At 38.4% G+C, this 144,179-nt stretch overlaps 4 protein-coding genes and 1 long non-coding RNA gene across 19 annotated transcripts; all 5 read left to right on the top strand.

Moving 5' to 3' along the window:
* The first annotated feature begins 36,712 nt into the window (after positions 1–36,712).
* NET1A (Kinase interacting (KIP1-like) family protein) lies at positions 36,713–43,147 on the top strand. Of its 2 annotated transcripts, none has more exons than XM_079008560.1 (4): positions 36,713–36,960; positions 37,708–37,847; positions 38,547–41,677; positions 41,841–43,147. In XM_079008560.1, the coding sequence occupies exons 2-4, from the start codon at positions 37,745–37,747 to the stop codon at positions 42,957–42,959; spliced, it is 4,353 nt and encodes a 1,450-aa protein (XP_078864686.1). In that variant the 5' UTR covers positions 36,713–36,960; positions 37,708–37,744; the 3' UTR covers positions 42,960–43,147. The 2 variants fall into 2 exon arrangements, with proteins under 2 accessions (XP_078864686.1, XP_078864685.1); XM_079008559.1 differs by having other exon boundaries at positions 37,620–37,847.
* Positions 43,148–44,274: 1,127 nt separating this feature from the next.
* LOC145064278 (uncharacterized) lies at positions 44,275–44,664 on the top strand. Its single transcript, XM_079011758.1, has one exon. It carries the CDS (start codon positions 44,275–44,277, stop codon positions 44,662–44,664), a length of 390 nt encoding a protein of 129 aa, XP_078867884.1.
* A 26,794-nt stretch (positions 44,665–71,458) lies between these two features.
* LOC145061883 (Peptidase C15, pyroglutamyl peptidase I-like protein) lies at positions 71,459–74,809 on the top strand. Its single transcript, XM_079009463.1, has 5 exons — positions 71,459–71,651; positions 72,409–72,707; positions 74,041–74,145; positions 74,258–74,305; positions 74,391–74,809. Exons 2-5 carry the CDS (start codon positions 72,444–72,446, stop codon positions 74,628–74,630), a joined length of 657 nt encoding a protein of 218 aa, XP_078865589.1. The 5' UTR covers positions 71,459–71,651; positions 72,409–72,443; the 3' UTR covers positions 74,631–74,809.
* A 3,171-nt stretch (positions 74,810–77,980) lies between these two features.
* LOC145064931 (uncharacterized) lies at positions 77,981–79,465 on the top strand. The gene is made up of 2 exons (XR_013688150.1): positions 77,981–78,774; positions 79,203–79,465. It is a non-coding gene; the product is annotated as an uncharacterized LOC145064931 (long non-coding RNA).
* Positions 79,466–80,167: 702 nt separating this feature from the next.
* LOC145061987 (uncharacterized) lies at positions 80,168–85,233 on the top strand. 14 transcript variants are annotated; one of them, XM_079009587.1, is made up of 7 exons: positions 80,172–80,302; positions 80,419–80,502; positions 80,638–81,040; positions 81,302–81,344; positions 81,515–82,678; positions 84,347–84,929; positions 85,012–85,233. In XM_079009587.1, the coding sequence occupies exons 6-7, from the start codon at positions 84,347–84,349 to the stop codon at positions 85,035–85,037; spliced, it is 609 nt and encodes a 202-aa protein (XP_078865713.1). In that variant the 5' UTR covers positions 80,172–80,302; positions 80,419–80,502; positions 80,638–81,040; positions 81,302–81,344; positions 81,515–82,678; the 3' UTR covers positions 85,038–85,233. The 14 variants fall into 14 exon arrangements, with proteins under 14 accessions (XP_078865717.1, XP_078865716.1, XP_078865712.1 ...); XM_079009588.1 differs by lacking the exon at positions 80,419–80,502 and having other exon boundaries at positions 80,203–80,302; XM_079009582.1 differs by lacking the exon at positions 80,172–80,302 and having other exon boundaries at positions 80,355–80,502.
* Positions 85,234–144,179: the final 58,946 nt, after the last annotated feature.

The raw sequence follows: 144,179 nt of genomic DNA, 5'->3' as shown, positions 1-144,179 counted from the left end.
CTCAGTATGCTCAAGTATCGGCTCATGCGTGCCTGCTCAGACGACACGTGCTCAGGGAAAAACAACGCCCTCACGTGAAACATCCGTGTGATCACGATCACAGACTCTGTCCCCTGCTTGAGGGACAAGAACTCCTGTGCCAACCGTTCTCTCTCCACCGGGGGAACATACCCATCCCTGAACATGGTGGTGAACCTCTCCAGGTCACCGCCAAAACCTCCACCGTAGTGAAATCCATCGTCACAAACTTCCTCTACTCCTTCTCTCCCAAGTGAAGCTGGTTCAGTGCTAACCGAACCCTCAGATGTTGCGGACACGAACATGTGTAGAAGCCTCCCTCGATATCAGAAATCCATCTCATCGCAGCAATCGGATAATGCGTCCCATCAAACTCCGGTGGCTTCGTGTTGCTGAACTCCCGAAACAGCAACGACTCACCCCCCCCCCTGAGGTCTAGCAATAGCCACAGTTGCAGTAGTTGTAGCAGCCGCAGCCTCAGTAACCGCTGCGTATCTCTCGTCAAACGTCTCAATCAAGGTGGTCTTGATAGACCCAAACATCTTCGGTATCTCTGCACGGATAGCCGCAACCACCTCATCATGAATCATCTGACAAAGCTCCTCGTCACTCACGCCACTGGTCTCTGGTCTGTGGCATGTCCCAACCATGATGTCTCTGAAATACAACATCAAAGTATCAAAGACTCGCTCGAGTATACTCACACTCGCTAACTCAACCCTCCTTGCTCTTAGTACCCTAAGGATTCTTACTTGGACTGCGCACTGATCCAATGTTTTCAGTAGTACAGTCCCTATACTACCTTCTACACCGCATCAACATTTATTCCAAGTCCTCCTCCTAGGATCCCAGAACACAAGTACTATACATCTCGCTAAGCATAGGCAACCCTTCGGTAGACTTCTCATAAGCTCCTCACTGCTACCTATTCACTCTCGAAGCATCTCATAGTAGCAGTAATCTCCTAGGATAAGGCATCACAAATCAAGCCACTCTAGTCCTAATAGGAATACCTAGCCAACTCTAGCATGCATAACATATCATATCATATCTCATAACACATAATGTAAGGGTATTTTGGGAAATCACCGTTCGGGTGTTGGCTGATCGTACACACTGCTTATTTCTGCTTTTCTCAAAGTCTTTTATCCTTTTAGAAAAATTGTTACTTTTTATGAAAAACTTTCTCAAATCCTCAGTTTGAGTTCAGATACGCCCGAAGGTGCATCTGAATCCCTCAAACCAAGGCTCTGATACCAACTTGTAACGACGTAAAAAATTTTAAAAAAAATTTCATTTTTCAAACAACATAAAAATCAAATAATATTCTCAAATCTCATATTCATCCAATGTCATTATAATAAAACATATCCCAAGATCACAAAATACAATCCTCGGTCAGTGTGTACAAATCATGTTGGCGCCTTCCCGCGATCCTTGTTGGTACTTGAAAAAAATATCACATAACATTGTAAGCATAATTGCTTAGTGAGTTCCCCAAAATACCACATACATCACATAAGCCCCTCGAGGCTATAATTCGGTATGACCCTCCGGTCAATGTGTCTCAGCGGGACCCTCCAGTCCCGTAGCTCGTTCGACCCTCCGGTCCGGTCTAGCTCATTGGACCCTCCGGTCCGGTCTGAATCGTTGGAGCCTTTGGTCTGGTCTATATAACACAATGCACATAAATTTTAGACATACACATACACATAACACATAAGACCCTCCGGTCTGCACATAGATACCACTATAGGGAATGTATAGTGAGAAGACTTACGTTGGGTAACTCGGATAAATCTCGAACTCGATATATAGATCTAGCCTCCGCCTAATCACCTAAAATAAATACTCATAATCAATACGACTCTCAAAGGCTAGACTTACCCTTCTCTAAATTCTCTCAGAAGGGTAAAAGACCATTTTACCCCTCTAATGGTTCAACGGTCCCAATATTGACTAAACCCTAAAAGTCAACGAAGGTCAACCCTCCGGAGTACGGGACGCATAACAACTCTGTACGTTGGGCGTACTTGGATGCTTCAAGGAATCGGGGAGCTCAACCCCTTACGCTGCACATACTAGGATTACGCCCGGCGTAAGTCCCAGTCTTATACTCTTTTTGGTTTTTTATCTTAAATGGATAAGACATAAGTACCAACTCCAGATCTGACTATTCTAAGGCCACTTAATTCATAAAGTCGAAACCTTTAAGCCTTTGCATGGCTGTAAAGGTCACCAATCACTCCAAACACCTTTCCTCTTTCTTCATTAAGCCCTTATCTCATGCATGACTTAATATTAACGTCCAAGATTGGATTTTTATGTATCTACAACACATATTACAATGGAATAGGGCAGATCTAAGCTTATGGAGACCCTTTTCTCATAAAGTCTCCACCTTGGGGCCAAAAACCCTAAAAATGGGTCCATAAAGCAGAAATCAAAGATGCCAAGGAAAGATTTGAGCATTTTACCTCCAAGTGAAGCTCCAACCTCTATAGAACTCGGGTCTAAGCTTTTCCACCAACTTCTAGCTTCCACAATGGCCTCCTCTTCTTCTTCACCACCACAAAAGGCACTTTCAAGCTTAAGAACACACACAAGCTTATAATAGGGTTTTGCTCTCTTAGGGTTTCACTCTTTGTATTATGATGGCTGAGGTAAGGACGATATCATTCCTTTTATAGTCCTCAAGTCTCATTTAGGGTTTTGCCTCTGAGCCAGTTATTCCCAACGTACCTAGTTGAGTCAGCGTCCATAATAAGCGCATGAGTACGCGCAATGTACCCTTCAGTACGCCCAGCATACTCATTTTCAACATTTTTCACTTAGGGGCTAAACCTGACAATTTGGCAAAGAAGAAGGCTAAAGGAAATTTACCTGAATTTTGGGATGTTACAATAAACATCCCTATGTCTACCTGGTTTCAAATTTATGATTATTGTTAGGTCCAGTTTAGTGTTGTGTCTTTGGGCTCGTTAACTAGTCTAGTTTTGTCTCCGGTATGGGCTTGTCCATCCGTGAGTATGTTGTAGGGTTTATTATATATAGATGCTTGCATGCATTCTTGAACATAATGATTTTGATAGAGATTTTATAGCGTACACGTTCTTATCTTTTGTAACCCTAGAATCCTCTATAGCGGAAGTTCTTCATCGAGCTCTGCTGAGGATTAAGTTAATCGAATCATTCGACTCATTCAGATCCATACTTGTGTTTTTATCTCACTGTTTTTACTTTACTGATTTGCCTGTTATAAAGATCTAATCGATCAAAGAGTTTTATAAACTCATCAATTGGTATCAGAGCAGGAGGCTGTGTAATTCATACACATCTCTTCTGTGAAAGAAGTGATTAGGGTTTATTCCGCATTAACTGATATTTATTGAGCCGTCACTCCATAATTGACGTATCTCAGTATTTATTCCTTTGCCCTAATATTGCATATTACAAGTCTGATCTTTCAAACAGGTTAAACGATCAAGCATGGACGATTCTCAATCTAATCCTATCAACATCTCAAACAATATTGGATCAACGACGAAGATTCCTATTCTTTACACCCAGGATTACAAAGTTTGGGCTCATCATTTTGAAGACTATGTCATCGGATCTGAAGATAATGGGTATCTTATTTGGGAAGCCATTGTGTTTGGACCATTTGCTCACTCAGGAACATCCATAATCATTAAAACTTAGAAAGAGTATAATGATCTGTTAAAAGATGTAAAAGACGTTGCTCAAGACAAAAAGGAGAAGTTTTAATGCAACATCAAAGCATTAAGACTGATCTGATTCGCTCTTCAATCTGACACGTTTAGGTTAGTGAGTTCTTGCAGTACCGCTAAAGAAATCTGGGATAGGCTGCGAGAGCTGTATTCCACAGATGAAGATTTAGAGCACTCTATTCAGACCTTGCTGTTGTCTGAGTTTCGAGAATTTAAGCAAAATACCGATTAGTCTGTCACTCAAACATTTGATCGCTTCAATCATCTTCTTAGCAAGATGATCAAGCATGATATCGAAAGGAAGTTGATTGAACAGAAGGTTACCTTTTTTAATGGATTAAGATCCGAATGGAGAGCTGTTGTGTCTACAGTTAAAGCTCACGAGCAGTTCAAGTCATATTCGCTGGCGAAACTGGTGGGAATTCTGAAATCCCAAGAAAATATTGTGATGCAAGAGAAGAATGTGGTCTCAAACTTGGGGGTCCTTGGCCCTCCTGTCCAAAAGCAAGAATGTAGTAGAAGATGAAGATCTGAACCTAGAGGACTACGATCTTACTTCAGAAGATTATGCTATGATGGTGTCCAATCCAAAAAGGTTCATCAAGAAGAGGTTTCCTACCAATAAGAACTGAAATTGGCAGGGAAGCTATAGTTCAAAAAAGGTAAGGGAGGAGCCGAAGACCGAGGAACCAAAGAAAGAGGCGAAGGTTGAAGGAGATTCTGGTGTTAGCTGCTACTACTATGGAGGAAAGAATCATTATGCCAAAGATTGTGTTCTGAAGAAAATGGCAGAGAAAGATGAGGAGAAAGATGAAGAGGCTGTCTTGATGAAAAAGCTAGAAGAGATCAAGAGGAAGAAAGCTGCTACTAATCCTTCTATGAATGCTCTTATTGTACAGGGTTGGGCAGAGGATGACGAGTTCGGTGGCGTACATGTGTGGTCGACCGACTCAGAAGATGATGAGGTGAGAAAGCCTTCACATGGAAAGGCGTATGTGGCAAGAGGTGGTGAATGCAGCTGAAAGTGTTTGATGGTGACTGACGTATCTCACATGAGGGGATACAATATAGATGGTGGAAATGAGGACACCAAGGAGCGAGAGGACTTATGCTTCACAACAAAACCTCTCAGTGTGCAGATCAATGAGCATGACGAATTGATCAAGAAGGTACAATCTCTTTTTATCTCGTTCAAAGTTCCACAGAAATCATATGAAAAGGAATTAAATAACTTAAATTCAAGAATCTCAAATCTGGATAGTTGTTTAACTCAAACACGGGTCACCAATTCTAACCTAACTGACCAAATAAGCAGGGTGTCATCCAAGAGTGAGGAGCGAAGGATGTGGATTGAGCAGAAGGAGTCAGAGTTGATTAAGTCTAAGGATGAAAACATTTATTTACAAAGAGGGCAAAATGCCTAATATTTATAACGCTCTGGTAGTTAAGGGTCGAGATACTGCTGGTCAACCAATTAATGTGACTTGTGAGGTACAGCAATTATTAGGAAACAATCGAGTTAGGGCCGTAGCTATGAGTGCTACAGATGGTCTAACGAGAGGGATGGACGTAATTGATACGGGAGCTCCACTAAGTGTTCCGGTCGGTGGAGCGACTCTCGGACGAATTTTCAACGTGCTTGGCGAGCCTGTTGATAATTTAGGTCCTGTAGATACTAGTACAACATTTCCTATTCATAGATCTGCGCCTGCCTTTATACAGTTAGATACAAAATTATCTATTTTTGAAACCGGAATTAAAGTAGTAGATCTTTTAGCCCCTTATCGCCGTGGAGGAAAAATCGGACTATTCGGGGGAGCTGGCGTGGGTAAAACAGTACTCATTATGGAATTGATTAACAATATTGCCAAAGCTCACGGAGGCGTATCTGTATTTGGCGGAGTCGGTGAACGGACTCGTGAAGGAAATGATCTTTACATGGAAATGAAAGAATCTGGAGTAATTAATGAAAAAAATATTCCAGAATCAAAAGTAGCTCTAGTTTACGGTCAGATGAATGAACTGCCGGGAGCTCGTATGAGAGTTGGTTTGACTGCCCTAACTATGGCGGAATATTTCCGAGATGTTAATGAACAAGATGTACTTTTATTTATTGACAATATCTTCCGTTTTGTCCAAGCAGGATCTGAAGTATCCGCCTTGTTGGGTAGAATGTCTTCCGCTGTGGGTTATCAACCTACCCTTAGTACCGAAATGGGTTCTTTACAAGAAAGAATTACTTCTACCAAAGAAGGGTCCATAACTTCTATTCAAGCTGTTTATGTACCTGCAGATGATTTGACCGACCCTGCTCCTGCTACGACATTTGCACATTTAGATGCTACTACCGTACTATCAAGGGGATTAGCCGCCAAAGGTATCTATCCAGCAGTAGATCCTTTAGATTCAACGTCAACTATGCTACAACCCCGGATCGTTGGTGAAGAACATTATGACACTGCACAAGAGGTTAAGCAAACTTTACAACGTTACAAAGAACTTCAAGATATTATAGCTATTCTTGGATTGGACGAATTATCCGAAGAGGATCGTTTAACCGTAGCAAGAGCGCGAAAAATTGAGCGTTTCTTATCACAACCTTTTTTTGTAGCAGAAGTATTTACGGGTTCTCCGGGAAAATATGTTGGTTTAGCAGAAACAATTAGAGGCTTTCAATTAATCCTTTCCGGAGAATTAGATGGTCTTCCAGAACAGGCTTTTTATTTGGTAGGTAACATCGATGAAGCTACGGCGAAGGCTATGAACTTAGAAATGGAGAGCAATTTGAAGAAATGACCTTAAATCTTTGTGTGCTGACCCCTAATCGAATAGTTTGGGATTCAGAAGTGAAAGAAATCATTTTATCTACTAATAGTGGACAAATTGGCGTATTACCAAATCACGCTCCTATTGCCACATCAGTAGATATAGGTATTTTGAGAATACGCCTTAACGACCAATGGCTAACGATGGCTCTGATGGGCGGTTTTGCTAGAATAGGTAATAATGAGATCACTGTTTTAGTAAATGATGCAGAGAAAAGTGGTGACATTGATCCACAAGAAGCTCAGCAAACTCTTGAAATAGCGGAAGCTGCTTTGAGAAAAGCTGAAGGAAAGAGACAAACAATTGAGGCAAATCTAGCTCTCCGACGGGCTAGGACACGGGTAGAGGCTATCAATGCGATTTCATAACCACTAGGTGCGTCCGAATAATCATCGATTTATACACTTATACACCCTTTGGGTGTTTTGTTTGACTTGATTCTGTCGAGTAAATACAATCAAGCAAAATCAGATTTTGATGCAACGAAAAAGAAATAGAAAAGATAAAAAATCAATATCACTAAAAGAAAATGGGTATAAAAACTTATTAGATACCATGGACCGCGGTATCTAATAAGTTCTACCTACTATTGGATTTGAACCAATGACTCCCGCCGTATGAAAGCAATACTCTAACCGCTGAGTTAAGTAGGTCATTTATCTTCACAAAGAAAACCAAAAGGGACTCATCCCATCGATGGATTATAAATATCATATTACTTAGAAGCAATACCGATCAATATGATCTTGGATCATGGAATAGTCATCTTGAGAATATTCATCTTGACAAAAAATTATCGACATAATAAAATATATATTACAAGCACTAAGGGCTATAGCTCAGTTGGTAGAGCACCTCGTTTACACGCGCGCCGATGTTTTTCAGGGGAGTCCATCATGGAATCAAAAAAAATTGATCTTATTGACAAATCGATGTCTTACTCCATTCCATAACTTTGAGGGAAGAAGAGAACAATAGCCTGACAAGGGTTCGGTCCGTTTAGGTGCCCAGTTAGGTGCCAAACAGACCCCATCATTGATTTGATATATTGATAAGGTGAATACCCAGTCTATTCAATGCTAGGCTGAGCATAAGGGCCTCAAAAAAAATCTCTTTTCGTCCTATGAACTTTAAGGTGTACGAAGTTTCATATTTGATTTTTAAATAGAGCGATAGAGACTTCATTTCACTTAGGTTAATCTAGGCCAGAGGCAGACCTACGTCAAGATAACCCCCCTTGAAAAACTTTGGTAGTGTTCCTGAATCTGAATCCACATAATGACTCAGAGCACATGGAGCCATCTCCTTATTTTTCGGTAAAAAATAAAAATGGCGGACTAGCTGATATTTATATCAGTTAATGAAAGAGCCCAATGCACAAAAAATGCATGTTGGGTCTTTGAAACAGTTCAGATCATTTTGATAATAATAAGTTTGATCTGTTTTACCGAGAAAGTCTACGGTTCGAGTCCGTATAGCCCTAGAGCCCTATAAAATAAAAATGAATATTAAAAAAAAATTGTATCATTTTTCATTTGAATTTCCTCGTTATTGTTTTAACTGACTGATTGCTTTATCAAAAGACAATCATTACTATAAGCCCATTCAAGGGGATCGTTTAAAGTAGAATATCAAACTAAAAGCAAAAACACATTTCATTTCAATGGACCCAATCGATCTTTTTCCAGTTGTGGATAAACAAACCAACTTTTGTTCAGTACTCTTCGTAGGAAAATTCATCTGCAATTTTCATCTTTTCCTGTCCGAAATCAACGAGTTAATTATAGTACCCTTCGTTTGGTATACCCAATTCTTTTAAGACTTTTAAAACAAAGAAATGTTTTTTGTTTGATTTCTAAAAGACTATATGCTAACATTACTCAACTACATTGAATTGTGAAATAGGGCAGAAAATACATCGCATGATTTTACCCTTCCTTGAGTTTAAGGAGGATGAAATCGATGCTGAGGCATATAACTGTGAAAGTGTTGTATCGTCTGATGATGTGAATCCCACTTACATGTATGGTCTGGACAAAATAGAATCTTTTATAAAGTCCAAAGACCATAAGGACATGCTGAAAAATCTTTTGGATGAAAACGATAAGCTGAAACTAAGGACCGAAACCATACAAAAATTCGACTCATTGAGTGCTAATTTAAGTTCAGAAAATACAATTGATGTTGAAAACGCATCTGAACTTAATGAGGATGACGATATGAGTGAAATTTCTGTAGAGGATGTAGTCGACTGTTCTGAGTTTGTCAAGAGCGAACCTGAAAACCACAAAAATCCAATTTCTGAAAATTCTGTGGAGTTCGCTCGTTTGTCCCAAAATAAGTCCCCGATTCTTGAAGAAAAGGATGTAGTGTACCAAATGGTGAGAACTACTCCAAATCAGGTGTATAAAGTCACAGGAGTAACCGAACATCAAACAGCCGAACTCACTGCCATTGTGAACGAAGATAACGCAGATGGCTGTGATGAGTTCTTCTAGTCTGCTCCTATAGATAATGCCGACGAAACTGTTGGTTTGTCAGAGCGAACGTCCTGGAAATCAAAAGGAAGATATGTAACAGAGTCGCTGAACAAGCCTGACAACTTTGACGTACCAAGCACAAGTGGCACAAAAGAAATACCTGTAGAATAAGTCACTTCCACAAGTGAAACATCATCTGTGAAAAGTGAACCGGCTGACAAGAAGCTGAAACAAAACGCTAACATCCACAGACAGCCGAAACAAGTGAAAAATCAAAAGCAGCAAAGAAACCTAAGATACAAAAAGAATCTCTCTGAGCGAAAGCAGTATTGGCGCTCTCAAAACACACATTTCTCTTATCATGATAAAAATCCAAAGTCAGAAGAAAAGGCTTTCGGGCCACATGAGGAACAGAACCGAAAGGACAGGTTCGGTCCCGAAAACAACAGCTACCGAACGTCCAGCTTCTGTCATGAGAGCAACAACAACCGAAAGGACAGGTTCGGTCCTGAAAGCAATAGCTACCGAACGTCCAGGTTCGGTCCCTCCAATGACCATAAACAAAAGGGTCATTTCGAACCACAAGTCAGAAGAAATTCTCATTCTAATTTTTCTCGTTCTCAATTCTCTTCTAAACCCAATTCTGTTCCTGCACAAAACTCTAAATCATCAACGAACTTGAAAGGAAAATCGAAGACTTCCTTAGTCCAGGAAGACCGAAAGCAGTCTAAAGCCCAAACACCAAAACCTGAAACCAAACCAACTGTTGTTAACCCTAACAAAATCAAAGTGTTTACCATTAAAAGAAAAGATGAACCAACATTAATAAAAAGAACATATCTTGTTGACGTTTCTCTTACTATTCATGTTCCTGTGAAAGGCTCACGTGGACCCAAGAAACTTTGGGTTCCTAAATCTGCTTAATTTTTGCAGGTTATAAGTGACGAGCAGTTCGACGAAGAATGGTACATTGACAGTGGCTGCTCACGTCACATGACAGGAAGGAAGGAAGAGCTAAGGGAGTTTTGATCTCTTCAGAATGGTGGAAATGTCAAGTTTGGCAACAACTCTTATGGAACGATAAAGGGTTATGGGATGATAACCAATGGAGACTTCACAATAAGAAAGGTGGTGTACGTTGAAGGGCTACAACATAATCTCATCAGTGTGTCTCAACTGGTAGGAGGTACCGGTCTCAAAGTTTCATTTGACGACGAAGGTTCAGAAATCATAGAGAAGAAATCAAAAAGGGTGATTCTCAAATCAGAATGCAAAGGCGAAATGTTTCCTCTCAATCTCAAACCAATCAAAGGAAATCCAGCCATATGTCTTTTGTCGAAAGCTCATTCTGACGAAAGCTGGTTGTGGCACCGAAGGCTCTCACATCTGAACTTCAAAGACATCAACAAGCTTGTCACAGGAGGTCATGTTAGGGGTCTTCCATTGCTTAAGTTTGATCAAGAACATTTGTGTGCTGCGTATGAAATGGGGAAGAAAAGTCGTCAAAGTCACCCATCCGTTATAAACACAAAAGTTGTTGAACCACTTGAGTTGCTTCACATTGACTTGTGTGGTCCATCATCAATCGAAAGCATTGGCGGTAGCAAGTATATTCTTGTTATTGTTGATGATTCCTCACGTTTTACATGGGTGTTCTTTCTGAAGCACAAATCTGAGGCTACTCCTAAGCTAAAGATGTTTATCAAGCAGGTTGAAGTGCAACTGAGAAAAGTCGTTCGCAAAATCAGGAGCGACAATGGACTGGAGTTCAAGAACAAAGAATTTGAAGACTTTTCGGCAGAAAAAGGAACCAGTCACAACTTCTCAGCCCCCTACACGCCTCAACAGAACGGAATTGTCAAAAGACGAAACCGATCATTGTGTGAGGCGGCTCAAACAATGCTAAGTTTCTCTTCTCTTCCTTTATATTTCTGGGCTGATGCTATTGCTGCAACATGTTTTACGTAGAACAGGTCTTATCTCAACAAGCGTTTCTCTTTTACTCCTTATGTGATCATCAATAACAGGAAGCCGAACGTAAAATTCTTCCATGTGTTCAGCTCACGATGCTTCATCTTCAACTCTAAAGAACATCGTAACAAGTTTGAAGTTAAAGCTGATGAAGGAATTTTTCTGGGATACTCTCTTACTTCAAAGGCATACCGGGTCTTAAACAAGCGTTCTAGGAAGATCGAAGAAACATATTATGTGACTTTCGATGATAACTACGTCAAGAAGCTAAAGGCCGCTGAAGAAGCAATTGGAGAGATATTCACTCAAACAGGTCAAGTCACGGCCTCGATTGCTAATCTGTTCGATCAGTTTGTGGAATTATTCGATGATCCTGACAAAGCTACTCTCTCGGAAGCCAAGGCAGCAGACAACAAAGTCGACCATCTAAAGCAAATTGTCGAAGATGCCACCAAACGAATGGGTGAAGGAGAACAAGTTCCAAACAAACCTCCTTAGCAAGGTGCTTCAGTTGAGGGGGAGAATCCTCTTTCTTCAAAACAACCAAGCTCACAACTTGAGGGGGAGAATTTTATTCCAGTTCCACCCGAAAGCTCAACAGCACCCGAAAGCTCAACTGCACCCGAGAGTCCTGTAGCACCAGAAAGTCCAGCTACACCTGAAAGCTCATCAGTCGAGGGGGAGAACTATGACATGTTTTTCGATGATGATAGTCAATCTAAATTGGAAGAAATGGTAAACGCTGAATTGGATCCATCCTATGATCCAAATTACCCTCCTCTTGTTAAATGGACCAGAGATCATCCTGTATCTCAGATAGTGGGTAATGTCTCTGAAAAGGTCCTCACCCGATCTCAACTAAAGGCAAAGCAAACATCTTTATTCTCCAAAGTAGAGTTTTGCATGTATAATTCGTTCGTATCAAAAGTTGAACCGAAGACAGTAAATACTGCTCTTGATCATTCCGACTGGGTTCAAGCTATGCAAGATGAACTCAACGAGTTCGAAAGAAATAAGGTATGGCGCCTCATTCCAACTCCTAAAGATGCCTCAGTTGTTGGTCTCAAATGGGTATTCAGAAACAAGATGGAAAAGGAAGGCAACGTCATTCGAAACAAAGCTCGTCTCGTGGTGAAAGGATACTGCCAGGAATAAGGAATTGAATATGAGGAAACTTTTGCTCCGGTATCAAGGCCGGAATCTGTTCGAATATTTCTGGCCTATGTTGCACACAAGGACTTCGAGGTCTACCAAATGGACGTCAAATGTGCATTTCTGAATGGAGAACTTGAAGAAACGGTTTACGTGGAGCAAGTGAAAACTAACGCACAAACCACTTGTTGCTTGCTAATTTGAGGATCCATTACTTAATCAAGAAATTAGCCAACTCATCACTACATGGCTAAACTCAAGAAACAAGATTGAAGAATAAGTTAAGATGTAAAACACTTTCATAGAGATTGAAGAATAAGTTCATGGAGTTCTTCAATATTCAACCAAACATTCAAGCAATTTCACCAAATTCAAACAAGATTAGTTTAGCCTAACATGGCTAAACTTAAGAAACAAAAACAAAAGCAAATGTACCAATCGTGTAGCAATATTTTTGAGATAAAAGATGATGTTATTGATGTTCTTCAAGTGCTCCCAAACCTTCAAAATCTCCAGAGAAATGCCTCAAAATTGGATGTGAAAAAGTTTTGAAAATTGGAACATCAACCTTCCACATATATCACAAAAGAAGAATTTCCAGATTTGCCCCTGCAGGGTCTAGTGTGGCTCACGTGCTAGTGCGTGGGTGGGTCCTGATTAGGCTCATTTACACTTTGGGCCTGCACTGCTTTAGCCTAATGGCCCGATTTCACTTTTGATCAGCTGGTAGCCCAGTATATTGTGATAATTCTTCTATTTTAGCGCCATTCACCACCTCTATAGTCATGTGAGGCTCGAGTAATCAATTAATCAATTAAGATCGCATGCTCAAACATCCGTCATTTTCTTCTAAATTCAAGGTCCATCTTCTTCAAGTTTTCAACTATCAACAAGCCTACGATTTGTATCAACTCCACAAGTTATCAAACCTATAATTCATGTTGTTCTCCAAGTCTGTTTGCTTTCCACAAGTCCTAGACATCTCTGCTCCACTAGTCTTCTATAAATCGGCAATTTTGCTCAAAACCTAGAAAGTACTCAATATAGATGGAAAACAACAAAAATGAAAAGATGCACGACGATTAAATAATTTATGAATAAAATATGCTAAAATAAACTATAACCTTACTTGTCCTCAAGTAAGACAAGACTAGAATGAACTGGAGATGAACTAAACTATAAAGAACAAAAAAGGGTTGGAACCATAGAACCTGGTTAAAGTTATTCAAAATGATCTGAGTTGATATTGCTATTATCCCAAGACTTTTTCATCCAGTTGATATTGAAACTATAAACCACAGCCAAAAACAACTCTTTCGGGTGAGTAAGAACGGAAGGGAAATCACAACCCCAATGGAACATGCATACAATGAAAAACCTTTGTAGTAGGGAGAAAGAAGATGGATGGGCTCTCTTGGAGCTCTTTTTAAGTGTACACTCTTATTATGAAAGTTGTGTGATCTCACGTCTAACGGTTTCTATCCATATGTTATTAGTTTTATCTCTCGACAGGGTTGTAGGAATCCGTTCACTTAGTGTTTACCCGGACCTCTCGTAGCAATCCGACTCGACAGACTCCCTAACATCACCTAATTTGTAGAAAAGTACAACTTGATCTATATATGATAAATACTACCTATCTACATAAATATCAATCGTCGGACGACCAAAAATGTAAGAAAACTTGTTCTATACTTGAAGTGTCACTCATAAAAAATAATCACAGCTTAGAATTGCTTATTTGAGCTTTTTCTTTTCTGATTAAATGTTTTTTTCAAGTAACTTGAAGGTAATTTGTAACATAGCGAAATTCATATGAATTTTTTTACTCAAAATTTGGTTCCAAAAACATGTATGTGGAACCAAAAGATAGTAATTTGAATAGTCTAAATGTGAAATGACCAAGGTGTGGAGCATAAAGTTTTAGGATCTTTCTCAAACTTTTGATTTGAACATATAATGAAACTTCTAAATGTAAACTAAAAGAATCTCCAAAAACCTAAAAATCCCAAAAAAAAATGGTGATATAAACAGACTAGTTATGAATTACTACTCGAGGACAAGCACCAATTCTTCATCCTAATGATTCAAAAATGGTCAAGTGCTTCATCTTGATGTTCTACAAGTGCTCCAAACCTTCAAAATCTCCAATGAAATGCCTTAAATTCGGATCTGAAAATGTTGAGAAAAGTGGCACACCAAGCTTCCTCGTATAGCACAAAAGAAGAATTTGTGGATTTTCCCCTGCAGGATCTTATGTAGCCTGCGTGTTGGTGCGTAGACATGTTGCACGGGTGGGTCCTGATTGTGCTCATTTACACCTTGGGCTTGCACCACTTTAGCCTAATGGCCCGATTTCACTTTTGGTAAGTTGGTTGGCCAATATACTGGGATAATTCTTTTATTTTACCCAATTCACCTCCTCATAAACGTTCGAGGCTCGAGTAATCGCTCAATCAACTAAGCTTACATGCTCAAATATCCACTATTTTCTTTTAAATTCAACGTCCATCTTCTTCACATTTACAACTATCAACAAGCCCATGATTTGTATCAACTCCACAAGTCATCAAGCCTATAATTCATGTTTTCCTCCAAGTCTATTTGCTTTCCACAAGTTCTGAACATCTGCGATCCGCTAGTCTTCTAAAACTCTACAACTATGCTCAAAAACTAGAAAGTACCCCATATAGATGGAAAATAACAAAAAGAAAAATATGCATGATGATTAACTAAATTATAAATGAAATATTCTGAAATAAACTACAAAAAGAAGTAATTAAAATGAAACTATCAGTATGTATCCATTTATATTTTGTCAAGTTAATTTATGTAGGCTTATATTTATGTTTTTTTAGGTATCTTCTTAGTGAGTTCATTGTCCGCTCTAGTGCTTTTTGACTAAAGTGTGAGTTGTTCTTTTGTGTCTCAGCCTTTCAGTAGGGATTTTGATATAACCCTTGTGGAGCTAGAGTGACTGTTGCGAGTTTCCATTTCCAATGAAAACAAGGTTTTTGTTTCAAGCGTTTTTCGTGCCTATACCTTAGAGATATTCGGAGTGCCCTACCTGATTGACTTGATTTGTATCCCTATGGGGAATGTGTGTATGATTGTATGGATGGATTTTTTGGATAGATTTGAAGCTATCATTGACTATGAGAGGCATCTAGTGGTGGTTCGAACCCCAAGTGGGGGAGAACTACCATCAATGGTGTGGGTACCAAGGTTGGTTCAGCTTTTTGTTCTACTGCCAGGGCTAGGCAGTATTTATAGCATGGATGTTCATGTAATCTAACATACGTGGTCGACTCTGAGTTGAAGGAAAGAAGTCACTTTTCGAATGTGCTAGTGGTTAAGGAGTTTTCGGATGTTTTACTGGAAGATCTACCTAGTGTGCCTCCAGTAAGGCAAATGGAGTTTAGGATTGATTTGATCCTACGTGTGTCCCCGATTGCAAAGGCATTCTATCACCTTACATCAACAGATATGCAAGAGCTGTCCTCTTAGCTCCAGGAGCTGTTAGACAAGCAGTTTATCCGACCGAGTAGTTCACCTTCGGGAGTATCGATTTTATTTGTGAAAAAAGAAGGACGAATCTCATTGAATGTGCATAGATTATCGGAAGTTGGACAAATTGACTGTGAAGAACCACTATCCACTTTCGAGGATTGATGACCTTTTTAATCAGCTATAAGGTGCATCATGGTTCTCCAAGATTGATTTGAGGTCAAGATACCACTAGATGAGAGTCAAAGAAGAATATGTGAAGAAGACAACTTTCTGAACTCGATATGGTCATTATGAGTTCATGGTGATGTCGTTTGGGCTCACCTATACACGTGCATCATTCAGTAGATTTGATGAATCGAGTATGCAGGCTGATGCTTGATCGGCCAGTCCTTGTATTCATTGATGATATTTAGGGGTGCAAACGAGCCAAGCCACTCGTGAGCTACTCGGGATTAGCTTGTTAAAAGCTCAACTCGAAACCGATTTTAAATGAGCCCGAGCGAACTCGAGCTCACTATTAAGCTCTTTTAAAAGCCCGAGCCAAGCTCGAGCTCGAGCCTATGTCATTAAGTTCAATTAGGATCACGAGCCTAAAGGAGCCTATATATAATCGATTGGTTTTAGAAATTTGTGTGATGTTTGCTCGAATAGAGTTGCTTCAGTTTTCAAAAATTGTGTTGTTGCAGGTGAGTATGCTCTACTTATATAATCCCAACGATTTCGAAACATAAGTGTATCAAATATATTTAGATGATTTTGGTTTCAATATGGTTTATGATATATATATATATATATATATATATATATATATATATATATATATATATATATATACACACATACATACACACACACACACACACATATATATATATATATATATATATATATATATATATATATAGAGAGAGAGAGAGAGAGCTAGGTTATAATGTGGATGGACAACTATTGTGTGGACGTGTGTATAATGTTATTCTGGGAGAATTACAAAGAAAATATGTTGTTTGATAATATATATATATATATATATATATATATATATATATATATATATGTGTGTGTGTGTGTGTGTGTGTACTTATTTCTTGCCTACCAACTATTTGAGGAAAGTCCACCCTAGTTGCTCGACTTGCTTATTATGGTCCAATCCATTAGCATGTTGTTATAACAATTCCATCCATTTTATCAAATTCATTCCTTATTTCTTCTTGTTACATGTTTGGATTTTTCGTAAGTGTTTTATTCCCTGCCATTTGATAGAGTGTTGTTCTTAGATGTTGATAAAAATCAGGACGTAGATTTTTCTTGAAGATATTTAACTAATTTGTGTGTTTCATGGGGGTGCTGATTGAAATTATTAAACTAATGTTTGATAAATTTGGCTAGTCATTGAAACTCCCATCCACATAAGTTTCATATTAGTTTAAAATTAGCATGAATTAGTGCATTTTATTTTTAAGATTTTGGGTCTTGAAGCATAAGCATAGCATCAATGATACCAAAATTGTTAGGCATGAAATGGTGTATTTTGTTTTTTAAAGTGATGGGTCTTGAAGGTCTATAAAATAAGTTTGCAATTGATTTTGAGTTTTGCCATAATATTTTAGTAACTTCAGGTGGGATGGAGTATGGACGTATTGAATCTTTAGTGGGGAAAAGTGTCTAATGAAAAAATATATGTAGCTCTTAATTAGTGTGTTGTTGGTTTTATTACAATAAATTAAACTAGAAGAGTTGATACATCGGTTATTGGTTTTTTAATTACTGCATTATAGAAATAAATTATTATAGTACGAAATACAATATCAAGCTAACCCACTTGAAAACAAGTTATTGTGCCCTAATTTTGATAAGATTTCCAATTTTGATGAGAAAACAAATTTCCTTTTTAAAATGATGAATGTGATAATGGGTTCAGATTAATGGTATTTCCTTATAATTGTCCTTTTACGAGTATGTTATAGAAAGTGACATTATTATTCTATGGTTCCTAAGTACTTAACAATTTGAACCTACATGTAACTAACCATTATCTAGAAATTCAATGATCCTCGTCTGAAAGTGATCATAACAAATGGTAAATACTTTGAACTGCTATAACAATTTGATCTATGATTTCTTTTTATGTGTTGTGATTATTAGTGATATTATTACATATTTTTATATGATTTATTATAGCTTATATTATAGGTAATTGCTCGTAAGTTGGATAAACAACAAGAGAAAGTATGTAAAGTTCATCTTCATGTCAAATTTCTTGCTTCTTCCGGAACTAGTATATAGTTTGATAGGGTTATGTTTTGAGTAATTATTAGCATAATGTTTAGACTTATAAATCCTTTTGGAATATTTTCATTTAAATATTAAGAATATATTGTTGTAAGACAAGTTAATTTTTAATTTAATTATGTTTTTGTGTTTTGCATTGGTTATTTTAATTGATTTTTTTATTATTTTGTATTCTATTAAATGTATAAAAAAATTGGATCTATTTTTCAAATATAAATGTTTTATGGTAAAAAAAAAGTGCCACTAAAAACATGAAAAATGTTTTTATTTAATAGTTGCATAAAAACAGTGCCACAAAAGCTGAAAATGCTATGGTGGCATAAAAAGTACCACTAAAACCCAAAAGGATGCAACGACACAACCAAAAAGCGAGCCTTTAGTGGCAGCGCTTCTAGTGATACTTTTTTTGTACCGCTGATCTACGAGGTGGTCTTTAGTGGCACTTTTTTGGTATTTAGTGGCACTTTTTCTGTGCCACTATAAGTCGTTTTATTTGTAGTGCAGAACATGATTCTAGTGAATCTGGCCAAGATTGAGGCGATTATGTAGTGGGAGGTCCTGAAGTCTCCATCTGAGATCCGTAGGTGGCATTTGCAACGAAGAAAAGTGTGGATTTTCGGTGGGGGCCTAAGCAACAGGTGGCATTTGCAACTCTAAGGCAGAGACTATGTGAGGCCCCTGTATTGACCCTTCCAGAGGGTGTTGAGGATTTTGTGGTGTATTGTGATGCTTCAATCACAGGTTTGGGGGCAGTGCTCATGCAAAGAGGTAGTGTTATTGTGTATGCTTTTAGGCAGTTGAAGCCTCACGAGGCTAGCTATCCAACGCACGATCTGGTGTTGGGGGAAGTGGTGTTTGCTCTCAAGATTTGACGACACTATCTTTACGGGGTCCGTTGTACAATCTAAACGGATCACGAAAGTTTGATGTGGTCAAGGATTACGATTGTACAGTTCTTTACAATTTGGAGAATGCCAATGAGGTCGTTGATACCTTAAGCCACAACGCAACTAATGCTCCTATCAAAGGCTTATGTTTGAGGATGACCATCATTTCATCGCTTCTGGATTTGGTCAGTGAGGCTCAGATCGAGGGAATCAAGAGGGGGAACTGGAAGAATGAGAAGACAAGGGGTCAGGTTGATAGATTCATCACCGAAAATTAGGGGTTATTAAGCCAATGTGGACGAGTTTGAGTTCCAGTTTCTGGTGGAGTCTATCAGACATTGTTATAAGAGGTGCATAAGTCTAGGTTATCGATTCACCCTAGAGCCATGAAAACGTATCAAGACTTGAGGCTTAGTTATTGGTGGCCTTGCTTGAAGAGAAAGATAGTTTGGTTCATTAAGAGGTGCTTGACTTGTCAGAAGGTCAAAGTCGAACATCAAAGGCCATACGACAAGTTACAGCCTTTAAAGATTCCCATGTGGAAATAGGAATGGGTCACGATGGATTTTATCATAAAGCCACCAAGGATGGCTAAGGTATCTAAAGCTATTTGGGTGATTGTCAACCGCCTGACCAAGAGTGCCTATTTCCTTGCTATTCGGGGAGAGTTCTTCGGCCAAGAAATTGATCGATATCTATGTGCAAGATCGTTGCTCGCCACAGTGTGCCAGTTTCCATTGTATCTGATCGATATGTCAAATTCACTTCTAGGTTTTAAAAGAGGTTTCATGAGGAGTTAGGCACTAGACTACACTTCAACATTGCTTATCACCAGTAAACAGATGGGAAGAGTGAGTGTACTACTCAGATGCTCAAGGGTATGTTGAGTTCCTGCATTATTGATTTTGATGGGTGCTAGGATTCCTACCTTCTTTTAGCCAAGTTTTCGTACAACAATAATTATCATTCCAACATCGTCGTACCTCTTAAAGAGCTTATTTATTGGAGAAGGTGCCGGACTCCAATTTGTTGGGGAGACGTCAACCATAGTGTAACATCTAATTTTCTAGGTATTTTCTTTTGATCCTTAAGTTATGAATTGTTTGCAAGATAGGTCCTCAAGCAATTTCATGATTTTTGGGTGCAGCCTGGGTGCGTTGGGCGTACACTTTGGTATGCTAGGTGTACGACAATACGCAGGGCATACGTGGTTTAGACCAAAACCCTAATATTTAGGGTTTGTTCACTATTTAAGTACCCTTATAGCCCCAAGACCGTTCCCTTTATCAGCCTCCATCCCAAGATCGACCCTCCTAGCAAACCCTAGTCTATTTTGAGCATTTTGATCTTTTGGAGTGAGTTGTGGGCTTCTTTTTTGTGAAGAAAGATCTTCAAGCAGTAGGCTTTGCTCTCAAAACTTTGGATCCAACATTTTCTCTTCGTTGTGCACCATTTAGAGGTATAAAACTCCAACCTTGGCTCATTTTGTTCTAGATCTTAGTTTAGCTTAGTTTCTCTTCTCTTTTGTCCCAAAATCTAGGTCTTTGTCAGTATGAGGTACTCCAAAGCCTTTAAGTCGTCCTTTTAAACATCTTAGGGCATTTTAAGTTATAAAAATGCAAGTTTATGAGTTTGACCCCATGTAAGAGTTGTGGTGTAGGAAAGGTTTGAGCAAGTTAGGTTTTTAGTGTTAGGCTTCTAGTAGCCATGCAAAGGCATAAAGTTTGCAACTTTATGGCCTTAAGGGTCTTATTAAGCTCGGATCTGAAATTTGGATGTAGGGTCTTAAGGCATTAATACCTTATTATGAGTTTTGCTATATGGTGCGTACGTAGGGCGTAATGCCCAGTATGTTGCGCGTACTGCACCCTAGCCACGATCTGTTCCTGTATCGGTCGCACACGCGGGGCGTACGACCCATTCCAGATTTTGATCATTTTGGTCCTTGAATCGTTGGGCTTTGCTTGTTGGGCTTGGACCATAGACTTTCTTGGTAATGGGTGACTTCTGGATTTGGGCCTATGTTGGACTTTGCATGATCCTTGGGGTTGGGCCTAGGATTTTGTTTGGGCTTAAATGAAAAGGATAAATTGGCCTTTTTTCCTTAGATATGGAACAAATAAAGTAGAGTTTCAAATATGGGTTATGGCCTATTTATTAATCGGGGATTTATTTGTTTAGTCAGAGTGGTGATTTTTCCATTCCATCAGCCCGAGCATTTATCTGGTTTTTCAGTAGTTGAGGTGAGTTTCCTCAATAGATCTATGGGTCGAAGGCACCAATGCTAGCCCATTGCTTGTTGTGTAAAATGATAAATGCCTTGTGATGATTATATGAAATACCAGGATCTGGACCCTAGCACTTATATAAAAGACCAGGATGTGGCCCCTAACACTTGTTTGCAAGACCGGGATTTGGCCATCGGCACCGAAGTGAAAGACCATGATTTGGCCCATGGCAGGAAAGGATTATATGGCTATAATTTGTCCTATAGAATTTATTTTCTTTTATGTGTGGTATGTGGTACTTTGAGGGAACTCTCTAAGCTTTATGCTTACAGTTTATGTTTATGGTTTCAGGTACTTCCAGTTAAAAAGGGGGGAGCTCGACATGATGGCACATCATCCTCCCCTCATGATTTCCGTATTTGATATATTTTTACACTAATGTTTTGAATATTATGACTTAGTGTTGATTCTTAACAATTAATGAATGATTTGATAAGCTTTTAAAAGGGAAAAAATTTATTACTGTTTTTGGGTAGTTACAAGTTGGTATCAGAGCCTTGGTTTGAGGGATTCGGGCACGCTTGCGGGTGTATCAGAACTCTAACTAAGGAAATGATATCTTTTCTTAATAAAAATGAAGCTAAACTTTTAAATTGATTTTTATTAAGAAGAAGGGGTGGGATGTGAGTGGTCAGCCGAGCTCAAGTAAGTGGTTCCCAAATTACCCATACATATGTATTATAAGTAGTATGCTTGATATGAGAATTGCATGCATAAGGAAACTAGCGGTTTTGATTGAGGTTCTTGGTATTGCAAGTAGTGATGGTTGAGATTTCCTAGGAACGCCTGGGATGCTTTTGTTGTATAAGCATAGGATTGGTATATATATAGTTGTAGTGTGGTGACTTAGAGGAATCAGGACTGACCTTGAGGAAGGTACAGGTAGGTGTAGAAGGTAGTATTGGGCCCGTACTACTCGAAGCATAAGATATGTACCTAAGACAAGAGTAGACCTACAACTCTAAGGAGGCATTTGTGATGGGAATTTTTCCTCAATTCATAAGCTGATTGTCTATATGTTGTGTTTCAGTTTGAGGATGGTCATGACTACTCTAGGAGGTTCTGGTTTGGGCTTTGGTTCAGGTGCTGAACCAACTGATGAGAGACTGCGCGAGTTCATTTCGGCTGAGGTTACTCGCAGTATCTTGGATGGTACCCCTATGTTGTTTGGTACCATCAAATAGGGGATTATGGAGTTGATGGATGAGAGGCTCAAGTATTTTCGAGCCGAGATTGTTGCATGTCATATTGGAGCTCGAGCTCCCTCATTCGGGGAGTTCAAGGCCTGTGGAGCTCCTGAGTTCTTTAGGGTTAAGGACCCCATCGCTAGCCGTCTTGGATCGCTGACATGGAGAATGCTCAACAGACGAGCTTATTCCCTAATGGGGAAAATGTGGGATTTGCTTCCTGCATACTGAGTAAGGATGAGCATCGAAACCGGGTACCCGCTTTTGGAACCGGAACTGCTTCGGAACTGCCGGTTCTGGAACTGGAACTGCCTTAAGCGGTTCCGGTTCCGGTTTCTAAAGTTATGGAACCGCTACCCGCCGGGTATCCGCCGAAACTGGTATAATATATATATATATATATATATATATATATATATATATATATATATATATATATATATATATAAGTATTTCATATAAATATGTGTGTATTACTTAGACCGGTTTAGAATATATTGGTCTGATTCAGTCCCTCTTTGGTCCGAATTGATTCAATTTGGATCGAACTAAGTTGCAGTTTTATCGACAAAAGTTAACAAAATTAATGTAACCGGGTTACCCTCTCTCGGAACCGGAACCGCCGGTTCCGGGACTGGTTCCAAAAATTTAGGAACCGCCTAGAGCGGTTCCGGTTCTGGTTCTAACTTTCTAGGAACCGCCGGTTCCGGTTCCGGTTCCGGTTCTCGCCAAATGAGGCGGGTACCCGCCTATGCTCATCCCTAATACTGAGGGACAGAGCATGAGACTGGTGGGAGAAGATTACCCGAGCTTTAGGGTCAACAATAGTGGCAGTGATGACCTAGGAGGATTTTGTTCAGAGATTCCAGAGGGAGTTTGCACCAGCTGGCGAGGGAGTTCCAGGACCGTCGCCAGACTACTGAGACCATGGTGGAGATTACCGCCAAATTTATGGAGAAGGATTTGTTGGTATCGTAGTACGTTGCGGATGAGGAGATGAGGATGATATACCATGACATACTTCGGGAGGATATCAGGGAGTTTGTGAGCTTTTCGGGGTGCAAGACCCTGAATAACATGATCAAGAAGACCCGTGAGCGGGATATTGAGTTGGAGCTCAGGTCGAAGCGGAAGCCGGAGTAGGTACATGCAGTGGTGGGCCAGGGTACGAGGCCCAAGATCTTCGATGCTCACACCAAAGGGCAGCAGGGCCAAGGCCGTTATGGTAAGTACGGTAAGTCGCACGGTGGGGCTTTTCGAGCGGCAGGGTCAGGATGTTTTAGTTGTGGCCATTCGGGCCACGTGAGCAAGGATTACTCCAAGAGGGCTTTGATTTTCTTCCATTGCAATCAAACCGACATAAAAAGACTGATTGTACAAGATTGTATGGAGGAGCAGTAGCCGCCTGCACCAGCCACCTTGAGGATTACTGAAGCCCTCCAGGGCAAGGCGAAGGCTCTTATGGTGAAGAGCAAGGCATTTTAGCTGACCACCGATGAGGCCCGTGCATCTCCGAATGTGGTTACCGGTATGTGTCCTATCTCTATCTCTTATTGCTTTCATTTTTTATGCTTATGATTATTTTGATTGTGTACAGGGACCTTTATAGTCAATGGTTTTACCGCTCATGTTATGTTTAATTCCGGGGCTACCCGATCCTTTATATCTCTTGCACTTACCAAGAAAATTTACGATGCTTCCGGGACTTTGGATTCCCTACTAGAGGTTAAGATTGCAGATGACTGTATTGTGAGTGCCTCGAGGGTTTTTTCGTGGGTGTGTCCTGAACATGTTTAGTGAGAGATTCTCTATTGATTTGGTGTCGATTCCCTTGAGAGGATCGAAGGTTATCAATAGGATGGATTTATTGGGCCCCAATGGGGCCATGATTGATTGTGAGCGGCAATTGGTGAGATTTTAAACCCCAAGTGAAGGAGAATTGGTTATTCCTGGCGAAAGGGCTTCGTATGGGCCAACTCTCTATTCAGCTGCGAGGGCCAGGAGATATCTACAACATGGTTGTTTTGGTTTCCTAGCTTATGTTGCATACACGGGGGTTGAGGGTGCGTCGAAGTTAAGCGGGGTGCTCATTGTGAGGGATTTCGCTGATGTATTCCTTGAGGATTTACCAGGGGTGTCTCCCGAGAGGCAGGTTGAGTTTTGGATTGATTTGGTACCCAATGAAGCTCCGATAGCCAAGGTATCGTATCTCCTGACGCCACCTGAGATGCGGGAGTTATCTATGCAGCTTCAGGAGCTGCTAGACAAGGGTTTTATTCGTTCGAGAAGCTCTCTGTGGGGAGCACCGATTCTGATTGTGAAGAAGAATGATGGTTCACATAGAATATGCATTGACTATCGGGAGTTGAATAAGTAAACGGTGGAGAACCGCCACCTACTTCCAAGAATTGCCGATTTTTTTATAAGCTTCAGGGTGCATCTTGGTTTTCTAAGATTGACTTCCGATCTGGGGCCATATCATATGAGGGTCAAGGATGATGATGTATAAAAGACAACCTTCAGGACTTGTTATTGTAACATACACGTTCAATTATTGTGTTTTGTTAGTTTAAAAATGAATATTATTAAATAATATATGGTTTTGAGCATTGAGTTCTAACAAGATAGTTTTATGAGATTTGAAGTAAAACTATGTTTAGAATCATTCGGGAAGTATTGGAAGTCTTATGAGATTTCGATCAAAAGTCAACTATCGAAATTAACGAAAATATAAAGATGGAAATAAATAAAAATAATGTTATTGAAAGTTTTAGATTATCTCGTTAGAAACATTTAGGTGAAAACCTCATCGAAATCCGAGTTATAACGAAGAAGTTATGACTTATTAAAGTTTCGCGACAGAACTGACGCAACGCCTTATGATGTAAAAAGTGAGTTTATGATAAACTACTTTTTAGCTTTAGTGACCTAAATGAAAGTCGTAGTACTCGTTAAACCGATAATTTTCATAAAAAGAACGTCAAAATTTGACTTCATATGAGGAAGATATGATTTTTCTAAGTTTTAGTATAGCAGTACACAGCCCAAAACTTGAAATAAAGATCGAGTGATTTTTAGCCGACATAACCTAAACGAGAATCGAAGGTCTCGTCAATAGTAGTATAACGTAAAAAAGACAGACAAAAACGAACATTAGATGAAGAAGTTATGAATTTTTAACGGACTTTTCCTGTCCCGGCCTGTTAAAAATATAACATTAAAAATAAAGTCAAAATTTGCTAACGGAGTCTAAACGAAAGTTGTATAGTATAATCTCACCTACACGTGGATATAAAGAACGTCAAAAACGGAGTTCGTATGCAAAAGATATGAATTTTTGAAGTTCTGGGCACAAACTTCGAAGCATATGCGAAGGGAACGCCCCGCGTTCACATGCAGTGGACACGTATCTTGCATCTTGACACGTCCGAAGCCCGGAAACACCACGCACCCACCGGAATGCATTGCGTTCATATGAACGCGCTGCATTCCTCCAAGGAACACGCTGCGTAGACCAGGCCAACCCCCTATAAATGGAAAGCGAAGCCTTCCGGTTTTTGGTTACAAAATTCATTCTCTCTCACTATCTACTCCTTATCTAGCTACTCTAAACCACCCCGAAGCCTAGGAAACATCCCCCACACCCGAAGCAAGTCGCGACGCACCGAAGACCCGAGAAAATAATCTTTTTAAGTTGAAACTCTGCCCGCGCAAGGTCCGGTTTTCAACAAAAATCTCCGGTTTCGTCAAAGAAAGTCATTTTTAGAGACGAAGTGATGCCCAAATTACTATTTTAACCTTCGGTTATTTCACGGTGAGTTCAAATTATAGGAACAATTACATGTTATGTGTTATATGTGCAATGTGTTTTCCCGTGTTATTATGACAATGAGCTATACCTTTGACCACGAAGTGAATGACTAAGCATCACTTGGGTATTGGTATGTTGCCTTTGACCATGAAGTGAATGAGTAAGCATCACTTTGGCATTAGCAGAATGCTAGATAGGGCTAAGAGCCTATAAATTCTAGCAAAATGTTAACTCAGAAATCGTTTATTTTCTATGCCACTTGGGCTTAAGTCTTATTAATGTATATCAAGTTGAAATTGTTGTATCTCATTGATTTTAAATCTTTGAATCGGATCATTTGTTGATATGGAAAGCTTGTCACATGATTCACATATGCCTTTTTTGTTCTTTGTTCCTCTTTGCTTCTGTCATATTGGTATATATATGGCATAACGTTATATTGTATCTATTTTTGAACTCACTAAGCGTCACCACTTATCCCTCTTAGTATTTAACTATTGTAGGTAATAAGCATCTAGTATAGACACAAACTATTGGAAGATTTAGATTAGTTAATAATATTACTTTTGTATTTAGTGATCGTGTATGTATAAAATTATAATTTCCTGGATAGTTATGTAATATACTAAAACTTAGTCGGTTTGTATCCAGTCAACTATCAATGTAAAATTATGAATATGCATGTAGGATGTTTTGGAGTAATATGATGTAGTTTTTAATATGGGTTCTCTCAGTTATGGTCATTACGAGTTCGTGGTGATGTCATTCGGGCTCACCAATGTACCAACATCATTCATGGATCTTATGAACCGAGTCTGCATGCCGATTTTGGAGCGGTCTTGGATTGTATTCATTGATGATATTCTAGTCTACTCCAAGACCAAGGAGCAGCAAGAGGTACATTTGTGAGAGGTATTGAAGACCCTGAGGAGGGAGAGGCTTTATGAAAAGTTCTCCAAGTGTGAGTTCTGGTTGCGCGAGGTGCAATTTTTATGGCACATCGTCAACCAAAAGGGTATATTGGTCGACCCGGCCAAGATCGAGGTCATGATGCGATGGGAGGTTCCTCGAATTGCATCTGAGATTCGGAGTTTCCTAGGTCTCGCAGGGTATTATTAGAGGTTTATCCAGGATTTCTCCAAGATCGTAGTGACTTTGACCAGTTTGTCAAAAAAAGATGTGACCTTGAGATGGGGGCCTAATCAACAGTCAGCTTTTGAGACTCTGAGGTAGAGATTGTGTGAAGCCCGATTCTTGCACTTTCGGAGGGTTTAGATGATTTCGTGATGTATTGTGACGCCTCTATTTCAGGTTTGGGGGTGGTTCTTATGTTGAGGGGTCACTCGATTGCTTATGCTTCGAGGCAGCTTTAGTCTCATGAGGCAAACTACCCTATGCATGATTTAGAGTTTGGGGTCGTGGTTTTTGCCCTCAAGATTTGGAGACACTATTTGTATGGGGTTCGGTGCACTATCTACACCGACCATAAGAGTTTGAGGTATTTGATAGACCATCCGAATCTGAATATGAGGCAGCGGAGATGGTTGGATGTGGTAAAGGATTATGATTGCGAGATCCTATACCACCCTAGGAAGGCCAATGTGGTGGTTGATTCCTTGACCCTCAAGGACGTGTGTTCTTCTATTGAGGATACTTGCTTCAGGATGATTGTCACCTCGCCTTTCATGGATTTGATAAAAAAAAAAGGCTCGAGTAGAGGGTTGAAAAAGGAAAATTGGAAGACTGAGTAGATCAGGGGATAAGTTCCCTTATTTGTCAGGGACAACCGGGGGTTGTTGACCCGGTGTGGTAGAGTTTGGGTTCTCGTATCAGGTGGGGTGAGACAGACGGTTCTAGAGGAGGCGCAAAAATCAAAGTTTTCTGTCCATCCAGGGGCCATGAAGATGTGCAGGGATTTGAGGTTGAGTTATTGGTGACCGTGTATGATGAGGGAGATAACTTGGTTTGTGGAGCAGTGCTAGACTTGCAGAAAAGTCAAGGCCGAGCATCAGAGACCCCACAGCAAGATGTAGCCCTTATCTATTCCCATGCAGAAGTTGGAAGAGATTACCATGGATTTCATCAGGAAATTGCCAAGGACGACACGTGGCATTGATGCTATCTATGTCATTATTGATAGATTGACCAAGAGTGCACATTTCATACCGATTGCCGAGAGCATATCTACAGAGAAGTTACCTGACATTTATGTCTGGGAGGTGGTAGTTCGGCACTGGGTGCCAGTTTTGGTGGTTTCGGACCTGGATGTTCGTTTCACCTCTAGATTTTGGAGAAAGCTTCATGAGGAGTTGGGTACTCAGTTTCATTTTAGTACATCATACCACCCTCAGACCAATGGCTAGAGTGAGCGGACGATTCAAACGCTCGAGGATATGTTACGGGCTTATGTGTTGGATTTTGGAGGGAGTTAGGATACTTACCTTCCACTGGCTAATTTATCCTATAAAAACAGTTATCATGCCAGTATTGACCAACCACCATTTGATATAATGTATGGAAGAAGGTGCAGGTCCCCGATTTGCTGGGGGGAGGTAATAATCATGGGAAGTACAGAGGTTGTACTCAAGACTGCTAAGTTAATTCAATAGGTGTGCGATAAGTTACGAGTCGCACAAAGCCAACAAAAGAGTTATGCAGATTGGCAACGTTCAAACCTCGAGTTTTAGGTAGGAGACTTAGTGTTTCTAAAGGTGTCACTTTGGAAAGGTATCATCTGATTTCGGAAGTTGGGCAATTTAGGCCCCAGATTCATTGGACATTTCAGTATTTCGGCCCAGGTGGGAAAGGGCGTTTCGACTGGATTTTCCTGATGTGTCTCAACTTCGGAAGTGTCTGGACGATGAGTCCGCAGTTGTTCCTCTGGATGATATTCAGGTTGATGACTGCCTAAATTATGTGAAGAGACTGGTGGAAATCCTAGATCGGAGCACAAAGGTTATGCGTAACATGGAAGTGTCACTGGTCAAGGTCCAATGGCAACACCGGAAGGGTTCCGAATGGACATGGGAGTCCGAGGCGGAAATGCGAGAGCACTAAATTGATTTGTTCGCGGCTGCAGACTTCGAGGGCGGAGTCTAGTTCAAGTGGGAGAGAGTTTTAACATCTAATTTTCCAGGTATTTACTTTTGACCCTTGAGTTATGAATTGTTTTCAAAATGGGTCCCCAATGGCAATTTCAGATTTTCGAGTACAACCTGGGTACGTTGGGCGTACACTTAGGTACGCTAGGCGTACCTAGTCCCGTGTTAGTACAGTGCACGCACACTAGTACGTAGGGAGTACGTAGTTTAGAACAAAACCATAATATTTAGGATTTGTGCACTATTTAAGCACCATTATAGCCTCAAGACCTTTCCCTTTATCAACCTCCATCCAAGACCGACCCTCCTTGTAAACCCCAGTGTTGTAAAACTCGCTGAGTTGGCTGATTACTCCTCCGAGTACTCGCTACTCCCCCCCCCTAGCCGAGGCGAGTTACATAATCCTGAGTACTCCCCGATCGGCCCCTTACGAACTAAGTAGTGTTGTGAAATTCGGTCAACTCGGTGAATAATATGTATAATATACTTAATGATTTATTATTTAACACACACACATGTGATTATTACTACATATATATCTTAAATTTTCAGTAATTATTCACGAAGTGAGACCATTATGTGTTTTTCATTTTTTGTGTATTTACATGTATCCAATTTTGTTATATATTTCAATCAACTTATGATTTTATCTTATAATTTTGACATATATAATTTCCCAAAAAATATTTCTACACAAATTTCCAAATCCGAGTACTCCTCGAGTACTCCCGAGTACTCGCTACTCGGTAGTCGACCGAACAGGTACCGAGTAACAAGTTCTACAACCTTGGTAAACCCTAATCTATTTTTAGCATTTTGAGCTTTCGGAGTGAGTTGTGGGCTTCTTGTTTGTGAAGAAAGATCTTCAAGGAGTAGGCTTTGCTCTTAAGACTTTAAATCAAACATTTTCTCTTCATTGTGCACCATTTGGAAGTATAAAGGTCCAACTTTGGCTCATTTTGTTCTAGATCTTGGTTTAACTTAGTTTCTCTTCTCTTTTGTCCCAAAATCTAGGTCTTTGTGAATATGAGGTACTCCAAAGCCTTTAAATAGTCCTTTTAGACATCTAAGGGCACTTGAAGTCATAAAAATGCAAGCTTGGATCTTAGTTTGACCCCATGTAAGAGTTATGGTGTAGGAAAGGTTTGAGCAAGTTAGGTTTTTAGTGTTGGGCTTCTAGTAGCCAGGAAAAGGCATAAAGTTTGCAACTTTATGGCCCTAGGGTTTTATTAAGCTCGGATCTGAAAATTTAGACGTAGGGTCTTAAGGCATTAAGACCTTACTATGAGCTTTTCTATAGGGTGCGTACGTAGGGTGTAATGCCTAGTACGTTGCACGCACTACACCTTAGCCACGATCCGTTCCTGTATCGGTTGCGTACGACCCATTCCAGCTTTTGGTCATTTTGTTCCTTGAATCGTTGGGCTTGGACCATAAACTTTCTTGGTAATGGGTCACTTCTGGATTTGGGCCCATGTTGGACTTTCGATGATCCTTAGGGTTGGGCCTGGGATTTTGTTTGGGCTTAAATGAAAAGGATAAATTGGCCTTTTTTCATTAGATATTGGACAAATAAAGTAGAGTTTCAACTATGGATTATGAACCAATTAATAATTGGGGATTTATTTCTGGTCTAACATCCCGAGCATTTATCTGCTTTTTCAACAGTTAAGGTGAACTTCCTCAATAAATCCATGGGTTGAAGGCACCAATGTCGGCCCATTACTTGTTGTGTAGAAAGATAGATGCCTTGTGATGATTATATGAAAGATCAGGATCTGGCCCCTGGTAGTTATATGAAAGACCAGGATCCATGGGTTGAAGGCACCAATGTCGCACTTATACGAAAGACCAGGATTTGGCACCTGGTAGTTATATGAAAGACCAGGATCCGACCACTAGCACTTATATACAATACCGAGATTTGGCCCTCGGAACTTAATGGAAATACCATGGTTTGGCCAATGGCAAGAAAGGAGTATATGACTATGATTTGGACCATAGCATTTATTTTCTTTTATGTGTGATATGTGATACTTTGGGGGAACTCACTAAGCTTTATGCTTACAGTTTATTTTTATGGTTTTAGGTACTTCCACTTCAAAAGGGAATGACCCAACGTGATGGCACAACATCCTCCCCTCATGATTTCCTCATTTGATATATTTGTACTTTGATGTTTTGGATATTATGACTTGGTGTTGATTTTGAAAAATTAATGAATGATTTTATAAGCTTTTAAAAGAGAAAATTTTTATTACTGTTTTTGGGTCGTTACACATAGGGTCATGGGGAGCACTGAAGTGGTGCTCTAGATGACAGAGCTTATCCAGCAGAACATACAGAGGTTACATATAACACAAAGCTAACAGAAGAGTTACATAGATAGGCAATAGTCTTAGTTAGAGTTTTAGGTTGGAGATATGTTACTGTTGAAGGTATCACCTTAGAAGGGTGTTATATGCTTCAAGAAGAGGGGTAAGTTGGGGCCCGGCTTATCAGACCTTTTTAGTATTAGCCAAGGTGGGCAAGGTGGCCTACCAGTTAAATCTACTTGAGGAGTTGAGCCAGATTCATATCACTTTCCATGTTTCTTAGCTTCAAAAGTGCTTGGTGCATGATATAACGGTGGTCCCATTAGACAACATTCAAGTTAATGAGAACTTGAAATATATAGAGAGACCCATGATAATTTCTGATAGGAAGACAAAGTACTTGCGCAATAAGGTGGTGCCCTTGGTCAAGGTGCAGCAACAACACTGGAAGAGATTATAGTGGACTTAGGAGCCCAAGGCAGAGATACGTGAGCACTACCCGGATTTGTTTTCAGCTGAGGATTTCGAGGATGAAGTCTAGTTCAAGTGGGGGAGAATTCTAACACTAGTTCGTGGTATATATTTTCCTTTGTGTGTTTTATCATTTAAAGAATAAAATATGAAGTTTTGGTTGGCCACAGTGTGGTGGGGGAAGACACCATGACATGGCCTCAACCATTAAGAAACATGCATTATGGTGTGCACCATGACATGGCAAGGTTATAGCCACGACGTGGAATCCGTTTTATGTTAAACCCTAATTTACGAGGTTTGCGCCCCTATTTAAGGGATGTGATGGCTATGGTTGCTCACCCTCAACCTCCATCACATCCCTTTCAACCTTGAGAAAACCCTAGCCACCATTGTTGATCTTGTGAGCTTTTATGGTGCTTTTTAGTCCTTTAAAAAAGAAGAAAGGTGTCTTTGGTGCATTGTTCCAATAAGAAATCTCCTCATCATCATCTTGTGCTGTTTCTGGACTCTTGTAAATCCTAAAGCTTATATCTTTTGTGTTCAAGCATGCTAGATCTAGGATATTATGCATTTTCTCCATGTTTGGGAGAGTTTGAGTGGATGGATTCCATAAAGTTGGAAACTTTATGGATCATTGAGGTCCCTTTGAGGTTTAGTATTCCATATCTGAATAATGGTTGAGTTTTGATTCCACGCATGAGGTTTTGACCTCGTTTCCACCCTTTTTGACCTAACAAAGTTCAAGACATGCATTGGACCATGCATGTCCATAAATTAAGGGTTTTTATGAAGCTAACTGATGTTAGGAATCTTTATAGAAGAGATGAGAGTATGGCTTAATGGATTAATGGCTTAATCCATTAAGCTGTCCAAAAACAGTTCCTACAATGTGGCATATTGCTCACCACGTCGTGGAGGATGGTTCTTTGCTACTAATTGTTTGTGTTGATGACGCAAAATGGTGGGTGGTCTGGTCGCAACTATTTCGCCGTGGAGCTGCCACGATGTGGCCAGTGGGTGGCCACGACATGGTGGCTAGCTGTTGACTTTGACCAATGGCTTTTTTTACCAAGTTGACCTTTGGCCAACTTGAGGGTTTTTGGGTTGTAGATTGAGGATTTGTCCATGATTGTTTTATAGGTGACTCATAGTACCAGTTCTTGGATTCGTGTGAGTTGTGTTGTTTATCTGCTAGACTGGGAGGTGTGTTTTTCTCACTATACTTTGTATTTTAGTATCCGTGTGTGTAGGATGTTGGTATGTTGTAGTTATCTATTCGATTGGTAGATCTATTATAATTACTTTGTGATTTGTTGATTATTGTTTATCTTTTTTCATATGTCGACATATTGTGGTTGGGTTGAGGCGATCATGCTTTGTGTTGTATGCCAAGATACCCGGGTGGTCCAGGTGTATTGTAGGCCTTGCGAGGTGGTCCACTTAGATTTTAGGACCAATGGAGCGGTCTAGCTATGTGTTGTAGGATTAGGAGAGCGGTTCAGGTGTATTGTAGGTCTTGCGAGACAATCCAGTCAGACTATAGGCTAATGTATGCATGCATGGTATGTGTATTGTTACATGGGGTATTTTGGAGGAACTTACTATGCTTTGGCTTACAGTTGTTGATTTAAATGTTTCAAGTACCTCAGATGACGGGGGGGGGGGGGGGGGGGGGGGGAAGGAAAATGCATGATTGTACACACCATCCAATAGTTTCATGTTTTTAGAGATACTTTGATCTTATTACTCTGGTTATGGTTGTAAAACAATGTTTTGGTGACTAGAAAATGCCTTTTAAAAATGAAAAATTTTACTATGGTTTTTGAGACGTTACACATGGGATGCGTCGCTCTCTGGTCTATGTGCCACACCCAGAAGCAGCCTCGCACTATGTGACATACCATCCAACCTTTGACAGACAACGTCAATGAGTTACGTGTTGTGTGTTTGTGGTTTTCGTCAAAACTTCGAATGGTCGTAACTTTCTCATATGAAATTCGTTTATGACATTCATTATATCCACAAATCGCCACTGAGTGAACTACAACTTCTATATAGACTACTTTTGCTAAAACCCAATTTATTTTTGCTTATAATTTTATAAATATAAGCTTATACTTTATTTTCTTTAAATCCTGAAAACGAGGTGTTACAAAGACCAAGTTAAACATGTGAGTTTTTAACTCATGAATTGAGATAGAGACTTGTACATGCACCTCTATAAATATTGATTGTCATATTCATTGTATAGTATGCTTGAGAGATGTAATCAATGAGAGTTATGAGTATAGTTATTTATTTAGAACTATATCTAGATCATACATTTTGCAACTCCTCACTATGATCGATAATGTCTTTTAGCACCTAAATCATCGTCTCGATTTTTTTCTTATTATTCTGCATGTCAAATCAAGCTTTTCATGTCCTAACATGATACCACAAATCATACATAGATGAATAAAACTCCTGAGTACTTAAACTGTTCTATTGGATGAATTGAATATCAAACTATAACTGATACTGTTTTGCAAAGTTAGACTATGTATACAATCTATCCAAGTGATCCTATACTTCCTTCGATATATCATACTTTACCAATTGTGTGACAATAAACTGAATTACATAATTGTTAATCTAAGTGATAATGTTGGAGTTATTGGTCTCCCACAAGTCCAATAAGGTTATATAATTTGCAGCCTTCTGATTCATTGGTTTGTCCTTTGTATCTGGCACAATTCCCTACATATTTTTCCCCTACAAAAAGTTCTTCATAACATAACTATAGTAGACATAGTTTTTGCTATTGAGTTGGGTACTAATGGACTAACGCAAATCATTTCTAGGAGCCATATTGCCAATATCAGTCAAACAAATCATTTAGAAAACCAACAATAAATGCGATAAACGAACAAAACTACTGAAACCATCATAACCGATCATATTAATGACAGACGAACGAAAAAATAGCAACAATCAGAGCCCTTAAAATCGACAAAATCAAACTAATCAAAACAAACATAATACATAAAATAATAAGAAAATCATACCCAAAATTGTTAGAACAAATGACAAAAACGCATTAAATATTTATGCCCAAAATCGCCAAACATAATAACGAATCAAAAAATCATACCAAAAATCGCCAAAATTTTCAACCCGCGGAATACCACATCCCTACGTACAAGTCGACCCCAACAATCATAAAGAATGAACGTAAATGACCCTGACACCATGTAAACTAATGAACAATTGAGACAAAATACGGTTAAAGTTTTATTATTACGGGCGAAAAGTATAAATACAAAGAAACACACTAAAAAAACTTTATAGATTTATTAGGCTAAGAGGTTGTACCTTAGGGCATTCATAATGCATTGAATTCTATAGAGTTTAATGGAGTGTCACATCATCATTCATTATTCCATACAATTCTATTCATTTTTATCCCATAATGTATTAAAGTCTACAAGTTCAATAGAACATATTAAAAAAATATTTATTTAAAGATTTAAAGACTTTCATTTTTTTTATTGAAGAGTTCAATGATCATTGAACTTTAAATCCATTGAATGTCAATGTGACATTTCACAATGGTAGAGTTGTATCCACTGAATGACAAATAGACATGACATCTCATTCAACTCCCCATTATGGATGCTCTTAGACATCACTTTCATCGCATTAGGACATTATAATTCAACTTTCCATGTTGTCTATGTGACTAATTAGTGGGCAAATCCAAAGATAGGATTTATCTATTCATCTATAATAAAATTACGAGTCGGGCAACTTTTGTTGATATTCTCTCGATCAACATATGAATGATGACAAGTTTTATAAACACGATACACTTTGTACATTAAGTTGAGATGACAAATTTATTTTAAGTAGTTATGCTTGTAAAGAATATTATAACCATTTACCATATGAACATTTACAAATGAAAGTCCCAATTGCACTATGTATGCCTTTTGGGAGTTTCATTTGTAAATTACATTTCTATATGTTAGTTTAACATCTCATTTGGCCTAATATGTTTCATCAATGTAGGGACGATCTATGGCATTGAGGTGCACCACATGTGTTTCTTTCGCATGGGGCTAGCCTTTATATCATAACTATATGTCGGTTTGTTTGAGGTGCAATTTAATTGTGCTGCAATTTATTAGTACCATTTAAAGGCAAGTGCTTAAAATCGTTGAAATACCTTTTTCATACAAGATATAGTTCATCCGACATTAACATAGGAACCGTTTCATTAGGAATAAGAAACATAAGTACGATCAATGCAAGTTTAAGCAAACAAACACATTATGACTTTAAGTAAACTTAGCTAACACTCAAGGGACCAATTTTTATGTAACTCTAATTTTTTTTTTTTTTTTAGAATTCAATACAATATCTTTTTGTAGTCAATAATATTTATTATATCTTATTATATACTTACACAGAAAATGTATGATTTTTATGGACGGGATATTCATAATATTTGTTATATCTTTTATAAACACAGAAAATTATATTATATTTATGGATGGGATGGGATAAGAAATATGATTTTGAAGAAACATGCTTATAATGGACAAAATCATTAAGTTTGAGTATTTTACCATTTATTATGTGCGAGATTCGAGCCCCCCAATAAACTAACACATTTAGTAGAAACCTTCACGTTTCCCACTTATTGCTTTTTACAGTCCATGAGTCATTCTCACACTGTATGTCTGCAATAAAATTAGAAACAAGATGACCCAATAGTCAATTAAAGAAGAAAACCTACCGTTGAATGTCAGAGTTTTTAGAGAGAGAAAGTGGGAGAAGCGAATGGGTTGAGAGACAGAGGAAATTCCGTTCTACGGGGTGAAGGGTTACAACTGCAGATCAGAATCCAGAACCCCATTTGCAAGATTTCATTTTTCTGTAAGTTTATCGATCTTTGTTGCTTGATAATCTTGATTTCTCATACCCCTTAGCAATTACTGTTTTGAGAACCGAGATTTTGTTTTTTCTTCTTGGATTTTTACTTCATTTTCTTTCTTTGTAATGCTAATCTAACTCATCTGGGTTTTGGTTAAATGTTTTTTTGTTGATGTTTTTGTCTCCCCCATTTCATTTAATTTAGGTTTAATTTTCGATTTCATCATTTCATCCCACGTCGACACGTTTTTGAAAGAATAATATGAATCTTCTCTTTAAAAAACATCCCATTTGCATAAATTGTCTTTCTTTCCATCAGATTGTTGAAATATTTCGACTGATTTTGCCATTTTCTCAATTAATTTCATACTATTTTTTTCTACTTTTTTTTTGGTTAGATGGCTTGAAAACGATATCTTGCCTAATGGTTTCAAACACCCACCTGAGAGACTATTGTGTAATTAACGTAATTTTGTTCAGATTAAGAGGTTTCACAGCTACTCGAGTGTTACAACTCAATCGAGGAGTTTCTTTTTCCTTATAAACCCCCAATTTCTGCTTGATTTATAGAATGTAATTATTGTAATCTACTCGGATGTTGATATAACCCTAATTCCACTTTTTGTGGTTGTCTAACTTTACCAATTAACCGACGTTTTTAGGTGCGAAGTAGCCCTACTTTTTGTGAAAAAGAAAAAAGATAAAAAATTTTTTGATTGTGGCCCTGATCTACTTTCCTGGGATTTGAAGATCCAAATCAGCTGCCTTTTTCTTCCGTGCTGGAGTGATGGCCTGCATGATAAATTCAGAGTCAAGGCGTTTGTATTCTTGGTGGTGGGACAGTCATATTAGCCCTAAAAATTCAAAATGGCTTCAAGAGAATCTTACAGGTATGGAGTGATTTGTCATCTTATCTCTTGTTTTTATCTATTTTTGATGAATGATTGATTGATTGCTTATGTAAATGAAAGATAATTTTGGTACTTGTTTGAATCGCATTCCTTTCCACCGACAGATATTGAACAACCACAATCTGATCTGATAATATAATAAAGTGGTACTATTTGAAATGAACTCTTAATGCGGTGTTTGATTATTTGGGAAATTCTGATTATTTAAATAATTGATTAATAAAATAAGCGATAATCAAACTGATTATTTGATCTCTAAATAGTTAGATAATTACTTTCAACACGCATCCAATATTTGTGGGATATTTGATCTCGTGTGCATTTGATTTTGAATACGACTCCTGTGATGGGGTATAGAATTTCATCGACCTTTTACATTCCTAAATGGGGTCATGGATCTAGGAATCTGAAGCAGCATTAGAGTTTTTTTTTTTTTTTGGTATGCATTAAAATAAAACAAAAAGAGTTCATCTTTAATCTTTTTTTGCATTTCAAAAAGAATTCCAGGGTCCACCCTTGGTCATGATGCTCTTGATTCTGATGAGATACTTGATAATCATTAACTCGTTGTTTCTGATGAAGTCATTTAAAATGGTTCATATTCGCATAAAGTGTTCTTTATGAAAACGAGGGGCCCACTTGTAAAAAAAGAAAGTCAAATTGTTTCATTTTTTGCAGATATGGATACAAAAGTGAAATCGATGATCAAACTGATCGAAGAAGATGCGGATTCATTTGCAAGGAGGGCAGAAATGTACTACAAGAAGAGGCCAGAGCTGATGAAATTAGTTGAAGAGTTCTACCGAGCTTACCGTGCACTAGCGGAACGATATGATTATGCAACCGGTGAGCTCCGCCATGCTCAAAGGACTTTACAGGCGGCTTTTCCCGATCAAGTGCATTTCAGCCTACAGGAAGAATTAGCATCTTCAATCTCCACCACACAATCTCAAACACCCGATGATCAAAATAATGAATCTTTTAGCTTCGAGATCATCGAAGCTAAGATTTTCTCGGAAACCGAACGGGCGAATAAAGCCGAACATGAAATTGAGAAGTTGAAAAAGGCGTTGACCGATTTGACCAGTGAAAAGGAGTCTTTACTTGCTCAGTATCGAGAAAGTTTGGAGAAAATTTGTAATGCGGATGGAGAACTTAATCGGGCACTTGAAAAAGCCAAGATTCTTGATGGAATTGCGATTGAAGCCGAAAAAGAAGTTCATATGTTGAAGGAGAATCTTCGGGTTTTGCAGGGGGAAAAGGAAGCAGGATTAGCTAAGCAAATGGAGTATCTTGAAACGATATCGGATTTGGAGGAAAAGATTGAAGAAACACGGGGAATGGGTGAAAGTGAAGTTAAAGATTTGATGGACAAACTCACCAGATTGGAATCGGAAAACGATTCCGGTCTTTTGGAGTATGGAAAATGTCTCGATAGGATTACAGATTTGGAGAACAGGATTGCGGTATCGGAATCGGAATCCAAAACGTATTCCGACCAAGCTACGAGAGCGGAACAGGAAGTCGATAAACTTAAAATCGATCTTGCAGGGTTAACTGAAGAGAAGGAAGCTTTGCGGGTTTTATATGCGGAATCCCTTGAGAAATCATACAAATTAGAACGTGATCTCTCTTCTGCTCAATCAGAAATTGAAACACTTACGAAAAAGCTTCAAGATGCTGAAGAGATTTGTGTTCGATTAGGGATTTCAAATCAAAATTTAAAGATGGAAGCGAGCGATTTGGCCAAAAAAATCATGTTAAAAGATCGAGAGTTATCGGAAAAACACGATGAGTTTGAGAAACTTCAAGTCACGGCGAAAACCGAGCACACAAATTACGTTAAAATCGAAGCGGCTCTCGAGACTCTGCAAATGTTATACACTCGATCTCAAGAAGAACAGAGAAATCTTGAAAATGAGCTTAAAAACAGCCTTCATATGCTGAAAGATTTGAAGGAAATTGAAATCATGGGGCTGAAAGAAATGAAGGAGAGACTTGAAGAAGAGGTTGCTTTGCAATTGGGTCAATCCACCGCTATGCAGGACGAGATTCTTGGTTTAAAAGAAGAAATCACGGGATTAAATTCGAGTTATCAGGTGTTAATGAGTCAACTCGAGTCGGTCGGGTTGAATCCCGAGTCAATTGGGTCAACTGTAAAACACTTGCAGGATGAAAACTCAAGGCTAAAACAGATCATTGAAAAGGATTCTGATGAGCAAAAACGCCTCCCAGAAAAGATCGAGGAACTTATCCAGAAGAATTCCAGTTTGGAAACTTCATATGAGCTGCTTCATGGCGAACAATCAGCTCTAGTTCTTGAAAAAACCATTCTTTTGTCTCAGTTGCATATAATTACTGTTAATATGCAAAAACTCGGGGATCAAAACATGATTCTTGAGAATGCTCTTTCCACAGCAAATCTTGAGCTTGAAAATCTCCGGGAAAAATCAAAAGGATTGGAATCACTATGTGAATTGCTCAACACTGAGAAATCCAATCTTGTGGCAGAAAGAAGCATTCTGGCGGCGGAATTGGAATCGGTGAGGCGGAGATTAGAAGCTCTCGAGGATCGGTTTACACAGTTCGAGATCGAAAAGGAAACGGGTCGTTCACAAATTCGAGAATTGATGAGTTGTTTAAGCATCGAAAAGAAAGAACGGGAGAGTTTTATGATCAGGAATCAGGAATTCCAGGCTCGGCTTCTAGAAGAGAGCAAATGCCGGAAAGACGAATTCCAGGAGGAACTTGATAAAGCTGTGATAGCTCAATTTGAAAACTTCATCTTGCATAAATTCATACAAGAAGTCGAAGAAAAGAACTATGAGTTATTGGTTGAGAGCGAGAAACATGTTAAGGCATCGAAATTGGCTGATAAATTGATTTCTGAGCTTGAGACCGAGATTCTTGAGCAACAGGTTGAAGAAGAGCTGTTGTTAGTTGAAGTTGAAAATCTAAGATTTGGGATTTATCAGGTGTTCTTGGCTCTAGAGATTGGTTCCATGGGGGGGCACGAAACCGCAAAGATATCTGTTGAAGAGATTATAAAAATTATCAAGAATTTGAAGCGTTCTTTGAAGAAAGAAGAAGATGATAAGCACCGGTTACTCATGGAGAAAAATGTCATTTTAACCCTTCTCAAACAACTGGAATCAGAGTTCCGGGAATCAGAGAAAAAGTACGGAATCGTGAAGAATGAGCTTGAAAATGAAAATTTTCTTATGCAATGTACGATTGAGGAGTTGGAATCGAAGCTCCAGATGACCGAGGATATGAAGTCGGAATTGGAATTTGCGGTGGAAGGTATGACGAGAAAGTATGCGGAATCGGAATTGAAGCTTGATGCGTTTGAGAAAGAAACGGAATATCTCCGTGAAGTGAATGAGAATCTTGGATTAGAATTGGATATGTTGCATGAAGAACTTGAGGAACGGAAAAATATCGAAGATAATTTGAATTCCGAGCTTCAAGAACGGGAAAACGAGTTTGAATTGTGGGAAGCCGAGGCTACTTCATTTGTTTTTGATCTTCAAATATCCAACACGCGTGATATTCTTTTTGAAAATAAAGTTCATGAGTTGACCGGGGTTTGTGAGAATCTTGAAGGTCAAACCGTGTCAAAAGATCGGGAGATTGAAGAGATGAAAAGAAAAACAAGCATTATGGAGCGTGAAATTGAAGGATTACGTGCGGAATTGCTTGCATATAATCCGGTTATTGGTTCTTTGAAGGAGAATATAACATCTCTTGAGAATAATTTCTTCACTATGGCAGCAAATCTTGCCACATCAGCTGGCCGGAAATCAGAGGTACACTTTTTCTTTCCAAAGTATAATAAATAGCAACATACTTTCACTTCATTTTGAATTTGATCATTGGACTTATAAAAACGTTACTAAAGCCAGTGTGTTGCTATTTATTGCAATTTCTTACAGTTCAAATAAAAGGTTAATGAATCAAAATTCTTTATAGGATATGGAAGTAAAAGTTCATCCACACAATCAGCAAATTGATCCAGAATCAAATGAAACTCCAAAATCACAACAACCATTATCAAAAGGTCTCTCCGATTTGATCGACGTCCAGACTCGTGTAACAGCACTTGAAAAAGTAATCATCGAAGACATAAACACAGTGGTCACAAGGCGTGAAATCTCATCCATCCAAACCAAATCGAAACCCACAAAAACCACCGAGACCCAACAACACAAACTCGAAAAATTACGTGGAAAACGTTACCTAACCTTAGATAATCTCAACCTTTCAAAACCCAAACCCGAATCATCATCATCATCATCCGAATCCAGAAAAGGTGTCCCGATTCGTGACATCCCACTCGATCAAGCCTCCGATGGCTCATCATCAACCAATAGCAGGAGCCGAAGCCGAAGAGCATATTCCCGGACCGATGATATAATGATCGAACAACTTCAAATAGCCCATGAAGCCCACAAAATCGAGACCGAAAAGAAACTCAAAAGACTTCCATACGAGCCACAAATAGAAGATTTGGGTGTGGATAAGTTAGAGGTTGTAGTACCCCGACCCAATCAAAATCAAGACTCTAGAAAATGCAAACTTTTGGATAGACTTGCGTCCGATGCTCAAAAGCTTGCGAATCTTGAAACCATAGTCAAAGATCTGGCTAAAAAGTTGGAGACCGGGAAGAAGGGTAAGAAGAAACAAACGGGGTTTGATTTCGAGACTGTGAAAGAACAATTAGAAGAGGCTGAGGAGACGATTTTGAGGTTAGTGAATGTGAACGTTGAATCGATGGCTAGTGTTGAGAAAAACCCGTCTTTATCGGTTTGGGTGGAGCAAGATGATGCATGGAAAGAGTCTGAAAGAATCAAACGGGTGCAACTGGAGGTTCAGAAGATTCAGTATGTGTTATTGAAGGTGGAAGATGAGAAGAAAAGCAAAGGGAAGAGCAGGTTTTCGAGGACTAAGAGCCGGACGAGTGTGATTTTGCGCGATTTTATTCACCGTGGCGGGAAGAGTGGCGGCACGGGGAGGAGGAAGCGGCTTTGTGGGTGTTTCACACCGTCTGTCACTAAAGGTGACCAACGTATTAAAATGTCGGGTTTTTAACTTTATGACGAATGTGTTATCTTATTGTGAAAACGTACGTTATCTAGAGTAATGTGTTTTTACTTTTATTATCAGACTTTTCAGACTTGACTTGTAGTTGCTAGTTTCTATCTGTCTGTATTTGGAATTTGCAAGGGACGGGAATAACTGTAATGTTTGATTTATGCATGTTTTATTGTTCATTTGTATATTGATCATGAGTATTGAGTGGATCCGGCATTCCGGCCAATTGGGCGTCTTTTCTTTTCACCACTTTCACCAGTCAATGAGACAATGACATTATTGTTGGTTATTTGCTTTGACCAGTCAGGTACATGTTTCTACTTTGTATTTTTGTTATGTAATCTCCTATTTAATGTAATTAATGTGAGAGGATCGTTTAATAGAAAAATAACAATCTACGTGGTATTACAGCAAAATCCTCTCCTCTTTTAAAAATCCAGATCTTCTCTTTTTTGCGTTCTTCTTGACAAATGCACTACAAGATAAAATTGTATCAAGCACCGGCAAAATCAGTTTCCCTTGATTAATAATTAGAGTTAGATGTTAGTTTTTGATGCATCCATGACTGAAAATGACTCCATGATAACTGTCGTAGCAGAGACCGAAAATAATTCTTGGATACTATCAAATTTAGTCTATAATATATTTCCTTCGGGTCCTTGATTTTATGTCATATCATTCTCTGTTTAGTGACTACATATTAGCCCTTATACAATCTCATTCAATATCTAATGTGTTTTTTCCCAGTCACATTTTATGTCATAGTAGCTCATGATACTATCTTTCACGGGTTGAATATCAATCATTGATATTATCTCATTTAGTATCTGATATCTCCTTTAGTATTCAATACAATTCTTTTTATCCCTATTCAATATCACATGTTATTAGAGGTTATAATTGTAAATAAACATAATAAGAGGGTTGATTTGTAAATAGATAGTTAGTTGTTGTTCTGTTAGACGCTCCTTTGAGCTAATATAAGTTTTTGTATCTTTTTCATTCAAGATTAATGAAAGATTATCAAGTTTCATTTCATATTATGGTATCAGAGCCGAAAAATTCCGTTTCTATGATTCAAATGAATCATTCTAATCCTGTTGTTCATTCTCGAATCAATTTTCTTTCAATTTGATTTTGCAAATTGTTCTTGTGAAATCGATTGTTTTTCTATTGTTTTCAAATCTACAAATTGTTCTTGTAGATTTATGCGTCTTTGATTTGATTCCACAAATTGTTCTTGTGAGATCGAATTTCTTTGATTCTTCGAGATTTACAAATCGTTCTTGTAAATTTCTACGTAGTCTTCATCATGGCGACTAATTCATCATCTGTAAACGTTTCTCCAATTGATGATCGAATGTCACCATATTACATTCATCATTCTGATAATCCAGGATTCAATCTAGTTTCTCAGCCATTGATTGGTGAAAATTACCCCTCATGGAGTAGATCGATGTTAATTGCACTTTCAGTCAAGAATAAAGCTGGATTTGTAGATGAAACTATTCTTGAGCCTTCTCCAAATGAGGTTGTTAATCACAACGCATGGATGCGTAACAATCAACTAGTAATTTCCTGGATCTTGAATTCTGTATCAAAGGAAATCTCAACTAGTATTATGTTTACAAATTCAGCGAATGAGATTTGGCAAGATCTTCAAGATCGCTATCAGCAAAGCAACGGACCTCGAATTTTTTAGATCCGGAGAGAGAAATTGTAAACCTCAGTCAAAATCAAGATTCAGTTGGTGTTTATTTCACCAAATTGAAGTCGCTTTCAGAAGAACTTGAGAATTTTCGTCCTAAATGTTCATGTGGTAAATGTTAATGTCATGGAGTCGAAAACATTGAAAAATATTTTCAATCTGAGTAGATCATGAACTTCTTGATGGGATTGAATGATTCATTTTTACACACTAGAGGTCAAATATTGATGATGGATCTTATGCCTACTATCAATCGAGTATTTTCTTTAGTTGCTCAAGAAGAAAAACAGAAGACTATTTCAGTGGATCAACATTCTTCATCTGTCGCCTTTGTTGCTAAATCCAACCAAAACAATAGAAACAATAATCAGAACAAGAAATTCAATAACAATCAAAAGGATCGTCCATATTGCACAAATTGCAAGTTTCAGGGGCATACAGTGGAAAAGTGTTACAAACTACATGGTTATCCTCCTGGATACAAATCAAAGGCCAAGACAAATCAAATAAATGCAGTAACAAATGACAATGTTACTGTTGATGGACATTCATCTGTAAATGATGATTTAAGCAACATGTTCAGAGGTTTTTCTCCTTCACAATGTCAACAAGTGATGTCTGCTTTAACAAATCACATGATTTCAGTGAATCCAAATGAAAACACAACTACAGGTAAGTGTTATTCACTGACTATTACGAATGATTTGAAATCATGCATGTGGATTCTTGATTCTGGTGCTTCACAACATGTTTCTCATGATATAAATCTTTTCACCAACACAAGGAAAGTTTATAATCATATTGTTACTCTTCCAAACAAGCTTACTATTCCTGTCAATCTAGTTGGAGATATCAAAGTTGACTATCTATTTACATTGAAAAATGTACTTTATGTACCTGATTTTGATCTCAATTTAATATCAGTCAGTGCCTTAACCAAAAGTCAACAAATGATAGTCCAATTCACATGTCATCATGCTTATATTTAGGATACCTTTCACAAGAGGATGATTGGCAAAGCTGATAACATTCAGGATTTATATGTGATGAGAAGTAAGCAGGAAGAAAATTTTAAAGCCGATGATACAAGAATCAATGTTGTTTCACTTGATCTGTGGCATAAGAGATTAGGACACCATTCAAACAAAGTTCTTATTCCTATTAAGAACATTTTAGGTGTTTCTATAACTCAGAATAAATGTAATGATCATTGTTCTATTTGTCCATTAGCCAAACAGAAACAATTGTCATTTGATAGTGAAAACAACTTCTGTAATGAAATATTTGATATGGTTCATTGTGATATTTGGGGTCCGTATCAAAATTCTACTTACAATGGTCAAAGATATTTTGCTACTATAGTTGATGATAAAAGCAGATACACATGGATTTACTTGTTGAAGCACAAATCTGATATTATAGGAATTATTCCAAAGTTTTATTCCTATGTTCAAACACAATTCAACAAAAACATTAAGTGTTTTAGAACAGATAATGCAAAAGAATTGGAATTCAAGGAATTTTTTGAAGAAAAGGGCCTAATTCATCAAAAGGCGTGTGTAGCTAAACCACAACAAAATTCAGTGGTGGAAAGAAAGCATCAACATCTGTTGAATGTGGCAAGATCATTACTGTTCCAGTCAAATATTCCAATTCATTTTTGGGGGGATTGTGTTTTAACAGCAGCTTATTTGATAAACAGAATTCCATCAAAAATCCTTTCTTATCAGAGTCCATTTCAGATTCTACATGGTTCTATTCCAAAATACAAGTATCTACGAAATTTTGGATGTCTAGCTTATGCTTCAACATTAGTTGCTAACAGATTGAAGTTTCAACCAAGAGCAAAAGCTTGTTTGTTTTTAGGATATCCTCCTAATATGAAAGCATACAAGTTATATGATCTTGAAACAAAACACATTTTTTATTCAAGAGATGTGGTCTTTCATGAACATTTATATCATTTTCAAAACAATTCTATTCCAGACCAGGTTGATCCATTTGCACATGTTGTTTTACCCATTTCTTTACCTGAACCTGATTTTTCCATAAATACCCCTGAACCAAATTTGTCTCAAAACATTACCAATTCACTAAATCAAAATCCAAGCCCAAATCTTCCTACAAGGCCAACCTCAAACCTTCCTTCAAGGTCAATTAGATCTCGTAATCCTCCTTCTTATCTTAAGGATTATCATTGCAATTTTGTCTCAAAGAATGAATCTCAATACTCATTGCATGATTATTTGTTTTATGACAATTTATCACTAAAACATAGAGTTTTTGCAATGAATATATCAGCCAATTTTGAACCCAAATTTTATAAAGAAGCTTCAAAACATAAAGAGTGGTGTGATGCTATGAAAGTGGAACTAGATGCTATGAAAGACAACAACACTTGGTCTATAGTTCCTTTACCACCAAACAAGAATACAGTTGGATGTAAATGGGTTTACAAGATCAAATATGGTAGCAATGGGCAAATTGGAAGACATAAGGCCAGATTGGTTGCAAAAGGATTCAATCAAAAGGAAGGAGTTGATTACTTTGAAACTTATTCTCCAGTTGCAAAACTTGTAATAGTCAAGTTATTATTGGCATTATCAGCAATTAAACAGTGGAACATGGTGCAACTTGATGTAAATAATGCATTTTTGAATGGAGACTTACAAGAAGAAGTATTCATGGATATTCCACAAGGACTTGATATTCAGGGGGAACCTCAAGGTTCAAAGCTTGTATGCAAACTCAACAAGTCAATTTATGGACTTAAACAAGCTTCTAGACAATGGTTTGAAAAATTTTCAAAGTTTTTGAAAATTTTGGGATTTAATCAATCAAAGTCTGATTATTCATTTTTTCATAAAGGAACTGGTGAAAAATATGTTGCCTTACTCGTTTATGTTGATGATATAATCATCACAGGTCCATACAATGAAGACATTGAATTTTTGAAGAAACAATTAGTCAACAATTCAAATTGAAGGATCTCGGTTCACTAGGCTATTTTCTAGGGATAGAAATAGCAAAATCCAAAAAGGGTATTTTTGTCACTCAACGAAATTATACCTTACAGTTGATAGAAGATGCAGGGCTTCTTGCTGCAAAACCCAAAAATACCCCTATGGATCCTAAAATTGATCTGGTTGAAAAGATGGGAGAGCCATTTGATAATTCATCACAGTATAGACGACTTGTAGGTCGATTGTTATATCTCAATATAACACGACCAGATATATCCTTTGCTGTCCAAAGGTTATCTCAGTTCATGTCAAATCCTTGTAACAGTCATTTTGAAGCAGCATGTCACTTATTGAAGTACTTAAAAGGTTCACAAGGTCAAGGTTTATTTTTTTCCAAAGATTCAACACTACAATTGAAAGCATTTTGTGATTCAGACTGGGCGACATGCAAAGACACTTGTAGATCAGTTACAGGATTCTGTGTATTTCTTGGATCTTCTTTGATTTCATGGAAGACTAAAAAGCAACAAACTGTTTCAAGGTCATCTGCTGAAGCAGAATACAGAGCAATGGCTACTACAACAGCTGAACTTGTATGGTTAAGGCAATTACTCAAAGATTTTGACATTCCATTACATCATTCAACATTATTATTTTGTGATAATCAATCAGCTATTCAAATAGCAAATAACCCAACATTTCATGAAAGAACCAAACATATAGAAGTTGATTGTCACTTTGTGAGAGAAAAAGTGGAAGACAAAACCGTAAAGCTATTACCAATTCAATCTGCCATGCAACTTGCAGATATGTTTACCAAACCCTTACTGAATTCCAAGCTACAACCATTTCTAGGCAAGTTGGGGCTGAAGAACATTTATTCTTCATCTCCAACTTGAGGGGGAATATTAGAGGTTATAATTGTAAATAAACATAATAAGAGGGTTGATTTGTAAATAGATAGTTAGCTGTTGTTCTGTTAGACGCTCCTTTGAGCTGATATAAGTTTTTGTATCTTTTTCATTCAAGATTAATGAAAGATTATCAAGTTTCATTTCGTATTACATGTCAGTCCTTCAAGGATTGACATTTATTCTCAAATATGTTTTCTTTTGGGACCGAAAACACTCACTATGACTAATTCATAAATCTTTGGTAGGATTTATAGGTAGTATCTTAGACTAACTTCCGGTAGTGATGATAGTTGCAAATAGTACAAACTAGTGTTATACCTGTCTGGTGGCCGTGTTGAACGATGTAAAAAATTATTGGTTTTACTTTCTTTTATAACATCATACTTTCATTTATTCCTATTATAGCATTGTACTACGAAAAATCTACTAATTATAGTTATATAATTCATATAAAGTTGTTTATTTTTTTTATAGACAATGCATTGGAAGCAATATCCATTTGGTGATGTGTTTATTGTAGCATCCTGTTTTCATATACATTGCTATTTTTATAGAGCTTTTTAACTGGAATATAGTATTAGCAAAAAATATTTACCAAATTTAAAAACATAAAATGTAAATCATACATAGTTTAACAGAATAGGCGGCAATAATTACCATTGGGGTTAGAACAACTATTTGGATGAAGGTAATAGAAAAAACGGAGTAAATTGCAAAAAACCCAACCAAATAACAAAATGAATCTTGTATTTATCTAACCTTAAATGTTGTTCAACAAAAACTTGACCTTAGTTTAGTCTACCTTGAGTTGCCTTAGTTAAACATCTCACTCTTCAATGAGACAAAACTATTATCATTATAATTAAATCAATTCTTTTAAAAATATATGAGAATTTGCTTCCATTTTATTACATGGGATAAAAATTGTCTTCATAGAACTTGATACATAATAATCTCATGAATTAATTATTAATGAGTCACACCATGCATGTCTCACACATGACACCATATTTGTATAACATAGGGATGCATGAATGGATGGATGAATGCACAAACATATTTAAATACAAGTGTTATAAAATGAATTTAATTTGACAAAATAAGTGAAGGCAATTGAAAATGAACTCGTTCTTTGATGGCCAAAGTGCACTCGATAAATTTCATATTCCTACAGCTACAAAAATCTTGATATCTTTGGTCTCAAGGGTATTCTAGTAAATATACTTTGATAGCTTTTTCCGTAGTACCAATTAATGTATGGAGACTGCAAGAAAAAAGACATACATGATTAACAAACATCCTTCAATGTTGAGAAAACATGATCTGATGATCTAAATCAAGGGCAAAAAGGTCATTTTGTACCGTTGGTCAAAATGAAGGACACATATGGTTGACTACAGTATGATGTTTTTTTAACATAAAAAAATAGCAACAAATTTTTACAAAATTATCCAAGGGCTAAATGCAAGAATTAGCAATGAATTTGCATTGATTTGTGTATTATTTATAGCATCCCACTTTCATTTCTTTATATTATAATGTTTAGCTCAAAATTCCTTGCAGTTTTTAAAATAGTGTTGTGAAGTTTGTAAAAAATGAATTATTTTTGTAAAAAAAGGTAGCAAACTGTAACTTCCATAAAATTTCATAAAATTTAAAATTTTCAAAACAACCCTTTTTCTATAGAAGTGTTTACAAAAACCGTTGTTTCCAAAACATTATTTAAAAATCGAAATCTCTTTCAACATGGTTTTCAAAACATTCACATTATCAGAGTTTCCCAAAAATCATAAGTCTAAAACGCAAGGATGTGTACGGTCATGCCTTCACCTTGCCAAGATCCACTGAAGTACCTGAAACCATAAACCAAAACTGTAAGCACGAAACTTAGTGAGTTCCCCCCAAAGTACCAAGACCCAAACAAATAACATATACAAATAACAACATACTATAGGTCCAATCAACCATCGAGTTGGAATACCCAATGCCCTCAACCATCGGGTTGGAATGCCAACATACTATGGGTCCAGTCAACCATTGGTTTGAATACCCCAGGCCCTCAACCATCGGGTTGGAATGCCAACATACTATGAGTCCAGTCAACCATCGAGTTGGAATACCTCAGGCCCTCAACCATCGGGTTGGAATGCCAACATACTATAGGTCCATTCATCCTCGGGATGGAATACTCTCGGGCCCATTCAACCATCGGGTTGGAATTCCCTGGCCTGTTGGCTTACGTACAAAGCAGTGAAGCCTCAGCCACCGACCAAACATGTGCACATATTACAGATAATCATATGACAGTCTATAGCCAGACAAACAGATCTACACATCACTAAGCATAACAACATCCTATCTACTAGGATTCCGATCTAACAGATCATAACAACATAGCAACATAAGATAAACTAGGATAATAATCCAAAGGGCCGACATTGGTGCCTTCGACCCGTAACTACAGTGAGGGAAACTCACCTCGAATGTAGAAGCTCCACGAAAGAAAGTCCTTAGTTGCTGCCTTGCCGGCTTCCCGGTCTATCAATACCAACAACACACCCAATTATCAATTGGGTTCCAAGCTATAATCAATAATCCATACTTGGGGTAAAATTACCATTTTACCCCTGACCAAATATGAACAAAAACTGAGGCCCAAAACCAAAAGATCCATAAAGGCCCACTAATGGCCCAATTTTCCAAATTTGGCCCAACCTCATATGGGCTTTATCCTAAGCCCATAATTTTCCTTATTACAATTTAGATTACTTCAAGCACCCCTTGGGACAAACTTGGTCAAAGACATAAATGGAAAGTCAAAGTCAACGGTTCACGTTGACCCAACTCGTCGAGTTGTCCTTCAACTCGTCAAGTTTCTCCATCAATTGCACAGATCGGTAAAAACCAAGTCAACTCGCCGAGTTCCTCTATCAATCTGAAAATATCGGGGGAAACTGAGCCAACTCGCCGAGTTTATCCAACAAACTCGTCGAGTTCGCCAGAACCCACCTCTTAATACATTAAGCACTTAATCCATAAGGACATGACTCCAAATCATAGATCTGACTTCCTTGAGCTGGAAAAACCACGTAAAGTTGTCAACTTTACGTTCATGCATGTCTAAATGAAGCTCTTAAGCTTGGAATGGACTTAATAATTGACTTAAAGCATGCATGACACCAAAATCCTCATAAAGCTTGCGCCTTTAAGCTCAAGGGTACCAAAACCAACTCAGATCTGAAAGGAAAACCCCTTAAATGACTTTACTCCATCATCATCCCCAAAAGGAGGCCAAAACACAACAAAACCCAAAATAAGGAGATCTAATAATCTACAAGTCAAGGTATGAACTTGATACCTTAAAGTGATTGCAAGAAATGGAGAGATTATGGATCCAGAACTTCCTTCTCCAAGCAAGAAACTTCAAGATCTTCTAATTCCTTCACAATCCACAAAATGAACACCAAACTTCCTTCCAAGGTTCCAAAAACTTGATAATGGAGGCTACAACCCGTTTTAGGGTTTGGATAACAATGGAGGCTGATAAGGAGGCCAAAAAAAAGACTTAAGGACTTTAAATAGGGTGCAAGACCCTAAAAATTAGGGTTTCCTTCCCAGCTGCCAACTCGTCGAGTTGGTTAATTAAACCCTCACGATCCATCCATCTTCAACATGACTAGTTGGTCCCTCCAACTCGTCGAGTTGACCTAGAATTAGGGACATTCTCAACAATTCCTCTTCAAGAATTCGGATGTTACACAAACCTTAAGATTTGAGACATCTGGGGTGTCGAGTGTGGTAACATGGTATAATTTATAAAATTCCATCTCTTCAAATGTTGTCCTTTTTCTCTTCACTTATTACCTCTAGAGAATTCTTCCTCTTTTCTTTTTCATACAGATATAATAATAAAAAAATAAAACCAATCTCAAGTAATTCTTTAGCATTAAAATAATAAAAAAAATATTTAACAAAGTTACCTCATGGTTAGCTCTCTTTCATTCTCTAACCTTTTCCCTGACAAATTCATATATCATTTGATAAATAAGTCAAATAAAGACAATCCAACAAGATTGTAAAGATATAACTTATGTTTCTTATTTTCCCTATTAAATGTTGTCTTAATTTATTTAGCAAAGTTTACCTTAAAGGCATCCTTCTGATCTTTAGGAAACTCTTTCTCAGCAAAGAGGTCATTAGTTAAATCCTACAAAATATTAATTTCAAGAATTTTGATGATTGTAATTTGTAAGATGACTAAAACTAATAATTTTCTCACAATTGTAGAAATTATGTTGTATTTATTACCATACCTCAACCTCATGAGTTAACATTCAGAAAGCAATAAGGATTGAAGGCTCACATCATGATCATCATACTCCCATTCAAACTCATAGACAACCTATAAAAATTCAAGAAAAATATTCCTAATAAGATTGAAATGATATACTCATTCAATAGAATAGTATGGTTGTAGCCTTGTAGGTAGTAGTCATGAAATTCATAAATGGGGTTAATGCAAGAAAAAACAATGGTATTTCAATTTTTTTTATTTTGCTTATTATAGCATTCAACTTCCATTTCCTCTATTACTATACTATACTTTAGAATAATTGTAGCATTTTGTTATTAACACTTTTTAGTTTGAAAAATCTACCAAATTAAAGCAATGAAAATTGCTTTGTATTTGGAAGACATTGCATTTAATCCATTCATAAAAAACATTAACCTGATGCATAAATTAATTAAGCAAAAACGTATAAGTGGAAAAAACAACTTACATGATTTGGTTCCATTGGATAATTGATATCCACACTAGTGATCTCTGTCTCATCTTCCTTAAAGGGATCATTGAAGTCTGTAAAAAGATCCAAAAAAAAACTTATTCCAATTATAAACCCTATATTTCACTTCCACAAAGGAAAGAAATGAATAAAATTCATTCAAGAATGATCCATTCCATTCCATTCCATCTGACAAAAAAAAAACACAATTTTTTTTTTAAATTCTTATAGAATTATCCATTCCATTCCTTCCTTACATGGTAAGCATTATTGAAATTTCAATACACGATCCGGCTTCAGATGTTTCAAACCATGTAACGCCCAAAAACAATGATAAAATTTTCTTTTCAATTCATCAATCCCATACATCATATGTCTCGAAAACATCCAAGATACAAACTATCCTAAACATCATAAAAGAAATCATAATCGTAGAAACATAATTAAGCAGGGGTGGTGGGGGGGGGGGTGGGATGTTGTGTCATCATGTCAGGCCCTTCCCTTTCGTATCGGAAGTACCTGAAACAATAAACATAAATGTAAGCACAAAACTTAGTGAGCTTCCAAAAAATACCACATACAACATACACATAAATATAACAACTCGTGGCTATGTTGGGTCTGTATCAACCCCATGTAACAGGAAGTAGCTATGTCGGGTCCATATCAACACCCGGGTTCGTATCAACCCGAGTCCATAATGAATCTGAGCCCAATTTAGCTCCATGCACATATCATACAATCATATTAGTAATAGTCACATAGTCACATACATCCTACACATATGAATAAGTGGGTTGACATTGGTGCTTTCGACCCACTAGTGTGGTGAGCAGACTCACCTCACATAAAAAGGCTATACTACTACTGCTCTCACTGATAGAGTACCACTGCTACACACCACTTAATCAGTCAAAACAAATAAACCTTCAGCTCTTCCTCCAAAATAGGTGCTTGAACAAAACTCAACTCAAGTCAAAGGTCAATGGTCAAAGTCAACGATCAAGGTTATCTTTAGTCAACTGCCACATCGTGGCCACCTATGGCCACACCATGGCCCTCCAGTAACAACCAATCGTGATTTTCCCCACCACCACGTTGTGGAGACCTAAGCCACGCCGTGGGCACTGGGGTTTCAGCATCTTAATGGATTAAGTTGTTTTCTTCGACCCCAAAGGCTCCAAATTTCAGATCTGGTCCGAAACAAGGTCTAGAAGGATAAGGTTTCTGACTTTACCCGATAAGACCATCCACAAGGTCAAAAATTTAAACCCATATTCAATGGAGCTAAATATAACATGACTTTCCCCATTAAGAACTTATTCCAAAAAGTACATAACTCATTTACTCCATAGAAGATTCTAATACCTAATCCAACATAAAAGTTGGTGCTTGTAGACATGCATGTCCAATGCATGTCATGAAGCCATAATGAGCCAAAAGATGTTTTTTTCCATTGAAATACCATGCATGGCTCAAAACCAATCAAGAAACCAGATCCAAACCAATAATCATACCCAAAAGTCTCATAGATTCATAAAGTTGCAAGATTTATGAGATCCCATTATTCCATCTCACAAAACATGAAGATTAAGGGACAAAACATAAGATCGAGCAATCTATTTTGATAAAAATTGAGTCTTGGACACTTATAAAGGTCCAAAAGATTTCTAACACCAAGGATGAGGACTTGCTTGTTGAGTCTTAGCTCACCTCTTCTTCTTTCTTCCTTCCAAGGCTTTAAGAACACCAAAAAAGCTCAAAATAAGAGAGAGATAGAGAGAGGGAGAGAGAGAGAGAGAGAGGATTTAGGGTTTCACAGGTTTGATGGAAGCTGAGGGTGAGCAAAACCTAGCCTCCTCATTCCTTTAAATATGGAGAAAAACCCAGAAAATATGGCTTCTCATTTGCCATCTGTCACGTCGTGGCAGCTTAAATGAACTACACGGGCTGACCTTGACTTGCCACATCGTGGTGTCTTCCTACCACATCGTGGCGATCCTATAAGTTTTCCAAATTTGCAAAATATAAAGTACCTCGGGATCCGGATGTTATAATTCTCCCCCACTAGAATCAGACTTTGTCCTCGAAGTTCACCTCCATAAATAACTTGGGGTAATGCTCTCTTATCTCATACTCTAGCTCCTACATCCACTCATAACCCCTTCGGTGCTGTCATTTCACCTTCATCGGTTTCACCTCTTCGTTGTGTAAAGACTTTATATTTCTGTCGAGAATTGCAATTAGTCTCTATACATAATTCAGACGCTCATCGAACTGAATGCCATCCAAATGAATCACTAAAAAATCATCAACTAAACACTTTCGTAACTGAGCGACATGGAAGGTGTTGACTGAGCTCATCAGGCAACTCCAAATGGTATGTAACCTTCCCCTCCGGGCGATAATTCTAAAAGGACCGATAAATCAGGGACCTAACTTCCCCCGTTTCGGAAACCGTTTGACACCCTTCCAAGGTGAAACATTCAATAATACCAAATCCCCCACCTAGAACTTGAGATATGAACGATATCGATCGCCATAAATCTTCTGTCGACTTTGCATGACACGCAACCTGTCACACACCTGTTGTATCATCTCGGTGGTTTTAAGCACTACATCAGTACTCCCCATGACCCGATGCCCAATCTCGCCCCAACAAACTGGGATCCTACACCTCCTACCATACAACATCTCAAAAGTTGGTCAGTCAATACTGACATGGTAACTATTGTTGTAGGAGAACTCGGCTAATAGAAAATAAATATCCTAACTCTCGCCAAAATCAAGAACACATGGTCTGAGCATATCTTCGAGTGTTTGAATGGTCCGCTCACTTTGCCTAGACCCCTCTGGGGGTGGTATGTTGTACTAAAATTCAACTGAGTACCCAAATACTCATGAAACTGCCTACAAAAATTGAAGTTAAAACGAACTTCTCGATCCGAAACCACCGAAATAGGCACTTCGTGTCGAACCACCGCCTTCCGAATGTAAACGTCGACCAACTTCTCGGCTGATATACTCTCAGCAATCAGAATGAAATGTGCGCTCTTGTTCAATGTATATGTTGGATTAAGGTGTCTAAGGTCCTAACTAAATTGATATAATATTGATGAATAAGAGTAAAGTCCTTTTTGGGTTGCCCTCATAACCAAGAAATTGATTTTAGAGAGAGATAAATGATTTATTAATATATTATATGACTAATATATTAATTAGAACTAATTATAATTATTTTAGAATTAATCAGAATTAATTAGGAATTAATTATGGTTAAACTAGAATTAATTAAAAGTTGAAGGACTATAGTTGTAATTGTTCAAAATTTGAGCAAGGGACAAGTTCTAGAACCCTTCTGCTAGGGATGGTTTTGAGGCTATCTTGGAGCCTTCTAACAACCTTTGTGAGGATAAACTAGGAGCCAGATAATTACCTTATTTGAAATAATATTATTTTATGTTCAAATCAGGGTTTCTAGGTGGTTCCTTACCAGCTATAAATACAACCCTATTACTTGGAATTTTCGGCCATGCTCTTCCAAGAGAGAAAATCCGAAAATTCCTACCTCTCCCATTTCTCCCAAATCTTCTAGGGTTCTTGTGTTGTGGGTGTGAACCATTAGAGACTTACACACAATTGAAGCTAGCGTTTAAGAAACCATTGGATTGATTCAAGGGTTTGTTTACAACAACAAACAAGAGGTATGCAATATACTTTGTGAATTTCAATTTACAATATGATTAGAGTTTTGTTGTTCAATAGTGTGTTGCTTCAATAGAGTTATGACATAAGTCAAATTAGGTTGCATGTACCCTTAAGAGTTTAAGGTATTTTCCGCATTATTACATGTAAAACCCATCAGTGCTATCAAAGCGTAGGTTGTCTAACAATTGAATGTGCATAAATTGAACTTGAACAATTGATAGAGAACAAAATTGTCATTCTGTTTCGTCACCATGACGTGGTGTTTTTCTGCCACGTCATGGCCAACTGTCTAATCCGCGTAATTTTTCATCTGCCACGACATGGAGCTTATCTACCACGTCGTGGTGGATCTGTTCAACGGATTTTTTGAGATAATTAAGATCTAAATTAGGATAATTACATTTAAAGATATTGATTTAATCGGATAAAATCTAAATATTTAAATGGTAATCTGATCTCCTAAAATCTAGAGCCTTCTTTGGCTACGTCATGGCCACAAAATGCCAAAACAGACGGGCCTTAGCCCTGCCGCCATGTTGTGGTAGTCCAAGCCACGTTGTCACACCCCAAAACCGGAACGACGGAAACGTTCTGGGGTGGATGACGTCATGTCAAGTATCACAACATATGCAGTATAGTAATCAAAGTACAACAACCATTGCATTAATAATAATAGTTTTACATAAGTTACATTTTATAGAGACATCAAAGTAATACAGAAACTAGTATAGATGCAGCTCGGTTCTAGGCTGGCTTCACAAAAGCTCCCGGGTGTACCTGTCTATTGCTGACCTGAGAATACAAGTTATTTTGAAAGCGAGTATCAGCATTTTTATAAATGCTGGTGAGTTCATAAGTATTTAGTGTCATTTGTGTAAGTAAGCATTTTATTCAAAATAACTTTATAAAAAGTAGTAGTTTAGAATCTACGGTGTATTAGTGCCTTTTCCAGAAAATCCTATATTTTCTAAATAAAAGCAGTCTTCTACCAAGACTCGACAGTGTCATGTTTTAAAGAGAAACTTTCCCTGAAATACTATCATTACCAAAATACGGTATTTGTCTTTAAAGAAAGTAGGAGAATATCACTAGTAAAAGTGCTAGGGAAAATAACATATGCCTTAACAGAAAATACTGCTGATTAAGGCAAAAGAAATCATAGACTCCAGGAGAGTATCGAATGAATGATACGCCTGGCTCAGTCTAACAAAAGGAAACACAGACCCCAGATAGTATCAAATGAACGATACAGCTAGCAAGGTCTAAAACAATGAAGCATAGACCCCAGACAATATCAAATGAACGATACAGCTAGCAAGGTCTAAAACAAAGAAACACAGACCCCAGACAGTATCAAATGAACGATACAGCTAGCAAGGTCTAAAACAAAGAAACACAGACCCCAGACAGTATCAAATGAACGATATAGCTAGCAAGGTCTAAAACAAAGAAACACAGACCCTAGACATTATCAAATGAACGATACAACTAGCAAGGTCTAAAACAAAGAAACACAGACCCCAGACAGTATCAAATGAACGATACAGCTAGCAAGGTCTAAAACAAAGAGTAATCCTAAGAGTGTTGGTTTCAAGAATACAATGTTAAATTCTCGTTACCTTTAGGCCATGAATTATAAGGTAAACATGTAGATACTCATAACCATACTGATTGACACTAGAGTACTTGACGCCCTGCAAGCGTCGGAATAATTGTGACATTTGTCACCCCTTGGCTTGGTAGGCCGTGGACTGTAGCTAGCAGTCAGGGTGCGGGAGTGTCAGTCCCATATAGATCTATACACACAATGCCCGCTCTTCCTTTTAATGTTTTCAGTTAGTTATTTAGGATTTGAGAGACGTACCCAAAATCTATTGGGTTCCTTGATGCTTCTCCCTAAGCATTAGAGTTAGACTCCTCCTGTGCCCTTGTCGTTTCTTTCAGTTGGGCAGTCTTGCTTTAGGGGCCCAATCTCACCACATAGACGGCATACTGGGTTGGTCGCCACATTGGTGGTTGATGTAATAAACTCAATCGGGGTTCTGCAGACGCGAGCGGTATGCCCCTTCATGTTGCACCTAGCACAAAAGAGTTCTCGACAGATACCATGATGATGGTAGCTACACTTGCTGCAGTGGGGAAGGTTTCCTAGGTATGGTCTTCTTGAAGTCGAGATGGAAGGGCTGGCAGGGGTATTGACTGTCTCAGCTCATTGCCCTTTGGAAGTTCCTTGAGCCGAGGTACTTCCCAAAGGTTTTACCAAAGTTTTCTTCTATACTTCTAGGCTTCTACTTCGTTAAATGCATGCCTATACTTGTATAGTTATATAAATAATGTTTAAAAGACTTAGGAAGGCTAGTTCGCCCTATTTCCTTTTCCTCGTTGGGATGTGGTCTGGTGGGTATCGGATATCCGTCCGAAGGTCGTTTAAACATTAGTTATATATCATGTATACACGTATAGACGTAAAGGTTTACATCGACCAATTCATTTTCCCTTGGGTAGCAAGGGCATCCTTCCATTCATCATTCATAGATCAAAGACACTAATAACTATTATAGGAATAGTTAGGAGGTTCTATTTACTCTTTCTAGTACGAGAATTCCAAAGGAGCCAATTCATTCGCGAGTCTATATCATTTCTCCAGCGCCTCTAATAGAATTCAGAATACGAGATGCATCTTCAGGACACGTATTTCCCCGTTGTCAAGTTGGTAACCAGAGTCTCCTGGAGGGAGAGCGGGCATTGTGTGTATAGATCTATACGGGACTGACACTCCCGCACCCTGACTGCTAGCTACAGTCCACGTCCTACCAAGCCAAGGGGTGACAAATGTCACATTTATTCTGACGCTAGCAGGGCGTCAAGTACTCTAGTGTCAATCAGTATGGTTACGAGTATCTCCATGTTTACCTTATAATTCATGGCCTTAAGGTAACGAGAATTTAACACTGTATTCTTGAAACAACACTCTTAGGGTTACCCTTTATTTTAGACCTTGCTAGCTGGATTGTTCATTTGATACTGTCTGGGGTCTGTGTTTCTTTGTTTTAGACCTTGCTAGTTGTATCGTTCATTTGATACTGTCTGAGGTCTGTGTTTCTTTGTTTAGACCTTGCTAGCTGTATCGTTCATTTGATACTATCTGGGGTCTATGCTTCATAGTTTTAGACCTTGCTAGCTGTATCGTTCATTTGATACTGTCTAGGGTCTGTGTTTCTTTGTTTAGACCTTGGTAGCAGTATCGTTCATTTGATACTGTCTGGGGTCTGTGTTTCTTTGTTTTAGACCTTGCTAGCCATATCGTACATTTGATACCGTCTGGGGTCTATGTTTCCTTTTGTTAGACTGAGCCAGGTGTATCATTCATTCGATACTCTCCTGGAGTCTATGATTTCTTTTGCCTTAGCCACCAATATTTTCTGTTGAGGCATATGTTATTTTCCCCTAGTATTTTTACTAGTGATATTCTCCTACTTTCTTTAAAGTCAAATACCGTATTTTGGTAATGATAGTATTTCAGGGAAAATTTCTCTTTAAAAAATAACACTGTCGAGTCTTGGTAGAAGACTGCTTTTAATTAGAAAATATAGAATTTTCTGGAAATGACACTAATACACCGTAGATTCTAAACTACTACTTTTCATAAATTTATTTTGAATAAAATGCTTACTTACACAAATGACACTAAATACTTATGAACATACCAACATTTATAAAAATGCTGATACTCGCTTTTAAAATAACTTGTATTCTCAGGTCAGCAATAGACAGGTACACCCGGGAGCTTTTGTGAAGCCAGCCTAGAACCGAGCTGCATCTATACTAGTTTCTGTATTACTTTGATGTCTCTATAAAATTTAACTTATGTAAAACTATTATTATTAATGCAACGGTTGTTGTACTTTGATTACTATACTGCATATGTTGTGATACTTGACATGACGTCATCCACCCCAGAACGTTTCCGTCGTTCCGGTTTTGGGGTGTGACACATGCCGTGGTCACTGTTCCCCAAACAACTTAATGGAATAAGTTGATTTCTTTGATCCTAGGGGCTCCAAAGCTTAGATCTGGTCCATTCTGGGGTCTAAATGGATAAAGTTTCCAACTTTACCCCTTAAGACCCTCAAATGAGCAAAGATGTCCAATATAAGTTTAAAAAGAGAAAAAGCTCAACATGGCTTAAATAATAAGCTCTTAATCCCTAAAGTCCTTTCGTCTAAAACTCAGTTCTGATCCTAAACAACATTCTAAGTCATAAAGTTTCTAACTTTATGAAAATGTATGGATAGAAAGTGTCTAAATCTTAAACCCTAACATTTAACAACACTTCAAGTCACAAAATACATGCATGGAGGAAAGTGAAGGGTCAAGATTCTATTTTTATAACTTTTAACACCCCAAAATGTCCAAAAAGGGCAACTCATTTGGTCCTAGTCCATACTCATATAGACAAAAGATATGGGACTAAAAGCACATAAATTCAAACATTAGCAAGATCTAGAGAGATAATCATCAAGTTCAAAACTTTATACCTCTTGGGGGTTGCTCAAGAAGTGTTCAACTCATATCTACAAAGCTTGGAGCTCCCTTCTTGCTTTCTAATGGCATCCTTCCCTCTACAATGGACATCAATCACCAAAAATGAGCTCAAAACACCACCAATGGAGATTAGGGTTTGAAAGGGATGAAGTGGGCAATGGAGGTCGATGAGGGAAAATGTCTTGGGGTTAATGCTGCTTAAATAGGGCTCAAACCATAAAAATTAGGGGTTTTCTCCAACAACGGCTACCATGTCGTGGCACCTATTGCCACGCCGTGGTGGTCCATTAAAAGCCCACAACCCATAGAGAATTTCCAAGCCATGGTAAGAATCCACCATGCCATGGCCACCAAGAATAATATTTAACATTTGCAAATTAAATTCATACCGGGAACAGGTGTTACAAAAATAAGTTTAAGGCATATGTGCTCTCGATATAACTCTCATTAGCTTGTAGAAGTTAACAATCAAACTCAAGAATGCTTATGTGCTCTACGTCAACCAATATATATAGATGTACTTATCACTTAAGTACTATATTAAGCTCTTAATAATTCCCGCACAATTTCATGGGTTTTGGCCATAAGAACATCCTATGTGCTCATGCAACCCTAATGCTTGGATCTAGGTTTCTCTATTGTACATGCTATTCGTCCAAGACTTTAAAACCCTAATTCTAGCATACAAGTAATCATATTAACATAAGAATTAGGTTTAGAGATTACCTTGATTGTTATGTAGCAATAACAATCTCAAATCTTCCTTGTATTGACTTTAGAAAGCTTAGAGTCACAAATGTCACTCCTCTAATGGCTCACAAACACCAAGAGCAAGAGGATGAAGAAGAGAAGAGAAGGAGGCTGCCCAAAACATGTGGAAACCCTAACCAATTAGTTCACCACGTTTTTGAGGCTTAAGGGTTCTTTAAATAGTGAAGCTATTAGGGTTATCTAACAAGGAAACCCTAATTTGGATGCTTAAGCCCTAAGTAACCCATGGACTCCTTCCTTAAAGGCCCTAGGACGATTTCTAATGGGTTTCCCCATATAATTCGTCCACCCCTTTAATATGGAGTCCAGTAGCTCAATATTCAACTATCACACAATTGACAGTTCTAGTCCCTTAAGTTTAATTAATGTCTTTTAGTCACAAACTTAATTCTTATTAATTCTTGACTAATATTAATTAAACAATATGATTTCTCCTTTAATATATTATTCTCATAACATATTAATAAATCATATTTAATCCTTTCTCTCCATAATTCATCCAATCAAGTTGCTTTGGTGAAGGCAACCCAAAAGGACCATGCACCATCGGGTCAAGTACATACCAAAATAGTTATGGACTTAGACACTAATCCAACAGTCTCCCACTTGGATAAGTCTAATAACTATTTTGCGTATGACTTCAGATCCTGATCTGCAATCGTAGCTTTCTAAAGCTGCTGTCAACTCTGATCTTATCAGATACGCGTGTCCTTCAGATAAGGGATCATATATTCCTCCATTCTAGATATCGTATAGACTGAGACATGGATCTAAATCATTCTCTCTGTCTATGTGTTGTTTCCCGAATTCAGATTTATGACAACTGACAACAGACTACAATTGAACACATCAATTTAGTCCCGGTTTGGCCAAGCGCTTAGGTGCCATCACTAAATCATCGAGGGGCCCACAGATATCGCTTTTATCCTACTTTGAATAAAAGGAACGGATAAAATTTGACTCAATGCTCGCTTGCACTCACTCACCAAATCACACACAACAATATGTTTTATAACACCAAGTTATTGGTGCGTTTACATATTATCAATGTGCAACTGATTCGCAAGATACAACTCACACATCTCGGTTTCAAGAATATAAGATGTTATCGTCTCACTAATCACTCGTGATACAAATCCATGAAGTGATCCAAGTGAGTGTGGGTTTAATCCAATGCTCAAATCATATTCATAAGCACTCATGAACGTTGCAGCAAACATTTGCTTATGTCTAATGCTATTCAGACAATCCACACACCAATTCACGACAGTCTTCATTCATATCTACTTCTAACATATGAACGATTGTGGCTCGTTTGAATAATTTGACTGTTCTAAACCAATTAAATTATTCAGGAAGTCAAAACATGCAAAGTGAAACACAAGAATAATACTAATCACATATGGCCTCAAACCTTTGAGTATAAATAAAACACCTTTTATTTATCACCATATCGATTACTCATTATTTGTTGTTTCGGGTAATCAACTTCTTACTTGAATTATTACAACACTTGTCCCATGCTCTTAGCATGCACACAATGTTTTACCTATGGTTCTTACTTTGTGAAATAGATCAAATGAACACATTTCCAATCATACTCATTTCACAACTCCTAATCCATTTTCATAAGTGAAAGAATATCAAATTCTTGCCACTTATGGAATATGTTAGATTCTAACCTTTTATGCAATGATCCTTTCGTAATGTCACTGCACTAAAGTCACAATGACTATTGCCAATGAAATTACAAATTCCTCTATCGGAGATTGTTACAAGACAATTCCTTAGATATGATGTCTCTCACTCAAAGTACATTCCTTTGAACATCCTTTTGCATAAAAGTTTCTAATCTAGACATTGATTCTTAATATCCAACTCCCAATATGGAAACGTTTCCATATTTTTCCATATGACAACTCATTCTTAATATAATCTTTTCTATTCATAATAATGTCGATAAGGTCCATCCAATACTATACTTCCAACTACTCACAAGCGACCAATCCTCGGCGAACTTTGGATTGTCCTTTGATAGTTGTTTAATTATCTTAGTCAAAACCGATTCTTGCCCTTTTCCCTCTAAATGCGCTAGACATTTGGAAAATTTTAGAATGGTCAAATATTATAGCATTTGCAATCGATCCTAAACCCGAAGCGTATGGGACACGATGCATAATGTCTTACATAAAGATTCGATACTTTATCAATCTTCTGCCATAATATTTTATGTGCTACGTTCTCTCAATTCGAAATATGAAGAGGAATACCGTAATCATAATCGAAATTTAAGAACACACTATGTATCCTTGACTAAGTTTATTAACATTCCACAACCTAAGCCTTTAGATTCGAAACGAAGCATAATATTCTCTCCCTTAATTATAGCAAAACAACTGTTCAACCCTTACAACTTTGCAAAGTATGACTCTTGTTTTCTATAATTAATATTGCTAACTTGCAATACTTGCCTTAATAATCATGTAATCATAACATTTATGCTCCCACTATCACGATGATTATTACAAACATAACACTTATGCTCCCACTAGCTTTTCAGAAACAGCTTAACTTTCAGAAAAACAATGCCTATTGAATTTCTTTAAGTTCATATTTCTAATACCCAATTCTTTGATAATATTTTACCAAGGCTTCTTAAACTTATACACCTTTGCCTTAGATAGCTCATATGTGTGTCTTAAACAATTCAGACTAATTGTCAAATCTCACAATTCGAATCATGGAAAGGGATACCGTAACCATAATCGAATTCGAGAATGCTATTTCACAATCACTATCTTCTTAAAATCTTCCTTAGTGAAAGCATTTCATCACAGTCATTTTCATGAAGGAGGGAATCTTATGACACTTAGATTTTAATGGTGTATATGTTCCTATCCATGTGAATTTTTCAAAACCAAAGTTTGCGACAAATTCAAACTCATATGGACCGAACTCTTAACAATCTTGATTTCTTGCCTTATGGTAACACGGCTGCCCACCATGTCTTCCAAGTAGTTAAGCAGTTCACCCTTTCCTATCAATGTACTTTTCATTGATCAAGGTCCTTGCCTTTTTATGCATTCAAATGAGAACTCATAGGCTCACATGCATAATTAACTCAATTTGGAACGGCACAAAAACAAGGTAATGTCAACACGATAGGTTGTAAACCTCTACTTGTGTGCTAGTGATGATCGGTAAGGTTTATTCTTGATTTGTTCTTGAAACCTTTCAAGACCATTAAGACTCCTTGACATATAAGATTCTCTTGTCAATAAACATTTCTTGACAAATATTCAAGAGTTAATGCAGCTTTTATCAAGACAAAACACTTCATAAAATTAGTTGGTCTTTGTCTTATCAAAGACATCATAACTAACCAATTTCAAATGTGTGAGAATAAGAAAACCTTTTTCCACATTCTACATTTGATGAATGTTATAAACCTTCTTAAGACTTGTCACTCAATATTACAATCATAACTCTAAGACTTGTTTTGGAATGAAGTATGATTGACCTCTTGATTTAACCATTTCTTCAATTCTTGATTCCTCTTCTTATACATACACTTGTACTAAGACTTATTTAGAGGATTAATTAAGATATGGTTCTTAATCATTAAGTCATATCATAAAGCATAAAAGGTACTCTCCCTTTTTCTTATAATAGAGAAACTTTTATCTTTCTGCCTACTTGATTCTTCTTATTCGTTCTGATATCGATTTAAAATATTTCAATCAACTAAGAATTATACTTAATCTCATAAGTGTAATCATATTTACTTAACCTTAGTAAATCATGACGAATATCTTTGTTACTCTTGTGGTGGACTTGATCAACACACAACCCTGTGTACTTGATCTCCCAGTCCTTCACTTGACACTTTGTCAACGAATTAGTCTAATTTTCCCAAATGTGAAAGTTTTTCATTCATCATACAATACTTGTTGTATGATTCCAAGTCTCTATCCAATTGAAACTTGGGCGATGAGAAACTTTCCTTATTTGGTAAATTCTTGACCATTCCACAATAATCACATCCATTCGTTGTAGAAATATGCAAACATCAATTTTCATAATGATTTCATTGCAAGGAAATAAATAAATAAATAAATAAGTTATATCAAAATTTTATTTTATTCATAAAAGCAGCGGATAACATTTGTCCTTACAATGCAAAATCAACTGAAAAACTATGTTGCCAAAAAGAAAAATTCCTAACAACTCTATCATAACTTCCTAAGCTCAAAATCTAATCTTCAAATCCATGCGATCGAGATCCATTTCTTCGTGATTAGATTTATCTTGCTTTTCCATCAAGCTTCCTCTCTTTTCACTGATCCTGCAAAACATTCAAATGCAATCTTATCATATCATGTATTGAGAATCAACGAATAGGAGCTTAATGGAGTTAGATAGTAAATTTTTCCTGAAGCACAACCATACTCTTTGACTCTCCCATCTTCTGGACTCTTCAGGCTCTTAGGACAGACTTGTATCCAACGCCCTTTCTCTTGGCAGCAAACGCAGGTCGGTTCTCCTAGAACGTCCTCGGAAGCATGGTTAGTTGACTTTCCCAACAAATATGCTCCATTGCTCTGCCAAATCATTTCTGATTCAGCAACAATGAGCATGTAAGTTAGGTCAATGAGGTTTGCGTCATGATCCATCATATAATACTTTCTTTTGAACTCATTATATGATTCAGGGAGTGACTGTAGAACCCAGCCTATAGCCAACTCATCAGGGAATGACGCACCCAACATAATCAACCTATCGATGTGTGCTTTCATTCCTAGAATGTGGGCACACATGGGTTTACCATCTTCATGTTTCATTTCCAATAGGGCTTTAGTGACATTGAACCTTTCAATTCTTCGATCTTGTGGGTTAGAGAGAATAATTGGAGGAGGAGGAGGAAGTGAAGCATGATCTCTTGTTCGTCGATCGAATCATGGAATATCATCTTCGTGTGGAATGCTTGTTCCACGGGATTTAGGAAGACCATAGTTGTTGAACTTTGACATCTACAAAATGGGAGAAAAATAAATTCAAGTTAGTTGATAGATTGAGTCCTTAATAAATCACCCAAATGAGATATTAAGGCTAGGACCCAACACAATACGCTACAACCTAGAAAAGGGATGCTGTAATCTAGTTGCAGAATATTTGAAGGTAAGTGAATGACGGTTCACTAATTTCCACCATGAAAAACGAAAAAAGAAATTTAAGTTTTAAATCTATGAAAACTCCTAGATCCTATGAGATTCATTGAACATTTCAATGGCATGTTTAAATCTCGACATGCCCTCTAGTTTGTGACTGGGATGCCGAGGATCACAAAGCGGGTGTGAATAACCATGCAAAATTACACGGTGCCCTCTCATGTTACAGTCACCTATTCGATGTGCCGGTAAACCACACACGCTCCACCGAACTATGACAAACATTGAGTCACCCTTTGCTACCTTTGCTTAGAACCATTTAGTGTGCCAGTAAACCACACACGCTCCACTAACGTCTTCGCAAGGGCACAAAGTGTAATTTCATGGAATTGCATCAATTCACTTTTGCCTAAAGTAACTAAGATTGGGAATTTGTAAAACATTTAGTTACTTTTGTACTTTATTATACTTATAATGGAAGGTTTTGTCTTATCCTACCCGTTCGGCTAACGACTCTCCACTAGTCAAGAGTGCGGTGGGTAAGAGTGGATACCCATTCAATCGCCATTTTATAGGCAATTTCCTTAAACACCCCTTATAGACCAGCTTCGTGAATGAGGCCTACTAACGGTAAGACTGACTTTTACTCATACATATATATAATGTTATACTTTTAATGTTATATATAGTATAGGGTGTATTTTACACTTTTAAAATACTAGGTGGTCAAATTTAACAATTATACTTTTAATTCAATTAATTTGTAAACCAAAACTTTTATGGATTTATTAAACCTCTTTTAATTATACACCTTAATTAATTAATAAAACCATAAGGGTGTGATATGAACTTTTCAAAACATAACTAGGGTTTTAGAATTTAACATTCCTAAATTAAACTTTTAATCAACTTTTAAATTCCAAAACTTGAGGGCAAGTTTTGAAACATTTCAAAACATTAGGGTTTAGAATTCAAATATTTCAAAATCAAACTTTTCAATCAAAATTTAAATTCTAAAAACTTGAGGGTAAGTTTTGAAACTTTTCAAAACATTTGGGTTTTAACTATTTAAATTTCAAAACAAAACTATTGAGTTCAAATTTAAACTATAAAACCTAGAGGGAAAAAATTGAAACTTTTCACAAGATAATTCAAATCCAAATTACAAATAATCAAATAATATCTAATAAAACAATTGATTATCTAAAATTTGACAATTATCTTCTATTTAGGTAAGGATAATCACCAAATATTGATAAAATTCGGATTTTATAACAAAAACATGTTTATGGTAATTATCCAAACCCAAAACAGGAAGAAAATCGCGAAAATTAGCTGTCAGACGTTTCGACTCGTCGAGTTTGGACTTGGACTCGTCGAGTACACCTGAATCGGCGAGTGCACCAAGTGACTCGGCGAGTCAAACACTCAGAACCCAAAAATTTCGATTTTCAGTGCTGATTTCGATCAAATATGCATCAATACAATAGAAACCAATCTAGGCTCTGATACCACTGATGGGTTTTGGCCATAAGAACATCTTATGTGCTCATGCAACCCTAATGCTTGGATCTAGGTTTCTCTATTATACATGCTATTCGTCCAAGACTTTAAAACCCTAATTCTAGCATACAAGTAATCATATTAACATAAGAATTAGGTTTAGATATTACATTGATTGTTATGTAGCAATAACAATCTCAAATCCTCCTTGTATTGACTTTAGAAAGCTTAGAGTCACAAAGGTCACTCCTCTAATGGCTCACAAACACCAAGAGCAAGAGGATGAAGAAGAGAAGAGAAGGAGGCTGTCCAAAACATGTAGAAACCCTAACCAATTAGTTCACCACGTTTTTGAGGCTTAAGGGTTCTTTAAATAGTGAAGCTATTAGGGTTATCTAACAAGGAAACCCTAATTTGGATGCTTAAGCCCTAAGCAACCCATTGACTCCTTCCTTAAAGGCCCTAGGACGATTTCTAATGGGTTTCCCCATAGAATTCGTCCACCCCTTTAATATGGAGTCCATTAGCTCAATATTCAACTATCACACAATTGACAGTTCTAGTCCCTTAAGTTTAATTAATGTCTTTTAGTCACAAACTTAATTCTTATTAATTCTTGACTAATATTAATTAAACAATATGATTTCTCCTTTAATATATTATTCTCATAACATATTAATAAATCATATTTAATCCTTTCTCTCCATAATTCATCCAATCAAGTTGCTTTGGTGAAGGCAACCCAAAAGGACCATGCACCATCGGGTCAAGTACATACCAAAATAGTTATGGACTTAGACACTAATCCAACACAATTAACTCATATAACAACCTAAATAAGTTAGTTAAGTCATTAGAAAAACAAGGGAACTAATTTGGGGTCAAACAAACAAGTCAAACCCAAGATGCAAAATTTGTGGAATTTTCTAGGAGACCGCACGACCTATGTGAAATTTTCCTTGGAAAACCCATAGAAAACTTGTGGAATTCTACAGGAGACCACATGTATTTTATAATAAAACAATTTGTAATGTATTTTGAACAATATATTTAATTCTATTTCATTTTCATTCCACACGCCAAAATGATACACAACTACACAAGTACCTTACAAACCTACTATAATGACATTCAACTAACTATGACAATGCACTTATATGACAAGTCTTAAAGAATATTTAAATAACCAAAAACACTACAACCTATGAAAACATTTTCTTTGTACCAACTATAATGTAGGGATGTCAACGGGGGCAAACGAGACGGAGAGTGCATCCCCCCCCCCCCCCCCTTATTACCCTCGTCACCGTCCCGATTGATTTTGGGTTGCCTTTTTCTTTTTTTGGCTAAACGAAGTTGTTTGGGTTAAAAAAACTATTTTTTAGATAACAAATAATTATTTTTATAGCAAAATTTTACATGTTAAAAAAAATTATGACATCTTAAAAACATGTTTTTTGTTGAATTTTTTGGAAGCTTAGAATCATGTTATTGTTTATTATATTTATATAACTAATATATGTAAATATATGTATAATTTATTAAAGGGGGCCCCATGGGGTTTTGGGATGGGACTGCCCATCCCGCCCCCGCCCCAGAAATTAAAACAGTGTTTAATCTTGCCTCTGCCCTCATTTTTTTTTAATAAATATCCCCAAACGGGACGGGACCCCCACGTGAACGACGTCTCGCGAGACTTTTTGACATCCCTACTACAATGTAATTCTTTAATTGGTTTTTGCACACCGAATCAGTAGAACGATGTTGAATCATCTTAGTCAATTGATTATGCATTTCAAAACATTTCCTTTGTATCAACTATAATGTAGTTCTTCATCATACCACTTAAAATCTCCATAATTTTGGTCTTTATCTAAAAAACATGGACAACCAAAGCAACGCCTACATGCTTTATTATCCCATCAAGAAGTCGAAAACTTAGGTTGAATATCACAATCACATCCGGTGTGATTTCTTTGTCTACGTACGTAAGTTTGAGAACTTAAATCATTTGAATGAAAGTGTATCACCATTATATTCATGAACAAGTGTTTGAGATTAGTTGTCATGGATGTTTTTTTTGTGGAATAACCTTGTCCGAAATCCGAAATATGAAATCCGACTTAGAAATTCAAAACCAGTATTTTGAAATCCAAAACGTCCTTTCTTTTGATGAAAATATATTTTGATGAGACGTAAAGTTAATCCAAAATTACTTAGGTCTATTACGAAATGCTCAACTTCGGATTAGTTGGTAATTTTTGCAAATGTCTACATAAAGTGGGATTAATTAATAAAAAAACATTGAATTTTTATGAATTTTACCTTTTATTTGCAAATATAGGTAAAACAATGATTAAATGAATTAGGCGTCATATTTTTTGTATTTGGCCAAAGTAAGGACAAAATACGATTGCATTCATCAAAAAAGAATGGTAAAGGGAAGACGTTAAATGCCAAGTTTCATCAAAGTGTGACAACGACACACCATTTGACACGTCCTCTAATGTGTATTTTTCTTCGCTTTTGATTGCCAAAAGGAATCTCAATCAGCTTAAACTTTTTTGCTTAATCGCTTATACAGATAAGACTGGTGGTTGTACCCATTTCGCGCACAATTCTCAGGTAAACGCACAATTCCTTCTCCTTTTCCTTCCTTTTGATTTGTTTGATCCAATATGCCTTTTATCAGGTTTTGTTGTTTCAATTGCTTCTGAATTATAGTTCACAGTTTGATTTATTCGATTCTATTTATCGAAAAGTTATAGGGTTTTTTTTTTTATTATTATTTTCATGCTGGCCTTCAGTGATTTCGTCTGTGATATGCTCGATCACAATTCTCATGTACTGTTGCCGAAGAAATCACTGACCGGTTCGATTTTTTTGTATGTATTATTTGATTCCGGATATGTATTTGAAATCAGTTGTCAGGTGTTCGTTTGACTTTCAGCTCAAACACGATAATTATTCATCTGCAGAAATACAAGTTTCCGACTTAGGGATTGTTTCGATTATCGTTTTTGAAAGTGATTACTCTATTGAAAATTCAGAATCACATAATCAACCTTGATAAAACATGGTGTTGGAGACAGATAATCACTTTTGATAGTGCGATGTGTTTGGGAAATTGATATCGTTTAACGAATAGATAAAATTGGGTCAACTGACAGGTCTATATCTAACTAATTCTACTCTAATAGTGGATAATTATACTTTCGTTGCAACTATGAGCAAACTGATTATTTGACCTCTAAATAACTTTATATTCATAATTGAAACTAGATTTGCTGAAACATTATAAACTGATGGGAATAAGTATTCTGTGTAACTTGTGTAATTAGAGTTTGATCTCAACTGATAAGCAATCATTTTCTTCTTGTAGGTGCATCTTTAGTATTAGTGATCAAATTTAGGTAAATGGGATCAGAAGGGCCTCCAGCAGTAACGTTCCATGTGACAGGGTTTAAGAAATTTCATGGAGTTTCAGACAATCCAACTGAGAAAATTGTTAATAATTTGAACGAGTATATGAAGAAGAATGGATTGCCAAAGGGGGTGACACTTGGTAGTTGCACAATTCTGGAGACTGCAGGCCAAGGAGCTCTTGTTCCTTTGTATCAGACATTACAATCTGCTGTCAGCAAGGACACTGAACAATCCAATTTTTCCAAAGTCATTCTGGTCAGTTGTTATCTCTAATCTTTGATTCTCAATTTTCTATGTGAAATTGATGTTTACTAATTGTATACATACAAAGTTAATATTCATTACTACTTCATAGGTTTCTATCTCTAAATTTTGAGATCATCATTCATCCATTATGATTTTATTTTTTTATCCACAAAAGGTCACCTACTGCATATTCCATGTATCTAAATTCAACCTTAATACTAGATTGAGCAACCGTATGTTATTAGTTCATACCCCATACCACCATATCATAATACCCAGAGGCTGATCCTTGTGAATTGAGTAGTTGACAAATAAAGTATCACCATGCATATAGATCCTTTATGCCAGTCTTTATCATAGCTGTTATAAATGTTCCAAAAAAATGTCCTTGGTGATTGTATTGAATCATTACGTTATTTATAACAAAGCCCAAAATTCCCATCAAATCAAGGTGGGAGTTCCATAAAATTTCCTTTCTCTAAGGCCCTGTTCCTCTTTATTTTCCTATTAACCGCTGTCCAGATAAGATAAAGTACTGTTTGAATGATACTTCGAGAAAGAGGAAAAATAAAAAATAATCAAGGGAAATTTGTGAACACTTGGGATTTAATGGGGAAAACTTTGTTTCTGTAACTTTTTCTATTGAGTTGTTCTTAACTTCTTTTTGCATTAGTTAAAAAGAAACATCTATATAATATACAGCTTCTGAGGATTTTGTTTTGTTCCCACAAAGTCAATTAAGTAAAAGAGTGATACATGGGGAAATATGATTGGGAACATGGGAAGGGTAATTGTGATATTTTAAAAATGCTCACAAACTATGTAAACAAGAAAGATAGATGGAATCTAAAGGAAAATTCATGTTTTAGGCACTGGAAAGAGGCAAGTCAACGTGAGTTTTTCCATGATAGTTTAGATTATTATAGGTGCACTTAGTAGAAGTAAACACAAGAAGACGAGGCTTTAGCACAAATGTGTGCTTATGGGCTAAATGCAAGAAATAGCAATGTAGTTTCATATATTTGTGTATTATAACTTCCATTTCATTTCATTACAGCATTGTACTTTGCTATAACTGGATAGATTTGTGCAACAATGTTTAATATATTTACCAATTTGTGCAACCAGTATCAATGAGTTGTTTACAAGTAAAATGTTGTATATTCTGTCCTATAAATGCACATTTCGTGTAGAAAACAGCTTAATTGCAAAAACATCGTTGCATAAATGAGCATTTAAACCTTTATTTTTATTATTTTTAATGTGTGTATGAACTATAAGCCAATGAATTATATAATATAATATAATACATATATATTTTTGCAAATTCTTATTTTTTCAGTTACATTTTGGAGTTAATAGCGGGGCCACAAGGTTTGCTATTGAGCATCAAGCTGTAAATGAAGCTACTTTCCGCTGTCCTGATGAGATGGGATGGAAGCCTCAGGTAACTAACTATCTAAAATGTTCAAAAAACACCCTTGTACTTCAAAATTGTTATGAAAAAAAGGTAAGTAACTAATATAATTCCTGTAATGTCAAATCCTTTTTATTTGCAGAAAGTTCCTATTATTCCTGCAGATGGTGGAATTTCAAAAACACGAAAGGTATAATCATTTCCAATGATGAGGGAGGGCATTTACGTCTTTTCATAAGATTTGAAACTAAATTTTTACTTGTTGTTTATTGCAGACATGTGTTCCTGTGGATGAGATAACAAGATCGTTGGCAAAGATGGGTTATGATGTGGTGACATCAGATGATGCGGGCAGATTTGTGTGCAACTATGTGTACTATCATTCCCTTCGGTTTGCAGAGCAAAATGGGGTTAAATCTGTCTTTGTACACGTCCCTCTCTTCCAAACAATCGAACAAGACATCCAAATGCAATTTGTTGCTTCCTTGTTGGAGCTGCTTGCTTCTTTATGCTAGAAATCTACCTTCTGTTTATTGTCTGCTCAAATCCAAATCCTTCAAAGGTTTCTTGTTTTATTTTAATAATCAGTAACGTTTCCTTTTCTTGTGTTGAATTTGCATCTACTGCATTTGCTCCTACTTTTCTTATGTTTCACAACTTGTGAATATTATTAATCAAGCCAAGCCATTGTCTCCTTGTGTTGTTGCGAATCTGTATATGTATCTATATCTGCATCTATGTAACTTTTGTTTGAGTTTTTGGCTTTTGATCACTTTACAGTTCCCAGGGTTTTTTTTGGATGTTGTTGCGATCAAGTGTTGAAGTAGACTAACATAAAGCCAGAAATACATTACTTGATGAATGATACTTTTTTTTGGGTTTGTTATGTTAAATTTAGTCATCTGCCCTTTTGCAGTAAAAAGTAAAAAGTAAAAAGTAAAACGACTATCGAACTTGAAGGAGGCGGATTATGTTGACGGATAATTGCGGCAATTGATTTTAGTGGAATCGTAGTTGGTTGGGTATATTGGTTTTAAGTTCATGTAATTATTTTCATGCTAATAATTGCTATTCGAAATTATTGTGATTTATTTTAGAATAGAAATTCAACAATATTTATGAGGGTGTGCTACATTTTGAGGCAAGCCGTCATCAAAGAAATTATTAGCATAAAAATAATTACATGAGAATTAAAACCAATATACCCAACCAGCTACGATTCCACTAAAATCAATTGCCGCAATTATACCAATTTAATTATGTTGTAATTAATTAATATCAACACCACTGCACACCAAGATCGAACTTATGTTTATAAAAATATCTATCTTTAATATTATTAAAAAAGAACCCTTAATTCATCAATGAAGCAATCAGGCCTTTGATTGTATTTCAATGATTTGTTTTTCACCCTTAGATCAAATTGCTGACATCATCTTCCCCAAATAGAATTCAAAAAAAATTTCAATTAATTATAGAATATTTAAATTCATCAATTATATTATCAATTAAAGCATATCATTTAATTTATATACTAGATATCAGTTTCTCTAATCCACGTTGTTCCTAATTTAACTTCTTTATTTATAGCTCTTGGCTTCAAATTCAAATCCGTTTAACTTTTTTTTTTTTTGAAAAAACTCATTAAATAAACATATCAATAATTCGGTTATTAAAATATAAAATCTAATCAAATCCCAGTAAATCAGCAAACTATTTGGGAGTTAAAATTAAATCAATATTATTTATAATTTATCTCACAGTATATTCCACATAAAATGAACCAGTTTGAGATATTGGTTTGAATTTTAAAACTCATCGAATAAGCAAGTTAATTAATTTGAAATTTTGAATCAATATAACTGATATCTTAATTCTTTTTCTAAATGAATAGCCGAAAATCTCCAAGATAATATCTTAGGATCCCACTTTTTTGGAAGATGATATTTTTTTACTTTTCAAAATTTTGTGTCAAATTTTACTTTATAATGTCATTTTATATTGTATATTTATTTATTATTTGGTTTTTATAGAAGCAAACAAATAAATATAACACTCTAGGATAAGTATGCACAACAATTTGCATACTATTTAAAAAATAACAAACAAACTCCTATGATAGTTGTTATTCAATACGGAAAAATATTTTATTATAGAGGTTTGTTCATTACTCTGATTCACAACTTACACCTTAAAAAAATTTCAAAATATTATTCTTCCTTTTACTATAAATGAATATACATTTATACTAACTTCATTATGCATCGTTTCAAAACGGTTCTCCGTCACAATTGTTTCACTACGGTTAGGATCTTTATCAATGATCCTATTTTAAAGCAACAAAAATAACATCTTCTTTATTGTTAAGATTTCTTGCCAAAGCCAGTCCAGAAAAGCATATATACTAATTGTAGCAACGCTTTGTCCTTCATCCTTTACTCTGCAAATGATGATTTCCTTAATAAGTTTAATTTTCATGTTATTACTGATCTCCAACAAGTAGATGAGGCTTATATATTTAACTTCCATTTATGAAATATACATTACGTTAAATAGTTTTTGGATTATTTTTACCCTCATATTTCGTTTTACTTTTTATTATATAATTTAAACTTATATCAATAGTTATCATAAAAAAATATTGATTTTTGTCGGTACGATTAAGCATGTGTGTACTCTATAGTTCTTTCATGTCACAGCAGTGAGACAGGAAGAGGCCTTAGTGACCATTAAAGATGAAAATGTAAGATATAATTTAAGAATATTATATAAAGTGTAAATTTTAGATTTGTGATATTTATTTCTATGAAAAATAAGCTGTTTGATTGGTATGTTACATATATGAGTTTTATTTATTTATTATTTATTTATTATTTTTTTTGATTTAATTTGATTTTGACAAGTTTGATCTAGAATTGATAATTGAAGCATGTGTGAAAGATATGTGCTAACGATTTTGAATTTATAATGCCCTCCAGAAACCAACCGTAGCCTCACATACTGCTCCCTGGTATCTTAGTAGCTCTTAGCATTTCTCCAAATTCAGCTACAAGAAGTCATAGATGCACTTCTTGAATCAATCCATTAAACTGGATTTCATTTGTTAGTTGGATGTGGTGACCAAAATGCAAGATTTATGAAAGTCCATTATACTTTATTAGTGTTAACCTATGATAAATTATGAAACTAATATTATTTTTTATTCATAACATGTTTTTTTTTTGTAATAATTTCTTTAAGTGAAAGATATGTATATTTGATTGGGCTTAGCCTGAAAAATCATATTTTAATTCTTATAAGGGAAAAATACTTTAGAAATCGACCAAATTACATGTCTGAATTTGATGTTTATGGTTATGGCAATGCACTTTAATTATAATGTTTATCGAATTTCCTTGCAGAATGTAAGGTTGTTGGTACATATAACAACTTATTGTTGCTTTTGGTTTTACAGGGCCAATATGAAAAGAGCCATGTGAGCCTCCATGGGGGTTGGTACACTGAACATAGTCGATTCATAAAGCTACTACACACCATGTTTTAATCAATGAGTCACATCATGTCGTGATAAAACAAAGATCATGTGGATTATTTATGTTAAAAATTACTGTATTAAAAAACCAAATTGCTCTAACATAAATATTTAATATTTTTATTTAATAAGTTTGGTTCAAAATTCTAAAAATGAATTTAACTAACATTTTTTATTAAAATTTCACCTAAGACAATACCACCTATTAATATGATATGTATTTAATTTATATTCTCTGTGTTAAACGTCGGGTCGTAATCAAAACAAAAACAAAAAGGGCAAAAATGACCTTGAAATAGGAGTCCATGTGATTTATTCAAACTTAATAATGAATGTAAAATAATACTCCTATATCAATCAATCGAAAAGTGTTGAAATTCTTGATATAATGCTGGTGAGCTCTGTTGCCGCCATGGAAACGGTGGAAGACGGACCTAAAATTCCCGAAAGTTGCAAAAAATCATGGAGAAGGGAGAAGACGATCGAATCAGTGAGTTGCCTGATTGCTTGTTTCTACAAATCCTGTCTTGTTTACCCTGTACAAAAGGTGCCATTAGAACAGGTACACTTTCGAAGCGATGGACAAATCTTTGGAGTAAGCTTTTCTTCTTTAGTTTTCATACATATTGAGGATAATCAACCATGGTCCGATTTTGTTTCGTGCGTCGACAAAACCCTAGTTCAATGTCGGCAAGTGAAGCTTAAGAAATTCGAAGTGGATGCCACTTATGATACTGGCTTTGAATCGCAAGTCAACAATTGGATACGTTATGCTACAAGATGTAATGTTGAAGAGCTTTACTTAACGTTATGGGATATGGATTCCGAAGAGGAGTGTCTGGTAGATCAATTTTTTATTCATAAGTTCATGTTTTACTGATTTGAGATTATCAGGCTGTGAACGATATTATCGAAAAATATTTCATCACTAACAATCATAGATGATTTGTTGTTGTGGAAGCTTTTGTTAGTAAACTTGCCTTCTTTAGTGGAAGCAGAGTTAGATTATACAAGGATAGGGCATTGGGGAACATCGCATAAAGAAGATGAAGAAGAGATGCTTAAAGGATTTAATACTAAACCTCTCCCATGTCAAGGATCTTAAAATTGGGATTTTCTGTTGTATGGTAAAATTCTGCTTCCCTCTTACAATTTATATCTATGTAAAAATCATATGATCATTAAAATGTAAATTTTGAGTGTTTGGTTAAAAATGATTATGATTACGATTTCTGATTGTTGTTGAATAAAGAATTGACCCTAACTATCTCTATCTTTAATCAACTGATTATCTGCTTTAAATCATAGTAGTCTCTATCTAAATGCACCTCCAAACATCCCCATACATTTACGTTGTAGAAGAAAGTCAGAAACTACAAACCCATCTCAACATTCTTATTTGTTAATATATGTTATACATGTGCTGCTTATAACTCATCTGTATGAAGCATGTATATCTTCGCTTCTACCTCTTGGCTCTCTTTCTATTCTAACGAGATGTCATTGCAAGATTCCCATATTTGTTATCTTCTCACTTGTATTCTTTTGTTGGTAGGTTCTGAAGCGTTTGGAAGCTAAAAGGTTTTGCGTTTTCATCAAATATGAAGTTTCCTGATGGTTTTCATTATTGGTCTGAGAGTGAGAGTGAGAGTGATTCAGTTGGGAGCGGAGATTTGTAATGAATTGAATTTATGTTTTGGCACGTAAAATATTGTCTCTATTTTCTCTTCATTTTTGGTATATGTGGTTCCATTGTTTCCTCTCAATTGGGTTGTGGATCATTTCATATTTTAAGATATTGGTCGATTGATTGTTTCATATGTTCTTTCTCTATTTAACAAATTCATTATATATATATATATATATATATATATATATATATATATATATATATATATATATATATATATATATATATATATATATATATATATATATATATATATGAGAAATTAAATTGCTTCCTATTTTTTATGCTTGCAAATGTTCCTACCTAATAAAATTATGACAAGTATTATCATTCCATATTTTTTTAACTAACTCATTAATGCTATATTAGGAATATATCAATTAGAATTAAATTGAATGATGATTTGTCATAATTTTAGTGGGTAGGAATAATTGTAGTCATAAAAGGTAGGAGGTAATTTAATTTCTCTTTCTCTCTCTATATATATATATATATATATATATATATATATATATATATATATATATATATATATAAGAAATCTAACTATTTCTAAAAATATATCAAATATAAAAATATTATTTTTTTAAAACGTCCAAACCATTAAGTTACAGGTACAAGTGACCATTAATAAAATAATATTGAATTTTAACCATGTTTTTTTAATCCTTATAAATCTGATCTTCTTCCGTTACCGTTAGTTCAGGGTTCATTCAAAATTTGAAAGCCTTCTCGTCCAAATACGCTTCACCAAATATCTTAAATTCTGCATATATTGACCTGCTCTTCATCTTCACCCAATTGAATCGTTTAATCCGAGATCCATAAACCCTACCCAAACTCGATCGTCGTTGCCATTATAACCAATCGAGACCTTCACGACATCACCCATCATCCAAACATCAGCCACCATCACTGATGTCCTAGGGTTCGCCATACCCATCGTCACCACCGATCCACTATCTGTAAATCCTCAAAATCTTACTGCTAGAGTATTTAAGAGTTTATCGCTTGGGTTGCTTGCTCTGATCAACATTTTCATCCTATTTACACTTATTAGTTAACATTTGGTGGTATTTAGTTTGTAGCTTACAACGTGAATTGAAGGCCACCCTGATAATTCCTTCCAAAAAAGGATATCAACGATTTCGATTGTTCTTGAGCGGTCTCTCTGTCTCTCTCTTTCTCTCTCTCCCCCTCTCTCTCTCTCTCTCTCTCTCTCTCTCTCTCTCTCCTATAACAATGTGTTAATTTCTCCATTTCTTATGTATCTCTAATTTGTTCTTATTTTTGTGATTAGGGCTTGATCAACACGGGTAGATTTTCCAGGTTCAGATTTTTGTATTTTACTTTCCCATATGCAATCGAAGATGCAAAATCTACAAATTGTTGTTATTTATTCCCATCTCGAATTATAGATTCAATTCCATTTAGCATCTACGTAGCCTTTCTCTCTCAATCTCATTGTATCCTTTCATCCTCCCAATCATTTTAAAAAACACCCGTCCCCCTTTAATCCTTGATCGATTTATGTTGAATCCAATTGTTTCTCCCCTCATCCGCCTTCATAATCTGGACAGTGCCAATCTATATCACTAAGTTCTAAAATTAGCACACTGTTCTCGTGGGTTCCAATAATTGACACTATTATACCCTAGACACCACATTCACTGGATTTGCAAATACACATATACAAACAAGATGTATGATTTTAAACCCATATAATTGTTTATCTTCCTCTTATTTTTGTTTATATTCATAAAGTTTGTGATTAGGTCTTGACATAATCCTCATAATTTAGAAGCTGAGGTATTGGGTGATTGGAAATGTCCCTGATCACAAATCTTCACGTTGCATCTAGATCTATGTGTTTTTTTTCCATATGGAGTTCTTTTTATTTCCATGAATTTTCACCATTTTCCATAGTAAGAAATATCTTAATATTAAAATGTTTATTTGAGCAGGTTTTCATGAATCTCATCTTTGTTGGCTTCAACTACATCACAGGTATGAACTTCGTATGAACTTCATGGGTAAACTGGAATTTTTACATCTACTATATCAAGACTGTTTTCTTTTTGTAATGCATGTATACCTTCAAAAGTAATAGTGCTTATTTGCCACTAGAAATGCAATTTATTTCTTGACTCTTATGTGTTTCACTATGTACCTTGCAGGCAAGTAATTATAGCGTATCAATTTTTCAAAATGACTGCCAGTTTAGACAGGAATATTGAAGGCAGATCTCCAACTTTTTTTATCTTTTCTATTTTACCTTAGTGAAGCTTAATTATTAGTTCTCTATATCCAACATGTGCTCCTAAAACTACTAGAAGTGACAGTTCTTATGCAAAGCCAGCTTTAAAGCCTATCAATCTGGATGGACTTACTCTGCCACGTTTACAGATTCTGGTAAAGAGCATGAAGATTGATAACTCATATACATCTTGGTAAAGAGAAATACAGATGCTGAAAAATATAGCCTTTATTATATAACATCACAAAAGTTTTGGGGCATGGAAGAGATAATTAAGTTTCCTTATTGTTGTTTTGGTTTGATTAGGCTACCATTTCCGACATGTCTCATGAAGCAATTAGAAGACTACATCTCCATTCATGAATCAAAATGGAGATATTTGTTTTACTACTTTGCTGAAGCTGAATCTAAGGAGCTGTTTATTTTTTTAGTCGAGGCTTTCTGTTACTGTTGGATTAGTGTCTAAGTCCATAACTATTTTGGTATGTACTTGACCCGATTATGAGCATGGTCCTTTTGGGTTGCCTTCACCATAGCAATATGTAGGATGATTTAAGGAGATAAAGGTTTAAATATGATTTATTAATATATTATGAGAATAATATATTAAAGGAGAAATCATATTGTTTAATTAATATTAGTCAAGAATTAATTTTGTGGCTAAAAGAGATTAATTAAATTCAGGGGACTGGACTGCAATTATTGGATAATTTAGTTATTGGGCTAAGGAATGCTAAAGGAACAAGGGGTGAACGAAATTATGATGGAAGCCCATCATATTTTCGTCCATGGCCTTATCCAGAAGGTTCCATGGGCTGCTTAGAGTTTAAGCTGTCCATTAGGGTTTTGACTGAAACCCTAGCAGCCCACACAAGTATATAAAGGGCCCCTTAGGCTCCAAAAACGTGAACAACTGACTCTCTAGGGTTTCCAGCCGTTTTTGGTGCCTCCCCTCTCTTCTCCTCTTCATCCAAGTTGCATAAGGTGTTTGTGACTCCATTAGAGGTGCAACACTTGAGGCACTAAGCTTTCTAAGACCAATCCAAGCAAGGAATTGATTGTTATTACTATATAACAATTAAAGGTAATTCTATAAACCCTAATTCAGTTTATAATATGTTAGATCTAAGTTTATAGTCTTGGATTCAAAGCATGTACAATAGAGAAACCTAGATCCAAGCATTAGGGTTTGTATGACCACATAGGATTGTTTTTATGCATAAATCTCATCAGTGGTATCAGAGCCTTGATTGGTTTCAGTTGTATGTGATGCTTAACTGCTTTATTTGATGAAAATCGAGTTTTTGGCCCCTGCCCGACTCAACTCGGTGAGTCAGTATCTGGACTCGGCGAGTTGACCCCTACTCGGCGAGTCAGTTCGTCAGGCAGAGGGTATTTCGGGTTTTAGCTGCTGTTTTGACTTGGTTTTAATGCCTAATTCGTTTTTGAAGTTAAAAATCCGATTTTTATCTTAAATTAGTGATTATCCTAGCAAAAAACAATAGATAATTTCAAATCTTTTAAATATTGGTTGTTTATATGATAAATATGGATTATTTCAAATTATTTGGTAATTATCTAGTGACTAAAATAAGATTAGGTCAAATATAGATAATTATGAAATTAATTGTTTAATTTGAATTATTTGTTATTTGATCCCTTATGTTTTGAAAAGTTTCAAAACTTGTCCTCAAGTTTTGGAATTTAAATTTTTGATTAAAAGGTTTAATTTTGAAATGTTAAATTCTAAAACCCTAGTATTTTGAAAAGTTCAAATTGCACCCTTATGGTTTTATTAATTAATTAAAGTGTATAATTAAAAGTGATTTAATAAACCCATAAAGTTTTGGTTTACATTTAATTAAATTAAAAGTATAATATACTATGTTAAACCAACTAGTATTTTAAAAGTATAAAATACACCCTATACTATATATAACATTAAAAATCTAATATTATATATGTATGAGTAAACAGTCAGTCTTACCGTTAGTAGGCCTCATTCACGAAGCTGGTCTATAAGGGGTGTTTAAGGAAATTGCCTATAAAATGGCGATTGAATGGGTATCCACTCTTACCCACCGCACTCTTGACTAGTGGAGGGTCGTTAGCCGAACGGGTAGGATAGGACAGAAACCTTCCATTATAAGTATAATGAAGTACAAAGTAACTAAATGTTTTTTTTTCAAATTCCCAAATCATAGTTACTTTAGGAAAAATGTGAAATTGTATGCTAACCCATTGAATTACACTTTGTACCCTTGTCAAACGTTAGTGGAGCGTGTGTGGTTAACTGGCACACTAATTTGGGGATGACATTGGTAGCGAAGGGTGACTCGATGTTTGTCATAGATCAATGGAGCGTGTGTGGCTAACCGGCACATTGATTAGGTGATTGTAGCATTGGGTGCACCACGTGATTCGTATGGTTATTCACACCTTGTTTGTGATCCTCGGCATCCCAGTCACAAATAGAAGGGCATAATCGAGATTAAACATGCCATTGAAAAGTTCAATGAATCTCAAAAGATCTAGGAGTTTCAATTAATTTAAAACTTAAACTTCCTTTTTCGTTTTTCATGGTGGAAATTGGTAAATCGTCATTTACCTACCTTCAAATATTTTGCAACTAGATTACGGCATCCCTTTTCTAGGTTGTAGAATATTGTGTTGGATCCTAGCCTTAATAACTCATTTGAGTGTTTTATTAAGGAGTCAATCAACTTAACTTGAATTTTCTCCCGTTTTGTAGATGTCTAACCGTGGTATTCCCGAATCCCAAGGAAAAAGTGTTCCTAATGAAAGTGAAAGCTTGATTCAAAGTGAGAGATCAATGTGGACTAGCTTGATTTCACTTCCTCCTCTTCCTCCCGTTGTTCTCCCTAACCCAGATAATCGAAGATTTGAAAGGTTCAAGATCACCGAATCCCTATTGGAAATGGAACATCAAGATGGCAAATCCGTGTGTGCTCACATCCTAGGGATGAAATCACACATTGATAGGTTGATTATGTTGGGTGTGTCTATCTCAAATAAGTTGGTTGTGGACTGGGTTCTTCAGTCACTCCCTGAATCATATGATAAATTCATTAGAGAGTATCATATGATGAAACTTGACGCAACCCTCATTGACTTGACTTATATGCTTATTGCTGCCGAATCAGAAATGATTTGGCGAAGTAATGGAGCATATTTATCTGATAACTCAACCAACCATGCTTCCATGGACACCACCTGTTCCTGCTGCCAAGGGAAGGGGCAATGGATACGAAGCTGCCCGAAGGACCTGAAGAATCTAAGAGATAGGAGAGTCGATGAGTATGGCTCTACTTCAGGTATAAAATCCATTATCTAACTACATTCAAATTCCTATTCTTTATTCATAATGTGATAAGATTACATTTGCATGTTTTGCAGGATTAGAGAAAAGAGAGGAAGTTTGATGGAAGAGCAAGATGAGTCTGATCACGAAGAAATGGATTTCGATCGCATGAATTCGAAGATTAGATTTTGAGCTTAGGAAGTTATGATAGATTTGTTAGGAGTATATGATTACATAGTTTTTCATTTGAATTCTGCATTGTAAGGACATGTTTTCCGCTGTTTTTATGAATAAAATAAATTTTGGTTTTTATCTTATTTGTTTATCCTTGCAATGAAATATATGAAAAATTGATGTTTGTGTACTTCTATTATTAGCAAAATGGATTTGATTCTTAATTATGTTATTTGTGGAAATGTCAAAAGTTTACCAAATAGGGAGAGTTTCTCATCGCCCAAGTTTCAATTGGACAGAAACTTGGAATCACGCAATGTGTATTGTATGATGAATGAAAAACTTTCACATTTGGGAAACTTAGACTAATTCTTTGACAAAGTGTCAAATTGAAGGATTAGGAGATCAAGTACACTAGGTTGTGCGTTGATCAAGTCCACCACAAGAATGACAAATATATTCGTCATGATTTACTAAAGTTTAGTAAATATAATTATACTTATAAGATTATGTGTAATTCTGAGTTGATTGAAAAAGTATCAATGAATAGTAGAACGAATAAAGAAGAATCAAGTAGGCAGAAAGATAAAAGTTTCTCTATTCTAAGAAGAAGGGATAATACCTTTTATTGTGTTTTATGATAAGTCTTAATGATTAAGAACCATGTCTCAATTGATCCTCTAAGTGAGTCTTAGTGCAATTGCATGTCTAAGAAGAGGAATCGAGAATTATAGAAATGGTTAAATCAAGAAGTCGATCATACTTCGTTCCAATATCAAGTCTTAGAGTCAAGATTGTGACAAGTTTTAAGTAGGTTTATAACACTCATCAAATGTGGAATTTAGAAAAAAGGTTTCCTTATTCTTACACATTTGAAATTGGTAAGTTGTGCTGTCTTGGATAAGACAAAGACCAACTAGGACCAATTGTGTGAAGTGTTTTGTCTTGATAAGAACTACACTAACTCTTGAATATTTGATTTGTCAAGAAATGTTTCTTGACAAGAGAATTTTATATGTCAAGGAGTCAGTGGGAGTCTTAATGGTCTAGAAAAGTTTCAAGAACAAATCAAGAATAAACCTTATCGATCATCACTAGCACACGACTTGAGATTTACAACCTGTCGTACTGACATTATCTTGTTTCTGTGCCATTCCAATTGAGTTAATTGCGTATGTGAGTTCTATGAGTTCTCATTTGAATGCATACTAGAGCCTTAGTCGATGGAATGTACATTGATGTGTAAGGACAAGTTACTAAACTACTTGGAAGACATGGTGGGCACTCGTGTTACCATAGGGCAAGAAATCAAGATTAAGAAAGTTCAGTCCATATGAGTTTGGATTTGTCGCAAACCTTGGTTTTGGCAAATTCACATGGATAGGAACTCATACACCATAAAATCTAAGTGTCATAAGATTCCCTCCTTCATGAAAATGACTGTGAGGAAATACTTTCACTAAGAGAGGTTTTAAGAAGATAGCAATTGTGAAAATTGTATTCTCAAATTCGATTATGGTTACGGCATCCCTTTCCATAGTTCGTATTGTGAGATTTGACAATTAGTTTGAACATTTGGAACTTAGTAACATAAGTTCTAAATTGTTTAAGCACGTATATGAGCTATCTAAGGTGAAGGTGTATAAGTTTAAGAAGCTTAGATAAAGGCTTATCGAAGCATCTGGTATTAGAAATATGAATTTCAGAAATTCAATAGGCTTTGTTTTCTTGAAGTTCATTTGTTTTCTAAATACATGTCAAAGCTAGTGGGAGCATAAGTGTTATGCTTATATGATAATAATCATCATGATAGTGGGAGCATAAGTGTTATGCTTGTATGATTATTATGGCAAGTATTGCAAGTTAGCAATATTAATTATAGAAAAACAAAGATTCAATTTGCAAAGTTGCATGGGTTGAAAAATTGTTTTTAATATAATTAAGGGAGAGAATATTATACTTTGTTTCAAAATCTAAAGCTTAGATTGAGAAATTTTAATATTTTCATTCAAAGGATACATTGTGTGTTCTCAAATTTCGATTATGATTACGACATCCCTCTTCATAGTTCGAATTATGAGAACATGACACATAAAATATTATGGCAAAAGATTGGTAAAGTATCATATCTTTATGTGAGACATTATGCATTGTGTCCCATACACTTCGGGTATATGATCGATTGCAAATGCTATAATAATTTACCATTCTAAAATTTTTCAAATGTCTAACGCATTAAGAGGGAAAAAGGACTAGAATGGGTTTTGACTAAAATTATTAAACAACTATCAAAGGACGATCCAAAGTTCGCTGAGGATTGGTCGCTTGTAAGTAGTTGAAAGTATGGTATTGGATGGACCATATCGACATTATTATGAATAGATAAGATTCTATTAAGAATGAGTTGTCATATGGCAAATGTGGAAATGTTTCCATATTGGGAATTGGATATTGAGAATCTATGCCTAGATAGAAATTTTTATGCAAGAAGGATGTTCAAATGAATGTACTTTGAATGTGAGACTTCGCGTCTATAGAATTGTCTTGTAACAATTTCTAAGTAAATACTTTGTAATTTCATTAGCCAAGTCTTGGTGACTTTTGTGCTATGACTTTACGAAAGGATCGTTGCGTAAAATGTTAGAATCTAGCATATTCTAGTAGTGAAAGAACCTTGTGTTCTTACACTAATAATGGGGATTGAGGAATTATGAAATGAGAATCATTGGAAAAGTTTTCAATTGTTCTATTTCACAAAGCATGGACCATAGGAAACAAAGTGTGCATGCTTAGAGCATGGGACATTTGTTGTTGTAATTCAAGTAATGAGTTGACTATCCGAAACATTAAATGTAAATAATGAGTAATCAATATGGTGGATAAATAGAAGTGTTTTATTTACTCTCACAAGTTTGAGGCCATATAGGATTAAGTATTATTGTTATGTTTCAATTTGCATGTTTTGACTTCCAGAATAACTAGGTTATTCAAACATCCACAGTCGGTCATACGTTGGGAGTAGGTATGAAGGAAGACTGTCATGAATCTGTCTGTAGATTGTCCGAAGTGTTTAGACATAACACAAGTTTGCTGCAGAGTTCATGAGTGCTTTGATAAGATTAAAGTATGGGATTAAACCCACGCTCACTTGGATCACTTCATGGTTTTATGACGAGTGATTAGTGAGACGATAATATTGTATATTCTTGAAACCGAGACATGTGAGTTGTTATTTGTTGGTCGGTTACACATTGATAATAAGTAAACGCACCAGTAACTTGGTGTTATAAAACTTATTGTTGTGTGTGATTCGATCAGTAAATGCAAGCGAGCATTTGAGTCAAAGTTTATCCATTCCTTTTACCCAAAGTGGGATAGAAGCGATATATGTGGGCCTCTCGATGATTTAGTGATGACACCTAAGCGCTTGGCCAAGCCGGGACTAAGTTGATGTGTTCAATTGTAGTCTGTTATCAGTCGTCATAAATCGGAAGTCGGGAAACAGTATAGAGAGAATGATTAAAATTCATGTCTTTTGTCTATACGATATCTTGAGAATGGAGGAATATATAATCCCTTATCTAGAGGACACGCTATCTGATAAGATCAGAGTTGACAGCGGCTTTTGAAAGCTACGATTGCTGATCAGGTTCTGAAGTCATACGGAAAATAGTTATTAGACTTATCCAAGTGGGAGACTATTGGATTAGTGTCTAAGTCCATAACTATTTTGGTATGTACTTGACCCGATTATGAGCATGGTCCTTTTGGGTTGCCTTCACCATAGCAATATGTAGGATGAGGTTTAAATATGATTTATTAATATATTATGAGAATAATATATTAAAGGAGAAATCATATTGTTTAAGTAATATTAGTCAAGAATTAATTGATAATTAATTTTGTGGCTAAAAGAGATTAATTAAATTCAGGGGACTGAACTGCAATTATTGGATAATTGAGTTATTAGGCTAAGGAATGCTAAAGGAACAAGGGGTGAACGAAATTATGATGGAAGCCCATCATATTTTCGTCCATGGCCTTATCCAGAAGGTTCCATGGGCTGCTTAGAGTTTAAGCCGTCCATTAGGGTTTTGACTGAAACCCTAGCAGCCCATACAAGTATATAAAGGGCCCCTTAGGCTCCAAAAACATGAACAACTGATTCTCTAGGGTTTCCAGCCGTTTTTGGTGCCTCCCCTCTCTTCTCCTCTTCATCCAAGTTGCATAAGGTGTTTGTGACTCCATTAGAGGTGCAACACTTGAGGCACTAAGCTTTCTAAGGCCAATCCAAGCAAGGAATTGATTGTTATTACTATATAACAATTAAAGGTAATTCTATAAACCCTAATTCAGTTTATAATATGTTAGATCTAAGTTTATAGTCTTGGATTCAAAGCATGTACAATAGAGAAACCTAGATCCAAGCATTAGGGTTTGTATGAGCACATAGGATTGTTCTTATGCATAAATCCCATCAGTTACAACATTGCTTTTACAGAGAGGATTAACGAAGGAACACAAATCTATCTTTGGGTCTTTCTGCCCCAACATATTGTATTGTGTGGAACCAATTTTTGGGATAACATTATGCATACAAAATATTTGATGAATGTCTTGGTTTATTTTACGAGGAATGAGTCATTTTTATTTTTATTTTTTATTTTTGTTTTAGTAGTTCAGTTTCTTAGATATACTTTTTGTTCTGGTGGAATAAAGCCCCAATGGAGGTGCATATGACTTTATTGAAAAGTTCCAGATGGTCATAGATGTTTAGGGTGGACCACACCACTAAATAAGATGAAGTAGCTTTATTCCAAGGAGGATTCATTTGATCTTCATTGTGTTGGTGTTGAACAATATGTTGGTATTTTTATGATTCAAAGTTTATTCTGTCTCTTTTTTCTCTAAATTTGAATCTAAAAACTAATCTATTTCTTGATGTGTTGGGAATGATTTCCTTGCACATGGAGTTATTAGGTTTTCTACTTTTTTAGAAGTGATAAACATTGGTTTGATGGATTTTACTTATCTTACTTATTTGACATCTGTTTCTTGTTGGTTATACGGAGAACTTAATTAAAGTGTGGGTAACAGAAAGAGTAGGACGACTCTAATCATATGTTGAAGGTAGTTTATTTTCATTATAATTTGTTGTTAATTTATAATGTTTGTTTATTATTGACAAAACTATCCCCATAATTGTTTCTATTAAATAATAATAACATTTCTTTTAGTCCATAATGTTGTCCTTTTTGTGGTCTTCAAAAGTATTTTGAACCATAATTTTTACACATCTTTTTGTTTTTTTATTGCAGGTACCTGATTAAAGTATGTCAAAGGATTTTAATGTAGAACATTGTTGTGTTTCTTAAGGTGAAGAGGTCGTAGAAGATCTGTTTTTGCATGCTCCTATTGTCGTTCCTGTTGCCATTGTGGCTCCTGTTGAATGAGTGTTTTTTTTCTATTTTTTAACACTTTTTTTTATATTTTTATATTTTTATTGTTTTACCTACTCATTAACAAATCAATGAAATTACATTCTATATCATTTTCCATCTCTAATATGCTCCATTTTTATGGGATACTGTAAAAGGAAAATTGGATTGAAAGTTGAAACAAAATTATAGAATCGGAACAATTTGCTAAGCAACATTCATGTTTATTTACTATTGTAGAAGGTAGCCACACCTGACTGTTGTGGGATTTCTTGCTGACGATGTAAATGCATACCATGTTATTTTTATTTTAAATTCACTACTATTTTTATGCATAAAATGATTATTAACACCAATGCATATGACCTTATGTAGAAATAGAGTTATAAGAAAATCGTTAAGCTTAAGATTCTATACTTTCATGTACTAGATATATTTATAAAGAATTCAAATATAATGAGAATACATTTCAACATTGTTACATAATTAGTTGTAGTTGAAACTGAAGTTGTAGGGTAATGATTTGAACCCATCACTCATTAGACATAAAAAACACGATTTTAATTTCTTTTTTCACTTCATCAAAATAGAACTCATTGATAGCAACGATACATTTTTCTACATTAAATAATTAGCTTATTTCTTATAACTTTTCTACTTTAATATATACAATGTTCTTATAATTTTGTATCAACTAAAAACTTGTGTTGATTTATTAATGTTATGATTATTCAAACCGAAAAAAGTAGAAAAGATTCGATCTATAATAATAATAATAATAATAATAATAATAATAACAACTTTTTACTTCTAAATCTAATATAAAACAATATAAGGACTTCTTTTGTGATTAACCAATGTTCAAGAAGTCTAATAAAATAAAATTTCTTTTTATGTCACTAAATCTAAAATCTTTAAAATCTTAGATGATATAAATAATTACCATCTCGTGGAATTCTTGAACACCCTCGGTGTTAGTGGTTTACCTCCTCATTACCTACGACTGAAAGTTGGATGCCCGATCATACTGTTACAAAATCTCGACCCATTAAATTGATTGTGTAATGATACTCAATTGATATGTAAAAGTTTTCAGCACAATGTCATTGATGATGAAATTGTTAATTGTTGTTGGTCAACATGCTGGAAAGATGGTATTTTTGTCAACGATTCCTCTATGTCCGTTTTAAGATGACATGTTCCTGTTCAAGCTGATGAGAAAACAATTCCAATCTGATTATGTTTCGAGATGACAATCAATAAAGCTCAATGAAAAACAATACCAAATGTAGGAATTTATCTTTCAGAATCGGTTTTCTCGCATGACTAACTTTATGTGGCATTATCTAGAGAGATATCACGTGCCAATACAAAAATATTAGTGATCCTTGATAAAGAATTCAACGACAGTGCAGTCTATACATCAAATGTGTAATATAAAAGTTTTGTACGATTAATAATGCACAATCAATAAAGTATTCATGTCTATTTGTAAAGAATTTCAACTCTACATTTTTAGTTCTAATTGATTTTATTTCTGTTAGCGTAATTCTTAATGATAATTGTTTAGATGCAATAAACTATTTGTCTAAAAGAAGTAATATTCTCTAGAAACTAAACTTTAGATAAAATATCCATACCCGACAAATGCGGTGTATAAAGAAGTATTGCACGATTAATAATGTATAATCAGTCATGTCATATTACACATTTTCATATTTTGTGTATTCTTATATAATTTTATTATTTTTGTTTGAACAACTTAAACATTTCTTTTATGTCGTCTTGACCGGTTTCTTTTTATCGGTTATTTGATGTATCATGTAACAAATAACACCATAGTTTGATTATATTGTCTTCGACATGTACTTTCTTTTGGAACATAACATTTTTATGAATGAAATATATCACCGAAAGAACTTATGCGCCCCGCCACTTTGCGCGGGTACACTACTAGTATATATATATATATATATATATATATATATATATATATATATATATATATATATATATATATATATATATATATATATTAATTTTGAAGTGCCACATGATCCGATTGGCTGAATTTTATTTGTGGTTGGTTGTTTTAATTTTTTTTTTTTTTAAATTTCTTTCTGGATTTACTTTTTTGTTATTTATCCTTTATAATTTCTATAGTGGAGTACATGTGTCGTGGACTGGATGCCTCTCATCTACGTGTCCTTTTTTGCTTCTCTTTTATTACTATCTCACCGTTTTGCACCAATACATGGCTTTCTCCCTTTGTTTCTGCATCTTTTTGCTTACTCACTCTCAATACTCCATTGTTACTCTAATAGTCCACCACTCTTACTGTCGGTAGCCACCGCTTCCTTTTCACCGATATACCCAACCTACCTCTTGCCACATATTTTCTAGACTATTGATTATCACACACCATCTGTTTCACCCTACCGTCTCCCCTCTCTTCCTTTAATGGATTCCGACGACCGGTCTACGTCTCACTATTGGCTGCTTGCTCCGCCTTCGTGTGATAGATGAAGTTCTGTATATCGGCCGAAGCGTGACGGAAGCCCTCACTAGCAACAAATAACGAATACACCCACTGCCCTCTTCTGCATCTAAAGGGTAAGAAATGTCCTTTAAACTTTTTTTTCCTGTTATCGATTTCTGTAACAACGAAGGTGTTGTTTCAATTTTTCTACTTATAACTTTGAACTCCAATTTTATATTTTTTTGTTATGAACATGCGACGTATGACGCCGAGGATTGCTGGGTTGGTTGGAAAGGTAACCGTTCAACCCTAGCATATTTCATATTTGGATTGGGTTTTTATTATTCATATTTGGATTGGGTGTCAATTTCACTTTCAGTCACGCTTTCACCTTGGGTTCAACAAAATTTTAATCAGCCAGGTAATGTTTCCCTTTTTTTTGTTGGGTTTTTTCAATTCAACACCTCATCTTTGCTCTCTCCCACCACTGCTCTCAATTTTAGGGCTTATGGTTCTTTTGTATAGCCTCGAAGGCGATGACTAGATGGTCGAAAGTGCTGGTCGTCTAAGCTACAAGAGCCGTTCAAAACATATGTTTATTTTACACGCCTCTGATCGGTTCCTTGATTTCTATTAGATAACTTAATTTGAATTTATATTTTGCTGAAACCAGATCCTGGACATAATGATATCGTGTGATTGTGTTACATGCACTTGATTTATGCTGTTGTTGAGCAGCAATTAGTGCGTTTTATATTTCTTATAATTACTTAAATCTCGATTGGATTATTGTCTAAGATGTGGTTGAATTTCTGTTGAGGTTTGTGTGATTTTGGCCAATAAAGATGAAATGAATAGGGGATATTTTACTAATACGGTGAAGTCAAACAACATGGTCATAAGGTAAGACAAGTTTTAATAGATTATTAAAGCAAAATATGAGTTGTCATTGCCTTTGTTGTTAATTTAGTAAAATAACTCACAATATGAAATGATATTACAATGTTTTTGCCTTTTTTTTCATTTGGGTGGCTGAATAAGAATGAAACATCATCATTCTTTTTTTTGGTAGGAAATGACTGATTCTTGGAGTTTTTCTTATTGTTGAAGCTTTTAGGGACTCAAAGACAGTCAGTTATATGAGGTACTGTCATTGCCTTTGTTATGAGATTTGATTGTAATTCTTAGGATGCACACAAACTGCTCGACAAAATGCTTGAACCAACTTTTTCAATTTTTTATTCAAAACCATTATTCAGGGTACGCTTAATTTTCCTTCGAGTATGCTTAATTATGAGATTCTACACCAGATATTATCCAACTTTTGCCATGAAAGAATCACGAGTCTTTTGACTGTATCTGTATGTGGTTGTGGTAGAGGAGTGAGGAGGGGTATGTTGGTCGTTTTGAAGAAAACAATGAATTGGTTTACATGTGACTGCATGTGTTTGTGGCAAGCCTTCAAGATTGGTATCCCACACACTTCTTTAATTTCTAATGTTTTATTATGTTTTTATTTCTAAAGTTAAGCATTTTCTCCCAATCATGTTTCTGTTTATGCATTTTTCATTTTCGTAGGGGTCAATGGCATGGAGTTCTTCAAAGTTAAGTCAATTGGAGAAAGTATGCATTTATGTATTTAACAAGTAAAGTTTGATAATTTCTTACGTGAGAAAATCCTAAATTTTTTTGGTTCATCTATGGTTCAAAGGTAACGGATGAGAAGAATTGGATAGTCGGATTTCAAACAATTTGAAGTGATATTTTAGAAATTATTTTTGTTTAGTTTTTTCTTAAATCTAAGCTTATATTTATGTTATAATGTTTTTTGGTTTTTATCTTAAAATTTCAGTCTGAACACCAAATTAAGACTTTGTGATGATCTAAAAATATGGAGAAAGGTAAAGCTTTCAGCATGAACACCTGTTTGGCATTTCGAAGACAAAAATGTTGAACATTTAGCCAAGCATTCGTACATGACTATTGTCTACCAAAATAATTCCTAATGAACATGATATTTTCTTAAAATAGGTGTTTGCTTGGTTAATATTTCCTAATAAATTAAACTACATTTTTTCCAAATTTTATTAGTATTTGCTATTGATAGCCATACTTGCTGCAGCTGTTGGAAATCAAATTCAAGGAAGAACACATTACAAATATAAAGCATTGAAAAGTTTGTTGCTATTTCCTGTTTTTTAATAAAAGACTATGAAATACCCCCAACCCCCTCAACGCAGGATTCTTCCCTAGTTAGTTGCTATTATAGCTTAGTAGCTTTCTATTGTTCATAATCGCTGCTCTCGTACGAGCTGTTGCATTTTCTTGAGCAAAATGGACAAATGTTCGTAGGGATGTTTTTGACTTGATAACATATGGATTGAACATAAGTGGTGGTGGTGATATATATACTGTTGAGTGTTGGAGTATGATGTTGTCTCATGTTTGTGAAGTCGTGATATTTGTAGGATTTCATATCTCGTGGTAGCTATAAAACCTTATCCCACACTATTGTAACATATAATATCGTCACACAATATTTCTCCTATGGACAATCTATCTCTTTATCGAGATATCTCATTAACACACTTCTACTTCTCATCTAGTACTTAACTCATTAAGTACTTAATCTCTATCTATGTCTATTAACATATAGGTATTCTACATAATCCTAGTAATGTCTAGACATATATACATACTCTTATGATTTTATTACATATAATCATACTTTTGTTGTTTTCTATTATCTCTTGGGTACTAACAAGTACCCTAATTATCTACTTAACACACTCAACATATACTTACTGACTTACATGTTATACTACATGTATCTAATGTATACCTCATACATACTCTAAATATATGTACATGTTCTCACATGTTTTTATGCGTATAATTATCATCTATTTTTATCTCATTACTTGGAAACATTAACTTAGCGCCGAAGATTCAACACACACACACACACACACACACACATATATATATATATATATATATATATATATATTATTGACTTACATGTTATACTACATGTATCTAATGTATACCTCATACATACTCTAATTATATGTACATGTTCTCACATCTTTTTATGCGTATAATTATCATCTATTTTTATCTCATTACTTGGAAACATTAACTTAGCGCCCAAGATTCAACACACACACACACACACACACACACACACACATATATATATATATATATATATATATATATATATATATATATATATATAGAGAGAGAGAGAGAGAGAGATAACTCACCTTATTAGTTAGTGAAGAATTAATTGTCCCATTTTCCTCAACATTAACGCATTCTGGATCTATCTTCTTTGCTCTTAGGCTTATTCATACACATATATAGGTTCTTAATACTTGTCTTAGCCTATTAAGAGCTTGATGACTCTTATAGTCAAAATGACAACTTAATGGATCATATTTCTATCTTTCCACTCTCTATCACTTAATCTGTTCCAACCAATGAATTTAGCACCTATAATACCTAATTCATTATCATCTAATCTCTAATGCATCAGTTCACATAATCACTAGTTAGGATTCCATTGTAAAGTCTACAACTCTTCTTGTTGCCGTTGATCGCTTTAAATTTCGATGCTTTGGATTAGTTCCTTGGTTTCTTGGTTATATATATATATATATATATATATATATATATATATATATATATATATATATATATATATATAGAGAGAGAGAGAGAGAGATGTTCATTTGAAACCATGTTAATTTTGTAAGACATGAGGACGCGATCGTAGCCACTCATCTTGGGGATAAAAAAAATTACACATATCAAAATAAAAGGAAAAATCCGAAAATTCTTTTTTTGAATATTATTTTCGTCATTTAGTTTACCTAACAAAAAAAGAAAAAAAAATGAAATATTCTAATAGAATATTACACTGTAAATATTCAAACATAATTCTTAAAATGCCAGAATATTCTAGTATTCTATTCGAATTGTTAGATATATTAAAATATTGTAATTTTCTATTAAAATTGTAAGAATTTTTAAAATATTCTAATGTTCTATTAATATTATTTGAATATTTATAGTCTAGTATTCTAGTGAAATATTTGAATATTCTAACAATTTTGTTTTAATATTTATACTGTAATATTCTATTGGAATATTTCACGTATATATAAAAAAACGACAATTTTTATTTATTTATTTATTTATGGATAATCTAAATGACGAAAATAATATATATTTTTTTTAAAAACTTTCGAAAATTTTCATTTATTTTGCATTTTAAAAATATTTTTTTTATCTCCAAAATAAATGACTGGGATTGCGTCCTCATGTCTCACAAAATATTATGGTTTCATATGAACCTAACCCCCTCCCTCCCCCCCTCCACACACACACACACACACACATATATATATATATATATATATATATATATATATATATATATATATATCCACCATGGAAATCACATAAAAAGCTTGTTTAAGGTTTCTAAACAGTTGATTAAACATTACTAACATGCTTTCTTAACACAATCTTACATAATTAGCTCAAATCATCAAAACACCATTAAAGCCCTAATTAGCTTAAAAATGGTTACAATAAATGACGAAAATAATATTTTTTTAAAAAGACTTTCGAAAAATTTCATTTATTTTGCAATTAAAAAGTAATTTTTTTATCTCCAAAATAAGTGATTAGGATTGCGTCCTCATGTCTCACAAAATATGATGGTCTCATATGAACCTAACCCCCCCCCCCCACACACACGCAAACATACACACACACACATTTATATATATATATATATATATATATACACCAAGGAAATCACATAAAAAGCTTGTTCAAGGTTTCTAAACACTTGATTAAACATTACTAACAAACTTTCTTAATATAATCTTACATAATTAGCTCAAATCATCATAACACCATTAAAGCCCTAATTAGCTTAAAAATGGTTAAAATGATTACCTCATGAGCTTTCAATCTTCAATCCAACCCATAAACACCCTTAATCACCACTTGATTGTCTCCCATCCTTGGAATCATCGGAGCTTAGCTCTAAAGGGTTTTGGGGGTCTTTTGGCGATAATGAAGGCTTAACAACCTTTAATCTATTTACGACACCGCGCCGCCGTGGGTTTGTTACTGCGTCGTGGTGCGTCTAAATAAGCACGCAGTCTTCTTTTTTCCGCGTCACAACGACTATTATCACATCATCCTACTTTGGCCACCGCGTCGTGGCACCCATATATCGTGATGCGCAGCAAAGTACATTGCGCTCTACTTATGACAAAGTACTTTGTCTAAATCCTCGTCATCCTTCACCGCGATGTGGTGATCTACCCATCGCGCGTATGGTAACTGCTTGAGAGTAGTTCCGTAGCTGATTCCATTCCAGTTTTGGGGACATTTTCTATCAATCTTCTAACGAGCATGAATTCTTTGTTTCTAACTTGTTTTTTATGATCTTTATATCCACTCGAAGGTGGGAACATACTCTACAACTCTATTAAGTCATTTCTCGCCGACTTAATACATGTCTTAATCTATTAAGTCACAAAGTTGTCCTAAAAACATAAAAATACATATTTTACCCTTTTGGCCAAAATGCATATTCTCATGCATTCTTTCTCTTCAACTAACTCATTTAACCTCTTCTTAGTGATTTAAACTCAGCTTGGCAATTTTCATGAAGTCACAACTTGATAATCTCCCTAATTTCTCATTAATGACCATTTTGCCATTTTGGTCAATATTTGACTAAAAGTCAACTTTCTCTAAATTTCAGGTTCTTACAAGAAAAAGGCAGGCGGCTCTGATACTATGCCATAATGGCTCACTATACACGCTCCTCACTAAGCACGTGCAATATAAACCGATGCTTCGATACTGCTCGGGGCTTTAAGCACATGTTAACCCAATTATTAAAGCTCGAGAATAACTTTTGTTTAATAATTGCACTAAGGGGCTTAATTGGGGTATGATACCAACTATTTTAAGCGTCCTATAGTTAGCCAAAGAAACCTTTTCAAGCCCACAAGCCTAGTAAAAAATTTAGAAGTAAATATAAAGCTAGTACAACTACAAAGTGCTCGAAAACATGCACGGGAATAAAATAATCTCCCGATACAAGATCAATATCCAAGAAATCAGGGAAAAAGGACCCAAAAATATTATTCTATGAAAGCAAAAACAACTACTAGAGAACAAGATCATTATCCAGAAACACCACATAATGAAAGGTCCTTCTTTAAAGCATAAATACTCATCCTTACCCCACGAAGAGGTAAGAACAAAAAAAAGGCTATAATCAACTACACACTCCTAATGTTATGCATCATGAAATCAAATTATAATTTTGGCATCAGAGGGTATTATTGAGTACAACCTCGATAATACTCCACAATAAGGTTTCACTTATTTTGTAGTCATGACTACTAATAAAGTTTATCGAGAAGACCTATCCTCTTTTTTTGTCTTACCTTTGACCCCATAAAAAGCCATGTAGCATCATTTATATATATATATATATATATATATATATATATATATATATATATTGTCTCGCCGCCAAACTAGAACGACAGAAACGTTCGGGGGCGGAGGACGTCATGTACAGTATCACAACAAATGTATAATAGTAATCAAAGCAACAAAAACCATCATAGTGATAATAAAGTGTTTACATTGTATTCATAACATAAAATGATTGATTTCAAAAGTAGATAACAAAACAAAGACTTGAAGCTTTTATACTCCGTCTTCTCGAAACCTGTACAAGTACCTGTCTACTAGTTTCTTGAGAATGCAAATGATTTGGAAAGTGTATCAACATTTAAGTTGGTGAGTTCATAAACATTTTTGCGTTCAAAAACTACGTTCTTTATTCTTTGAAAGTGTTACGGTGATTCTCCAGAAAATCCTATATTTTCTTATTAGTTAAATGAAATGTAGTCTTAGTACCTGAAGACAAAAATTGTATAAGTTCTTTTACTTAGAGAATAATGTTTTGAAATAAATAATCGTATTTGTTTCTAGAAAGTTAAATTATAAATTGTTTACTTGTAAAATGATGGTGTTTATCCCATAAAATCCTATATTTTCCATGAGTTGAGTTGTAGTCTAATATGAATCAAGACCGAAAAGTGTAAGTAAATATTTCATACTTAGCTTGAATAACTTGTAGTTTTATTAACAGATAACTTGTAGTTTTATTATCAAATAAAACTAGTACTCATGTCCAACCTAGTTCCCAGGGATTTTTGTAGCGACCTCCAGAACCTTGAGGTGAATCTACTGTCTCTGTCAGAGATAATATATATGGGCACACCATGTAGTCGCACAATCTCTCTAATGTAAGTTCTGGTCAGTTTCTCCATTTTGTCAGTCTCTTTAATTGGCAGGAAGTGCGCAGACTTGGGTAAAATGTCAACGATAACCCAAATTGTTTCGAGTCCACCCGTTGTCTTGGGTAACTTGGTTATGAAATCCATTGTAATCCATTCCCATTTTTACTCGGGTATCTTCAGTTGTTGTAGTAAACCTGAGGGATTTTTGTATTCTACCTTAACCTTGGCGTAAGTAAGACACTTGCCCATGAAGGTAGCAATTTCTGCTTTCATGTTTGGCCACCAATATAATTTCTTGAGGTACAGATCCATCTTGTCTGAACCTGGATGAACGGAGTATCGAGTATTGCGGGCTTCGTTCATGAAAACGTCTCTGAACCCACCAAAGTTCGGTGTACAGATCTGATTCACGAGATAATGGACTCCGTCACCCTTGACTTCTAAGTTCTTATCCATCCCTCTTAAGGCTTCACCTGCCACATTCGTTGATTTCAAGGCTTCCTGCTAATCCTCTTTGATTTGTGTGGACAGATGTGAAAGGATTGTCATAGTCAATGCTTTGACTCTATGACCTGAGTACTCCTTCTGACTAAGTGCGTTGGCTACTACATTGGCTTTACCAAGATGATAACGAATTTCACATTCATAGTCATTTAGTAGCTCGACCCATCGTTGCTGTCTCATGTTGAGCTCCTTCTAGTCGAATATATGTTGAAGACTTTTGTGGTTTGTAAAGATAATGCTCTTCGTACCATACAGGTAGTGCCTCCAGACCTTCAGAGAAAATACTACTGCTCCTAGCTCAAGATCATGAGTAGTGTAGTTGACTTCGTGTGTTTTAAGCTGTCTTGAGGCATATGCGATGACCTTTCCCCGTTGCATAAGAACACAACTAAGCCCTTGGTTGGATGCATCGCAGTATACTACGCAATCTTTTATCCCTTCTGGAAGGGACAATACCGGTGCGCTGCATAGGGCTTACTTTAGCGTTTGGAACACATTTTCTTGTTTCTCTTCCCAGTCGAAGGTTACGCCCTTCTGGGTCAAGGTGGTAAGTGGCTTTGAGATCTTTGAGAAGTTCTGTATGAACTTGTGATAGTAGCCAACAAAGCCTAAGAATTGACGGATTTCTATAGGCATTCTTACTGCTAACTAGTTCTCAATTGCCTTAATTTTGGAAGGTTCCACATGAATTCCCTCTTCGCTGACCACGTGACCCAAGAATTCGACTATCCGAATCCAAAATTCACACTTTGAGAACTTCGTGTAAAGCTTTTCTGTTCGTAGTGTTTCCAAGATTTTTCGTAAGTGTTGACTATGTTCCTCCTTATTGCGAGAGTAGATAAGTATGTCATCAATGAATACTATCACAAACTTATCTAAGTAAGGATGGCACAACCTGTTCATTAAATCCATAAACACTGTGGGTGCATTGGTTAATCTGAAAGGGATGACTACAAACTCATAGTGACCACAATGAGTTTGAAAGGCTGTTTTGGGAACATCTTCCTCTAAAACTCGTAACTGGTGATACTCGGATCTTAAGTCAATTTTTGAAAAGTAGTTCTCTCCTTGAATTTGGTCGAACAAGTCGTCTTTCCGTGGTAGAGGGTATCAGTTCTTAATGGTCAGTTTGTTTAGCTCGCGGTAATCGATGCACATACGGAACGATCCATCCTTCTTCTTCACGAACAAGATAGATGCTCCCCAGGGTGAGAAGCTCGGTCTGATGAATCCCTTCTTGAGCAGTTCATTCAGTTGATTGGATACTTCCTGCATCTCTTATGGTGTTAGACCATAAGGCGATTTGGCTACAGGAGTAGCTCCAGTTATCAAGTCGGTTCTGAACTTGACTTGGCATTCTGGTGGCACTCCAGGAAGGTCTTCGAGAAAGATGTCGGGAAAATTACAGACCTCAGGAATGCTCTTTATGTCTTTCACTTCCTATGTTCTGTCAACTACATGTGCTAAGAGTGCAGGGTATTCCTTTTGTAAGTACTTCCGGGCTTGGATGTACGATATGATTCAAAGGCCCGTGCCTGGTTTGTCGCCATAGATGACTAAGGTTTCACCACTCAGCAGGTTAAGGTGAACGGATTTCTCATAACATTGGATGTCTGCATGATGGGTACTCAACCAATCCATGCCGATGATGACGTCGAAACTTTTTATTGAGACCGGCATAAGGTTGATTTGGAAATAATAGTTATTTATAGTAAGGGTGCATCCTATATATATATATATATATATATATATATATATATATATATATATATATATATATATATATATATATATATATATTGTTAGTGTTCTCAGTTTGCCGTAAGCCATTTCTATGAAAAATATTTCTGTTAGTGTTTGAGGTTATTGTTTGAGTAAGTGTTTAAAGTTTTGGCTCACAAAACTTCTCTCCTCTCCACTATCAAAGAGTATGCATGCATAAGAGTTATTGAGGAGAAACGTAACCGTGACCACCATGGGATCTGCACAGCTTCTTCATGGCCTATCGCCATAACTCTCCCTACTCCACAAGTATTCCCTACCTTTAGACAGTTCCTCTTGTAGTGCCCAACTTCAACACACCTGTAGCAGGCCTGGCCTACTCCAATGTCAGTGACCTGGGTGATTGGTCTCGCCGATGCTTTATAGAAATAGGCATTGTGCCCCTTCCTGTTGCAGTTAGCATAGTTCATCTCCCGGCAGGGTCCGTTGTGATGGAAATTGCACTTTCCGCACTTAGGTAGATTTCCAGCATACTGCTTTGTTGGTCCATTGACAGCAGGGGTCGTTGTAGCATGAATAACCACAATTTTTTTTCTTTCTTGGAGGGTTTCTATGCTGATTGGTTCTTCTTTTTGTCCCAAAACATTCTCTTGTTGTCGATTGCTTTGGCTTGTTTAGGGATAGGGGTTGCTACATGTGAACGGACTCCATGGTCAATGAGTCTCTGTGCCAAGAGTTTGGCACTATCGAATGTAGAGGGGTTTGAAGACAATACATTCCCCTGAAATAGAGTTAATAGTCCCCAGATGTACCTCTCAATCTTCTTACTTTCCAAGGGGACCATCCCCGGACATAGAGCCGCTAGATCACTAAACCTAGTAGTGTAAGCTACTATGTCAGAGCCTTTCATGGTAAGGCCCTAAAGTTCCTACTCTAGTTTCTGTACTTTGCCCCTCGGGCAGTACCCCCCCCCCCCCTCATCATCATATCTTTTAGTTTCTCCCAGCCCATTGAGTTAGCCACTATGAGTGTAAGAGACTTGAAATGGCTATTCCACCATGTGAAGGCCCTATCAGAGAAAGTGCCGACAGCAAATTTCACTTTTCTACCTTCAGGGCGGGAGCAAATCTCGAAGATCGACTCCGTCTTTACGAACCACTGAAAAAGAGAAATGATTCCTCCACTCCCATTAAAGGTCATGGGTTTGCAGTTAGTGAAGTCCTTGTATGAACACTCCATGGGGTGTCCATGGCTATCACCATGATGTGAGTTGGTACCGGTTCCATCCCCATTGGTGCCACTAGCGTTGATTTGGGTTAGGGTTACTGTCACAGCCGGGGATACTGCAGCTTGTGTTGAGAGAAAAACTTTGAGACACACTTGAACAAACGTTAGAACAAGTATATAGCGAAATAGTTAATCTAGAAGGATCAAAAGCTCAACAATAATATTAAGAATTAGAAGTTAGAGAGTTAGTTGCGGAAAAGTAAAGAAATGTAAATGACAACAATTGTTATATCAAGTATACACATAAGCAGATTGATAACGAGGAATGCATTCAAACCAAGTTAATAATTGAGATTAAACTTAGTGATTAAGTCACAATAGACTTGCTCCGAAGAGATATGATGATTGATTATGTGAGTAAGAAGATTGAATAAGTAAGATAGAAAGAGAATTTAGAGATGAGTATTAGAAAATAGATGAGATGTTTTCTGTATTTCACCGTGTTCGAATTACATGAGAATGTGCTCTATTTATAGAGACTCAAAAGATAGTAGATTTACAACTCTAAGAGTAGCCATGCAAGGCATACTGGACAATAGAGTGTTTTACTATAAAGACAATATAATCGAAGTAAAGATAGTGACTGCGGTGCTTGAAGACTTCGGATGATGATTGACGAAGAGATTGCTTGACTGCGGTGGCTTGGAGGCTGCGGTAGTTGAAGTTCAAGAGGGTCACTTATTTTTTGCTTCAACAATTTCCCCCTAAGTGACCTCTTTAACTTTGATCAAATATCAAGCTTAAGGAACTTGATCAAGATCCACCAAAATTTCTTGATGTTCTCCAACCAGTGAATTCTTCTAAGTATTTCAAACTTGACCTTTGCGGTGGTATGCTTGGATTTTTCCACTGCGTTTCTACAGATCTCAAGTTGCTTTTTGGTGAGACGATGCATGACAGTCATAGAGATGAAGTATTTGACATTGTCTGTCTTTCTCTTGAAAATGACTCCTAGCTCAGGATAATTGGTTGCATCCAAAGTTCTTTCTTCAAAGCCTTTGGTAGGCATCGGTGCGGGGTCAAGCGGTGGAAGATCAAAAATCTTGGAGATGGTGGGGTGAATGTCTGCGTCGATCTTGGCAAAGTCACAGACTGTTTCCTTAAGAAAGGTACTGGCCCTTTCAAGTGCAATATTCATCTTCAGATGCTTCTTAGACTTGTGCTGAAACACCTTGGCGATGAGAAAAACGTCTTCAGGGTTCATGCATGGAAAATCAGCCTGGGTGTGGATGTAGTCGTGTTCCCTCCTGGTTAAGGTGTACTGGATGAACTCAGCCTTCATGAACTTCCGGATCTTGTAATTTTTAACTGTGGATGGTCTATCGTTAGACCATATATGTTCTACGGGAGAGACATGCTTAGCATAGAATTGGCTAAGTCTCTCAAATTTCATCGGAAGTCTTTTCTCATCAGGAAGGCTGCGGTCAAACTGCTCAAATACAGTGAAATATCTGGCATTTGGTGAGATTGGGACATCCCATTAACCGTCTGAGGGGGTTCCGCATAGGTAAGATGAGGGACGTAGTCATCATCAAGTAGTCTTCTATGGGGATTGACCCAAGAGTTTATTAGGGATTCATCCATGACCGTGTCGAATCCACAAAGTCTCCATACTTCTTCAGCAAGCTTGGCTGCTCTCCAATCAATTTTTCTTTGAGCAGTGGTAGGAGAGTCGTTTGTGCTGGGAGAAGACATATACTCCTCCAGATTCTTAAAGTGCGGGGGAGTCTCTGGTTTTTCAGGGGTATTTTCAATATGAGGAGGGGAGTTGTGAGGTGGAGTGTGATGAGATGGTTGCGGTGTGGGAATTTTTTCAGTAGAGACTGGAGGAGTTTGATGGTGTGAGAGGGATTGGTTGGAATGATGGACTTCTTCACTTCCCCATCTTGAGGAGTTCAGACCGGAGCCTCGTCAAGCCATTGACAAAGGCCATCTACCTTGTCAAACACCATTTGAAATTGTGCTTTGAGGGCTTCGGCCAAATGTTGATTATTGGGAATGGAGGGATTGAAGAGTAGTTTATGGATCTCCTTGGTGAGTTGGAGAATCTCCGGACCATGGAAGTTGGCAGATAGTGATCGTTGCATTTTGTTGATCGTTGTATGGAGAACGGATATTGTGGACTCATAAGTAGTATGAGTTTCAACAATCAACTTCTTTGAGTGTGATGCTTGATCCGCAATGGCTGCTTGAAGATCAGTTTTGATTGTAGTAACCTCAGAGATGAGGCGTTCCGCAACAGCCATGAATTCCTTGTGATCAGCTTGGCGATTATTGTCAAGTGATTTGATCCCCATTTCGACTTTCAGAGAGATACGCTCAGCAGCTAATCTCTCTCTGGTTTCAGGGCTTTCTATTCTTTCCATCAAGGACTGCGGTCCAAGAAGGTCTTCTGGTTGCGGTTGATTTGGCTTGACCGCAGCTAAGATTTGATCAACCTTAGCCTGAAGACTGAGAAATTCCTTCCTTGTCACTGCTTCTTCTTCTTCTTCTTCTTCTTCTTCTTCTTCTTCTTCTTTTCCTTTGGCTTAGTAGTGGAGTGATGAGAGCCACTGGATTCTTCATCTTCATCAAACATCATCAGATCGTCATCAGAAGGAGAGGGCTTGTTTACCTCTTGTGGTTCATCATCATCAAAGCCAAAAATGGGAGCAAAGCTCACTTCGATTTCAGGTTCATCATCTTGTGAACCTGCAGCAGTGGGAGAGGGGGGAGGTGGAGCTTGAGAAGCAAGTTGAGCAGCAGTAGCTTCCTTGGCTTTCTGAACTGTTTCGGCCATTGCAGTCATCCAGTCTTGAACCTTGAGTATGGTGGCTACGGTATTGACATTGTTGATGGCCTCTGCCCAATACTTGGCCACAACTTGAATCTCTTGTTCTTTGAGCTGTTGTTGCTTGACTTGCTGATCCTTAAGAGCTTGAAATGACCTATGAAAAGCGGCATATATCATGGCTCCAGCCTCGTTAGAGGGTTGATATTTGTTCCAAGAATCATTCGAATCTTCACCGTCAATTCCTGTAAATCGCACCAAGGTGTCCCTTGGGTTCACGGATCGTTGCACATTTGTGCTCACCGTGCCTAAACCACCTTGTTGTAACGAAAGCAGAGTAGGATTTCCTGAACTTCCTCGGTCTCCTTGACCCGTAGTCAAGTTTGGCCTCGGCTCAGTTCTGGCATGGGCGGAAGAAGTGCCCTGCGTAGGGGAGTGTGTTTGTAGTGTTTGGGTAACATTCAACAGGATGGAGTTCAACTCCTCAGGTGAAAAAAGATGTAGTCGGGAAGCCCTGGAGACTTTAGGGCGAGAACTAGTATCATCCCTTTGGGAATCTACTAGGGGGAGTCTCCTCTTTGCTGTGATTCAGACTCACTTTCTGAGTATGAAACGAAAAAGATAGCGGTGTTGAATGGATGTACAGGCATCCCAAGGACTACCGGAGCCTGTGGAGAGGCTGAGGTATTGGTCCGGTCATGCATTTGGCTAGTGGGATTAGGTTTTCGTTTCTTGAGGATAGAAATAGGTTGGTTATCCTCTTCAGAGTCACTGCTGGAGTCATGGTGACTTGGTTCAACAGTTTTGGCTGCAGGTGGAGTTTTTCTTTTCTTTGAGGGTTTGGAGGTTTTGGGAGCATCCTTTTTAGGAGTTCCAGATTTCTTTGAATGGCGGGGGCCATGAAGGGTAGGAACCTTGGTTTTATGTCTTTGAGAGTGAGAGACGTTTGAGAGAGTTGTTGAAGAAGGGACTGCGGTACCTTCAGGGTTTAAGGCTGCGGATGGAAGAGGCGGGGTAGGAAGGTATGGGTCAACACCTTCCGTAGCCTCTATGTGATCTGAGACATCAGCAGTCTCGAGACAAAGGGTAGAAAGAATGTGTGTAGGGAGTCTGCGGATGGGACCAGAAATAGTTTGATCAGAGGAAGGGTTGTACCTTTTTAGATCTTTGGTGACGAAGAAGTCAATGTCATAACCCATGTTGATCTTTGCATCCGCATGCAAATCAGATATGCAGAGAGACCAAAATATGGAAAAAGTAAGCTCGGATGGATTTTGCCTTGGGCTCTCCTTGGGAATGTATTGCAGAAAGTCATCCCAAAGAATCTGACCGTAGTTCACATCGTGGCCTGTGTAGATGCTCCAAACCAGTCCCAAAAGTTTTAGGCCCATGTTATCCGTGCCTCCGGTTCTGTCGGACAGACTGCAGATGATAAAATGACAGACAAACTACCAGACCGCAGGCAGTTGATTCTTCTTGAACTCACCAATGCCTTTGATCGGCTTCTGATAGCCCATCTGATACAGTGCTGAGGTGATGTCCGCCATTGATAGTGTAAAAAACTTGACGGAGGGATGAATCAGAAGGTTAATGGCTGAAAGAAACTTTTCTTGGGATAGAATGACCAAAGAATCATTAATGAGGTTTAGGTGAACTTCTTGAGGGTTATCAATTGGACGGTAGGCAGAGAAAGCACCTTTGTTAAGAGTGGAGAGTGGAACAATGTCTGTGAATGCATCGAATGGTCCAAATAGAGGATGACTCTTCAAGAACTTGATCATCAGTTTTGTGGAGCATTGTAGGTGGGTTGATCGTCGAAAATAGCTCTGAAATTGCTCGAGGCAATTATGGGAGAATCTGAACCAGTTGGGTTCACTAATCCAGAGGCTTTTGTTTGTTTCTTGGAAGCGCCGGATTTCACCATTGTTGAGTTGATAAGAGCTTGAAGAATGCAGAGAGGGATTAAGGGTTTTGAGAGCGTAAAAGGTTCTCTGTGGAGAAGAAAAGGGTTTTATAGTGGTTTATTGGAGCGGGAAACGTTTATGTTTTTGACCTAAGTGAAATTGGGTAAAAACGTTTGGGTTTAATTTTGGATGAGCATCTTTAATCTTAACCACAGATTGACAAAAAGGGACAAAGATTGAAATTTGGATTAACCAGAAAAAGGACTACATTTAATGAAATGTCAGATGTTGAATCACGTCATGTGAACGTGTGGAGGGGGGGTGAGAAAAATCCGTTGGATAAAGTAGAAGTTGTAATGGATGTGATGGTTTGGGGTAAGAAGAAAAGACATTTTAGAGGATTTGATTTGGAAAATCTTTTATTTTGTCATCATACCTAAAATAGATATGACACGAGGTTTTTGGAAGAAAAGAATGTGACAATTTCTCAAAGGAAAGTTTTTATTTAATGAAGGATCATTAAATAGCACACTATATTTTTTTTGTTTTTCAAAAAGAAATGAACTGTCTGTAAAACAATTAATGTGACTGCGGATGAACACATCATTGCGGATGGTTTCTTTGGCATTGCGAATGACTACAGTGGGAGAAACTGAGAAGAGCACTTGTACAAAAGTTAGTAACAATAAGCAATAAAGACCCATGAAAGATAGATATAACATATGGTTGCGGTACATTGACTGCGGTACACACGATGTACCAAAACCATCTGTTATAAGTGTCTTTCATCTACAACCGCAATGGAGACCAAGAAGGTCTGTAGTACCTATCAATTAAAGAAGAATTAGGGGTCCGGATTCATCATCCCTAACATTTGTAAGAACGCATTGAGTTTGGTAGAGTCAAGTGATTTTGTAAATACATCCGCAATCTCTTCATGAGTAGGTATAAAGATGAGTTCGATGATACCTTTCAGAATGTGGTCTTTGATGAAATGATACCATAGTTCAATATGTTTCGTCTTGGAGTGTTGAATAGTATTATGAGAAATTGCTATGGCACTTTCAGAATCACAGAGATTGGTATCCGCAACATTCTGTATCCATAGTTTAATAGTTGTGTCTTCATCCATAGAACTTGAGAACAATAACTGGCTGCGGCCACATATTCTGCTTCTGCGGTAGACAAAGAAACACAACTTTGTTTTCTTGAGAACCAGCTGACAAGTCTACCTCACAAAAATTGACATCCACCAGATGTACTTTTTCGATCATGTTTGCATCCAGCATGATCCGCATCGGTAAAAGCTTGCATACTGAAATCATTGCCTGCGGGGTACCATACACCAAGAGATTTTCTTCCTTTCAGGTACCGGAGAATTTGTTTGGCTGCGGTCATGTGTGACACTTTTGGGTCAGCCTGATACCTTGCACATACACAGTAGTAAAGACAAAGTCCGGTCGGCTTTCGGTGAGGTACATAAGAGAGCCAATGATACCTCTATAAGTCTAGTGATCCACAGATTCGCCAGAGGGATCAGCAGAGATCTTATATCCGAAGACCATAGGGACCTTAGCCGAGGAGCAGTTTTCCATAGAGTATTTCTTCAAAAGTTCAGTGGTGTACTTCTCTTGATGAATGAATATCCCTTATTGAATTTTCTTGACTTGAAGACCTAGAAAGAAGTTAATCTCTCTATTCATGCTCATTTGAAATTTGTTTGTCATGAGCTTAGGAAAATCAGTCACCATTCCTTGATCAGAAGATCCAAAGATGATATCATCCACGTATATTTGTACAAGCATAAGGTGGTCACTGTTTGCTTTTCTAAAAAACATGGGATCAATCACTCCTCTTTTGTAGCCTGAAGAGACTAAAAATTCAGAAAGAGTCTTGTACCAAGCTCTTGGAGCTTGCTTCAGACCGTAGACTGCCTTTTGAAGCTTGTAGCAGTGGTCATGGAATTCAATATTTTCAAAACCGGGAGGTTGTTGCAAATAAACCTCTTCTTTCAATTCCCCATTGAGAAAGGAACATTTAACATCCATTTGGTGTACCTTGATGTTTTTTTGGGAAGCATATGATAAAAAGATTCGAATTGCTTCCATTGTAGCCACCGAAGCATATGTTTCGTTGTAGTCAACACCTTCCAGCTGACTATACCCTCTTGCAACTAGTCTTGCCTTATCTCTGATAACCACACCAGATTCATCTAACTTGTTCTTGAACACCCATCTTGTTCCAACAACAGTATGGCCTTGCGGTATGGGAACAAGTTGCCACACTTTGTTTCTTTCAAATTCTTCCAGTTCTTCTTGCATTGTAGAAATCCAATCAGGTTCTAATAATGCTTCTTTGATAGATAGGGGCTCGACTGCAGACATGAAAGCTGCGTAGTGGCAATGGTCAGATAAGTCTTTGGCATATCGAGTCTGGATACCTGCGGATGGGTTGCCAATTATTTGACATGGTGTGTGGTCCTTCGTCCATACGTGTAGACGAGGCATCAGATGGTCAGCGGCTACGGTAGAAGGAATGTTTTCAATATCAGATGTTTCTTCAGATGGGGAGGGCAGTTCCTGCTGGATTTGAGAGCATCCTGCAGAGTTATCTTGGCTTGTTGGAGCGAGAATGAAATTTTCTTGAGCAGCTTGGAGAGGTTCCCCCTGGATTGCTGACGGGAGTTCCTCTGGAACCTGAGAAGTTTCCCCCTGGACTGCTGATGGGAGAGAAATGATTCATGAATCGGTTCAAGTGTCAATGGTCTCTATGATTTCCTCATCCGAATCCGAAGATACGTTTGATTGTAGTGATCTTTTAAGGAGAGGAGCTTGAGCATCATCAAATACTGGAACCTTGATGGTTGTTGCTTGATCCGGAGTAGAGCTTTCCCCCTCAACCGGAGAGGTGAAAGTATTGAGAGATGCTACTTCGGATAGAGATGGTCCAGAAACATCAGTGTGTTGTTGTTGAGCAGTTGGTGACACAAGAACTTCGGATAGTTTAGCAGTTTCAACAGGGTCGAAAAGATCATCATAATTGACTTCAACCAGGTTTTGAGGACCTGAAGAAGCAGGAATATCACTTTCCATGATGGCTGAGGTTTCAATAGATGGAGGGGTGCTGCGGATGTAAGAGTCATCGAACTTCACGTCAAAACTTTCAATGATAAGTCTCGTACGTCTGATAAGAACCCGATAAGCAATCTTGTTCGTTGAGTAGCCAAGAAAAATTCCTTCATCGGACTTCGGTGCAAATTTGTTAAGCCGATCTCTATTATTGATCACTAAACATCTACATCTAAAGATGTGAAAGAAACGAACATTTGGTTTCCGGTTGTTGAGACCCTCATATGGTGTTTTATTGAGGCATTTGCACACGATGATTCGGTTTTGAACAAAGCATGCAGTTGCTACGGATTTAGCCCAGAAGTAAAGAGGAAGGTGTACGAAGTTGAGCATGGATCTAGCAGCTTCAACTAGAGTACGGTTCCTTCTTTCTACTATGCTATTTTGTTGAGGCGTATAAGGAGCTGAAAAATTATGAGAGATACCTTTTGACACCAAGAAGTTGTTGAAAGGATGATTAATGAATTCAGTGCCATTATCACTGCGGATGCGTTTTACAAGCAGTTTAATCTGAAGTTCTATCTCTTTGTTGAAGTTGATGAGAATCTGCGGTGTTTTTGATTTGAGTCTGAGGAAGAATACCCAAGTGAAGCGAGTGAAGTCATCAACTATAACCAGTATGAACTTTTTATGATGAAGACTGGCTACAATTGATGGACCGTAGAGATCAATGTGTAGAAGTTCAAGTGGTTCAGATATTGAAGAGTCAATTACCATGGGATGACTTGCTTTGGATTGCTTACCACATTCACAAGCAGGACATAGAGTGTCATTGCTGAACTTGAGAATGCGTAATCCTTTGACCAGCTCTCCAGTAACCAAGGTGTTGATATACTTGAAGTTGAGATGAGCGAGCTTGCGATGCCATAACCAGCTAACTTCGGATACAACTTTGGAGAGAAAACACAGCCGTGGTTTTCCAATGATGAGAGAGACATCCACAGGATACATGGCACCCTTGGATCGTGACTTGATCAAGAAGGTACTTCTATCACTCGTCATAATGTAACAAAATTGTTCAGCAAACTCAACTCGATGGCATGCCTTACATAGTTGGCCAACACTGATGAGATTGTGTTTAAGGATTTCTACATAAGCAACCTTCTGAATTGAAAAGTTCCCCGTAGTGAGTACACCGTAACCTCGGATGATTCCATTCACATTGTTTCCAAACGTAATATTTCCACCATTGCATATAGGCCTGCAATCCCGAAGGTATTCTAACCTTCTGGTCATGTGCATGGAGCAGGCACTGTTGATCAAGTATACACATAAGCAGATTCACTTGAACAAACATTAGAACAAGTATATACCGGAATAGTTAATCTCGAAGGATCAAAAGCTCAACAATAATATTAAGAATTAGAAGTTAGAGAGTTAGTTGCGGAAAAGTAAAGAAATGTAAATGACAACAATTGTTATATCAAGTATACACATAAGCAGATTCATAACGAGGAATGCATTCAAACCAAGTTAATAAGTGAGATCAAACTTAGTGATTAAGTCACAATAGACTTGCTCCGAAGAGATATGATGATTGATTATGTGAGTAAGAAGATTGTGTAACAACGTAAATTTTCAAAACAAATTTTCATTTCTTAAAACATAATTTCATTCAAGACAAACCATAAAATCCAATGTAACATGGTCATAATACAAAACATATCAATCCCAAGATCAATCATATCCAAATCTACCTTTGTGTGTGTAGGAGTCATGCCGATGCCTTCCCACGATCCTCACTAGTACCTGAAACACATTACACATAAACACTGTAAGCAAGAAGCTTAGCGAGTTCCCCAATATACCATTTACAAACATATGCCTTTCCAGGCCATACTCCACACGACCTTCCGGTCCATGTGTCTCAGCGGACTTCCGTCCCAACCTGGTAAACCTTTCGGTCCTACCCGTGTTGACCTTCCGGTCCATAACTCCCTGACCTTCCGGTCCACATCATATTGCCTTCCGGCCCATATCATAATGCCTTCCGGCCCATATCAAGCATAGCATACATATCACATACATAGCGCATACAAAACAGGCAACTCATAACATACAATGCATATATCTCATAGCATACCAGACCTTCCGGTCACACATAGGTACCCTTCCAGGTACAATATAGTGAGAAGACTCACCTTAGATGTCTCGGTAAATCTCTGACTCAGAAGAAATACGATCTAACCTCCGCCTAATCACATAAAGTAAATACTTTCATAAATATATCTCTCGGGACTAGACTCAACCCACTCTTGGCGCCCTCAGAAGGGAAAAAGACCATTTTACCCCTCTTAGACTCAAAGGCCACATTGTTGACCAATCCTATCAGTCAACAAAAGTCAACGGTCAAACTTTGACCCGACTCGTCGAGTGCACTTAGGTGACTCGGCGAGTCTACACGTGTCCACTAACTCTTTAGTCTCGCTTGGCACGTTGAGTCCCTCCCCTTCCTCGACGAGTCCCACCTGACATGAATCGTGGGGCCACCCTGACTCAACTCGCCAAGTCTCAAGATCAACTCGGTGACTTCCGCTTGAACTCGAGTCCTCTGATTACCCCCCTGACTCACTGAGTTATTCTCCCAACTCAGTAAGTCCACTCACTGAGTGATTCATGGGAAACCCTAACCCTACTCGCCGAGTCTACCCTTGCACTCGGCGAGTTCATGCCATGCACAAACTCAAATGGCCTCCTGAGGTCAGATCTGTTCCTTGAATCCATAGATCTGACCTTCCCAAGCTTGATAAACACGTAAAGTTCGAGTCTTGACACTCATGGGATGTCTAGGAGGCTTCACTTGCTGATTTAGCCCCAAAAGCAACATCCTTAGCTCAACACCTCCATATCTCAACATAAAGCTAGCTGGGATAAGCTCCATATACCAGTATGGGTCCAGATCTTAAGTATCAAAGTGAATAGGGCCATATCCTCACAATCTTCTTCCAATAAAGGTCATAAAACTCTACATCTATGGATTCCTTCCACAAAACAGATAAATGGGCGATATAATACCTCAAAGATGAAGTCTCTTGCTCGGAATCCACAGATGCACCACCTCCTTGGTCTCCTCTAAGCTGGAAACACCTCCTTCTTGCAAGAATCAACCACAAAGATCAAAATATGGCTCCTATCCTCTCACAAACGCTCTATCTCCTTTAGGGTTTCTCTCTGGGGTTTGGTAGCCGCAAATGACGGCCCTAAGGGCATTTAAATAGGTCCCAAACCCAGGAAATTAAGGTTTCATTAAACAGCGTGGACTCGCCGAGTCCACCTCCTGAACTCACCGAGTCCAGCCATGAATCCGGAAAAGAATCCGTGACCCTACTCGGCAAGTCTAAGCACCAACTCGCCGAGTCCCCTCACAACTTCCAAAAATAAAAGAATAAATAATATACCTGGGAATCCGGATGTTACAGATTGAATAAGTAAGATAGAAAGAGAATTTAGAGATGTGTATTAGAAAACAGATGAGATGTTTTCTATATTTCACCGTGTTTGAATTACATGAGAATGTGCTCTATTTATAGAGACTCAAAAGATAGCAGATTTACAACTCTAAGAGTAGCCATGCAAGGCATACTGGACAACAGAGTGTTTTACTATAAAGACAATATAATCTAAGTAAAGATAGTGACCGCGGTGCTTGAAGACTTCAGATGATGATTGACGAAGAGATTGCTTGACTGCGGTGGCTTGGAGGCTGCGGTAGCTGAAGTTCAAGAGGGTCATTTATTTTTTGCTTCAACAGCTTGGAAAACTACATGATCGAATTATGGCAGCGACGGTGGAGTTGGAGTTATGGGAGGATTGTTGTTGTTGCGCCTAATTGATTTCCGTGGCGGCATCTTTTAGCTATAATGTTTGTAAAGATGAAATGATGGTAAGAATTTAAGAGTGATAATAAATTAGGAGATTTTGAACCAAATTCACACTGGTTCAATACGTATTCCGCAAAGAGTTGGATATAGAGTCTAGGACAAGTAGTAATCTGTAAAGTAACTTCAAGAATTTAATAGTGATCTTTCCAAGGAAAAGAGAATACATGTTAATTTCATTGATATATTTAGATGTATAATGTTCAGAAAATTTGACCTTGAAGTAGGTCTACAACATACCAACTTAACAAGAAAACTTTAACAGCATATTGACCTACCTAAAATGAAATTTTGAGGTCTAACCATAAATAGGAAAAATAACAATAGGGTCTATAAGTAGACCTAATCTATATCCAAAAGAGTGAGTAGGGTATGCCCTACTCGCGAAGAGTTTGGTTCTGCTTTGTACTAGTTTCAGCCCTGGATTCAGCCAACTGGTGTTTTGTTTCCCACACATGCCTTTCTAATGTAGCTTGGCGCTGCCGAAGTTCTCTAACCTTGGATTGGTTGGCGGCCAGTTCCCTCTGTAGTGAATCAGTGTGAGTCCTGGTTAATTCTTGGTCTTCACTCAGGTGGCGGAGGCGAACTGTGTTAACTATCTTGGTAGCACCAACCTCCACAAATCGGTGGATGGCTGCTCTTGCTTGCTCGTCATTACGAGCAACTCGACATACTAATGTAGGGAGGGCTCTGTCTGCTGTGCCTCCCTTCTTAAGGTAGTAGAAGCTTTGGTCCCCATTATAGGGAAGTTGCTGATCCTATTCACGACTCCATCCCTCTAAGTTTACTGCCCATTGAGGTGTCAGACCTTGGAAGTCCTGTCTGAGATTTGGATGTTGGGCTACTTGAGGTGGATCATAGACTTATGGCTCTAAGTCAGAGTCTTCTTGAACATCCTCTTCATCCTCTTCCTCGAAGTCTTCTTCTTTTATTAGAGCTACAGTGTCGTCCTCTGGTTCCTCTTTGATCCAACCTCTGTTTCCTTGATTGGGAAAGTATGAGTCTCCCAGCAAATGAAATCCAACGATTATATCTACGCGAGAATAGGGGTGTAAGATATGTTTAATTGATCTATAATGATGTGTAATCGTGCTATTGTGACAACCCAAAATTGTATCTTGTACAACCATTCAATTCAGTCAAAGTCAGACTTGTTTATGCTAACTTTTAGCACTGTTTAGAGTCTGTTTGAGCATTCCAATCCTAGTACATCAAAAGGTTAAGTGTTAGGTTGTGTCAAATGAAGTTCAAAACCAACAAACAAGCCATAAACCCCCTTTATGAGGAGTTTACGGCAAGGGCACATGAGTTTACGGCCGTAAACTCATGGTGGCAGTAAACTCTAGGCTATATATATGATACTTGGCCATTTTCCAACACTTTTACCATTTCCATGCCAAGAAATCGGGTTTTGCTCTCAACTATCATCAAGGATCTTCAGTTTTCTTCAAATATGTAACTGTTTTATCCCTTGTCTAGTTACTACATCTTCTTAACTAGCATAACCCATCGATTCCATCCATTAACATTATCTTTTGGGTTAAATCATCAAGAACACCAAGAACACCAAGAACTGTAACACCCATAAATTTACGCCAAATTTAAACTTTTAATACAAACAAAAGAGTCAAATAGTATTTGTTTTTACAAAAAATTTCCAATTCATTTATCAACAGAGTGTCCCAAAATAGATCATGAGGATGAGGAGCGGTACGGTCACGCCTTCGCCTTCCCTCGCTCTCCTGAAGTACCTGAAACAATAAACTGAAAACTGTAAGCCCGAGGGCTTAGTGAGCTACCCCCAAAATACCAATACCACACTGGCAGAAACCATAGCCATACGAACAATCAAACAACATACATGCTGGGCCATCGGCCGGACTGGTCCGCCCTACTAGGCCTACAGTCTATCCGAATCTATCCCGAGCCTTCGGTATGACTGGTCCACCGCGTGGGCCTACAGTCTCCTTGGACCGCTCAGAGGGTGTGTTGGCCTTCAGCACAAAGTAGGACCGCCTCAACCCAGCCAACAAGTAACTAACCAGGTACGCATACTATCATATACTGGCATGTACACATAGAAAACATATCTATCTCATTGACCATCAATCATAGAGTTTCACTCATAGCTAGAGTATCGACCTAATAGGTCACTAACAAACCAATCCTCACACGCCATAAAAGCATAACATACTATCTATCCTAATTCTAATCCAACAAATAAGAATCTTATGCAACATACCATAACTATCGATCTCTAGTATAACAACCATCCTAAGAAGGATAAATTCTAGCATAGCAATAACATAACACCCATCCTAAACCATGATGAAATCTAACATGCCAATAACAAAGCAACCATCCTAACCCAAGATGTAAACCATAAAGGGCCGGCCTTGGTGCCGTAGACCCTATCGATATAGTAAGGATAACTCACCTCACAGATGTCGATAGAAATGCGAACTCCAACTATCGGTCACTTGACACCGACTCCACCACCTATAACCATAGCACAATATACTCATAAGTTCTTACTCTTATGAGACACCCCATAACTTACTAGTCAATCCCTGATCAAGGTCAACAGTTCATGTTGACCACAACTCGCCGAGTACACTCGGCGGCTCGCCGAGTCTTTGAAGCACATACCGACTCGCCGAGTCATCAGGGTGACTCGTTAAGTTCCTTCGAATCCTGATCTAGTCTCAAGGCCACCTGTCGAGTTTCCTCCTTGCAACTCGACGGGTATACATGCAAACATATCCTTGGCTAAAACTCATACAACTCGCTGAGTTGTTCTTCAACTCGTCGAGTTTAATGACCATCTTCATCTAACTCGCCGAGTTGTTCAACCAACTCGTAGAGTTCACGGCTTCCTTCAACCGACTCGTCGAGTTGTTCATCCAACTCGCCGGGTCCAATACATATCTTCATATGACTCGCCGAATCGGCTTTGCGACTCGCCGAGTTCCTTCAGTCAATTTAACATGCAGACGTCTATAAGCCATGGCAAGGTCCCAAATTGTAGATCTAGATTCCTTAAGCCTACTTATCACATAAAGTTTCAAACTTTACGTGCATGCATTACCTTACAAGCTCCAAATGCCAAAACCAAGCTCTTAATGGGTGCTCATGGACCAAGGGGACCTTACACTCGACTATAGTTGGAACTTTATGTTTGAATAATCCAAAGAGGGTCTAGATCTGAAGTTACAACTTCAGATCTAGCCCATAGATTACCATACCAAATTGATCCCCTTTCAAAAAACCTAAAGCTCATTCAAAGATGAGGTCTAACTGAAATAACCGAGGGAAATAGTCAATTACCTTCCCAAGAGATGCCCACAGAAGAAGAAATTGGATCTCTTCCCAGCTCCTTGCCAAAATCACTTGATTCACTAAAATTTTCCACCAAAGATCCTCTCTCAAACTTCAACACACAACGGGCACACACACATACAAGATAGAGATGCAAAGGGGGCTGCAAAAGAACTGAAAGAGGCTTGAGCTTCTTTAAATAGGGGTGCAAACCCCGGAACTTAGGGTTTCACTCTCCAGCTCCTACTCGCCGAGTCGAACAAAGGACTCGCCGAGTAGGCCACTTAATTCGCGATCCGACTTGCTGCTACTCGACGAGTAGGGAAACCAACTCGTCGAGTAGGGCCAAAAACCCAAAAATATTTAAATTATTACCTGAGAATCGAGGCGTTACAACTCTCCCCCACTTGAACCAGACTTCGTCCTTGAAGTCCGCTGGGATAAATAGCGCCAGATAATGCTCGCACATCTCTGCCTCCGGCTCCCATGTCCACTCGGATCCCTTGCGATGTTCCCATTGTACTTTTACCAAAGGTATTTCCTTATTCCGCAGAATCTTCTTCTTTCTTTCCAAAATCGCCATAGGCCTTTCCACATAGTTCAAACGTTCGTCGACCTGGATATCGTCCAACGACACCACTGCCTCCTGGTCCATGATGCACTTTCGCAATTGCAAAATATGAAATGTGCTGTGGATCCGGCTAAGTTCCTCCGGAAGATCTAGCCTATAAGCAACCTTGCCAACCCTGGCAACAATCCTGAACGGCCCAATGAATCGGGGACCCAATTTTCCCCTCTTCCTGAAATGGATCACAACCTTCCAAGGTGAGACCTTCAAGAGAACCATGTCACCCACCTGAAATTCTAGCTCAGATCGACGCTGGTCAGCATAACTTTTCTGCCGGCTCTGAGCGGTCTGCAGCCGCTGTCTAATCTGCTGTATCATCTCGGTGGTTTGCAGAACTACCTCTGTCCGACCCATCACCCTGTGCCCAAAGTCTCCCCAACAGACTGCGGTCCTACACTTCCTCCCATACAACAGCTCGAAAGGCGGGGCACCAATACTGGAATGATAGCTGTTGTTGTAGGTGAACTCCACAAGCGGTAGGTGGGAATGCCAACTCCCACCGAAATCGATGACGCACGCCCTCAACATATCTTCGAGGGTCTGAATGGTCCGCTCACTCTGCCCATCAGTCTGCGGATGGAACGCTGTACTAAAATGCAGTCTCGTACCTAGTTCCTCGTGGAACTTCTGCCAAAAACGGGAAGTAAATCGGACATCCCGATCGGAAACTATGGAAACTGGAACCCCATGGCGAGAGACGATCTCGCGGACGTATAGGTCGGCGAACTTCTCTGCCGACGAACTCTCCCAAATAGCTAGGAAATGGGCACTCTTGGTCAATCGATCCACGATGATCCATATAGCGTCGAATCCCTTTGCCATCTTCGGTAACTATGTGACGAAGTCCATCGTAATCCATTCCCATTTCCACATGGGTATCTCCAGGGGCTGCAACTTACCATGCGGCCTCTGGTGCTCGGCCTTGAGCATCCTGCAGGTCAAGCACCTCTCAACGTACCAAGCAATATCTCGCTTCATACCAGTCCACCAATAACCCAAACTCAAATCTCGGTACATCTTGGTAGCCCGCGGGTGAATAGAAAAACGAGACTTATGAGCCTCCTCCATCACTATCTGTCTAACTCCTCCGGTCATCGGAACCCAAACCCGACCATATCGGGTCAGTAGCCCGCGGCTGTCCTGAACAAACCGGACGCTTTTGCCCTTAATCCTTTCCAATTTTCTATTTTCCGGTTTCATACCTTCGATCTGAGCTTCTCTGACCAAACCCACCAGCGGGGAATCCATCGCTATCCTCATACACTTGACTGGGGTAGAAGGCCCATCTGACTTTCGACTCAGAGCGTCCGCGACCACATTCGCTTTACCAGGATGGTAAAGGATCTCATAATCATAGTCCTTGACTACATTCAGCCACCTGCGCTGCCTCATATTCAGGTTCGGTTGATCCATAATATGCCTCAAACTCTTGTGATCCGTGTATATGGTACAACGGACCCCATATAGATAGTGCCTCCAAATCTTGAGAGCGAAGACCACCACTCCCAACTCAAGATCGTGCGTGGGGTATCTTGTCTCATGCGGCTTCAACTGCCGTGATGCATAAGCTATCACCCGCCCCCTCTGCATGAGGACTGCCCCTAAGCCTACGATGGACACATCACAATATACCACAAAATCCTCCACTCCCTCGGGGAGTGTCAACACCGGCGCCATGCATAACCGCTGCCGGAGGGTCTCAAATGCCCTTTGCTGCTCCTGGCCCCACCGGAAGTCCACCCCCTTTCTCGTTAGACGAGTGAGGGGTACAACAATTTTGGAGAAATCCCGAATGAATCTCCGATAATACCCTACTAAGCCCAGAAAAATCTCGATGTCTGAGAGAGATCTTGGAGCCTCCCACTGCATGACCGCCTCCACCTTGGCCGGATCGACCAAAATCCCATCCTGGTTAATGAGATGTCGAAGGAACTGAACCTCCCGCAACCAGAACTCACACTACGAGAACTTGGCATAAATCCATTCTCCTCGTAGCACCTCCCACAGCTCCCTGAGGTGCTCCTCATGCTATTGTCGGGTCTTGGAATACACCAAGATATCATCTATAAACACAATGACCGAGCGATCGAGCATCGGTCTGCAGACTCGGTTCATTAGATCAATGAACACTGCTGGCGCGTTGGTGAGTCCAAACGGCATCACCACGAACTCGTAATGACCATAACGAGTTCGGAACGCGGTCTTCTCCACATCTTCCTCCCTGACCCTGACCTGGTGGTAACCTGATCTGAAATCAATCTTGGAAAACCAAGATGCACCCTGCAGCTGGTCGAAGAGATCATCTATCCTCGGGAGCGGATATCGGTTCTTTACCGTTAACTTATTTAACTCCCTATAGTCAATGCACATCCTGTGCGGACCATCCTTCTTCCTGACGAAGAGGATCGGTGCTCCCTAGAGTGAGCTGCTTGGACGAATAAACTACTCACCCAGCAGTTCATACAACTGAGATGACAACTCCTGCATTTTTGGCGGTGCCAAACGGTACGACGCCTTGGCGATAGGGGCCGCACCTGGCACTAGATCAATCCTAAACTCAACCCGCCTCACCGGAGGCACTCCGGGTAACTCCTCTGGAAATACATCCGCAAACTCTCTAACCGCCGGTACCTCTGATACAGAGAGTTGCTCTCTAACTCACGTATCTACCACATATGCCATATAACCGACACACCCGTGCTGAATATACTGTCGAGCCCTGGCCGCCGAACAGAACCCTGATCCCGGTCTGATGCCCTCACCATATACCACCAGTTCTCCCCCACTTGGGGTTCGAACCACCACCTGCTGACCCTCACAGTTGATCATGGTGCCAAATCTGCTAAGCCAATCCATCCCCACAATCACGCATACATCCCCCATGGGAATAGGAATCAAATCTATCGGGAAAGACACTCCGAAAATCTCCAACTTGCATCCTCGGTAGACCAAAGGAGCAAAAATCCCGTGCTCGTTGGCGATCGAAACTCGCAACGGGCACTCAAGATCATCTATCAGCACACTGAACCCTCTAGAGAAGGTCTGAGATACAAATGAACGACTCGCCCTTGAGTCAAATAAAACCAAAGCAGGCAAGGAATTTACTAAAAACGTACCTGATCATAGGTACATCCAATAAGCATAGCACAAATACAATAACTGAGATAGAGAATAGAATCATACCAGCAACCACATCCGGTGCTGCCTTGGCCTCCTAGGCCGTGAGGTGGAAGGCGTGACCCTAAGCCTTCGGAGGCTCCATCTTGAATGGCCTCCCATCTCCAATCCTCACAGTAGCTGGCGCGGAACCCTGCGCCGGATTGGCAGCAAGCTGCAGACAGTTGGTCTTCACATGACCAACCTGATGACAATGGAAACAAATCCTCATATCTGCTAGAGGGGCGGACTGACAACAGTCCCTGGCATAGTGCCCCTCCTTGCCACACCTGTGGCACCCACCTCCTGCTCGACAAACCCTCGAATGAGCCTTGCCACACTTTCCACAAGTGCGGCTCTGATGACCCCCAGACCGTGTATCAACGATTTTAGACCGCTTAGGCGCCGGCTGAGACTGTGCCGGTGCCGGACGCTGCTCCTTCAGCTGCAGCTCTTTCTCTAACTCGCACCGTCGCGCGGCTTCCTGTAGGTCCAGCAGGGTATCACATTGCTGAGTAGACACAAACTGTCGAATATCCGTCTTGAGCATACTCAGATAACAAGTCATCTGAGACTACTCTGAAGCAAACTCCGAGCAAAACATAACCCTCTCCGTGAACATACGGGTAATCTCCATCACAGACTCTCCATCCTGTCTCAAGGTCAAAAACTCCTGAGCAAGCCGCTCCAGTTCCACGTGCGGAACGTAGCGGGTGGGAAACATATCCCGAAACTGCTCCCAGGTAATAGCAGCCCTCTAATCATCAGTATACAACCTAGTAGTTAGCCTCCACCAGTCCTTCACCCCAAGCCTTAGCAGGTTCAGGGTACACCTGACCTTTTGGTCAGCAGGACACGAACATGTGAAGAAACACCCCTCCACTTCAGATAACCACCTCATAGCTCGAATAGCATCCTGTGTACCATCAAATGTCGGGGGCTTTGTATTGTCGAAGTCCCGGTACTGGAAAGCCCTGCCGGCTCCTCCTCCTCCAACCCCCGCAGCTGTTACAACCAAAGTGGCTACAGCGGCAACAGTCTCTGCTAGGGCGGCATACCGCTCATCAAAATACTTGACCATCGCGGTCTTAATCGACCCAAACATCTCTGGCAGCTGCGCTCAGAACGCAGCAACAATCTCATCGTGCATGATCTCCCGAATCCGGGTATCCAACTCCTCAGTCCCTATCTGAACCACGGGCTCAGGTGCCACCAGCACCTCCAATCCTCCGTCTCCCGAACCTGATCCTGATCCGGATCCTGATCTGGATCCCGAAGCAACACGTCTCGTCACCACCATACTGCAAACAGACTCAATATCTCAGACAGATCATATAATGACAGAAGACCAATTACCCTCAAACCCTAGGGGTTGTGACATCCTTGATACGCGTATGGGTCCTGTGCTTTCAGTAGTATGGGCCCCTACTACCTTCCACACCTACCCATATTTGTGCCAAGTATCACCACAACGCCTTAAACTGTATTTAACATAATCTGCGCTCATCCCTCATTAACAGGGAACATCGCCTAACTAGTAACTGATCGTGCAGTTCCGCACCACTCACATATCCATGAAACTTTCATCATCCCCTGGAGCGCTAGTGTACACTCGCTGCACATAGTGCTGGACCCGATAGACTTTCGAATATCCGATCCTACACTAAGGTGGAATCGGACATTCTCAGGCTATAAGATCTTGACTATCCACAGCCGTGGTGCATACACTAAACATCTACAGTTATGATGTCAATCCCATATACAAGGAACCCTAGGCTAATAGGTATCATACAATCAGGCCAATCTATCATGCGATTCCTGAAACACCTAGCCTAGCACTAGCATGCGGTTCTAATCATATCAGAATGTCAAATAACTGTATGGTATTTTGGGGCTTACTTACAGGCTTCGGCTGATCATACCTTCTGCATCCTCCATCCTTTATTTTAAAAACCATTTTTTTAAAAAACTTATTTCCCAAAAATCTCCTCAGTTTGAGACTGGATTCACGCGAGTGTTCCTCTAATTCACTCAAACCAAGGCTCTGATACCAACTTGTAACACCCATAAATTTACGCCAAATTTAAACTTTTAATACAAACAAAAGAGTCAAATAGTATTTGTTTTTACAAAACATTTCCAATTCATTTATCAACAGAGTGTCCCAAAATAGATCATGAGGATGAGGAGCAGTACGGTCACGCCTTCGCCTTCCCTCGCTCTCCTGAAGTACCTGAAGCAATGAACTGAAAACTGTACGCCCGAGGGCTTAGTGAGCTACCCCCAAAATACCAATACCACACTGGCAAAAACCATAGCCATACGAACAATGAAACAACATACATGTTGGGCCATCGGCCGGACTGGTCCGCCCTACTGGGCCTACAGTCTATCTGAATCTATCCCGAGCCTTCGGCATGACTGGTCCGCCGCTTGGGCCTACAGTCTCCCTGGACCACTCAGAGGGTGTGTTGGCCTTCAGCACAAAGCAGGACCGCCTCAACCCAACCAACAAGTAACTAACCAGGTACGCATACTATCATTTACTGGCATGTACACATAACAAACATATCTATCTCATTGACCATCAATCATAGAGTTTCACTCCTAGCTAGAGTATCGACCTAACAGGTCACTAACATACCAATCCTCACAGGCCATAAAAGCATAACATACTATCTATCATGATTCCAATCCAACAGATCAGAATCTTATGCAAGATACCATAACTATCGATCTCTAGTATAACAACCATCCTAAGCAGGATAAATTCTAGCAAAGCAGTAACATAACACCCATCCTAAACCAGGATGAAATCTAACATGGCAATAACAAAGCAACGATCCTAACCCAGGATGTAAACCATAAAGGGCCGGCCTTGGTGCCATAGACCCTATCGATATAGTAAGGATAACTCACCTCGCAGATGTCGATAGAAATGCGAACTCCAACTATCAGATCACTTGACACCGGCTCCACCACCTATAACCATAACACAATATACTCATAAGTCCTTACTCTTATGAGACACCCCATAACTTACTAGTCAATCCCTGATCAAGGTCAAAGTCCTTGCTCAAGGTCAACAGTTCATGTTGACCTCAACTCGCCGAGTACACTCGGCGGCTCGCCGAGTCTTTGAAGCACATACCGACTCACCGAGTCATCGGGGTGACTCGTCGAGTTCTTTCAAATCCTGATCAAGTCTCAAGGCCACCCGTCGAGTTTCCTCCTTTCAACTCGACGAGTGTACATGCAAACATATCCTTGGCTAAAACTCATACAACTCGCCGAGTTGTTCTTCAACTCGTCGAGATTCATGACCATCTTCATCTAACTCGCCGAGTTGTTCAAACAACTTCTAGAGTTCATGGCTTCCTTCAACTGACTCGCCGAGTTGTTCATCCAGCTCGTAGGGTCCAATGCATATCTTCATATGACTCGCCGAGTCGGCTTTGCGACTCGCCGAGTTCCTTCAGTCAATTTAACATGAGGACGTCTATAAGCCATGACAAGGTCCCAAATTATAGATCTAGCTTCCTTAAGCCTACTTATCATGTAAACTTTAAAACTTTACGTGCATGCATTGCCTTACAAGCTCCAAATGCCAAAACCAAGCTCTAAATGGGTGCTCATAGACCAAGGGGACCTTACACTCGACTAAAGTTGGAACTTTATGTTCGAATAATCCAAAGAGGATCCAGATCTGAAGTTACAACTTTAGATCTAGCCCATAGATTGCCATACCAACTTGATCCCCTTTCAGAAACCCTAAAACTCATTCAAAGATGAGGTCTAACTGAAATAACAGAGGGAAATAGTCAATTACCTTCCCAAGAGATGCCCACAAAAGAAGAAATCGGATCTCTTCCCAGCTCCTTGCCAAAATCACTTGATTCACCAAACTTTTCCACCAAAAATCCTCTCTCAAACTTCAACACACAACGGCCACACACACACAAGATAGAGATGCAAAGGGGGCTGCAAAAGAACTGAAAGAGGCTTGAGCTTCTTTAAATAGGGGTGCAAACCCCAGAACTTAGGGTTTCACTCTCCAGCTCCTACTCGCCGAGTCCAACAAAGGACTCGTCGAGTAGGCCACTTTATTTGCGATCCGACCCACTGCTACTCGACGAGTAGGGAAACCAACTCGTCGAGTAGGGCCAAAAACCCAAAAATATTTAAATTATTACCTGAGAATCGGGGCGTTACAAGAACACACTAGTGTTTTTGTCCGAAATCAACCTTTTTAGCTTCTATGTCGTAAGTATTACTTCCCTATACTCGATATCTAGTTGAAATGCATGTTAAACACCTTGAAATCATCTATTTCCCAAGAACAAGAGGTGTTTACAGCCAAGAGCATCTCCTTGTGCTGTAAACCCTAGTTAGAGGTACATATGGACCATAACTCCTTCCTAAGGCTTGGTCTTGAGCCTAGAACACTTCCTTGTGGTTCTTAGGACCCTAGAACACCATTTGGCACAACTCATCATGAGTTTACGGCCGTAAACTCATGAGGCCGTAAACTCTATGGCTGTGAACTCCTATACCCGTGAACTCCTTGGCCGTAAACACCATTGTGTGGCCATATACCCCTTAGATGCAACCCTTTGTACTTCTAACACTTCAATCTAAGTGTTTCCTAAGTACTAGGGTGTGTTCCTTACATGATTAGTTGTATAAATAAATTATATGCATATATGTGTCATTATATGCTAAATAGGATCCGTGTGTGTGCTCAAGTCTTCACTTGACACAGAGCATCCTATACCACTCGTTCATCCAAACCACTCACTACAGGTGAGTTTATACCCATTAACTTATCTTTTAAATGATTTTAAATGCTTTTATGGGGGGGGGGGGATACAAGTTGAAACATTATAGTTATTATATCAATTACAAGTTCAAACAAATGGTTTTACTATACTTTAAACTGTGTTATCAAACAAACTATTTCAAATCGTTTTACAAACTTTTTACATGCAAAACTCCTTATTAAACACTTTCAAACGTATATATTGTCAAAATCATGTCTATATAGATATAGTTATATAAGTAGGATTGAAAAGACTTAGGACTGATAACTCGCCTTATTTCATGTTCCTTGTTTGGTTGTGGATTTAGGGTATTCGGTTGTTTGTCCGATGGTTGTTTGAATCTTAGTTATATATTATGTGTATATATATGGATATTAAAGTTCTACATTCAGTTCAATACCTTTAGGTAGCAAAGGTGTACAAACATGTTCATTCATACAAACAACACTACTAGTAAACTATAATAGGTATAGTTTAGGAAGTCACTACTCACTATTTCTAGTACAATGAAACATAGAAGAGTCAGTTCATTCATGAGTCAATACAAACTTACTATTATGAGAAACAGAAAGAACATACTATGATGAGAAACTAAGAGAACATACAATACACTACACTATACAAGAGAACATACTATGATGAGAAACAAAGAGAACATACACTACACTATACAAAGATAACATACACTACACTAGTACAGAGAGAACATACAATACACTAGAATATACTATACAAACACTAGAACACTATAATATTAATGCGAGCCACTACTTCATGGCATGTCAATCTACTGCCATGTCACATTTTGCAACCAGAGTCTCCTGGGGGGAGAGCGTGAGTTGGTGTATAGATCTATACAGGATTGACTATCCTACACCTTGCAGCTAGCTACAGTGGGACCTGCAGGTCTACGGGTGACTAATGTCATACCATTTCGATGCCTTAGAGTGTCGTGTTATACTAGTCGATCAAGTGTGGTTATAATCGTATCACATTTTACCTTAATTAACAAACTGATTTAAGGTAGCTAGTACATTGGTAGTTACTTACATACAATACTACTATACACTGTTATTTTCCCATTGCACTCACACTGTGATCTTCTCACATCAACGGTAATGTAAAATAGATATTGGTAATGATAGTCGTACTTGGGAAAGATACGCTTTTACAAACAACACAACACACATAACATTTTGCCTTGGTAGAAGGTTACTTTTAGTAGAAAATATAGGATTTTCTAGGAGATACAAACATTTACTACAAACTCTTACCAACATTTACATCAAAAATTTACAAACACTTTCATACAAGCAACGACACTAAAATACTTAAGAACTCACCAGCTTTAATGCTTATCTACGCTTTCAAAATAACTTGTATTCTCAGGTCATCAGTAGACAGGTACCGATGCCAGGTTTTGAGAAGATGGAGCACGTTCATGACTAATCTCCTATTTTGATTCATATTTTTGGTGTCTTATAAACTATATAGAACAAACTTGTATTAAAATTATACTATTAATGCAATGGATGATGTTGTTGCTTGTGTACTATTATTCATTGTTGTGATACTGTACATGATGTCCTCTGCCCCCGAACGTTTTTGCCGTTCAGGTTTTGGGGTGTGATAGATTTGTGTCAGAGCTTTGTTTATAGTGAATCGAGTATATCAACCCATAAAAGATATACAAACGATAAACACAAAGAAATTAAAATACTCTGACCAAGAGTTTATACTAGGACAGAACAAAAGTATTGCGGTTGTTGGACAACACAAGTGGACTTGAGGACATATGATCAGATATGGGAGTGATATAGCCTGATCAACAATATCTTTCCGAGGAGTGATTAGCATGTGCCTAGGAATGTTTGTGGTGTTGCAGCAAGTCTAAAAACTTACTAACACTACTACAATGAAAACATTAGAACATAACATAAGCTTAAAATACTATAGGAGTATTTTGTGTTACTATAATTCTTATTTGAGAACAACAGGTCTTTATTAGTAGGTCAATAGTTTCTTGGTGGATACGCTAAGGTTATATGCGAATAAGGTGGCATAGACTTAGAATCTATGAATCTTTGCTTTATTTCATGTTCCTTGTTTGGTTGTGGATTTGGAGTTAGGGTCACTTATTCGAAGGTCTATCTTGTTTGGATTACATGTAACTGGTATGCACTATGCAAGTATTGAAGTAACTAATAAAGATCATCTTATAATTATTCTAATTAGTACGTCTATTAACTATCTCTTTTATCCCTTTTCTCGCATAGGTAAACATGGCTGGATTCCATCACCACGACGACCCCTACTTTCCCAACCAAGGTGACAGAGGATGGCTCGATGCAAAGCCAGAAGAAAATCATCCAATCCCTCTGGATGACGACTTCGCAGAGAACTTCTCGGAGGATTCTGACTCCGAACCCGAAGTTAATAACCTACCCCCAGTGGCTCAAATCCCAAATCCTAACCCTCGTCCAACATTTCAAGGCCCCACACCTCTGTGGGCAACAAACTTGAACAGGTGGAGTCATGAACAGGGTCAACCTTTACCTTACAAAGGATATCGGAGCTTCTATAACTTGAGCGAAGGAGGCTCAGCGGATAGAGTTATGCCTATTCTGGTCCGCAGGATTGCATGTAATGATGAGCAGGGTAGAGCGGCCATCAACTGAATCATGGAAGTTGATGCCGATGCGGGAGTCAATACCGTTCGCATTCGCCATCTGGAGTCTACTTATGAAAGGACTCAGAACTAGAATGCGGCCTTGCAGAGAGATCTTACTGCAACCTAAGATGAAGTCAGGGAACTTCGAGCTCGACATGAAATGTCTGAAAGGCACATAAGGGATATGGAACGTCGTCTGGCAGAATCAAGGACTCATTCTAGTAGTTCTCGTCGTAGATAGAGCCTTCTAAACTTTCTCTTTTGGATAACTTATGTCTATGTAAAAGCTCTAGTTTTAGTTTCCTATCTATGATAAGACTTTAAACTTGCTAGGTCTTGTTAAGTCTTAATTCTGTCAAAATTTTCCTATCTTGGTTTGATGTAAGACCTACTTCTATGTCATTTTTCCCAAACTTGTTACATCTGTAATACCAATATTATTGACAGATATCTAATCAAATAGAATTAATTATCCAAATGCTTTCATCTTTCTAGTGCTAGATCTATATTCAATCACACTCTGATTTATGTTGTTGGACTTTGAAGAGTTAGTCTATGGGTCACTTTCTTCATTCTCTCTATTAAATTCTTATCAATATATTTATCTTTGTGATCTTATAGCTACAAGATGGCTCTGTGTCGATCAGCGAGACGCACTACTCTAATACCTCCGAATCAAACTCCAACTCCTCCTCCTCCTCAATATAACCCATCAGCTATCCAATCTGCTGTAAATGCGGCTGTTATGGCAGCTCTAGCACAATTCACCTCAACCGGTACGAGTAGGAGTGGAACTAATGTGCCTCCCACTATTGTCGAAGCTCTAGTGCACTGTAGAGAGTGCTCGTACAAGGACTTCACCAGCTGCAAACCCAGGGCTTTCAATGGAACTGGTGGAACCATTTCCCTCGTGCAATGGTTCGAGAAGGCGGAGTCGATCTTTGAGATCTGCTCCTGTCCGACAGGGAGCATAGTCAAATTTTCTGCCTGCACCTTCGCGAACCGAGCCTTGACATGGTGGAATAGCCATGTTAAGTCACTATCTCTTATAGTGGCAAATGCTATTGGCTGGGAAGCTCTTAAGGAGCTCATGATCGAAGAATACTGCCCAAGGGGAGAAGTTCAGAAATTGGAGTAGGAGCTCTGGAGCCTAACCATGAAGGGCTTCAACATAGTCTTCTACACTGCCAGATTCAGCGATCTGGTAGCGCTATGTACGGGAATGGTCCCTTCTGAAGCAAAGAAGGTGGAGAGGTATATCTGGGGGCTAGTGCCTCGATTCCAAGGGAATGTACTAGCTTCAAACCCCGCTACCTTCGATAGTGCCAAGTGATTGGCACAACGGCTCATTAACCATAGGGTCCGTACCTCGTCAACAATAACCCTAGCCATCTCCGAACCCTCCAAAGCCGCTGATAACAAGGGGAAATTTTGGGATGACAAGAAGAAGAACGCTGCATAGAAAGCTGCCAAAAAGCAGCAGGTTGTAGCAGTTCATGTTGCGATAGCACGTGCCGCTGCTACACCAGTAAAGCAGAATGGTGGAAACTTGCCGAAGTGCAACAAATGCAGTTTCCACCACAATAGACCCTGCCGGGAAATGCAGTGCTCTAACTGCAACAGGAAGGGGAACACTGCTCGTTTCTGCAAAGCTCCGATAAGGCCGATCTACTAAGTCCTGACACTGGTGCGGGCCATGCTTGCTACGGTTATGGCGAGGTGGGCCACTACAAAAGGAACTGCCCGAAGGCAAGGAATTCCGGTGGAGTGGGAAGAGTTTTGGCTATAGGCCACAAGGAAGCAGTTGCCGACCCTACAGTGGTCACTGGTACGTTTCTCCTCGATAACTCTTATGCATCCATACTGTTTGCTAGTGGAGCGGAGAGGAGTTTCGTGAACCAAAAATTTGCTCACATACTTAAGCAAAAATCACGAGCACTTAAAGAACCGTTCACTATAGAAATGGCTAACGGAAAGATTGAGAGCACTAGCAGTATATACATAGGATGTACTCTAACTCTAGATAGCCATTCATTTTCAATTGACCTCATTCCGGTCTTAATTAAAAGTTTCTCCTCGATAACTCTTATGCATCCATACTGTTTGCTAGTGGAGCGGAGAGGAGTTTCGTGAACCAAAAATTTGCTCACATACTTAAGCAAAAATCACGAGCACTTAAAGAACCGTTCACTATAGAAATGGCTAACGGAAAGATTGAGAGCACTAGCAGTATATACATAGGATGTACTCTAACTCTAGATAGCCATTCATTTTCAATTGACCTCATTCCGGTCTTAATTAAAAGTTTCGACGTCATTATCGGCATCGATTGGTTGAGCCTGCATCATGTCAAAAGGCTGTTCGCCTTAATCTGACATCTGATGAAACTCTAGTAGTCTATGGCGACAAACCCGGCACAAACCTTTGTATCATCTCAAGTATTCAAGCCCAGAAGTAGTTGCGAAAGGAATGTAACGTATTCCTTGCTCACGTTGTCGATGTGAGCCAAGAGACAAAGGACATAAAGAACATCCAAGTGGTACGCGATTTTCCCGACATCTTTCCAGAAGAACTCCCAGGATTACCTCCGCAACGTCAAGTCGAGTTTAGAATCGACTTAGTTCCAGGGTCTACCCCAGTAGCCAAATCGCCCTATCGTCTAGCACCAGCTGAGATGTAGGAAATATCCGGTCAATGTAACGAGCTTGTAACATCCCGAAATTCAGGTAAGCTATTTAACCCTTCCATTAACTCAAGTTGTCAAGAGTGGTCCCTTGCGACAGAGTTCTTGAAGCAAATGAGTACGCTGGGCGTACTGGGGAGTACGCTGTGCGTACTCATGCGCTTATTTTGGACGCAGACTCGCCTGGGTACGTTGGGCGTACCCAAGGTTACGCTTGGTGTAACGGGTCCAGATTCAAACCCTAAATGATTGGCTTGTGCACTATTTAAAGGATGCTAAGGCTCATTTCTTAGCCTCCATATCAGAGAGTGAAACCCTAAGAGAGAGCATTCCATTGTCCTTAGCTTGAGTGTGTGCTTTGGAGCTAAAAGTTTCTTGGTGTGTTAGTGAAGAAGAAGGAAAAGAGCTTGTGGAAGCTAGGGCTTGAAGTGCAAGTTTGGATCTGAGATGTTTTCTAGGGTTAAAAGTCCCAAAGGTGGAGACTTTATGAGTGTAATGTACTCCATGGACATAGATCTGTTCCATTTCAGTGATATTTGTGTTATAAATCCATAAAGTTTCCATCTTGGTCGTTGTTATGAGGTCATGCTTGAGTTATGAGCTTTCTAGAGTTGGGAAATGGAATGTTATTGGTGTTAGTGACTTCTCCAGCCATGCAAAGGCTTGAAGTCACCAACTTTATGGATTAAGAGGTTTAGAAATGGTCAGATCTAGAAGTTGGACGTGGGTCTTAACTGTTTAAGACCTCAAGAGATTAGAGTCTGAAACTGGGAGTTACGCGGGGCGTAATCCCAGTACGCACGGCGTAAGAGGTCACTCATGCCATTTCTGTGAGGATGCCAGGTACGCCCAGCGTAACTCAGAGAGTTGACTTTTGTTGACTTTTAGGGTTTGGTCAACTTTAGGGTCTTTGAGCCATGAGAGGGGTAAAATGGTCTTTTACCCTTCTGAGAGTACTAAGAGAGGGAATAGTCTAGCCTTGAGAGACGTATTGATTTAGAGTGTTTATTTCATATGATTAGGCAGAGGCTAGACCCGATTTTACAGAGTTCGAGATTACCGAGTTACCGGAGATGAGTTTTCTCACTATACTTTACCTAGAGTGGTAGTTAGAGTTATGTGACAGAGTATTTTGTATGCTTTTGCATGATGTGATTTCTATGTGATTTATGCTATGTATGTTACAGAGTCTTCAGGGTTCGACCGAAAGGTCCACAGAGTTAGGGCCAGAGGGCCAATAAAGTTATGGGACTGGAGGGTCCCACTGAGTCACATTGACCAGAGGGTCAAACAGAGTTATAGCCTCGAGTGGCTAATATATGTTATGTGTGGTATTTTGGGGAACTCACTAAGAATTTATTCTTACAATGTTGTTTTATGTGTTTCAGGTACCAGTGAGGATCGCGGGAAGGCGCCGGCTTGATCAGTACACACATGAGGAGCTTTTGCATTTTTTATGATCTTGGGATGTGATGTTATGAACTGATTATGTGATACATTGATATTTTTATAACAATTACGAATGAAAGTGTGTTATTAAATGTGAAAAATTATTTGAAAATTTGGGTGTTACAACTTGGTATCAGAGCCTTGGTTTGACGGATTTGGGTGCACCTTCGGGTGTACCTGAACTCAAACTGAGGATTTGAGGGATTTTCAAAATAAAATTCACAAAATTTTTCTCAAGAGTAAAATAGATAGCAACGAGGAGATGCTTTAGCCTAGGGATTTTGCTGCTAGGAGATGCTTGAGAGTGAATAGATAGCAGCGAGGAGCTTATGAGAGACCTGCTAGAGAGTAGGCTATGCATAGAGAGAGTAGAGTACTTGGGACTTGGGATCCTAGTAGGAGGACTTGGGCTGAATATTGATGCGGTGTTGACGGTAGTATCGGGCCCGTACTACCGAAGACACCGGATCCGTGCACAGCCCAAGTAAGAATCCTTAGGGTACCAGGGATTGAGTAGGATTGGGATATCGAGTGTGTGTACACTCGAGTGAGTCTTTGATATATTGTTTTGTATTTCAGAGAAACATCATGGTTGGGACACGCCACAGGCCACGGACTAGCGAGCGGGTGTGAGCAATGAGGAGCTCCGCCAGATGATTCATGATGAGGTGGCTGCTGCCATCCGCGCTGAGATTCCAGAGATGTTCGGGTCTATCAAGACCACACTGATTGAGACTTTTGATGAGCGGTATGCTGCTCTTACTGATGCTGCAGCCACTGCAACCGTTGCTACTGCCAGGCCGCAGGGGGGTGACGCGTTGCTGTACCGGGAGTTCAGCAACACGAAGCCACCAGAGTTTGATGGGACTCAGGATCCGATAGCCGCGATGAGGTGGATCTATGACATTGAGGGGTGATTCTACACATGTTCATGTCCGGAGCATCTGAGAGTTCAGTTCACACTGAACCAGCTTCGCTTGGGGGCGAAAGACTGGTGGAAGTTTGTGTCAGCGCACTATTCTTCTGCAGAGCTTGCTGCGGTGACCTGGGAGAGGTTCAACACTATGTTTCGTGATGAGTACGTTCCCCCTGTGGAAGGGGAGCGTTTGTCCCAGGAGTTATTGACCCTCAAGCATGGTACTGAGTATGTTACTGTGATCACCAGGATGTTTCATGAGAGGGCGATGTTTTGCCCTGAGCACGTGTCTTCCGAGCAGGCACGTATGAGTCGGTATTTGAGTATTTTGAGGAGAGACATCCGCGAGTTCATGACGAAATCGACGTACCAGACAGTTTCCTAGCTTTAGGAAAATGCTCGGAATAGGGAGATTGAGCTAAAGACTTAGGCCAGGGAGGAGGCGGAGTCTCAGGGGCGGGATCAACGACCGACACAGTCCCAGCCGGCTACCAAGCAGGCTAAGCCCACCGATTCGAGATCAGAGAACTAGAAGGGCTGCACTTGTGGCAAGTGCGACAAGAGTCATGAGGGGTTGTGCAGAGCAGTGTCTTGCTACAAGTGTGGCAAGGAGGGGCACATGGCCAAGGATTGCCCCAAGGGGTTTGTAGTTTGTTTTCACTGCAACCAGACCGGACACCGGAAGGCCGAGTGTCCGCATTTACGAGGGTCAGCTCAGGGAGCTTCTCAGGGATATGTCCCTGCTGCTGTTAGAGCTACAGAGAGTCGGCCGGTGAAGGCCAAGGCGCCGAACGCTCGCGGGAGAGCCTTCCAGTTGACAGCGGAGGAGGTCCGTGCAGCACCCGATGTTGCGGCTAGTATGTATTCTTTCATATGTTTATTTTGAGATTGTGGTGTTATGCTTATATTGTGATATGCGTAGGTACATTTCTTGTGTGTTCTGTACCTGTTTTGGTGCTATTTGACTCGGGTGCGAGTCGGTCTTTTGTGTCATTAGCCTTTAGTCAGCACATCAATATTCGTCGAGAGGCGTTGAGTCGACCTTTGCGAGTTTCCATAGCTGATGAGAGAGCAGTGTATGCCACTGATGTGATTCAAGGATGTGTACTCGAGATTTTTGGCATCGAGTTTTCGATTAATTTGGTCCCGATTGCTATGGGAGATGTTTGTGTCATTGTGGGCATGGACTGGATGAGCAGATTTGGAGTGGTTATCGACTGCGAGTGACAGCTGGTGACCATACGAGACCCTAGTGGGGGAGTTCTTACGGTTTATGGTTAGGGTACCCTTTCTGGGTCAACATTTTGTTCAGCTGCGAGAGCGAGGCAGAGTCTACAGCAGGGCTGTAGTGGGTTTGTGGCTTATGTGGTGTATACGAGGGTAGGTGCAGAGAGACCGAGGTCGGTCGATGAGGTCCCGATAGTTTATGAGTTCCCAGATGTTTTTCCCGAGGAGTTGTCGGGTGTGCCTCCCGAGAGACAGGTGGAGTTACGTATCGATTTGGTTCCGGGGGCAGCGCCTATCGCCAAGGCGCCCTATCGCCTTGCACCTCTAAAGATGTAGGAGTTATCCTCACAGCTTTAGGAGCTGCTAGGAAAAGGGTTTATATGGCCGAGTAGCTCGCTGTAGGGAGCGCTGATCCTTTTTGTCAAGAAAAAGGATGGTTGACACCGGATGTGCATTGATTACCAAGAGTTGAACAAGCTGACGGTCAAGAACCGTTACCCCTTACCAAGGATCGAGGATTTGTTCGATCAGTTGCAGGGAGCGTCTTGGTTCTCCAAGATTGATTTGAGGTCTTGATATCATCAGATGAGGGTGCGTGATGAGGATATCCAGAAGACAGCGTTTAGGACTCGTTACGAGCATTACGAGTTCGTGGTGATGCCTTTCGGGCTCACCAATACACCGGCAGCGTTCATGGATCTCATGGACAGGGTGTGCAGGCCGATGTTGGATCGTTCGGTGATCATGTTCATTGATGATATATTGGTGTATTTGAGGTCCAGAGAGCAGCATGAGGAGCACTTGAGGGAGATCCTCAGAGTTATGATATCGGAGAGGTTTTATGACAAATTCTCCAAGTGTAATTTCTGGTTACGGGAGGTCCAGTTTCTAGGACACCTCGTTAACCAGAATAGGATATTGGTCAATCCGGCCAAGATTGAGGCGATGATGAGTTGGGAGGTGCCGAGATCCCCTTCGGAGATCAGGAGTTTCCTGGGGTTGGTCGGATATTATCGGAGATTCATCCAAGATTTCTCTAGGATTGTTGTTCCTCTCACTAGGCTGACCCGGAAGGGCGTGGCTTTCAGTTGGGGCCCGGAGCAGCAGGCCTGATTCGAGACACTTCGCCAGAGATTGTGCGAAGCCCCCAGTGTTGGCCCTTCCTGAGGGAATGGAGGGCTTTGTGGTATATTGTGACGCATCGATATCGGGACTAGGTGTGGTGTTGATGTAGAGAGGGCGTGTAATAGCATACGTATCGAGGCAACTGAAGCCTCATGAGACGAGGTATCCTACTCACGATATGGAGTTGGGGGTTGTGGTGTTCGCCCTCAAGATCTGGCGTCACTATTTGTATGGGGTTCGGTGTACCATATACACGGACCACAAGAGCTTGAAGTATCTGATGGATCAGTCCAACCTGAACATGCGTCAGCGGAGATGGTTGGACGTGGTAAAGGATTATGAGTGTGAGATCCTATACCACCCGGGCAAGGCTAATGTGGTAGCCGATGTCTTGAGTCACAGGGCAGAGAGTTCCCTTTGCAAGATGTTTGTATGAGGTTGACAGTGATGACTCCGGTGTTGGACACCATTCGTGAGGCCCAGGTGGAGGCCATGAGACCGGAGAACCGCAAGCGAGAGCAGGTGATGGTCAGATATCTGAGTTCATTGTTGATAGTCGGGGGCTTATGACCTTCCATGGCCGGATTTGGGTGCCATTTGAGGGTGGGGCACGTGCCATTTTGATGGAGGAGGCGTACAGGTCGAGGTTTTCGATCCATCCCGGGGCCACTAAGATGTATTTGGACCTGAAAAGAGATTATTGGTGGCCCTGTATGAAGAGGGATGTATCGTGGTTTGTAGAGAGGTGCTTGACCTATCCCAGGGTTAAGGCCGAGCACCAGTGTCTACATGGCAAGTTGCAGCCGCTTGAGGTTCCCCAATGAAAGTGGGAACAAATTTCAATGGATTTTATCACCAAATTGCTGAGGATTGTGAGAGGTGTCGATGCAATTTGGGTGATCGTCGACCGACTGACACAGAGCGCTCATTTTCATGCTATCAGTGAGAGCTCTTATGCAGAGAGACTGAAAGAGGTGTATGTGAGGGAGGTGGTATCGAGGCATGGTGTACCGATCTCGATTGTGTCAGATCGAGATGTGCGTTTCACTTCTAGGTTCTGGAAGAAGTTCCTTGAGGAGTTAGGTACTAGGCTGCATTTCAGTACCGCTTACCACCCACAGACTGACGGACAGAGTGAACGGACGATTCGGATGCTCGAGGACATGCTTCGGGCATGTGTGTTGGATTTTGGAGGGAGTTGGGACACGTATCTGCCTTTGGCTGAGTTTTCCTATAACAACAGCCACCATTCAAGCATTGGTATGCCTCCCTTTGAGTTATTGTATGGGAGGAGGTGTCGGACTCCCATTTGTTGGGGAGAGGTAGGGCAGCGAGTGATGGGCAACACTGAGATAGTGCTTCAGACGGCAGATCAGATACATCAGGTTAGACAGAGGTCGCTGACGGCCCAGAGTAGCCAGAAGAGTTACACGGATAGGCGTCGATCCGAGCTCGAGTTTCAGGTTGGTGATTTTATACTCCTGAAAGTGTCTCCTTGGAAAGGAGCGATCCGATTCAGGAAAAGGGGAAAGTTGGGGCCCCGGTACATTGGACCGTTTATGGTGATTGCGAGGGTTGGCAGGGTAGCTTATTGATTGGAGCTACCTGCGGAGTTGAGCCAGATTCATGATACCTTCCACGTGTCTCAGTTGAGGAAGTGTATAGCCGACGAGTCGACAGTGGTGCCATTGGAGGATATCTAGGTGGACGCGGGTCTAAATTATGTTGAGAGGCAGATTGTGATCTTGGACCGGAAGGTCATGCTTTTGAGGAACAAGGAGGTGCCTCTAGTTCAGGTCCAGTGGCAGCATCAGAGGGGTCCGAGCTGACTTGGGAGCCAGAGTCAGAGATGCGGGAGCAGCATCCAGAGTTGTTTTCGGCATGAGACTTCGAGGGCGAAGTCTGGTTCTAGTGGGGGAGAATTGTAACATCCCAAAATTCAGGTAAGCTATTTAACCCTTCCATTATGTCAAGTTGTCAAGAGTGGTCCCTTGAGAGAGAGAGAGAGAGAGAGAGCGAGTTCTTGAAGCAAATGAGTACGCTGGGCGTACTGGGGAGTACGCTGCGCGTAGTCATGCGCTTATTTTGGACGCAGACTCTCCTGGGTACGCTGGGCGTACCCAGGGTTACGCTGGGCATAACGGGTCCAGATGAAAACCCTAAATGATTGGCTTGTGCACTATTTGAAGGATGCTAAGGCTTATTTCTCAGCCTCTATATCAGAGAGTGAAACCCTAAGAGAGAGCCTTCTATCGTCCATAGCTTGAGTGTGTGTGTTTTGGAGCTAAAAGTGTCTTGGTGTCTTCGTGAAGAAGAAGGAAAAGAGCTTGTTGAGGCTAGGGCTTGAAGTGCAAGTTTGGATCTGAGATCTACAGAGAAAGGAGCTTCATCTAAAGGTATAAAGTTCAAAACTTTCCTCTTTATTTGGTTTCATGTTGCATGGACCATTTCTAGGTTTAAAAGTCCCAAAGGTGGAGACTTTATGAGTGTAATGTACTCCATGGACCTAGATCTGTCCCATTTTTGTGATATTTGTGTTATAAATCCATAAAGTTTCCATCTTGGTCGCTGTTATGAGGTCATGCTTGAGTTATGAGCTTTCTAGAGTTGGGTAATGGAATGTTATGGGTGTTAGTGATTTGTCCAACCATGCAAAGGCTCGAAGTCACCAACTTTATGGATTAAGAGGTTTAGAAATGGTCAGATCTAGAAGTTGGACGTGGGTCTTAACTGTTTAAGACCTCAAGAGCTTAGAGTCTGAAACTGGGAGTTACGCAGGGCGTAATCCCAATACGCGCAGTGTAAGGGGTTGCGCACCCCATTTCTATGAGGACGCCGAGTACGCCCAACGTACATGTTTGGTACGCCAGCGTAACCCGGAGAGTTGACTTTTGTTCACTTTTAGGGTTTGGTCAACTTTAGGGTCTTTGAACCATGAGAGGGGTAAAATGGTCTTTTACCCTTCTGAGAGTACTAAGAGAGGGAATATTTTAGCCTTGAGAGATGTATTGATTTAGAGTGTTTATTTCATATGATTAGGCGGAGGCTAGACCCGATTTTACAGAGTTCGAGATTACCGAGTTACCGGAGGTGAGTCTTCTCACTATACTTTACCTAGAATGGTAATTAGAGTTATGTGACAGTGTATTTTGTATGCTTTTGCATGATGTGATTTCTATGTGATTTATGCTATGTATGTTATAGAGTCTTTAGAGTTAGGACGGGAAGGTCCATAGAGTTAGGGCCAGAGGGCCCACAGAGTTATGGGACTGGAGGGTCCCACTGAGACACATTGACAAGAGGGTCAAACAGAGTTATAGCCTCGAGTGGCTAATATGTGTTGTGTGTGGTATTTTTGGGAACTCACTAAGCATTTATGCTTACAATGTTGTGTTATGTGTTTCAGGTACCAGTGAGGATCGCGGGAAGGCGACGGCTTGATCAGTACACACATGAGGAGCTTTTGCATTTTTTTATGATCTTGGGATGTGAAGTTATGAACTGATTATGTGATACAATGATATTTATATAACAATTATGAATCAAAGTGTGTTTTTAGATGTGAAAAATTATTTGAAAATTTGGGTGTTACAGAGCTGCTCAGCAAGTTTATTAGACCAAACTTCTCACCATGGGGAGCTCCGGTCTTGTTCATGAAGAAGAAAGACGGATCGTTTCATATGTGCATCAACTACAGAGAACTAAACAAGCTTACTGTTAAGAATCCTTACCCTCTGCCTCGCATAGACGATTTGTTCAACCAACTGCAAGGGGAGAATTACTTTTCAAAGATAGATCTAAGGTCTGAGTATCACCAATTACGAGTGTTAGAGGAAAATGTTCTGAAGACAGCCTTCCGAACTCGTTATGGACACTATGAGTTTGTAGTGATGCCATTTGAATTGACTAATGTGCCTGTAGTAATAACGGATTTAATGAATAGGGTATGCCGTCCTTACTTGGACCAGTTCGTCATTGTATTCATTGATGACATACTTATCTACTCTTGTAGTAAGGATGAGTATAGTAAGCATCTACGTCAGATCTTGGAAACATTACGATCAAAGAAGCTCTATGGGAAGTTCTCCAAATGCGAGTTTTGGATTCAAAGAGTCGAATTCCTAGGTTAAGTTGTTAGTGAAGAGGGAACTCATGTGGACCCTTCCAAAATAAAGGCCATTGAGAACTGGTCAGCACCGAAGACGCCTACAGAAATTCGCCAATTTCTAAGCCTCGCTGGCTCTTATCACAAGTTCATTTAGAACTTCTCTAGGACCACGAACCGCTCACTACATTTACCTAGAAAGGATTGGTCTTTGACTGGGAAGAGAAACAAGAGAAAGTGTTCCAAACGATGAAACGAGCCTTATCCACCACACCGATACTATCCCTCCCAGAAGGAATAGAAGACTTCCTGGTCTATTGTGATGCATCAAATCAAGGGCTTGACTGTGTTCTGATGCAACGAGGTAAGGTCATCGCCTATGCCTCAAGACAGCTGAAGACGCACGAGGTCAACTACACCACACATGATCTTGAGTTAGGCAAAGTAGTGTTTGCTATGAAGATCTAGAGACACTAGCTGTATGGTACAAAAAGCACTATCTTTACAGACCACAAGAGCCTACAACACATATTCGACTAGAAAGAGCTCAACATGAGATAACAACGGTGGGTTGAACTACTCAATGATTACGAATGCGAAATTCATTATCATCCCTGCAAGGCCAATGTAGTAGCTAGCGCCCTAAGTTGGAAAGAATACTCTGGTCGTAGAGTCAAATCATTGACTATGACTATCCATTCACACTTTTCCACACAAATTAAGGAGGCTCAACTCAAAGCTTTGAAACCTTAAAATGTGGCGAGTGAATCCCTGAGAGGAATGGATAAGAACTTGGAAGTCAAGGATGGCGGAACTTTATATCTCATGGATCGGATCTAGACACCGAAACAAGGTGGTTTCAGAGACTTGGTCATGACAGAAGCGCACAACACTCGATATTCTGTCCACCCAGGTTCAGATAAGATGTATCTAGATCTTAAAAAGATATACTAGTGGCCTAACATGAAAGCAGAGATTGCTACCTTCGTGAGTAAGTGCCTTACTTGCGCAAAGGTTAAGGTCGAATACCAGAAACCATCAGGTTTACTTCAACAACCGGAGGTACCTAAATGGAAGTGGGAGCGGATCACAATGGACTTCATAACCAAGTTGCCCATGACAACGGGTAGTCTCGATACCATTTGGGTGATCGTAGACAGGTTAACCAAGTCTGCACACTTCCTGCCCATCAAAGAAACTGACAAGATGGAGAAGCTAACTAGAACCTAGATCAAGGAGATCGTATGACTGCATGGTGTTACTATATCCATTATCTATGATAGAGATAGTAGATTCACTTCAAGGTTTTGGCAGTCGCTACAAAGTTCCATAGGAGCTAGGCTGGACATGAGTACAGCCTACCATCCGCAAACCGATGGACAAAGTGAGAGGAGTATTGAAACTTTGGAAGATATGTTGCGAGCCTGTGTGATAGGATTTGGAAAGACATGGGATATCCATCTACCCCTTGTCGAGTTCTCCTACAATAATAGTTATCACACGAGCATAAAGGATGCTCCATTTGAAGCCCTTTATGGCCGTAAGTGTAGATCCCCTCTGTGATGGTTTGAGGTGGGCGATACACAGTTAGCTACGCAGACAAGAGAAGGAAACCTTTGGAATTCCAGGTTGGCAACCGTGTTCTATTGAAGGTCTCACCCTGGAAGGGGTTGATACGCTTCGGAAAGCGTGGAAAGCTAAATCCAAGATACGTAGGGCCTTTCGAGATTCTCGCTAGAATCAGCCCTGTAGCTTACAAACTCAAACTACCTCGCGAACTCAATAACGTACATTCTACTTTCCACGTCTCAAACTTGAAAATAGTGTCTATCTGACGAGACTCTTGCAATCCCACTCGACGAGATCGAGATCAACGAGAGCCTCAACTTCGTGGAAGAACCTGTAGAGATCATGGACCGAGAGGTCAAGAAAACGAAGGAAAGTAGTATCCCGATAGTGAAGGTTCGCTGGAATGCCAAGTGAGGACTTGAATTCACTTGGGAGCGCGAGGATCAAATGAAATTGAAATATCCTCATCTTTTTGCTTAGTTATTTGTAATAGCTTAATTGTTTAAACTCTAATTTCGGGACGAAATTCTCTCAAACGGGGGGATGATGTGACAACTTGAAATTTCTATCTTGTACAACCATTCAATTCAGTCAAAGGCAGACTTGTTTCTACTAACTTTTAGCACTGTTTAGAGTCTGTTTAAGCATTCTAAGCCTAGTACATCAAAGGGTTAAGTGTTAGGATGTTTCAAATGAAGTTCAAAACCAACAAACAAGCCATAAACCCCCTTTATGAGGAGTTTACGACCATGGCACATGAGTTTACGGCTGTAAACTCATGATGGCCGTAAACTCTAGGCTATATATATGATACTTGGCCATTTTCTAACATTTTTACCATTTCCAAGCCAAGAAATCGGGTTTTGCTCTCAACTATCATCAAGGATCTTCAGTTTCCTTCAAAGATGTAAATGCTTTATCCCTTGTCTAGTTACTACATCTTCTTAACTAGCATAA

This window comes from Lactuca serriola, chromosome 7 (assembly GCF_051521515.1).
Source record: "Lactuca serriola cultivar US96UC23 chromosome 7, Lser_US96UC23_V15, whole genome shotgun sequence".
Lineage (NCBI taxonomy): Eukaryota > Viridiplantae > Streptophyta > Magnoliopsida > Asterales > Asteraceae > Lactuca > Lactuca serriola.
The sequence above is the reverse complement of the archived record's forward strand: the minus strand, read 5'-3'. Positions and strand labels throughout refer to the sequence as shown.

Coding starts and splice junctions, on each gene's coding strand:
- NET1A (XM_079008560.1), top strand. CDS start 37,745: ATGGCCTGCATGATAAATTCAGAGTCAAGGCGTTTGTATTCTTGGTGG. Junction 37,848..38,546: donor GCTTCAAGAGAATCTTACAG/GTATGGAGTGAT, acceptor CATTTTTTGCAG/ATATGGATACAAAAGTGAAA. Junction 41,678..41,840: donor CAGCTGGCCGGAAATCAGAG/GTACACTTTTTC, acceptor AATTCTTTATAG/GATATGGAAGTAAAAGTTCA.
- LOC145061883 (XM_079009463.1), top strand. CDS start 72,444: ATGGGATCAGAAGGGCCTCCAGCAGTAACGTTCCATGTGACAGGGTTT. Junction 72,708..74,040: donor ATTTTTCCAAAGTCATTCTG/GTCAGTTGTTAT, acceptor TTATTTTTTCAG/TTACATTTTGGAGTTAATAG. Junction 74,146..74,257: donor AGATGGGATGGAAGCCTCAG/GTAACTAACTAT, acceptor TTTTATTTGCAG/AAAGTTCCTATTATTCCTGC.
- LOC145061987 (XM_079009592.1), top strand. CDS start 84,347: ATGTCTAACCGTGGTATTCCCGAATCCCAAGGAAAAAGTGTTCCTAAT. Junction 84,930..85,011: donor TGAGTATGGCTCTACTTCAG/GTATAAAATCCA, acceptor CATGTTTTGCAG/GATTAGAGAAAAGAGAGGAA.
- LOC145064278 (XM_079011758.1), top strand. CDS start 44,275: ATGGCGACTAATTCATCATCTGTAAACGTTTCTCCAATTGATGATCGA.